A 144,179-nucleotide genomic window follows, 5' to 3' on the forward strand; every position below is an offset into this window, starting at 1 on the left:
AGCAAAATTGTAATTGACAAACATAGGGATCTTAGCTTGGGAAAGGAGTGCAACATTTCACTCACAGCAAATGTGGTGTTTCAGTTGCCATTGTTTGTTGGAGATACCTCTTCAGTCCTTACCCTTATTGTGTGTGTGTGTGTGTACACCAATGGACTTATTTGCATTGTGATCTATGACCGAAGGTTTTCAAGTGAGGGCTCTTCATCAGCTTGCTAGGTCTGAAAACAAACATGATTGATTTGGGGCAGGAAACTCCAGACCAAAGTGACAAGGAAAGCTTTTAAAGATTTGGGAATGCCTTTCGGCTTTCAAGAAGAGAGCGCCAGGGGCTTTGGAGCTTTCATCCCCATTGGCCTCCAAGGTGGGCAACCCAAGAGGGAAAGATACTTTCCCAGCCCTGCCCGGCGAAGCGTTTTGTAAGCATCAAAGGGAAGGTGAGCACTAATCCGAAAATGACCACTTTTTAAAAGCTCCTCAGATGGTTGCAAACTCACGGCAACAGCAGCAGAACCCAAGTCAGACTCCCCTTCTTTCTTTTCCTTTCCTTTCCCCCTTCACCACAACAAATTCCAGTTAATGTCATAATAACACTTGCGAAGCAAGGGCTCTCACACTGGTTTTTCTGCATTCTTGAGTCTAATTAACGAGGCAGAAAAGAGGGCAAGATGGTTTGGGTCAAAAAACGGTATCGGAGTCACCTTGTGTCAGGCTGTGGGGGCTATAATTACCAGATTAGAATCCTGAATCTGTAGCTTCCCCCTCCTTACCTTTTTTTGCCTTTCTTAGATTCCAAAGAAAGAAGCAACCCAGACTCCCACCCCCTGCAGAAGGCGAGACAATATAGGCTCCAGCTCTCCTTCAAACCCAGAATGCAGTGAAGGACACAATTGCCAGCAACTCAACTATGTTTGCTTCAGAAAGGAGGGCAAGGTGCAGATGACAGACAAGTGTGGAAGAAAGGCAGTGCCAAGCCCTTTAACGTGGAGTGGGGTAAATGGTACACCAGATACGCCAATAGCGTTGCCTTATAATCAGGGTTGTCAGCTTTTTACTGGTCCTGCACCTGTGGCTTCTTTCCTTACAATTTTTACCATGCCAGAAAAAAACAAAAACTAAGCCCACTTAACTTCTGGGTTTCATGCTTCCATTAAAGGCAGGGTCTGTTAAATAAATAAATAAATAAATAATCAATCAATCAATCAAAACAAAGGTAACAAGTCTACACCTTCCTTCACCCTCTACTTGGTATATAAAGGTAAAGGGACCCCTGACCATTAGGTCCAGTCGTGACCGACTCTGGGGTTGCGCGCTCATCTCGCATTATTGGCCGAGGGAGCCGGCGTATAGCTTCCAGGTCATGTGGCCAGCGAAGCATATTATACAACTTGCAATAACACTTTGTTGAAATCTCTTTCTGGATTCCTGTGAGTGCATTAATTTTATTATACACAGTCCTGTTTCAGGAAGCTTTTAATGTCTGGTGTATCATGTGTTCTTTATATACTGTTGGAAGCCACCCAGAGTGGCTGGGGCAACCCAGTTGGATGGGTGAGGGACAAGTTGTTGTTGTTGTTGTTGTTAAATCTGGCCTTCACCTGAAGGTCCCAGGGCTGAGAATACATAAATACTAAAACCAGAAGTTCACAATATGAAACTGAGCAGAATACATATACAGTACATTGCCAATTAAAAATGCAATAAAAATCACTGCAAAATCACAAGATCCAAAATCAAAGGGCCTCAGTTGCAAGGCAAAATCGTTATCCATCCTCATTGCATCTCCCCTTTTTGCAAAGACTTGGCATCTTCATTTGCTGATGAAATAAGAATAGTGTCTGGGCATGACACACCTCAGAGGGGAGATCATTCATAGGCTCAGAGTTTCTGAGGAGGCATTTCTATTCCAGTTTCCCATGTGACAGAAATGGGACCAGTATGGATGGCACTTGTCGGCTTGTTTCCCCTCCTTTGCTTTCCTGTATTGGTTACAGTGTGCATTTAGTTGATATGGCTGTCTTCTGTTTGGGATAAGCGAACAGAATGAGATTGGTTTCCAATGTCAGTGTGAAAATGCCTTCGGCACTTGGGGTCGTGACTTCAGATCCAAGCTTTGAGCATAAATCTGGGGCCATGTTTTTTGGCGTGTCTTTTGAAATATATGCATGCTGTCTCGGAATCTATATGATATTCAAACGATAAGAGAACTTTATTTTGAAGAGAAGGTGCATGACCTCTGCAGCAGCTTCTAAGGGATTGCCCTACCTGCAACTTTCCCCCATCTCCCTTTGAAGACAGAGATTTATTTTAAAAAGTCTAGCCTGCCTTCTCTCTCTCCCCCCCCCCCAGGGCACTGTGCGTTATAGCTATAAGACCCTCAACAAATACACCAGAGTCTTACAAAATTAACCCGAAAAAGAGCTTTGGGCAAATCCTTGGCTGTTCATCTCAGTTGCCTATCTATAAAATATGAATAATAAAAATATCAAGGCCCGCTAAGATAATTTTGCCACCCTGGGAAAGACAATAGACACTGATAGCTCTTTCTGTCCTGATCTCTACCTGCATCTCAAGAGGATTGCTAAGCTCTGCCACTGCCACTATCCCTTTGCAGTAAAAGGAAAGTGGGAGAAGAGATGTCCACAGAATTTTTATTTTTTATTTGGCTCAACAGTTGTAGCTTTTAGAGCTCAAGCAAACTTGCCACAAATAATTTGACTGGGGAATGGCAAGTATATGGTAGCCAACACAAGCACTCTCCGATGCTTTGTAGTCATGGTCAACATCTAGCTGTCTCCAACAGATGACCTAAAAAGTATTTAGTATGTATTTTTCTAATTTCATCCATTTGTTTAACCTGAAAGTGGGAAAATGGTGCCCTCCAAATGTTGCGGGACTACAACTCCCATCATCCCTAACCAGTGGCCACAATGCTGGCTGGAGTCCAACAGCATCGAAGAGCATCAAGTGTGAGTCCCTTCACTGAATCGATCTCAAAATGATCCTTTGAACAGATAACAAAACCCAAAGCTATTGTTCTTTACTGATTCCAAAAACCTGTATGTCAAATGCTGGGGTCAAATTCTGATGTAAAGAAATCTGAATTGCACACCTTAAAAACATTCATCCAATTTTGAACATTCATCATGTTTTGTTCGACCGCTTCAGTGACCACTCCAGCGTCATAGTCTTCTTTCTCAGTAGAAGTAGGAGAAAGCCCACTGGAATCATGCAGTTGGTCTCACTAGGGACACAAGCCCCAGAAACCACCCCCATTTTTCTGTGCTGTTGCAAACCCATGCTATTTAGGCACTTGAGATGATAAATGAAACAAGAGGCATAATTGACACAGTTGCACAATGTAACAAGACATTCAACTCCTATTTACAAAGTTCGTTGACACATTTTCGTTCATGGCTTCTTGCACTCTTTTGAAATGCTTTGGGAAATGATATCATCAGCACCCCCTATAGGCTGATTCCAACCCAAAAGAATTAAATGAAGTGACTTTTTCTTTTCTTTCCACAACACAATACGTCCACTGGTGCTGGCATTGCAATGTCTGAACATGCATTTGAAGGCAAAGGTAAATTCTCCTCAAAAAGGCTGCCTGAAATGCAGTTCCGGTTTCCGCCTGCAGGAATGGCGGACCTGTTTTCCATCCCTCTGACCTTCGTAAGGAATTTGGCGGTTGCTAGGGGAGTAAATGGCAACCCCCTACCCTCTCCGGGGGTTACGGAGAGGGGCCGCTGGCCCGCGATGCCCCCAGACCCACTCCGACTGTTTATGGAGTGGGGAGAGCTTGGGCTGAAGCACTTACGAGGGCCAGAACTCCCGGACGCTAATCTGCATGGCGGGGATTTCCATGATTAAAGAAGATAATTAGGCTCAAATCTATGGACATACTTCAGAAGGAGGGGCAGAAGCGCTGTTTACTGCCGAGAAATCTATGCTGCTGAGGGTGAGGAGTTAAAGGCTGTATTTCATCTGGAAGAAGGATTGATGGGGACGGAGCGATAAGGGAAGCGAGTCTTTTTTATTTTTTTTCATATGAGTTACTTCGTACCTTCCCAGACGTGATGTCCTGGCTTGTTTGGAGTGAAAGAGAAGCAAAAGACTGTGTGAGTTGAACTTTATAAACTGTTGTTATTGAGCATATTTTTTGAAGATGAGGAGTTGCTGACGAGAAAATCCCCCCTCTAGTTGGATGGGAGGAGTGCCTGGACGCGTTCGGAGGATTTATGAGTTGTGACGCACTTTGAATTGGAGCAGCGACCTGAAGCTAAGTTCAGCTATAGGGCAAGGAGATCCATTAATTTACCAAGAGTCTATGCATGGTGTGAGGTCTGGTTCTTCTGCCTGGAAAAGCTGTAAATTTTATAAAGATCGTTGATCTATGAGAGAAAACGAAAGTGATTTGAGTTTTTTTAAGATGGCGCTGCTTCGTGTTGAGAGTCGACGCAATAGGGACGCTCCAGACCAAGAAGATTTATGGGGAGGCTGGACTGATTAACTCACACAGGAGAAAGAACATTTGTGAAACTTTGTTTGACATTTATCTCAGCAGCTGGGAAATAATCGGTTGAAAGAGGAAAACATCTATGTGACTGTAAGGGAAAGATCTGGATTATTATGGACTCGGAGAGACGATTTGAACTTTAGAAAAAAGACGGCAGTGGACGGTTGCGAGGAATCCCCAATTTCTTGAAGCATGGGAACCCAAAAATTTTTTTTAGATGATTTGGCATAACATTCGGTTTGATTGATATATATGTGTATAATTTGAAATAATGAATGTGATATAATTGGTTTTAATTGGAAAAAAATAATAAAAATATATTTTTTTAAAAAATGAAATGCAGTTCTTTGTCACTTTGGTCATCTGTACATCTGACCAACATTTGACAGATCTGAAAGTGTCTTACTGTAAAATTCACTGCCTGTTATTGGATTATGGAAATGCTCTGCTCTCTCTGAGGGAACTGCATGATATCCTGGTCTTTGCATTGCTCCAGGTAAAGAATCTCAGGAGGAGTTCTTAGTCTGAGACTTTGGAGAGCTATTACCAATCAGATTAGACGGCTCTCCAGGCTAGGTGAACTGGTGATCTGACTCAAGAGAAAGCAGCTTCTGTGCCTTCCTGGGAAATGACTGAGGACAGGCTGTTGGCACTTCAAAGGACATAGGAGAAGACTGGAACTGAGTGACTGGCAGTGCAATCCTATGTATGCTAACTCAAAAGTATGACCCAGTGAATTCATTGGGACCAGTGATTATGTATGTAACCAACATAATCTCCTCCAAATGTTGTAGAAAACGACTCCCACCCAGGGGCGGAGGAAGGGGGTGCGGTGGGGGCAGACCGCCCGGGGGGTCACCACTGAGGGGGGTGACAAAATGCTGGGCAGCACTCACTGTGGGGCCTGCAGCACGCCCAAGCCAGACATATCTCCTGGGAGTGATATGGTGGCTTGGGCACCTGCAGGCTCTATGCTGCCCCAAACAGTCTTCCCGCGGCCTCCCCTTCAGCTGTAGGGCAGCTGAGTGGAAGAAGGCAGGCAGACTGCTCGGAGGCCCTGCGGAGCATCCTGTCCTGGCTTGCCCTGCCCTGCGGGTGGCTGGTGCTGCCCCTGGGCGCAGGGCACGCACGCCACCACAGGTGCCCTATCGGCTTGCTCCGCTGCTGCTCCCACTTTCCATAACATTTGGTCATGCTGGCCAGGAGGGTGTTAGGAGTCCCAACAACATCCAGCGTCCCAACAACCACATCTACTACCCCTGGTGTAAAGGGCTGTAGTCCTTGGGTTGTATCCAGCAAAGTCAACCCAAGTGCAGAATGACTTATGTGAGCACAATGAGAGTTCTCCTCCCTTTCCTCCCTGCATAACCCCACCCAAATCTGCTCTGCGTTCCCCACCACCATCTGGAACAGAATTGGTTGCAATGCAGCCAGGGTGTGAGAGGGAGAATTAGGGGAAGATCCATTTCACTTGCAAAAGATGTTCCCAACAAGTTGGTTGGATACAACCAGTTGGTGACATGCTTCTACAAAAAACAGAGACTTCAGAGGGATATGGAGTCCACCAATTGCTAACCAATTTTTCCCCCAGGTTGGTACACCAACATAAGAGGTCAAGTCAGGATCTAGTGAGTGAAAAGGCTTATAAAAATCCGAAGGTTTACCTATGGGTTCTAGAAATATTTATGTGCTAGACATGTAATGCAAAATAAAATTTAACAGGTTGGTTATGAGCAATAGCTTATTTTGACACAGTAGCAGCAATGATGTCCCCTTGGGCTGATCTTCAGCACAGAGGGCTCTTCTGTTATTATCCACCCCAACGGGATTTCGTGAGTAAAAATGCAATGCATAAATGTTAAAGGTCTAGTTTGGTAACATATTAGTCACTGGAGTGCTTCAGATTACTTAGTTACACTCAGTTTCCACCACTCACTACCATAAAGGGGTGTGTGTGTGATGAGGACCACACAGAAGAGTTGTCCAAAACACTCTGGATGAACTCCAGAAGTGAAAGATTCATTAGTATGCACTTCTGCCTTTGTAACTGTTCCTTCTTATCAGGAATCTTCCATAGGGCCAGTCAGAGAACAAAAAGGAGCAACCTACAATTATGAGGGAATGTGCCCTGGGCTGCTGCAAAAGCCCTCAAGCTAGTCCACTGGAGAGAGAGAGAGAGAGAGAGAGAGAGAGAGAGAGAGAGAGAGAGAGAGAGAGAGAGAGATCAGATGTAAAGACACACTTTCTACAGGCTCTTTGGGTGACACAGGAAAGGATCTGAACATCCCTTTCATGCCTTCTGAAACAGAACATTTGAATGCTTGCATATGGTGTTTGCAAAAAACAAAACTGGTGGTATGTGCAAGGCCATGGCTTTTCACTTACGGTAATCACCAAAATGAAGAAGTGCTGGAGAAGGACTGTGCATCACTTATCCTAAGAAGGTCTTAGGGTTAGTTGTGGCTCCAAGCCCTGAAATTAGATTTAGTTTGGCTGTGTATGTGTGTGTGCAACTTTTCCAAGTGCTGCATCCAGTGAAGTGCTACTCAGAACAGACCCATAGAAATTGATAGGTGCAAGTTACTTGTGTTTAGCGTTGGAAGATTCAGGACAGACGGAAGAAAGCGCTTCTCCACACGGCATGTAGCAAAATGGCAGCATTTGCTCCCACAAGCAGCAGTGGTGATGATGGCCACCAACTGGGATGGATCTGAAAGAGGATTAGACAAATCAGTGGAGGGTAAGACTATCAACAGTTACTATCCATGATGTTTATGTTTTGCCTCCACTGTCAGAAGCGGCATGACTCTGAGCAACAGTTTCTGTAAACAGAAAGAGAGCACTGCTTGCGGGCTGCCCAGAGGCATCTAGCTGGCCATTGTGAGAACAGGATGCTGGACTTATAGCTCAGTTGGCAGAGCATGAGACTCTTAATCTCAGGGGTGTGGGTTTGAGCCCCTCATTGGGCAATAGATTGATGCATTGCATGGGGTTGGACTAGATGACCCTCGTGGTCCTTTCCAACTCTACAATTCTATGATTCTGTGATTAGACCTAATCTTCCAGGGCTCTTATGTTCTTATTAATTTTAATGGGTCGATTATGAGCATGACTAATGTTGGATGCAAAGCTAAGAGATCTGCTTTCTAGATGGTTGCTCATAGGGGTCCCACAGAAAAATGGCTAGGCTTGTTTATATGACATTTACAGAGATGACTCAAGGCCAGTTATATTTATATAACATTTAGATCCCATCTTTCCTCCAAGTTGCTCAAGGTGGCAATCCCCTTCGTCATTTTATCCTCACAATGACCGTGCAAGTAGTGGTGGACTTTGGGCTTTTAAATTTCAGGGGCACCCTGTGTGATGCTAAAATTCGGCACCCCCCCTCTCACACTCTATTCCACACCGCTGTAGAACAGAGCCTAGTGCAGCCCCCTTGGTTGCAATACCCTAAAACTACTTCTGCTGTAAGGTAGGTTAGGCTGAGTGACCTTGAATGGTCCAAGGTCACCCAGGGAGCTTCATGGCCAAATGGGGATTTGAACCCTGGTGTCCTAAGTCCTAGTCGTGTGATGTCTCTCATCTTAACAGTGGGAGTATGAATGGCCTCCATTGTGTCTAAGGTGATATGGAAGTTCTAATAAAACTCAATGTAGGGTGCAATGCACTCAGTTAAAACCAATTACTTCAAAGCGGGGGCGGCGGCGGAGGTGGTCCAGCGGCAAATTTTACCCCTCGATAGAAAACCAGCAAAGCTGTCGATGAATTCTAATAGGTCTGTTGCTCCCACCCACAGCAGCCATTCGTGGCTTCTCCACAGGCGCCTGCTCTTCCAGCGATAAATGCTTCATAAATACAAACATAAATCAACACTCAGGCCACTCATGGAGAGAAGACCACCATCTTTTTTAGCTGCTCTTGATGTGACTCCTCCTGAATGTTTTTGGTCCTGTGGACACCTCTGTCTCTTGTCTCCATACTTCTGTGCCCACAATACGCCCCCTTCTCTCCCGAGAACGAAGGAAATTCCCTTCTCTCCTCATGTGGATATTTTAGATCGCATTTTGCCTTCGGCAGCAACCAAGCGACCACAGATGAAGTCCGTGGGGCTGTGTAGAAGTAATAGAAAGCTATGTTTAAATCGTCATTAAAAATGCCACCTCCAAGAGACTCTTCCCCTTCCCATGTTGTTGCAGGACCCCTCTCAGAATGAATAGCAGGAATGGGCAGAGCAGGTCCCTCGGTGAATATTGCATTCTGGGTAAGGCATGAGCATGAGGGCAATGCCAGGGCTGGCAACTGTTAACTTGTGGTTTAGCTATTTTAAAGGCTATAAAAACTGTTGTCCACCGCTACTATGAATAGGGAAGAGTGTTATTTTGCTCTTCTCTTTAAAATGGGGGATTAAGGACTGTACATAGAGGAAGACTGCTCGGGATATTCACTCGTGAGATAGTCTGTGTGGATAAGAGACAATGTGGATAGAGAATTAGGCCTGGACCCAGGTGGCGCTGTGGGCTAATCCACAGAGTCTAGGGCTTGCTGATCAGAAGGTCGGTGGTTCGAATCCCTGCAGCGGGGTGAGCTCCCGTTGCCCAGTCCCAGCTCCTGCCCACCTAGCAGTTCGAAAGCACATCAAAGTGCAAGTAGATAAATAGGGACCGCTCCGGCGGGAAGGTAAATGGCGTTTCCGTGTGCTGCTCTGGTTCGCCAGAAGCGGCTTTGTCATGCTGGCCACATGACCCGGAAGCTGTCTGCGGACAAACGTCGGCTCCCTCGGCCTATAGAGCGAGATGAGCATCGCAACCCCAGAGTCGGACACGACTGGACCTGATGGTCAGGGGCCCTTTACCTTTACCTTTATGGGTAGACACAGATTGACACAACCTACTTATATGCTGTGCTTTCTGTGGCTCCACTGGGTGTAGAACAAGCATGGAGTCTTCTATTGGGCACTGGGTTCAGCTTCCACAGAATCTCAGTTTCTGCCTCCCCCCCCCCAGGGGTTATTTCTAGTCTTTTATGAGTCACAAGGCTTATGACTGTGGAGAAAGGTCTGAAAAAGTGTGAATCTGTGAGAAACAACTGATGAAATATCAGAAATGAGATGTGGGTCTGATTAAGACTTCTGGCAGTTATGGGATAGAGCTTTAGCACTCTGACAAACTCCTTGCCCTTTCTAGTAATTAGAAGAAACAGTTATGCAATTGGGCTTAAACCGAATACATTATATAGGTTGCAGAGTCCAGCTGTCCTTTGCACGGCGTTTGGGTTATTTTGGTGCAGAAACTTGATCTACTCAACAGCTACCTACCCACCCACCCACAGAGCGAGAACGAGAGAGACTGAGAGTCAGAGACTGGGATAAACACAGTCCTTACTATACAGTCCTTTTTTCAGCAGGAACTCAGTTCTGGCACCTCTCAGGTGGTTGCCATTGCCATTCTAAGAGAACGAGGGAGGAGATCATGGTGAGTTTCATCACCTCTTTTTCTAGAAAAATAGCACTGTTCCTATACCATAAATACAAGCTGATTTGCCATATATAATTTAGCCTCCATCTTCTTTCTGTAAAAAGGAATGAACTCAATGATGCAAGTGATCAGGAAAACATGGGTATGGAGCAGGCATCCCCAAACTTCGGCCCTCCAGATGTTTTGGACTACAATTCCCATCTTCCCCGACCACTGGTCCTGTTAGCTAGGGATCATGAGAGTTGTAGGCCAAAGCATCTGGAGGGCCGCAGTTTGGGGATGCCTGGTATGGAGCACTGGAAAAATGTTTTGTCCCCATTCACCGACAGGCTTCAAGTACCAACTGGGACTCAACATGATGGGAATCGCAGCGAAATGTATAACTCAGTGATTTTGGGGCAGGGGCATTTCTTACATTTCCTGTAAACCTTGATGTCTTCATTTATTTATGCAATGCATTTCAGCCCCAGCTTTCAGGGCATATTACCATCACAAGGCAAATTACAGGTTTTTTTTTTAACGTATAAAACTCATAAATGTATATTGATGATGCTATCAATGTATGTATAGGAATGTGCCTCGTTCATTCATCACTGACGTTAGCCTGCTTCACAGGATTGTTGTGAGGCTTTTCCAATTAAAAAACCAGGTTGCAAAGTGCTTTGCTGTGAGAGAGATGGTAGCTGACCTGAAGGCACAGATATGGTTTCTGACAATATGGGACACGTGAGAGATATTTGGACATGTTCTTTGCTTTGTCCCTAGCTAGTAAGTTTACAGATCCAAGAATTTGGGGGAACTCAAATATGTCTTCTTCTTTTTTTGACAGACTGGTATGGTGCTTGGAGATAACCTAACATTGGCAGAGAGCTGTGCAATTGCAAACACAGTGCCTACAAAAACAACATGCAGTGATTGATCTGAGATTGCCAGCAATGCCACTGGAGGAGGCCATGGGAACAGGAAAAGGTTATTTTAATCCCACCTTCCTGCTTTTTCATCCCGTTCCCTCCTTCTCCAGTAACAAATCGAGGTGTCTGTTGAACTCATTTGTGCGCTTTGCATCCACTGTGCCTTTGTAATTTATCCCATATGCTTATTACGCTTTGTGTGAAGGAACAGCTCTGCCCACACGGCCGATTCGCCAAATATTTGGTGGCACTTCTCTTCCAGCCCCAAGTTTCAAATGAGTGTAAGCTGTATTGGATCCTGCTATAATCAAGGCTAGGAGCTGGCATGGGGGTTACCTGCAGCCTCTCATTCCTTTTTCAACAATATAGGGGTGGGTTGGTGGTGGGGTCAAGCACTTCCACATCTCATCAAGAGTTAAATTTGTGGCTAAATCTGTCTCAAAAGGATCAAATGGGATGTGAACACTTTATCGTGGATGCTAAATTGTGAATTCATCTGGTGAGTTTGGCCAGGCTTGTAGCCAAAATCAGGTCACTGAGAAAGAAGAAGGGGGTATCCAGAGGTTTTTGGGGTGCGACGGGATTTTGTCTCCCTCTCCTCTCCCTGTGACTCCTCCAAATCTGCTCTGGAGAGTTGGGGAAACCCCCAGAACACATTGGGGTATGTGGGGAGAAGAGAGGAAATCCTGTTGCACAGAAAGAAGTCTATTGTTGGATTGTTGTATTATTTATTACTCTCCCGTCACCACAAGGTCCCAGGGTGGCTCACAACAATGTAAAATACAACATTAAAAACAGTTTAAAACAAATTATAACCACATATTGCAATCACAAAATTAGTTGTGTTTTCAAGCGAAATAAATGGGTCAGGACTGATGGGTCCCATTGATTTCAATGGTCCTAAGTTTAACTAACTTAGTCTGGATCTTTTAGTATGTGCTGTCAGAATGATTAGATTTGTTTCATTCTGGTGGCAAAGAAAGGAGTTTTCTTTTTGAAAAATCTTTTGAACCAGCTAGTCAGAGCATCATCTAGTTTCACTATACACTGCAAGAAATTTGATAGTATGCCCCTGAAAAAGATATGGATAGGAGACAAGGTATTTGTGCGCGCACACACACACACACAGTTTCTTTTTTTAAAAAAAAGTGTAGTATCTCAAGTGTTCCTGTTTTCCATTGTAACAGGTACTGATTGCACCATGTTTGGTTAGGTAGTAAAAATAGTAATAATTCCACAACAGGATTAGATTTTGATGGCACAACACTTGAATCCTGAGGCAAATGATTTGTCCAAGCTTAATATGAAGTACTTAGGATATATTGTTTGATGTAAACACTCGTTCTAATAAAATGGTGCCTGAGGTACAGGTCTTCAGCTTGTAATATCCTATTTGTGTTGGCCTGTACATGTTGCGATTCAAAGCATTTCTTATGATAATAGAAGATATGTGATATTTCTTTTTTTGAAAATTAAAATGTAGTGCAAAGGTGATTCACAGGGTTACGAAAAGCATTATAGCACAAGGCTCTTGAAGCTTTAATAGTTGCATAGAAGAGGGACTCTGAGCAACTGCTTCTTTCTCAACCCCTCCAGAAACAAGACATGACCAAATTTCCTCTCCTGTGCAACTAAAAGTTGGCTTTTGCCAACGAGGTGGCTTCCAGATGTTCTGTACTACAACTCCCACCAGTCCTCGAGCGCCAGGGACCAGTTTGGCAAAGGTGGCGCCAGCGAGAGGGGCAAAAGGACAAAGCACCTCCCCTCACCAGTAGCTTGTGTGCCCCCCGCACTGCGGTCCCTTGTGGTCAGTTGAAGGAAAGGCACTTTCCACATACAAATGATCACTGAATCATAAACCGGACATTAAAGTCCTAAGGGTGTTCGCTTGAAAGTTTAACATCCATCAAAATAAATAACTTCACTTCAGAGAAAATAGGTTTTGAGATGGGAACGGCAGATGTAAAATATACTGTTGTGTTTCTTTCTGAAATCGAACATGTGGGCCAATGCTCAAATCCCCAGAACTGCCCTTTGCCTTTTCTGTGGTTTCTCCAAAATTTTTTGTCTGGCTCCACCCATGACAGGAGTACTAAATTCTTTTTGCAGCTGATCAGTTAAGGCTGCAAGGATCCAGTTTATAGAATAATCAGAAACAACTGGTAGAGCGCAAAGTGAATCTATCTCAGGGAAGTAAAGTGAAGGTGAGTAAACTCTGCACACTTTTTTTTTTTATAAAAAAAACAACCTGAACTTGCAGGGCTGTGGATTTCCCTAGTAATTTTTTTTAGAGAGATTCCCCCAATGTATGAGGGAGCATTCAAACATGCAACGCCTACCCCCTTCCACTCACAGCATAAAACGGAACATTCCAGGGAAATCATTATTAAAAATTACATTTACTGTATACCCCACCTTTCCTGTAAAGAGCTCAAAGTGACATACATGTTTCTTAGAATCATAGAAAGGTAGAGTTGGACGGTACCCAAAGGGTCATCTTGTTCAACCCCCTGCAATGCACGAATCAAAACTAAAGCATCCACAACAGATGGCCATCCAACCTCCGCTTAAAAACCTCCAAGGAAGGAGAGTCCATAACAACCTTCCAAGGGAGACCGTTCCACTGTCAAACAGCTCTTCACACATATACACACCTTATCCTCACAACCCTTTGAGGTAGGCTAGGATGAGACAGTGACAAGCCTAAGGTCACCCAGTGAGCTTCATGGTGGATTAGGGCTGGAACCCTGCTTTTTCAGGTCCGAGTCTGAAACTACACTACATCCATGAGCACAGCCAGGGGGGGCAGCTTCCCACCCTAAATCAAGTAAATAATAATTTTCAAAACCCTAACTAAAAGTAGAAATAATCCGAATATTTGAAATTGAAATGCTTGCTGACGTTGGGTGATGCGGCACATTCTAGCGACACAACTGGCATTCTAGCGACACAACTGGCAACCCTACTGAGCAATAGTCGTGGCTTCTACAAACTGAACAATCGTGTTGCAGGTAGCTCAGCTCTGGAACAGGACAAGTGGGTGTCCTGCCCCCCTCAACATAAATCTTGGGTACGGCAATGGTCGCACCGGCTACGATTGAGCTCATGGTAGCATCAAACCCTTGCACTGACCGGCCCAACAGTGAAATCCTGTCTACGTCTCCTCAGAAATAACTCCCACTGAGTTTCAAAGGGGCTTGCTCCCACGCAAGTGTACACAGGATTGCATCCTAACAGCGCTCGAGATTTGCTTCTGAGTAAACAGTCGTAGGATTGTGCTGTTAAGTTAACCATTAGATAATTAGCTGTTGTTGCCCTCGTTACCACCCCCTGGTTCAGCTGCACTAATGAGGGAACTATAAATAGTGTTGTGTGCACTTCAGGAACGTACATGATTAAGGCTGCTATGGATTCTTTCAAATGGTTAAGAAATTCATAATCTTGAGAAGGAAGGAAGGAAGGAAGGAAGGAAGGAAGGAAGGAAGGAAGGAAGGAAGGAAAGAAAGAAAGAAATCAGACCTATTTGGGCTGAGGATCTTCTTCCCCCATATCTGCTTCTAGTTTGAGCTGAAAATTCAAGCATCAGATAAAAATAACAAGGCGCTCGGTAGAGGACAGATCGCTGTGCTTCTCCTTTGCCGGAGGCTGCACATGCCCAGTGAGGGCTTCAGTGGTAAAGAAGAGCCACGCAGCATTCCCCAGCAGAAGGAGGCTGGAGTGAAGGAAGGCCTGTGTTTGATGTATGAGCTTTGGCTTGCCATTGTGAGTCACCCCAGCACTAGCTGCAGGCAAAACAAAAATCTTTTGTGATTAATTAGAAAAACTGGACAATTATGAATTGACTGCACACAACCAGTCTAGAGCAATATAAATAGTAATGAAGTTGGCTCCATGTCTGCGACGAACACATTGTGCGTTTATGAGAGATCACAAAAAAAGAGAGGAAGGGGGGGGGAGGAAGAAGGGAAGGGAATTATAAAAAGCGCTCCCATTTAGGCACTGTCAGTTTGAATAACATAATTTCAGCTCTCCGACTCTTTGTTTGTTTCATATTTTTTAAAGGGGGGGGGAAAGAAAAGAAATCCAGGATTAGATTTGAAATGATAAAACCGAGTTTTCGCTGTCTTTTCTCAAAGCCTGGTTGTTCTCTTGATGTCTGCCCTAACAATATGCTTCATTTCAGCGACCATCCAAAACGATTACAGCAGGAATGAATGAATGAGTCTAGTTGTGTGCTGCTTGTGGGATGCGCTTAAGTCTTGTTCCTTTGTGTTATGTCTGTGGCTTTTTGCAAGGCAGTCAGCGCCGGCATAAGGAGCAGACACAAGGAATCCTGCGGTGGGTTTGGAAGGAAGGAACGGAAGCAGCAATGTCGGAGGGCCAGGTGGTCCACAGTGGCCTGCATAGGGTGGAAAATGTGGGTTCAAATTTCAGTGCACCTGCAAATCCACAAGGCGGCCTTTTCACACAATTAGAAAAAGCAGAGTTGGTGAAGGCACTTGGGCAGCTGCTGTGGCCCTGCTCTTTTGGAGGCTGTTATGTACTGAGCTGAATCCTAGAACAATAGGATTCAGAATCAGCAGGAGCTACCCAATCCAACTCCAGGTGGAAGTGAATCCGCAACCTGATTGGCCTGCTGGAGCAGCCAATCAGGCGGCTGGCAGAAGTGAATCTGCTACCTGATTGGCCTGTAGGAGCAGCCAATCAGGCTGCAGGCAGAAGTCAATCCACAATATAATTGGCCCACAGGTGTAGCCCTGAAGTAGCCAATCACGCAAGGCCCATTGTGTAAATAATGTATATAAGCAGATGGTTTTGGGAAAAGAGCCATTCGTCTTCTCTTCTTCTCCTTGATGAATATGAGCTGAATAAAGAGCATGAAATTCACTCTCGACTCCGAGTATATTTCACTGGCGACGAAGGTGGGATCCTGCTGAGCTGACCGCCACCACGCACTGCACCGCAGCACCGCCACCTGCTGCACCGCTGCATCGCACCGTGCATCCAGGCTTCAGCTCCAGGACCCAAGGAACCCAGAATGGCAACCGACAGCAGCTTCTTGCCATTCAAACCAGCATCAGGAGACTGGGAAGGGTACGCCGCCCGTTTCAACTTCCTCCTGCAAGCGAAAGAAGTCACCAACGATGCCATGAAGAGGGCGACATTCTTCAGCGTCTGTGGAGAGGAGACGTTTGAAATCGCCCGGGCTCTCCTTGCACCTAGTGATGTCGCTACCGTCTCTTACAAAACAATAATGGAACGGCTGAAGGAGCACTTTTCACCACAGCCCTCGGTGGTAGCTTGCCGAAATGCCTTCTACGCAAAGCGGCAAGCCCCGGGGGAAACCATAACTGGGTTTGTGACCTCCCTCCGCCAAGCCGCCCGGTTATGCAACTTCTCAGAGTTGGAGAACATGCTTCGTGACCGCCTCGTCGGTGGCCTGAGGGACGAGATGTTGCAACGACGCCTCTACGCCAAAAAAGACCTCACGTTCCAGATTGCTCTGGAGGAAGCCCTGGCAACCGAAGCCGCCGAGAGGTCAACGCAAGAGGCACGACCGGCCCCGCCATCCCAACCGAGGGTCTACCACGAAGACCTCACTGACGAATCCGAATCTGACAGGGAGGAAGTACACCGAGTACAGCGGCGCACTCAAGCAGCACACACACCACAGCAGCCTCGACGAGAAGGAGGGAACTGTGCAAGCTGCGGGGAGAACCACGAGAGGAGGACCTGTCGTTTCCGCAACGCAGAGTGCAGGCAGTGCAGAAAATTGGGACACATCGCCCGGGTGTGTCGGGCTCGACTCACCCGTCGACAAGCATCAGATGACCGACCCAGGAGCCCCAGGTCACACGGCACCATGCACCAAGGCAACTCGACGGAGATCACGGACTACCAGGTATTCCAGTTGCCCCATCCCAGCACAGAGAAAATTTATATAGAGGTACAGATAGAGGGAGCCCCATGCCGCATGGAGCTGGACACGGGTTCAACTCTATCCATAATCTCGGCCCGAACATTAAGGGAACTGTGCCCTAATGGGGGTCCCAAACTAAGGCCGGCCCCATTCACCCTCCGGGACTTCCAGAAACGTAAGGTCCCTACAATGGGGGTGGGGACCTTCAGGGTGCAATATCGAGGGCGAAAGCAACAATTGGACTTGCTGGTAGTTAAGGGCCCCTACGTTAGCTTACTGGGACTGGCATGGTTTGGACCTCTGGGGCTAGCCGTTACCGGGGTGAACCGCACTAGCTTACAAGTGGACGTGGACGCCATATGCAAAGAGTTTCCAGGGGTTTTCGATGGGGCATTGGGACGATATACAGGACCCCCCATTGCCCTACAGCTAGACCCCGCTGTACGACCCATCAGGCACAAGGCTCGCCGGGTCCCGTTCGCCCTGAAACCCCGCATAGACGAGGAATTGGACCGGCTCGTGGAGCAAGGAGTGCTGGAGCCGGTGCCCAACGCCCCCTGGGAAACTCCAATTGTCACACCCGTCAAGCCTAACGGTTCGGTCCGCATCTGTGCAGACTACAAATGCACCATAAACAAGGCTCTCACGGCCCATGCATACCCAGTGCCAGTGGTCAGCCATGTCCTCGCCACCCTGGCTGGGTCAAAAATCTTTGGCAAACTGGACTTGGCCCAAGCGTATCAACAGTTGCCTGTGGACGAAGCCACAGCAGAGGCTCAGACGATTGTGACGCACAGAGGGGCATTCAGAGTAAAGCGGCTGCAATTTGGCGTTAGCGTGGCACCAGGCATATTCCAGAATCTAATGGACTCCCTCCTTAAAGGGATTCCTGGCGTCACCCCCTTCTTCGATGATGTACTGATCGCCGGGCCCACACCAGAGGAATTTGAGGACCGCCTCCGCTCCGTCCTGCACCGTTTCCAGACGGCGGGCCTCAAGGTGAAGCGGGAAAAGTGTTTACTGGGAGTGCCGCAGGTGGACTTTCTGGGATTTAAGGTGGACGCAGAAGGGGTCCATCCAACCGGTGACAAGGTACGGGCCATTTGTGAGGCCCCAGCGCCCAAGAGCAAGCCCGAACTTCAGTCATTCTTGGGACTATTGAACTTTTACCATGCCTTCCTTCCCCATAAGGCAGCGGTAGCGGAGCCCCTACACAGACTCCTAGATAAAAGGGCCCCTTGGGTGTGGGGCCAGCGACAAAGGGCCGCATTCCAGGCAGTCAAGGACTTGCTCGTCTCGAACTCGGTCTTGGCACACTTCGACGAGAGGCTGCCAGTGGTGCTGGCATGCGACGCCTCTCCCTATGGCATCGGCGCTGTCCTGGGACACCAACTCCCGGATGGAAGAGAGGTGCCGGTGGCATACTTCTCCCAGACGCTTGCTGCAGCCGAACGAAACTACTCACAGATTGACAAGGAGGGTCTGGCAATCGTGAAGGGCGTAAAAAAATTCCATGATTTCTTGTACGGGCGGCCCTTTACCATAGTGACTGACCACAAGCCGTTGCTTGGCCTGTTTGCCCCCGAGAAGCAGACCCCCCAAGTGTTGTCTCCACGTGTCCTCAGGTGGTCAATTTTCCTTGCCGGCTACCAGTATGCACTAATCCACCGCCCTGGGAAGGCGATGGGCCACGCAGACGCACTCAGCAGGCTACCACTACCAGAAACAGGCCCCGACCCAGCGCCTGCGCAAGAGGTTATGACCCTGGAGCTGCTTCCCGACCGACCCATTCAGGCACAAGAAGTTGCGCACCATTCCACAAAAGATAGGGTCATCTCCCGGGTCCTGGACTGGGTGTGGCGAGGATGGCCCAGCAGCAGCCCCGGGCCAGAATTCGCTGGCTACACAAACCGCAAACATGAACTGTCGGCCCACAAGGGGTGCCTGTTATGGGGAAGCAGGGTTGTTGTTCCCCAGCCCCTCCGCAAAAGGGTCCTCACAGCCCTACACGAGACACACCCAGGGGTAGTGAGGATGAAGGCCCTTGCCAGGAGTTATGTGTGGTGGCCGGGGATTGACAGAGAGATAGAGGCCTGGGTCCAACACTGCCAGACCTGCCAAGAATCCCGCCCGGATCCCCCAAGGGCCCCAGTCCAGCCCTGGGAGTCCGCCCGACATCCATGGTCACGCTTACACGTGGACTTCGCTGGCCCCTTCCAGGGAAAAACATTCTTCATAGTGGTGGATTCCTACACCAAATGGCTGGAGGTCGCACTGGTACCGTCCACTTCTACGGCGGCAGCCATCCGGGTACTACGTAAGCTGTTTGCAACCCACGGGCTCCCTGACACCCTCGTCTCGGACAATGGAACCGCATTCACGTCAGAGGAGTTCCAGACCTTCACAGCGCAGAACGCCATCCGCCACATCCGTTCAGCACCATTCCACCCTGCCACCAATGGCCAAGCGGAGCGCATGGTGCGGACCACCAAGGACAGCCTCCGCCGCATAACACAAGGGGACTGGGAATACCGCCTTGCCGCATTTCTTCTAGCACAGCACAGCACCCCAAGCACAACGACGGGCCGGAGCCCAGCTGAACTACTCATGGGCCGGCGCCTTGCAACTAGACTGGACCGACTTCACCCCGACAGAGCTCAGGATGAGGTAGTGGTGGGGAAAGGCAGGAACCCCCGGACATTTGTGGCCCAGGACCCAGTGTATGCAAAGAATTTTGGGGCAGGCCCAGCATGGGTACCCGCCACAGTCACCAAGGTGACCGGTCCCGTGTCGTACGAGGTACTAACGGAAGGGGGGCAATGTTGGCGCCGCCACTGCGACCAGCTACGGCGACGATTCCCAGGAGGAACCCGGGAGGAGAGCGGGACAGAGGGGTCCCAAGGGGACAGCAGGGCAGTGAGGCCTGTAGAGCGAGAGGGGTGGGCAGGGGAAGCAGAAGCAGTAGGCACAGAGGGGCGCCCCGAGGCTGGAAGGACACCGGAACCAGAGTCACAACCTAGTGGTTCAGTGGCGCCAGACCAGACAGCCCCGGCACAGCCAGCAGCCTCGGAACACGAGCCAGAACCAGAACCCCTGACCAAGGAACACCCCAGGCCACAACGCACACGGAGGCGGCCAGCAGACCTTGGGGACTACGAATGCAACTTCCTGGGCAGGACTGGAACTTAGAGGGGAGGGGTGTTATGTACTGAGCTGAATCCTAGAACAATAGGATTCAGAATCAGCAGGAGCTACCCAATCCAACTCCAGGTGGAAGTGAATCCGCAACCTGATTGGCCTGCTGGAGCAGCCAATCAGGCGGCTGGCAGAAGTGAATCTGCTACCTGATTGGCCTGTAGGAGCAGCCAATCAGGCTGCAGGCAGAAGTCAATCCACAATATAATTGGCCCACAGGTGTAGCCCTGAAGTAGCCAATCACGCAAGGCCCATTGTGTAAATAATGTATATAAGCAGATGGTTTTGGGAAAAGAGCCATTCGTCTTCTCTTCTTCTCCTTGATGAATATGAGCTGAATAAAGAGCATGAAATTCACTCTCGACTCCGAGTATATTTCAGAGGCAGTGAGAGATTTTACTTTCTTGGGCTCCTTGATCACTGCAGATGGTGACAGCAGTCACGAAATTAAAAGACGCCTGCTTCTTGGGAGAAAAGCAATGACAAACCTAGACAGCATCTTAAAAAGCAGAGACATCACCTTGCCGACAAAGGTCCGTATAGTTAAAGCTATGGTTTTCCCAGTAGTGATGCATGGAAGTGAGAGCTGGACCATAAAGAAGGCTGATCGCCGAAGAATTGATGCTTTTGAATTATGGTGCTGGAGGAGACTCTTGAGAGTCCCATGGACTGCAAGAAGATCAAACCTATCCATTCTTAAGAAAATCAGTCCTGAGTGCTCCCTGGAAGGACAGATCGTGAAGCTGAGGCTCCAATACTTTGGCCACCTCATGAGAAGAGAAGAATCCTTGGAAAAGACCCTGATGTTGGGAAAGATTGAGGGCACTAGGAGAAGGGGACGACAGAGGACAAGATGGTTGGACAGTGTTCTCGAAGCTACGAACATGAGTTTGACCAAACTGCGGGAGGCAGTGCAAGATAGGAGTGCCTGGCGTGCTATGGTCCATGGGGTCACAAAGAGTCGGAAACGACTAAACGACTAAACAACAACAACAACAACCAGAGATGCTTGCTTTTGACCCCCAAGGATCTGATGAGGGAGGAGACCCCACCTCCCAATGGCAGAAGGCACTATGCCTGAGACCTCCCACCCTACAAACCTGGAGACAAAGGACTTATCCACACTTACCTTTGCTCTGCTCTTTACACGCACAGCCTACAAACTGTGTCTGAGCACCCCTTTTTTTTTTTGCTCCAGAGCTTTCCCCAGGAAAACCCTCTCATTAGTGATGAATCATATCAAGCATCAATCCAAGGAAAGCCCAAATTGACATTTGCTCTGGTTGAGTGCTAAAGAGAGGGTGTTGTTGTTTTTTGCAAGGAAAGCTTGGGGGCGAAAAACAAAAATTCTCAGACAAGGAGCTTTTTAAAGCACGGATCTGTTTCTGGAAAGAGTGGGGCAAAAAGTAGGCATGGATAGGCCCAAAGAGGATTCCTTGTCCAATCCTCCTGCATGGCCCAGTCTAGCAATGATGACATGGTATTCAATCCACACATAATAAATGCAGGCGGAAACAGCTGTGCTGCTGTTTACCACCTGCCTTATCTGGAAATAGAACTGGTCCTCTCACTAGGTAAAATGAGGTGAAAACTTCAGGTAGCAGATTCGGGGGGGGGGGGGGAGGCAACAAGATTTTTGGATGGCAGGGCTGAATATGACCATTCACACCCTCCCATGAAACAAAACCAAGCTGACTTGGTAAGGGTGTTTAATTTTGGTAGACAGGTGAAAGTTTTATTCACAGTGAATCTTTTACATGGGGTGGGGATTAAAAACTGCAACCCCCAAAAATCCATGGGGGTGGTGTGGGGAGAAGATAATTGCTTGGAGAGTAATATTTTCCCCACCCCACTCTTTGCTGGGAGCTTTCCTACCACATCCTTCCCACACGTAAATCAAGAGAGATTCTTTTCTCCCAGGAGAGAAGGTTGCACTTCCAAAAATCCATGGGGCATGCTACACCCACCACAACCAGCCCTTGGAGTAAAGGGGTCTTTGCTGGGGAGGGGGCCTGACATTTCTCCCACACGAAGCTCTCCTGGACACTCATGCTCTTCCCCATTTCCCTCTCCAAATTGGTAACAATGAAAGTTATCATTATGCAGTTTGCAGGTTTTCTCCCTTTAAAAGAGGTTATAATGCCTCCCAAGTTCTGGTGACATTTTTTGTGCCTGAAACGAAAGGTCAGAAGGATTCCCTCTCCCTCCACCCCCCCCCACAAACACAACACCTGGGGCTTGTTTCCTAATGACACAAGAGACAGGTAAATGGTGACCCTTGCTGTGGTGTTTGGGTAAACACGTGGAGAGGGGTGTGCATGCAAGCAAGCCTGAGTGCAAGGGCTTCGCTTGTCACCTTGGTGTGTTGAGTTCAAAGGTCTGAATGGCGATTCTAACCATGTTCAGCTCAACCTACAAAGATCAGAAGTTGAGTGGCCTGCACAGGGACATTAGGGGAGCAGAGGCTGTCCCTACCCTATCACTGCAGCCAACTCCCCATTTATGCGCATTGAAGGCATGTGCAACTGCACACGTGTGCATCACCACAAACCCAGAAGTGGCACAAAAACAGAAAAAAATGGCACGAAAATAGCATCTAGCCCAGGCACCCCCTAACTGCGGCCCTCCAGATGTTTTGGCCTACAATTCCCACGATCCCTAGCTAACAAGACCAGTGGTCAGGGATGATGGGAATTGTAGTCCAAAACATCTGGAGGGCCAAAGTTTGGAGATGCCTGATCTAACCACTCCACAAGCCTTTGCAAGTGTAATCTCAGGAGCCTTTGCACCAACCTTTGAGACATGTGGAGCAAGGAAGTTTGGAGGCAGCGATTGTGATGGAGTTTGGTGGATTTTTGGTTTTTTAAAGGGTTTTGCAAGGGTTTCCAGAGGTTTAGAGGATGTTCGCAGGCTTCTTCAATGGTGTTCCCAATATATGCGATTTCACTTAAATGTGCAGTGCCTCGGAACATATCCCCAGTGTAAATGGGGAGTTGCCTGTGCTTTAAAATCCACATGTATCACAGAGCGGTCCTAGATTCACCTGCTCCAAACAAACAGTTCTTGCTGCTTCACAGTAAGGAGAGCTCTGACCCATGTTGTGGTTTGCAAATTTAAAAATAATACCTGAACTCCTGAGCGCATTCCTTACCTGGCCATAAACGAGTCATCAGATAGGGCTTTTGTGTGCAGCTAAATTGTCTCAACAACAAGCATGGTGGCGGTGTGACGAACAACAAAGGGAATCCAGACATAGAGCCACCTCTGAGGTGTCCTTCAGACACCACCAGCCTCCTTGTGATTAACTGTGCTTATCTTCTCTGTAGCCATGCTCCTTCTCTCTCTCTCTCTCTCTCTCTCTCTCTCTCTCTCTCTCTCTCTCTCTCTCTCTCTCTCTCTCTCTCTCTCTCTCTCTCTCTCTCTCTCTCTCTCTCTCTCTCTCTCTCTCTCTCTCTCTCTCTCTCTCTCTCTCTCTCTCTCTCTCTCTCTCTCTCTCTCTCTCTCTCTCTCTCTCCTGTGGTCACATTGTTTTCTATTATTATTCAAGCACAGCAGCTCCAGTGGTGAACCCCTTGACCATTCAGTCAGTGGAGTCGCTGCTGCTGCTGCTAATTAAAAGTTCCCAACCTCTCGCCCGAAGGCCAGGCCAGAGCCAGTCAGAGAGGAGCCAGGTCCAAGCTGTTCAGGGACCAATCGATCAGCTGATTAACCCTCATTACTGATTGGTCAGAGCTGATTGCATCTCAGTAAAGAAATCTTCTCTAGCCGCCAGGCATGGAGGGAAGCTATACATTCAGTATTAGGCAAAGGAGGCTGCCTCTGTTCTCAGTGTCTGCTGCATACAGAATCCACTGGAGGAGAGGTGTTTTGTTTTTTAAAAAAGCCAGTGGAAAGCTTTTCTCTCCCCCTCCTTTAGAGGTTTATTTTCACAAGCATGTCTTTCCGAAATGTCTTCACTCCCCACCTCCAACATCTGACTGTGGAAGGGAACCTTTATCAAGACTTTGAAAATGACTGGAGAAACACATTGGGGTATTTTTTTTTTTTGGATACTAAAATAACAAGAAGGGAGAAAGTGTCCAATATGGCTCTGCCTACCTATCATCCCCACATTTGTAGTTTGCAAATATTCAATGCTCTTTTTATGACAGGAGATGAGTTTCTTGTTCACTCGAACACTCCCACCCTTATTATGGAGGTGTTTTCTGTCACGATGGAGTCCTTTACTCTCTTTGTTTCCTCTCTCTGTCCTTCAGAGACAATTAGCATGCACTTTTATACCAGCCCTCCTTAAAGACTGAAGAAAGGCCATTTTGGATATATCTGATTCTAGCTTTAACTGAATGCAAGGCCAAAACAAGAGGACAACTTCTATATATTTTTCAAATGTACACCACCCTTGGAGAATTTGCAGTAGTTTCAGCCATGATTGTTTTGCCCTTCAATCAATTCATAATGTACTTGTGATTTCTCTGTGTAGTTAAAACATAGTCATTCATCACACATACATGCGTGTGCACCCACACCCACCCACACCACGGGTACCTAGTATGGTACTAGGAAAACAATATTTTTGAGGTGTGCATGTTGCAAACAACGTTTTAGAGTTTCACAATGTCCACTAGAAATAATGTGCATATTTGCCCTTAAATCCGAGTAGCTGAATAGTATGGCAAGACAAATAAGATCAAGAGTATTTTTGTTTCTATTTCCTCGTGTATTTTAAGGGAATAATATAAAAGATCAACAGCAAATTTGATATTTTCATGACTTTTGCCCTGAATATCCAAATCTTAATAGTGTCCAAACTGGGAGACACTGACATTATTTAAATATTTTAGTCCCTCTCCAAACCACCCTTCATCACCCAAGATCCCAGGGCGGTTTACAACAATTACAGTAAAACAGTGAAATATCCCATATCCCATATCCCATATCCCATATTAAATCTAATTTAAATCCCAAACAATAATAAATACAGTTGACAGATGACTCCTGGGTGCATTTTTAACTAGCACTGAAAACCAGAGAGCAATGGCACTGCACACACTTCCAAGGGGATTCCACAAATGTCATGATATAGCAGGCTACTCATATTGACAGAACAATGAGAAGGACCTCTCTGGCAGATCTCTGGCAGGCTGATTATATATTGGGACGCGGGTGGCACTGTGGGTTAAACCACTGAGCCTAGGGCTTGCTGATCAGAAGGTTGGCGGTTCGAATCCCTGCAACAAGGGGGAGCTCCCGTTGCTTGGTCCCAGCTCCTGTCAACCTAGCAGTTCAAAAGCACGTCAAAGTGCAAGTAGATAAATAGGTACCACTCCAGCGAGAAGCTAAACAGCATTTCCGTGTGCTGCTCTGGTTTGCCAGAAGCGGCTTTGTCATGCTGGCCACATGACCCGGAAGCTGTACACCGGCTCCCTCGTCCAATAACGCAAGATAAGCGCCGCAACCGCAGAGTCGGTCACGACTGGACCTAATGGTCAGGGGTCCATATATATGAATGAGGGGGGGGGGGGGGAAGAGAGAAAACTACGTTTCAATTCTATACCACTTTCCATTTTTAAGGAAAAAAGAAAACTCAGAGCAGTTTACAACACTCCCAACTTCTCTCACCACCAAGGAAATATAACAAATGAATAGTAAGAGAACCCACACAAGTGGCGCTAACACAAAACCCACAAAATTTAAAAAAATCCTTCAGTAGCACCTTAAATACCAACTTAGTTAATTTTTTAATTTTGTTTCGACTCAGACCAACACGGCTACCTACCTGTAAACAAAACCCACACATACACTAAATAGAAGAATAGAGCTCTTCCCCCTTCTTTTCTTCCTAACCTAACACTGTATACAATACTAATGTATCACAACAAATGAAACTGATCTGCAGAATGCACATTTAATGCAGCAAAGTTAACAAAAATTTTTATCTCAAGCTTTCCAAAAGGAAATATCGCTAAAGAAAGTGAGATATAAAACACACGTTTAAAACAGCATAGTTACCAACAGAATAAAAATATTATCATAAACATAGAACACTGCTGCTACTGTTGCTGCCAAGCCTGTCAATGGTGGTTCATGGTGGGCAGTGTGTGTTTGTGTATTCACATTTTTGCAAGCAAACTTGAGATTGCGGCATGGTCCCTTTCCATTCATTTCAGCTGTTTAAGCACATCTCACTACTTTCATAAAGGAACAAGCATCCTCATATTCCTTTCCCCCCCCTGTACATTATCTTGCAAAGCAATGTGGAGCGTGTTTTCCTTGGAATTTGCCGTTATGGCTCTTTAGTCATTTTCTTGGACTGCATATTGGACTTTGCATTCTCAGGACCTTTGTGGTTCATATTGCTTTGATTGCAGACATTCCTTATCCTTAAAGTACAATATGGTCCAGATTCTCACAATTAATTTGGTCTCAATGTGCAGAGGAAGCAAGGGTTGGATTTGATCATTTGCTTGTCACTGAAAGACAAGATGACTTGGTCCATCTTGGCAAACAGTGCATCAGGATGATGGTCGGATAATGGCCATATGTTGATTATTCTGCAAGCATCCAAAGGAATCACCCACACCCACCTCTCCACTCATCTGAATACAAAACACAGAATTGCCCTAGGAGATGTTCTGTGGAAGGCTAAATATATTTAAGTTTATGTTACCTCAAAATGTTCAAGGTCATAGTCCTTCAGTGCGGCACAACTGCTTTACAGTAAACCACAACATTTCATCACAATGCACTTTTTGAAATGGTATTTTTAAGTATTTCTACCCTTCCCGGTTGTTTTAGTAGCTTAACCTTTTGACTTCATGTCCTCTCAGGACTTTTAAGCTGAAACACAAAAACAGAAAGCACAAAGCAAAATAAAGCTGCACAAGGATAATAAAATAAAAGCTCGAATTACCATGTTTGGAAATGTTAAACCACAATTTAAAGAAAATTATGTCAACAGTGTAATCCTCTACATATTTACTCAGAGGTAACCCCCTCTTCAGTTAGTATGTACTGTATAGGATTGCAGCCTAAACTCTTTATTAAATTGTATAGAAATGCTAAGTTAATGTATATAATTTAATAGAGAGTCTAGGTGGGTCTTTCCCTGAGAAATGCTGGCATGCCACATTTATGGAGCTCTAAGCTCTTTGTGGAAAAAGCAGGATACAGGTATAAATAGGTAAGGTAAAGGTAAAGGACCCCTGGATGGTTAAGTCCAGTCAAAGGCAACTATGGGGTTGCGGCGCTCATCTTGCTTTCAGGCCGAGGGAGCTGGCATTTGTCCACAGACAGCTTTCCAGGTCATGTGGCCAGCATGACTAAACCGCTTCTGGTGCAACCGTGATGGAAACCAGAGCGCACGGAAATGCTCTTTACCTTACTGCCGGAGCGGTACCTATTTATCTACTTCCACTGGCATGCTTTTGAACTGCTAGGTTGGCAGGAGCTGGGACAGAGTAACGGGAGCTCATCCCATCGTGGGGATTCGAACTGCCGACCTTCTGATCAGCAAGCCCAAGAGGCTCAGTGGTTTAGACCATAGCACCACCCGGGTCCCTACAGGTATAAATAGTAACTGCATAACACCAGAATTTCCCTTACTAAATTCGACTTCTAGGACTCAGCTACATTTGTAAAGATAAAGCACTTTATATGTGCTATAACACTGTGACACTAGATAGCACTGTGGAGTTCCATGTTTCATCAACATGATTTTCCTTTATGAAACGCTTCATCGATGTGTGTATAGATGCAGTCCTAAACTGCCTAGAGAGCTTTTGGTATAGCAATATTGAAAGCAAAAGAAAATGTAATAAATAAAGACACTTAATATAAGAGATGCTGCATTGGGAAAGTGTAATTATATGGCTTGAACACTAGGTTGCTCAGCTTCCTAGCTGATTTACCCACAAAGCCTTCTCTGACACTATGTAATACCTGTTCATTTCACACACACACACACACACACACACACACACACAACTACTAAAAAAGGCACTGTAAATGGCTAGCACCTGCCCCATCCTTACCCTGTCCATCCTTCAGTCATGTGATGTGATGTCTTCTCCATATATGGTCTTTAACAATTGTACCACAAGGCAGAAGGCAGTCAGGTAACTCACTTCCTGTTGACCATCACTCTGTGCTGATGCAGTGGCTCAGAGGAGATCCAGTACAGACATACCTCAGTTTAAGTACGCCTCGGTTTGAGTATTTTCAGTTTAAGTACTCTGCGGACCCATCTGGAACGGATTAATCCACTTTCCATTACTTTCAATGGGAAAGTTCGCTTCAGGTTAAGTACGCTTCTGGTTAAGTACGGACTTCTGGAACCAATTACACTCATACTTCGGGTTAAGTACGCTTCAGGTTGAGTACTCCGTGGATCCGTCTGGAACAGATTAATCCACTTTCCATTACTTTCAATGGGAAAGTTCGCTTCAGGTTAAGTACGCTTCAGGTTAAGTACAGATTTCCGGAACCAGTTGTGTTTGTAAACCGAGGTACCACTGTACTGTAAACACACCCACCCACCCACCCACAGCCTAGTTGTTCAATAGTTTTGCTGGATAACTCTTCTGAACTGGCTTCCTGCTTTAAAAGGCAACACAGTAAGTATTACTTCTTCTGATGCATTCTTTTCCTGGAATATAACTCTGCAGACACTGGAAGATTATTTATCTTTAACTCCATAAGTTAGTTTGATAATAAAAGCAAAGTTCCCAAACCCTCCACTTTTGGCCTAAAAAAAATTGCACACTGGTGATCTTAATAAAAGATGGCTATGTAAAATTACAGCGGTGACAGAAGTTTTTGATGAATCTCCCCAATCTTAAATAATCTAAAAATATAGACGTCTTTTTGTTTTTGCATAACCAGGACTTGCCATGTTTTATCCCAACATGTGGATCTTGAGAGCATTGTTTAAAAAACAATGCACTTTCAGGTTGGGCCCACTACCTGTTAGCTAGTCAGGAAATACATGGTGAGCCTGCTGTGATTTACAATGTGTTAATACATTCCTGTTTGATGTGTTATGTAACTTCTTGCTTCTCTGCAGAAGTAAGCCACACACAAATTTAGTAAGCAACTAATAAGAAGGAACCTCTCCCTATTAATTTTTTTAAAATAAAAAATTATATCCTGTCTTCTAGCTGGAAACACGAACTCTCAAGGTAGGCTCAAGTAGGATTAAACTACATAATAAAATCAAGAATTAAAAAAAAACAGTTAAAACAAGACAATGGTCAGAGCCAATGGAATAAAATCACTTCCTGACAACAATAAACCCAACAAACATTTTATGCTGTAAGGGCATGTCTCAACAAAAAGGGTGTACGCTGCTTGGGGGGAATTGCAAAAAAGTTGGCTTAGCTAATATCCTTAGGCAGAGAAGCTTACCTTAAGGGACATATTTTGGGTGGAAAGCTTGGGATATGGCTTTTTGTTTTGTTTAGTTGATTAGTCGTGTCCAACTCTTCATGACCCCATGGTCCAGAGCACACCAGGCACTCCTGAGCAAACCAGTGATATTTTAGGGGTGTGTGTGTGTGTGTTTTATAAAAAAGTCTGGAATGGATTAATCCATTTTGCATTACTTTCTATGGGAAAGTGTGCCTTGGTTTTGGAACACTTTGGTTTTGAAACAGACTTCTGGAATGGATTCAGTTTGAGAACCAAGGTACCACTGTATATAGAAATGAGCAAACCAGTGATATTTTAGGGAGCAGGCTAGAAGGCGGTGTCCATTACTTACTCCATTACTTACATCATAGGAGCCAACACAACACAACACAACACAACACAACACAACACAAAACAAAACAAAACAAAACAAAACAAAACACTGTTGCTGTATGTAGGTTTTATTTTATTTGCTTTTTACCTTATATTTTGGAAATGTACAACCAGTTTTTTTTCTTTTAAATTTTTTTGGGGGTCCCCAGGAGAGTGGGGGCCTAAGCTATAGCTTGTTTAGCTTATACATAAATCTGGCTCTGCTCATGCGTCAGAATAAACTGTGGATGTTTAACTATAAAATACGGCTATGGATTTCAATGCAAGCTACATTTAACAACTGTATATTGATTCTTCTCCCTACCCCCCCCCCCGTAATTTCATTTCCATCAACATTTCTGGTGTCTTAATTAGCAACCTTTTTAAAGAGAGATTTAACATTCTCGCTATCAAAGGATTTAACTGGAGGACATAGCTAGGTGGAGAGACAGCAAGGGAGGAAAAAGACACTGGTACCCTTCCAAATTGTATTATGAGAGGACGCTATTCACACAGACTCAAAGTGTAGGTGCTAAACCCCTTCCCAGGAACTCTCAGTGTTGGAAAAATTTTGCCCAGTCAAGTTCTGGGCAAAATGATTGCAAAGGCGGTGACAGTTCAACTTTAGGCATGGTTGGTGGAAATGGGTTATAGAGACCCTTTTCAACCTGGATTTGGTATTGGGACTGCCTTGGTCACACTGACCTTTGTAGAAAAAGAGTCTGGGGAGTGCAGCCCTGTTGGTTCTCATTGACTTTTCAGCAGCTTTCCATACCATTGACCATGGTGTCCTCCTGAAAGGAGCTCTGTGGGTTGAGAGTTGCAAGCAATATGTTACCTCCTCGCCTAGACCTTTGGGATAGGAGCCGCACAGCTGAATATGAATTGCTTGCTTTGATTATTTAACGTTGACGAATGAACGTTGATTTTAAGAACCCTCTCCCAGTACGTCTCCCAGTACGTTTCCAGGAACAATTCCAAGTGTTGGTGCTGACCTTTAAAGCTCTAAACGGCCTCGGTCATGTATACCTGAAGGAAGGTCTCCACCCCCAACCTTCTGCCCGGACACTCAGGTCCAGCGCCGAGAGCCTTCTGGCGGTTCCCTCGTTGCGAGAAGCCAAGTTACAGGGAACCAGGCAGAGGGCCTTCTCGGTAGTGGCCTCCGCCCTGTGGAACGCCCTCCCATCAGATGTCAAAGAGAAAAACAACTACCAGACTTTTAGAAGACCTCCCAAGGCAGCCCTGTTTAGGGAAGCTTTTAATGTTTAATAGATTATTGTATTTTAATATTCTGTTGTAAGCCGCCCAGAGTGGCTGGGAAAACCCAGACAGATGGGCGGGATATAAATAAATAAATAAATAAATAAATAAATAAATAAATGCTACTTCTTGCCATCAAGTTTTAAGGATGCATGTAGTCCTGGAGGGCGGGTTAGCAGTACTGCGATTAAAATAAAATAAACTCTTCCCCTCAGGCAGCAAAACCTCTGGCCCTTGATGCCATCTAGCACCTGGGGGCAAAAGTATCTAAATCTCCTTACTTGCAGGAGCAAATGGAATGATAAATATGACAACTGACAATTTGACGGACGCAGATCTGGTATCTGAGGGGACTGCCACACACTGTCTTAAGCTAGAGCCAGCCTTTACAGGTGAGGCAGAATGATGCCCTCACAATTCAGCAGGTGACAGCACGCTGCAGAATTTCCAGTGGCCTTGTTGCCCTGTAACGGGAAGGACTGTTTACCCCTGTGTTCCTTATTAAGCCGAAGTATTTTATTTAATGAGCATGACTCATGCAAGGTGTTCCCATAAATCATCAGCTGGTTTACAAACTCAATAACTAGGCTTCCTGCTATAACTAGGCCGTGCACACCTTAAATTATTAACACGCCAGGGCCCTCAAGGCAGATCTTTGATGATGATGATATAAACACTGTTAAGGACAAGGTGCTCTCTCAGCAAAAGATTATTGACTCTAATTACCATTTACCATGGTGTTTGGGGGGGTGGGGGGAAGAGAGAGAAAGAGAGAGAGAGAAGCGAAAGACAATAAACCGAAGCAGAATGTCATTCTTGGATTTAATTTCACAATGGGTTTTTTTTAAAACACACACACACACACACACACACACACGAAACCATGCACCAAAACTTTTGTCAGTTTCCTTGTTTGTTTGTTTTGTTGCTGCTGTGGCTCTATGATAGACCGTAGCTGGCGACGCTTGAAAGGCAGACAGTTGTTAAGAAGAAAAAACAAACCCTGAAAGGAAAACCCCACGCAGCTTGAGAGAACGTTCTGTTGATGCTATATACATTCTTTGAAATGGATGGAAAAAGGCCAGAGGGAACAGAAAAGATGATAATATACTGGAAAGAATCCCAGCTTTAATTGTTTTCATGTATGTAATGTAATAAAAAAAAGGTTAGCGCACTAATGTGCTTGACTACAGTCAAACCTGAACTGCAGGTCGGCTTCTCTCTCCCCCCCCCCCCGAGGGCTCCTATTATAGTGGTACCTTGGGTTAGAGACGCTTCAGGTTACAGACTCCGCTAACCCAGAAATATTACCTCGGGTTAAGAACTTTGCTTCAGGATGAGAACAGCAGCAGTGGGAGGCCCCATTAGCAAAAGTGGTACCTCAGGTTAAGAACAGTTTCAGGTTAAGAACAGACCTCCAGAACGAATTAAGTTCTCATTTTTTATTTTTGGACTGCTCCCTCATTATTAGGATGCTGGAAGTAAGAGTGCAGAAGTTAAATTTCAATCAGAATTACACAGAAGCTTTGCTTTCCATTCTGTTCAGGTAAGAACAACCAAAGCAGGCCGCCTTAGCCATGCACGCTCCATATCCTTATGTTCCAGCTTCTGGCTTAGAGAAGAGGCATAGCAAATGAGGCAATTGAAAGAGTCAGTGCGCACAGCCATAAAACTGGAACCAGTCATTGATGAGTAGCCCTACAGAGTCCCAGGGGACTACTCATGAGTAGATAGCTTTATAGCTGAAGCCTCCTCCTGGATGAAAAGGAAAACCAACGCTCCTACTTTAAGAAGGCAGAAACCCTCTTCATGCCAGTGTCCGCCCATCGCTTGGTCTGCCTTTAAATTTTAAAGTGTGTTTGTGCATGTGTTCTGAGAGAACTAACAATATCTCATGTTAGTTCTTGAAAGACCTACATTGGCTCCCAGTACGTTTCCGAGCACAATTCAAAGTGTTGGTGCTGACCTTTAAAGCCCTAAAGAGCCTCGGTCCAGTATACCTGAAGGAGCGTCTCCTCCCCCATCGTTCTGCCCGGACACTGAGGTCCAGCGCCGAGGGCCTTCTGGCGGTTCCCTCACTGCGAGAAGCAAAGCTACAGGGAACCAGGCAGAGGGCCTTCTCGGTAGTGGCACCCACCCTGTGGAACGCCCTCCCATCAGAGGTCAGAGAGATAAACAACTACAGTGGTACCTCTTCTTACGAATAACTCTACTTACGAATGTTTCTACTTACAAATGGAGCTCCGTCCGCCATCTTGGATGCGGTTTAGATAGGATTTTTTCTACTTATGAATTTTTAGATAGGGTTGCTTCGACTTACGAATTTTTTATCCCAATGCATTCCTATGGGATTCGACTTACAATTTTTTTCGACTTACGAATGTGCGTTCGGAACGCATTTAATCCGTAAGTAGAGGTACCACTGTACCTGACATTTAGAAAATACCTAAAGGCAGCCTTGTTTAGGGAAGTTTTTAATCTGTGATATTTGATGTATTTTCATGTTTGTTGGAAGCCACCCAGAGTTGCAGGGGAGATGTAATGTGTGAGATGTAATGATTGCACAGGTTTATTTATGCAGCAGTTTAGGGGTAAGGACAGGCCAGCGTGCAGCATCTGGTCAATTCAAGAACCTTCCAAGACTAGAGATGTTTGTGCAGAGGATGAGCAGTTGTTGCTCCATTTCCAGAGAGGGATTTGGATGCTAGAGTGGCATTGTTTACCATCAATTCCTTTCAGATCATAAACAACATGTGAAACTAGGCCTGGTACCCTAACAAACCTACCACAGATACTTGCTTGTATCGTCCATAGACGGGTTTATTGAGCTCCCCATGCTGAAGCAGTGATAAGCTATGCTAAGAATGAAATGAGTTTTGTGGGATTGGATGCTGCTTTTTCATAGCCTTATAATGCTTGCACATATGTGTTCCATTTCAGCACCAGATGTTGGTCCATGCTGCCAGATATTATCCTGTCTGCTTTGGTGCAATGCAGGTATAAATGGATGGTCATTTGGTTTGGATTCATAATAATATTTATACAGCACTTCCTGAAGTGTTCATAGCACATCACATACATATATTCAGCAATGCTTACAAGAACCTATTTTTAGAAACAGGTAAAAATAGAAATGGCAGACCAATAGAGAAGACACTTTCCAGGCAGAATAAATGCTAGAGTGGTGTGTTGGCTGCTTCAAGGGTATTCTCGCTCTGAAACGAAGTGGATCTTGCCCAAAATGACCTGAAGTGGGCTGGTCCCAAAGCTTTAGACTCAGTTTGGAGCTTTGGAAGGTGGTTCCCTCATATTATACTCAACTGGATACATGTTGGACCCCACAAGCTCTCCATAAAAAAGAATCAGAGGAGTGTGTGCTGTTTTGTGACTGACAGCTCTAGCTTCCTATCAGGAATGATTTTACTAGGGATCTCCTGTTAAAGGAGGGACAATGTTGTCTCAACATTTTCATGGTTTTTTGTGACTGCAACGGCAGTACCAGCATTCACAGGAAGGGCCTCCATTTTGAAAAATACCCTGATATTAAATGCTCCCCTTGCACTATATTACGGGGTGTGCACAAGTGGTACGCAGGATGTGGGTGGCGCTGTGGTCCAATACACTGAGCTTCTTGGGCTTGCCGATCGGAAGGTCAACGGTTCGAATCCCCACGACGGAGTGAGCTCCCGTTGCTCTGTCCCAGCTCCTGCCAACCTAGCAGTTCGAAAGCTGGTGCTCTGGTTTCTGTCACGGTATTTCATTGCACCAGAAGCAGTTTAGTCATGCTGGCCACATGACCCGGAAAGCTGTCTGTGGACAAATGCCGGCTCCCTCGGCCTGAAAGTGAAATGAGCACCGCAACTCCATAGTCGCCTTTGACTGACTTAACTGTCCAGGGGTCCTTTAGCTTTTTATTTTTACAAGTGCTACAGTGTACACTTCCATATATTGGGTCATCTGCTTAATCAAGGATGAAGCACATTTATTTATTTAGATTTCTTACCTGCCCTTCACCAAAAGATTCAAGGGCTGGTTACAAGAATAAAATATACAATTATAAAACAGTCACGAGCCATAAAACAAGTGTGAGAACAATTAAAAACAATTCCATACCTAAAAACCATTCGAGAACCATTCCACATATAATAACAGTTAAAAATAGTTCCAATAGAGATGCAGACTAGGATTAAGGTCTCCATGGAAGAGGCTTGTTGGAAGAGGAAGGTCTTGATTAGGTGCTGAAAAGGCAGCAGAGACAAGACTAAAGGCCTGAATCTCCTCCTGATGAGATGAAAAGTGCAGGAGGTGCTCTCCAGTAGAACACGGGGATCAGTTGGGTATACAAGGGGGTGAGGTGATCCTTTTAGAACCAAGGGGTGGAATCTAAGGTAGTCAGTCCAGCAATGCAATCTCAATCCCGGTTCTGCCAGACATGATTCAGAAGGACACACAGCAGCTTTGGCAGCAATTGACTGGGAAAACAGCACGGAGAGAGGGAATTAAAGATCCCCTTCCCTGGTTCTACTGCTCTGGTCAAAATCGGAGAACCCTGAGCCTGCTTTGAAAAACGTTGGGGCAACCAGCCACAGCTCTTCTGCATCGTGTCTGCTTTGGACCACAAAACCAGAATGTCCAAGTGTCTCTATTTTCCAGGAGCAGTCCTGGATTCACAGAAGCTGCCCTGGTTTCTGATTTGATCCCGGAATGTCCTGCTTTTCCTTAAGACACCCCTATTTTCACTGGAGAAATGTTGGAGGGGACGTCCCTATTTTCACTGGAGAAATGTTGGAGGGTATGCAAAACGGAATGACAGAAGGGCATATCCCGCATCCTACTAGTGTCTTCCTTTTGAACGGATGCCATCTTTTTAAATGCAGCATGTGAATGTAGCTAGAGCTCCACTTGCTCCATGTGACAAAAGAGATAAGTGGGTGGATGCATGATACCAAGAAACAAGGCAGCTTTTAAGCCTGCGCGCCTGTCATTTGGATGTAAAAAAGGCTACTCGTACCTACGCAGAGAAAAATGAGTTTAATATAATGCTTCCATGCTCTGCAGGGCTTGTTGTCCAAACTGTACCTGGAAGATTTACATGAGTAACTCCTTTTGATATTATGGGAAATTATGAAACTGTATATGCCACACATCAAGGCATGGGGGGTGGGCGCATTCTGTTATATAGATGGAAAGTATGTGGCTGAGTGCACATGTGAGCACAAATGCACTTGGGCACAAAAACCAGAAGGCCCAATAATGCCAAACTGCACCCCCCCAACCAAAAAAAGCCCTTAACAACTCATATTAATGAAATGTTACAGTTAAGATTTTAATCACAGACAAGTCGGAAAATTCTGAGTTCCCATAGCAACCTTAATCCTGTTTCCTTTTGTCTCTGCATTACCATAGGATCATTTTGTTTCTGTGCACATGGGGGAAAACAAAGTACTTAACCAATTATAGACACCCAATCCTTATATCCTTAAAATATGAATATTGGGTTTATATGATGTTGCTATTTGTTACCAAATCCTAGCTCTGTTGGAGTGATTGGCAACACTCCAGTTGAATTCCTTAGTGCTGAGAGGTGACTCTGGTTTTCTTTTAAAAAATAAAATAAATAAAATAGGTAATGTTATTATTACCCAAATACACATATATTTATTTTTAACCTGCTATATCTTGAATAAATGCATTCCAAATGCCATTATACTTGTCCATGCAAAGTCTACGTCTATAAGCAACCTGTTCATAAATTGCAAGTGTAGTCATATCTTAAATCCATCGATTAAATGGAGCAATGCACTTATCTTTCCAGAGTATTAGTATCAGTCTTTCGGCTATAGTATGGGCACAAAGAAGATAATTGTTATCAGTAAATCAACTTGATATGCAGATTTTAAGAAATGATTGGAATAAGGAATTGGAGGCTCCTATCTTCTTAGACAATGGGAAAGTGTTTTAGCTTCTATAGCAAAGGTGTCAATGGACCTTAAATGGAAAATCTTATTGAGAATTTATTGGATTTCACTACAATTGTATAGAAAAGGACTGTCTAAGACAGCATTTTGTTGGAGAAGTAGTAAGGATTCTTTAAAACACTTTTTCTAAAAACAATGTCTTACACTTATTAGGTTTTAGGAGGAAGTAGTAGAGCCAGTGTGGTGTAGTGGTTAAGAGCGATAGACTCGTAATCTGGGGAACCAGGTTCGCGTCTCCACTCCTCCACATGCAGCTGCTGGGTGACCTTGGGCTAGTCACACTTCTCTGAAGTCTTTCAGCCCCACCCACCTCACAGGGTGTCTGTTGTGGGGGAGGAAGGGAAAGGAGATTGTTAGCCGCTTTGAGACTCCTTCGGGTAGTGATAAAGCGGGATATCAAATCCAAACTCTTCTTCTTCTTCTTATATAAACATGACTGTGCAGGGAAAAAAAATTCAGAAGAAAATATTACTTTGATTCACAACAAGACCACGTGAATAGATTCTTCAAAAGGTGACAAGAACCTAATGAGCACAGGGTAAGGTATTGGGGAGCGTCAGTGATATCTTAGTTACAGGTAGGTAGCCGTGTTGGTCTGGGTCGAAGTAAAATAAAAAAATTCCTTCAGTAGCACCTTAAAGACCAACTAAGTTTTTATTTTGGTATGAGCTTTCGTGTGCATGCACACTTCTTCAGATACAGTGAAATAGAAGTCCCCAGGCACTTATGTAGAGAAGGGGTGGGGAGGGGGTGGGGATGGGGAGGGGAGGAGGGATCACTCAGAAGGGTGGTGGAAGTGGGTGATTGACTGACTGATAGCTGTTGATGACCGAAAACGACTGCAAATGGTTTTGCATGAAAAAGCAAGGGTTGAGATGGCTGAAGATCGCTTATCCTATATAATAATGTCCAAGATGTCCCTGCGTCCAGTTGTCCCGTGTGTCCCTGAGGTACTGCGCATGTACCCCAGATACACAGGGATTGGACAGCAGAGACTGCCCGCGCGCACTCTCCCCCCCCCTCTGCCTCCTCCAACCGCCGCTCCCGCCGGACAACGCCTCACTGCAGGGCACGTCAGGGAAGCGAGGGTGGAGGCCGGCGAAGGCCTCCTCACAACCCTCCCTGGCCCGTGAGGAGCGGCGGTTGGAGGAGGCGGGGGGGGGAGAGTGCGCGCGTCCTTCCTGTCGGCGGCTGGGGGAGAGGAAGGAAGGAGAAAGCGCTCCTCCGTTCCTGTCCCCCTGCCGCCGACAGCAAGGACGGGTCCCAGGGTTCGGAGAAGCGCTGCGCACGTGCTTCTCCGAACCCTGGGAGGTCTCCTTGCTGTCGGCGGCTGCGGGAGAGGAACGGAGGAGGAGAAAGCAGTGCTTTCTCCTCCTCCGTTCCTGTCCCCTTGCCGCAGACAGCAATGACAGGTCCCAGGGTTCGGAGAAGCGCTGCGCAAGCGCTTCTCCGAACCCTGGGAGGAGGTCTTGCTGTCGGCGGCTGCGGGAGAGGAACGGAGGAGGAGAAAGCAGCGCTTTCTCCTCCTCCGTTCCTGTCCCCCTGCCGCCGACAGCAATGACAGGTCCCAGGGTTCGGAGAAGCGCTGCGCAAGCGCTTCTCCGAACCCTGGGAGGAGGTCTTGCTGTCGGCGGCTGCGGGAGAGGAACGGAGGAGGAGAAAGCAGCGCTTTCTCCTCCTCCGTTCCTGTCCCCCTGCCGCCGACAGCAATGACAGGTCCCAGGGTTCGGAGAAGCTCTGCGCAAGCGCCTCTCCGAACCCTGGGAGGTCTCCTTGCTGTCGGCGGCTGCGGGAGAGGAACGGAGGAGGAGAAAGCAGCGCTTTCTCCTCCTCTGTTCCTGTCCCCCTGCCACCGACAGCAAGGACAGGTCCCAGGGTTCGGAGAAGCGCTGCTCAAGCGCTTCTCCGAACCCCAGGATTCTAGCGCCCGTTATTAAACGGGCTGAAAACCACTAGTCATGTATAATGAGATAAGAATCCGATATCTCTGTTCAAACCAGGTCCCTCCATGGTTTTGAGCTTGGTGATAAGTTGTAATTCAGCAACTTCTCTTTCCAGTCTATTTCTGAAATTCTTTTGTAGTAAGACAGCTACTTTGAGATCTTGTATAGAATGTCCTGGGAGATTGATATGTGATATCTTACATTGCTAGAATAGGTTTAAGCACCTGTACTTAATGTTGGGCAACAGAACATTTGTGTCTTTCACTGCAGGTGCATGTAGGTGTAGACTGATGCGCTGTCAGTCTAGAGCAGGCATCTCCAAACTGCGGCCCTCCAGATGTTTTGGCCTACAACTCCTATGATCCTTAGCTAACAGGACCAGTGGTCGGGGAAGATGGGAATTGTAGTCCAAAACATCTGGAGGGCTGAAGTTTGGGGATGCCTGGTCTAGAGAATGACAGACATCTCAGAGAACATGAGAGGACCCACATTTGTTTGTACAGTGGTACCTCGGTTTATGAACACAATTGGTTCCGGAAGTCTGTTCATAAACTGAAGCATTCATAAACTGAAGCGAACTTTCCCATTGAAAGTAATGGAAAGTGAATTAATCCGTTCCAGATGGGTTCATAAACCGAGGTTCCACTCTACTCAGAAATCTTCGCCACACCAACTAGAGAGGAACGTGCAGTATAATCCAGTGCATGTCTGCTCAGAAGTAAGGGCCAATGAGCTCAATGGAACTGACTCCCAGGCAAGTGGCTATAGGACTGCAGCCTAAGAGCCAGCTTACAGAAAAACCAAAGAGCTCTTTCTCCCAACACATTTCTCTCCCCGCAACCCCACAATGCCCATGATGGCCATGTCTCGTACCAAATGTAACTGACTTGTGAACAGGATTCTATGAACTGAAAGCAGAGATGTTAAATGTTATCCATGAAAATCTTTCAATAAAGACTATTAAAAAAAGAAAGACCAAAGAGTGCTTCACATTTATTGATTATTTATATCCCACCTTCCACTCCCAAGCCATCAAAGCAGCTTACAAACAAGAAAACCAATTAACAATAAGAGCCAGTGTTTTTAAAAAATCAACATACAGTAACAGCTTGGAGTAAAATGACAACAAGGAGAAGCAGCAGCAACAACCTTTTCCGCATATGCATGGGAAAATGAAAACCATTTTTATCTGGCTCTTAAAATATACTACCATTGGTGCCAAACCATCATTTCTGTAAACAGGGTGCTACCACGAAGAGGCCCTTTCCCAAGGCAACCAACTGCCCATCTGCTGGAGCTTGGGACACCCAGCACAGAGCCTCAGAGTACCAGCTTAAGAAACAGTGAGGTTCACATGGGAGAAGGAGATTGTCAGGGGTGAGCATGATTTGGTGGTAGAGGACATGCTTTGGACTGGGTTGGAGAGCCTATGTCCCACTTGATGTTGTCAGGCTCCAGCTCCCATCAGCCCCAGGTAGCATGGTCAACAAAGAGGATTATGGGAGTTGAGGTCCAGCAGTATTTGGAAGGCCATGCGTTCCCCATCCCTGCTTTATAGGTAATCGGCGAAGTATCTAAATAATGAGGGAAAAGCTGGGAAAGTCCACTTCTTAAGCCAGGCATCCCCAAACTGCAGCCCTCCAGATGTCTTGGCCTACAACTCCCATGATCCCTAGCTAACAGGACCAGTGGTCTGGGAAGATGGGAATTGTAGTCTAAAACATCAGGAGGGCCGAAGTTTGGGGATGCCTGCCTTAAGCCATGGGCATTACTGGGGTTTTAAGTTCACTGCTGATGTATTTCAAAGTCACAGTCAGCTCTTGCAAGCAGCTGTAAGGATTTTGTTCAGTATCATTGAGCAGAAATCAGGACATGTGCTAAATTGGCTGTTGCATTTAAAAACTGGCCTACCTGTATTCATATCATTGTGCTTTCCCTTTGCCAAAGGGGCACCTACTTAGGATTCTCCTGTGTTTGGTTTATATTAAGCAGACTTTATTGCTCAGCTAAATTACAATGCAAGAACCCCTCTTCTTACTGACAAGCACAGTAGTGTAAATGATTTAATTTACTAGCTGAAGCATGAGTCTACATATTATTGTACTGATCAGTCATTGCATACTAAAATCACTCATCCTTAATGTAATGATTTTGTATCCCTACAGAGAATCTGAATCATCAGAAAGTCATTAGATACAGTAAAAATATGAAAATCACTATTGCACAGCAGTAAACACTATTAACTGTTAGTTAAAACAGCATTTAATTTAGTCATGCAACATTTTACACATTTCCTTACTCTACTTGGTGCACGAGCGATTGTGGTTAAGCTCAAGCTAATAATGTTCCAAAGAAACAATGAGAAAAGGGGGAAATTAACAAAAAGAAAAGAAAAGGGGGGAGAATGGGAAGACAAGTAATTCGGTTTTGGGTGCGAAGTGGAGCAATGTGACATGATCATATCACCTCATCAACTACCTTTTAAAGGATTTAGTACCAGGAAATAATATCTATCTATATACTGGATAGTGGCTTAGGATTCATTGATATAGTGATTGGGATTATCAGAAATACCAATGTGGATTTTTGTCACACTTTAAAGAGGAACAGATTTATTGTAGCATAAATGGGCTCAGCCCTGAAGGAGCGTCTCCACCCCCATCGTTCAGCCCAGATACTGAGGTCCAGCTCCAAGGGCATTCTGATGGTCCCCCTCACTGTGAGGTTACAGGGAACCAGGCAGAGGGCCTTCTCGGTACTGGCACCCACCTTGTGGAACACCCTCCCACCAGATGTCAAGGAAATAAACAACTATCTGACTTTTAGAAGACATCTGAAGGCAGCCCTGTTTAGGGACGTTTTTAATGTTTGATGTTTTATTGTGTTTTTAATATTCTGTTGGAAGCTGCCCAGAGTGGCTTGGGAGGCCTGGCCAGATGGGCGGGGTATAAGTAAATAACAACAACAACAAACAACAACAACTACTACTACTACCCACTGCTTCAAATCTATTAAGTATTATCAGTACTGTACATGCACACACAGAATATGTAAACATGCATAGAAAATGCAAATGGTGGCCCCAGTGGCCTGCAATGCAAGAGTCACGAGCCCCCTTCATGTGTTTCTGCCCCTCCCCAAGCCTCTCCCACCCCTGTAAAGGTAAAGGGACCCCTGACCATTAGGTCCAGTCGTGACCGACTCTGGGGTTGTGGCGCTCATCTCACATTATTGGCCGAGGGAGCCGGCGTATAGCTTCCGGGTCATGTGGCCAGCATGAGAAAGCCGCTTCTGGCGAACCAGAGCAGCACACGGAAACGCCGTTTACCTTCCCGCTGTAGCGGTACCTATTTATCTACTTGCACTTTGATGTGCTTTCGAACTGCTAGGTTGGCAGGAGCTGGGAACAAGCAACGGGAGCTCACCCTGTCACGGGGATTTGAACTGCTGACCATCTGATCAGCAAGCCCTAGGCTCAGCGCTTTAACCCACAGTGCCACCCGCATCCCAGGGCCCCCACCCCGTACCCACCTCCAAAGTCCATGCACTGAGCATAGTTGTCTATTTAGGGCAAGGCTGGTCCAAGACATTTTGCTTCCTAAGGCAAAGGACAAAATGACACGCACCCACACACCCATTCCACATACAGCAGTGAATCCTACTTCAGTACTAGCAACAAGGCACCATACTGACCCTGAAGGAGATGAGCAGGGCAGAGGGCAGGTCTTTTCTCCAACAGCCCTTTTCTACAAAAAAGAAGGTATGCTCAGCAGCTCAGCAAAAGGAGGCGTTCACCTTATGCAGTTGATTTTGTGTGCCATGGTGAGTTATGATTGCATGCTTGCTGTCAGGGAAGGAGAGAGGTGTTTATGGGATTGCCTGCCTCAGGTACTGTCCCCTGGGAAGCTTTGGGTACTATTCCTCATGGCTAATAGAGGGGCAGGGCACTTGTTGTTCCATCTCAGGAAGCAAAACGTCTTGAGCCAGCTCTGTGATAATAAACAAAAAGCGAGGGGAGGAATAGAAGAGGCAACAGGCAGCATGGGCTACTTGGTCAATCATTTATATGTTAAAAACAAAGATCCGCACAGAAAACCTTTAAGAAATCCGTTAAGCAAATACAAAATTTCAGCAGGGAGGATGAGAGGGTTTGCAAAGGATGATGGAGACCCTTGGTTGCCTGATGTCATGGTAGAGAGAGGCTGAGTACACTCCTTACGTACAACGGGCACTGCTTGCCCCAAAGTATCCTGGGAACAGCCCCGGTGCTTGCATTAAGGTGAACTAGGCCACAGCCTAGGGCGCCAAAATAGAAGGGGCGCTGACCAGGCTGCCCGCCGCCGCTGCCTCAGGGCGCTGCCACAGCTGAAAGGAAGGTGAGGCGGCCCCAGGCTCACGCTCCCGGCGAGAAGTTCTGGAGGTGTGCAGGGAGCGGCAGAGAAGCGGCAGCGGCAGAAGGGCGAGCGGGGCCCACCAGCCAGCATGATCAGCAGGGTCTTGCAGGCTGCAGCGGAGCAGAGAGCGGGAGGAGGCAGCCCCGCCCCCAGGCTCACGCTCCCAGCAATCCCCGCGCACCTCCAGAGCTTCGCGCAGGGAGCGGCAGCCTGGGGCCACCTCAACTGAACAGCTGAGAGGCGCGGCGAGGCGGCCCCAAGCTCACGCTCTGGGCGTGAAGCTCCGGAGGCGCACAGGGGGAGCGTGAGCCTGGGGCCACCTCGCTGCACCTCTCAGCTGTTCAGTTGAGGCAGCCTCAGCCTCCCACTCCCCACGCAAAGCTCCACAGGCGTGCTGGGGCGTGCGTGCGTCATGACGCATGTGTCATGACGCATGTGCCTGGGGTGCGCCAGAAAGTGTTTTGCTTAGGGTGCAAAAAACCCTAGCACCGCGCCTGCCTGGGAATTGTAGTTTACCCCTCATGGGGCTACAACTCCCAGCACCCATAACAAACTACAGTTCCCAGGAGTCTATCTGCAGGGAGGAGGGATGTCCTTTAAATGTATGGTGTGTAAGCAGCCTGGGGCACCAAAGAACATTCTTGTGGAACCAAAATGGCTGCTGGTTTCATAAACACACCCACCAGCCTCACCTAAAAAAGAGAATGGGAGCATAAAAAAAGAGAGCATTAATAAAGAAGAGTGTAATTCCCCCCAAGAACTGTTTAAGCCTCAGCCTTCCCCCCCCCCCATTTTGTATTGCATCTCTATAGGAACTCAGTCTATAAGAGCAGTGTAAACACTTGCAATCCTGCACTTCCTAGGATGCATGTGCTATCAAAGAGGGAGGTGTTAATTGCTGTACTAATTACAACATGATTGCTTTGCACTTGTTTTGCACTTGCAGGTGATTAAATTTTTAACGAAGCATATTACTTGGCACGGTTAGCACAGCTAACACATTTCCCTCCCTCTTTCTCTTATGCTTTGGGAGAAGTCCTGCACTGCGGCCCCTTAGCTGGCTACAATGTGGTGTTGTGCTTGGAACAAGCCTCTGTTTAGTCTGTCGGCAGCGATGCCACAGCCTTTCCCGCCTGCTCGGGAAAGAGCAGCAGCCTATTAGAATCACACTCAGCATGACGGCGCTGTCCAGATGTGAACACAGAACCCACGGAGGTATTAGCTAAAAATTAGGCAGGGCTGTTGGTGCCACTTGCCCAGATTTTCATTTAAAAACCATGCCAGCTCAAGCCAGTCAAGGCAGCCGTCATCAGAGGGTTTTGCGGGAAGGTAGAGAAATGACAGCAACTTCCATGTGATTTATTTCTGCCGCACAGCCTGCGCTCCCAGCGGAACCGGAGCGCAGGAAATGTGCATCTGTTCCATCGGCAGACTTGTAGAATTCTGATCGGCGGCCGCAGCAGCTCTGCACTAATGGCACAGGCTCTGGCTGAGCATATGAAAGCCAAAGAGCAGACCATGGGTAAAATGCCCTGCCCTGTGAAGTGTACTTAAAGTCCCACCCCAACTGCTGCCGCTCTGTTGATCTTTCATGCTGCACTTTTGCCTTATGGCTCTTAGCTGTGCTGTGTCACTGCTTTTCCCACACCATGCCTGGTGAATTGGGTCAGAAAGAGAGACTTGACCAAGGCCACGCAGCAGTGGTGTAGCGTGGGATGCTGGTGCCCGGGGCCATGCAGAGGGGATGAGCAGGTGGGTGAGGGGGAAACGGAAGGAGTACATATACACATTCAACTGCTGAACAGCATTAGCATCACCTAGGAGATCGCAGTTGCAGAGACAGAGTTATTCAGTTGTCTAGAGAGGTCACTTCCTGGTTCTCATGGAGAAGCTGTTTTCAACGGAGCCCAGCGACAGAAGTGTCACTTTTTTTGTGCCTCTAACAATTTTGCGCCCAGGGAAACTGTCCTTGTGGCTCCCCTACGCTATGCCACTGCCATGCAGTGAGCCTGTGGCAGAGGGGTGAAAGTCTTGAACCCAAGCCCCCCACATCCAACCGCAATCACAGGAGGCGAAGAATGTTGTTGTGCTTGTATCCTGCTTACTGTTTTCCCATGGGCATCTGTTTGGCCCCTGCGAGAACAGCGTGCTGGACTAGATGGGCCATTGGCCTGATCCAGCAGGCTATTATGCTCCTAAGTACACCTCACTACCCACTGAATAACTTGTTTCAATGGAATTGGAAGACACATCTCTACCTCTACTGGCACAGAAGCAATGATGTTGGTAAACAATGACAAAATAGCTACTTGCACACATGTGCGGCTTCCTTTGCACTGGATCTGGATGCTGCAGTTAGTGAGACCCTGTCAGCACCTCTGCTCAGAGACCTGCACAGGCTTCTGATTTGCTACTGGGCCAACTTCATTCATTCATTCATTCATTCATTCATTCATTCATTTTATTTGTGTTCTGATTTTCTACATGCACACATGAAAACCATGCTCAAAGCAGCTTGCAACAAGCAAACACTGCAAAAAAAATATCATAGCAAAATAACATAGTAACAGCAAAGTAATAGCTTAGTAGCAATTTCACAACATAGCAAAACAATAGCAGATATAGTAACATGTAAAAAGCCACACTTCAGTGCTACAAATAGATCAAGATCGCTTAAACAACATACAGCACCCAATAGCAAAAATAACAAGGGAGCTTCACCATTTCACCTTAGTCCTAGAAACACCCCTTCAGCTTCTTTTAAGTTCAGAGTGAAACTATTAGTATCTAAGCCCCCTAACAGCTTGGGACCATTTTACTAGCTGGGTCATTTTACCCTATAAATCCCAACTCAACTGCTTCAATCTGTGGAACTGGCACTCCTGCATTTGTAAGACATTGATCTTTTAGTGTGGGAGCACCCAAGGGAGAGCGGAGGAGGGGCAGTTGCCCCCCAATCCTCAAAAAGTTTTAAAAAGCATTAAAAATACTCAATTAACTGAGGTTCTGCCCACCCTCGCAGCAGAAACCTCCCCCCCAATGTCCTCTTTTGGGGGGGATTTTTTTACCTGTGATCTCCCCAAAAAAGCTCAAGCCTACTCAGACAATGTTGACACATGCTTTTAATTGGGTTTTTAGTTTATTGTCAATTATTTTATTTTATTTTATTGGAATGTTTTAAATAGGTGTTTATTCTTTTCTGTAAACTGCTTTGTGTTCTTTCTTTTACAATCAAGGGATATAGAAATCTTGTGAAACAGAAATAAATAGATGCGGTAAATAAAAATAGTAGGGCACACCATACGGGAAGTTTATCACGTGCTTTCCCCTTTGTCGAAAGCTGGGGGAGATTACCATATATACAATCCTATCGCCCTTGCTGCTCAGTCTTGGTATTGGACATTAGTAGCATCTCATTCTCCCATACCCCTTTTGGAGAATTGCTATGGTACCTATGGTATAAAATGGGGACTGTGGTTGAGGTGGTTGCAAGGCCAGCCAGTGAGGACTTATCTGAGCTAAGGGCAGAAACAGGCTCGTAGCCCAGCACCTCTACATGCCACTCACTCTACAGTATGAGACAGAATGAGACTTCCATTGGCAGAGACCTGTGGATAGTTTTTCTCCCGCCTCCAGCATGAGAGCATTCAGCTGCAGTAGAAGCTTTGCACATTGTTATGCTGTAGTAGCGTTGCCATCCTCTGACTTGCCAGTTCCCATCTCTAAATACTTGCAGACGTGGGCCTCCTAAATGCTGAAGAGAAGGGTGATGCATATTAATTTGTCCAATGGCGATTGCAGAGTTCAAAATTGAGTACTTAAAAGCAAAACACCCCTGTCACACACACACACACACACACACACACACACACACACACACACCTCCAAACAACAAAATTGCACTTCTTTAGTGCTGCCTAATAATTGTTCACATATGGCTGTTCACATAATCAGAGGGTGAACAGGTCTGTGGAGAATAGAAATGACAACCGGAATATGTTTTGTGCAAAGCTGGAAATTTGGCATTAACCTTTCAGGACACTGACAAGTTGGTCTTTAATGTTTCCTGAATCCTCTGGCCCTTGGACAGTAGCACTCTGGCTCACTTCTGCCCATAAGACTCTATGGGATGGAGCAGGGAAACATTTGGATCAACGACTTAAAGAGCTATTAAAGAATTCCAGCCACTTAATTTTTAACCCCCCCATTTTTCAAGATTTTTTGTCATAAAACGGCAAAAGGAAACATTTGTTGGCACCTGTCTGTTTACAAATTGAGAGCCTCATCATCTCACACACCTCTATTTATCATCCCAATTGGTGTGTGCACGCTAACCAGAATTAAGTTCTCACTCAACTGGGTGGGTCAGGTTGCTAGAGCTGTTCCCTTTTCCTAGTTTATCTTGCAGTATTTCATTTACAGCTCACTTTTCCTCCAAGGAGCACATGGTTCCCCCCTCCCCATTTAAACATTGCCACAACCCAGTGTGGCTGAGAGACAATGACTCACGGAGCTTTGTGGCTGGGGGGGGGATTTGAGCCCTCCTCTCCCAGGTTCTAATCCAGCACTTTAACCACTATAGCCAAATTTTCATGCTTCTATGAAGGGATGGGTTGAAAATGCATCAACAAGCAAGGATCTCTCCTGTAGCTTTATTGCTGATGTTATTGTGATTGACAAGTACATGCACCTGCTCCACATGGGGATCAAACCTGCAACCTTCGGAATTATCAGCACCCTGCTCTAACCAACTGAGCTATCCATGGGTGAGTTTCTGCTTTTCTCCCTGCCTCCTGAGATTTTGAGGCCTTAGGTATTTAGTCTGCCCATTAGTAAATATAGTCTTGGTCCTCAGTGTCAAAGCTATCTGTCTGTCTGTCTGTCTGTCTGTCTGTCTGTCTCTCTCTCTCTGTGTGTGTGTGTGTGCATAGACGAGCTTTTTTGGGAGATTGCCCTAAAAGCTGTTGAGCTTTTTTGGGAGATCACAGGTAAAAATCCTCCCCCCATAAGAGGACATTATGGGGGGCAGGCTTTTGTTAGGGGGGCAGGATTCTGCTGGGAGGGGAGAACCTCAGTCAATTGAGTATTTTTAATGCTTTTAAATAATTTTCTTAGGATTTAGGAGGGGCGACTGCCCTCATGCCTCCCTTGGCTACGTGTGTGTGTGTGTATGTATGTATGTATGTATGTATGTATGTATGTATGTGAATATCTATCTATCTATCTATCTATCTATCTATCTATCTATCTATCTATCTATCTATCATCTATCTCTATTTGTATGTATGTATGGAGAAAGAGACAGATATATATGTGTGGTTGGTTTCCAAAGGCATATAGCTACCGGTATTGGTTTGCTTACTATACAGGAAATGATTGCCAGTTTTGACTGGCAGGTTTCATTATCTCTAATTTCATTAAGAGCAATATCTGCTAAAAGGGCCACTGATTGGTTTAATCCCCCCCCCTTCTTTTTGCCTAATGGATTAAATTATTCCTGCTGCAAAAAGCATGGCATCTTTCAGATGAAAACTTCATATTCCAGGCCATTAGTCACTGTCGGGCATTGGCCCCCTTTGTGCTTTTCACTGCAGATGTCATAACAGAGTGGAGATGAACCGGCAGCTCTCGTGCTTCCCAATAAATTAATGTGCGGCAGCGTAATCCATATCCCAAGTGATAAAGTTAACAACAGTTTGTAAGCCTGTCACATAAGCTAAACAATTCAGATGAATATTCTGTCCCTGGCAACCTCCTATTGCGTGGGAGGGTAAAAACTCTTCCTAGGCTGAACAGTTATTAATGCATTTTAAAAGATACAGCAAAATGTCACAGGGAAGGCTCAAGTAATTCATTCTCTCCTTTCAATTCAGTGGCTTGGCTTCTTCATTTTTCCTCTTTTTTTTGTGGGAGAAAGGAACCTGCTCTCTCTCCTCTGCGCAGGCCATGCGCCGGTTCTCTCAGTTCATACATCATTTCCTCGGCCATTTTGCTACACACTTCCTCCCTGGTGTTCCAGCTGGGTCGAAGCTCTGCTCAGCTGTCAGCCGTTCAAGGAGGCTCTTCCGCTGCCGATTCCGGGGTCATCCACCTGCGAGTCTCCCACACTCCACAGCATGTGGCTGTTGCTGCAACAAGGCAGCCAGGACTTGGCAAAGGCTGATCCAAATTGGCTTGGCTGGGTTGCAAAATCCCAGGCCTTCCACGGATGAGATAGCCACTCGTTTCTTAAAGAGGCAAAGGCATTTAGGAGAACAACAGCAGCAACGTATCACCCATGTGAGCGGATGCTGTGTAGTAGCGGGAAACAGAGGGAAATGTTCTGGGATGGAGGAGGATGAAGTTGCTGGGGTCGTATTAGCTATATTTATATTGTTCACGAGGTTTGAGAGGGGAATACTCCAGACAGCGGTGTGGTGCAAGAGGGCAGAGAATAATCTGGTGCCTGAAGGTTCATAGTGATGCTCTGCTGAAATCAATGCTGCAGTGCCAATTTACACCTCATGTTCCTTTCACAAGGCAGTTCCTGTTGAATGATGGAACTGTGGCTTTTCGACCATTGAATTTCATTTAAACCAGTGCTCTGCCACCCTTTCAATGCATGCTTGCTTCCGTTCCCCCAAGAAAACACAGCAGGATAGAACTGCATGCCAGGATGATGCCTGTAACTTCATCCCTTCCCTCCTGCAATTTTTCAGGTTAAGGGATCTGCCAATGGATCCCACCCCCTGAAACTGAATAACATGGAGATGAGGACTAAACTTGCACTATATTGCATAGGTTTCTGGAAATGGCTTTTACATCATGTTGAAAATCCCCCCCCCCCTCCATACCTGTGTTTTATTGTTGTACTTTTACATCTATTTTTATTCACCACATCCATCATTTTTACTGTATTCTGTATGTGTTTATGCCAATAAACTTTTAATTTTTAAAAAAATCAAATATAATGCGTTAAATTAGCAGTTAGGGAAATGTTGGGGAAATGGAATGAACTGCTGTGTGAATGCCAACTCCTAGGGGCTGAGGCAGTTTTGGTCCCCCATTTTTTTTGAGGGTTTCAATATTCAGAGGATGTTGTGTGCACAATGTCAGGATGTCACACAATGTCGTGTTGCCCCCCCCCCAATCCTCTGGAGAAGCTGGCGCCTCTGCCAATGACTGTCAGAGTGAAGTGTGGAATTGTAAGCATGCAGTTCTATATCTGTGTGGGGCCAAGCTGGATTTCCCTTGCAAGTGTTCTTAGTCGGATAGAACTTAGTTCAGGCCCAAACCTGAGGCTGCCTTCTTAGGCAGCAGGTTTTGGGTGTCACCATGAGAAGGGCAGCAAGTTGTTAATTACCAAATGTTTTATTGATGTATTTTTACTACTAGAGAGAGAGGGAAGAGATGCTTGTGGGATTTTCTGCCTCAGATGACAAAACAACTTGGCTGGCCTTGGGTGCTAGGTCGTATCCTGACCATGTGATGCTCTGCCGCAGGCAGCAAAATGTCTTGGGCTGTCCCTGAGCCTGGTGGCCTTCATGGAATTTTACAGCTGTAAATACAGTAGGGTTATTACCTTCTAGGATTTTAATTATCCTCTTGCACCAGTGCAAAATCCATCAAATAACATGGAAGAACATATTCGACATCAACAGCCCTGCAGATTACATCCTTTAAAAACCCGAGTCAGGAGATTACATCCGTAGCCTTACACATACACAACTTGGAAGGAAGTCCATTTGATTTGGCTTGCCTGGGAGCTACATCTATGTAGGTATGAAGCTACAGAATCTTGACCCTTGATAAAAAAAAGACTTTCTTTGATCCCACTTTAGATAGGGTAAATCAGAAATAATTTCTAATCAAATCAGTTTGGCTTACCAGGTAAATATGATTGGGACTGGGCTCTAAGAATGGAATCCTTCAAAGGGTAATCCTTTAGATTTCAATGGGAATTAAACAGTCGGCATGTGAAATTAAAACCAGTCTCCTTAGATTTCTTTTTCGAAGTATTGTTGTCTTTTTTAACCCCCCTCTAATAAGATCATTAGCTATTTAAAAACTGAAGCAAATGGAGCCCTCTCACTTGCCTGTATACTGCACAGCCTCCATCTTTCCGAAGCAGCCCACCCCTTGTTTACACATGATTTGTCCTGATAATGTAACTCCATATACAAAGCCTTGATAGAATACGCCACTCTTCACAGTCTAGCAGTTCTCCCTCTTTAAATAATGGCAACGTAGACTCCTGGGTTTAAATTTTAATGTTTAAAACACACTCCCCCCCCACCGAACACACACGGCTTGCATACTGTGCAGCGACTTGTCAAATGCGAACGCCGACCAAAACCATGGTTACCAAGCATAGAACTATCTTATTTTTACTTACACAACCAGTAAAACAGCTGGAGGCCGAAAGTCATGAGCAGGCATTAAATGTATTACTACATCTTAACCAAGCGGTGTGTGTGTGTGTGTGTGCGCGCACACACACACATACACACACACTTTGCTTTCGGAGCTAGGCAAGAGGGAAAGTGCCAGGGGTCGGAAGCAATAACAGGCTGTTTGGGCCAGGCCTGAAGGACTTGCAACTCTACAGATGTTGTGCTTCAGAGCCCACCTATCTCAGCCAGCACAGGCAATGGTCAGGGGTGATTATACACAGCTGTAGTGCTTCAACATATGCAGGGGGTGGGCAGTCCTGGCTTAGGCTAATGTAATGCCCACCAAAAGCTTTCGCTTAGAATAAGGGAGGGCCTTCTCAGAAGTGGCGCCCTCCCTGTGGAATGCCCTCCCATCAGATGTTAAGGAAAGGAACAACACCCTGACCTTTAGAAAACATCTGAAGGCAGAGCTGTATCGGAAGGTTTTTAATGTTTGAGGTTATACTGGGTTTTTATATGTAATGTAAGAAGCTCACAGACTGGTGGGGTATAAATAAAATAAAATAAAACAAGGCAGCATTCTGTCTCCCTGAAAAGTGAATGCTACACAAGAAGCTCAAGAGCAAAGGAGAGGACTTAGCATCATAGCGGAAATCCATGGGGCAGATTCCCTCCCATATGCATGCTATTTTTCAACCTGAGGCAGATACCATAATCCCATAAGACCCTTTCCACCCCCAGGAAGTAAAAAATACAACACACAAATTTAATAATTAACAATTGTCTGCCTTTTCATGACACCAAAATTCTGCTCACTCACTCTGTTTAGTGGTAGGGCTGGCCTAATAGTTTGCCCCCCCCCATCTTTTGTTCTGCTCTATCCCTGCCACTTTCCCAAGCTTCTTCCTTTAGAATCGTTTCAGAGGGATGAAGGCGGGAATCTTTTCTGCTCGTGTTCTGTGATATTCTGGGCTAAATGACAAATCAGCATAGCCCAAATGGGATGCCTATTTCCCCCCAACCCACTTCATTTTCTCAGTGCTGGTGGTGGTGCTGGGTGGAAGTGCAGACTTTTGTCTCCTAGAGAAAAACTCGCACTTGTTGCTATGCACCAGCATAGTGGCTTCGGGATGACCCTTGCCACGAGCAGTGCAGTTGTTCAGGTGAGTTTGGACCCTGCACAAAGATGTTTAGAGTGAATAAGACAAAAAAAACAAAAAAAACCCTGAAATTCCAGCTGAGGAATGTACAAAGCTCAGTTGTCACTTTTGTATCAAGTCCTCTTTTAGCTGCTGCTAGTAGGCAATGCCTTTTGGAAAGCGGAGGGTGCAGAGAAAAATGTAACAGCTAATCAGAATGACTCTGGATTGTTCCCGAAACCTCAAGATAACTGACAAACAGAAGCATTCACTCTGCACCTGATCAATATGACTCCAATATCCGGTCAGGTGCCGCAGGTGTAGAGTGAAAGCCGTCAGCACATTTCGAATCGGGCAGAAGAAGTTGTATTTCCTTCTCACATGGTGTATCATCTATACATACCTGTGTGCTTCCTTTATGTCAACGAGGGGCTTGTACGCAGGCATAGCTAAGCGATACGATTCTTTGAATCAAGAGCCTAAAGAATGCAGCTATTATATATGGGGCATCTTTTCTTTATCTCCCATTATTCCCTCCACAACATAAAGAAGAATGCTGGGCTCTTATGGGACATACCTCAAAGTTAAAATACTGAACTCTGGCTCTAGGGATCTTAATGGGAAGCCAGTTTGTTAGTCCACCAGCTGTTTATGATGGTCCAGCAATGTGTTTTTCCTGGCTGTTAATGAATACCTTCTCCCTCTCTTCTCTGTTTCCTACCCTGTATCTGCCAGTTTCTCCTGATCTAACTTCTATTCAGGAGCTGCCCTTTTCTGTCTGTGGCAAGACTAGTACAGAATGTCCCAAAGCTATATTTGCAGATATATTCTTGAGGTGTGGTATCTAACATGTATATCCAGGTTGGTGACCTTCAAACATATAATCATGGCATAACCATGACATTAACTGATACCAATATGCCCTAGGTGTATTCCTCATAGTAATTTTTCTCGTCAAAGGCCATTGACTGGGACCAAGGACTTGACCATACTTGGGTTTGTATGTTTTGTGAGATTCTTCTGAGAAGCCATGTGTTGCCCTCACCTTTAACCAGACACTGGACTTTTTCAGAAGTGGTGCCCACCCTGTTGAATTCCCTCCCACCAAATGTCAAAGAGATGAGTAACTATATAACTTTAGTCGACATTTGAAGGCAGCCTTGTATAGGGAAGCTTTTGAATGTTTAACATTTTATTATGTTTTTATAGATGTTGGAAGCCACCCAGAGTGGCTGGGGCAACCCAGTCAGATGGGTGGGCTTTACTACTACAGTACTACTAATAAAAGAAAGGGTGAGTTCAAGCTGAAGCTTTGCTGTTCCATGAGCCTCTGAAGGTTCCAATGTTACAGAAAAATTGGTCTTTAGGCTCAGCTCAAGGTGGACCTAAAAATTAATTCCTACAGACCACCTCAAGCTGTAGTACAGGGGTCAGCAAAAATTTTCAGCAGGGGGCCGGTCCACTGTCCCTCAGACCTTGTGGGGGGCAGGACTATATTTTGAAAAAAAATAATGAACGAATTCCTGTGCCCCACAAATAACCCAGAGATGCAGTTTAAATAAAAGGACACATTCTACTCATGTAAAAACATGCTGATTCCTGGACTGTCCATGGGCCGGATTTAGAAGGCGATTGGGCCACATCCGGCCCCCAGGCCTTAGTTTGGGGACCCTGCTGTAGTAGTTTCTGTTTCTATTACAGTTGTTCAGCATAATCTAGTATCAAGAATCCAGGTGATCCTGTACAAAACATCTACATGACACAGCCTCTGACTGGACAGGTTACCATTTATATTACATGCACAAGAGGTGGTTGGGATAGAGAGGAGGACCAGGAGTTCCCATGTCCTTTGAGAACTTCATGTCATGCTGCTGACATTCATGCCACTTCTGGGACGGCTGAATCTGACCTTGCCACTTCTAAAGTAAATGGGTTAAGATCACATGCTGCTAAAGTAGTAGCAGATCTTGCGGAAGGGCACTTGGCATGATCATAACAAGTGATGCTAAGATGACAGTTAGGGCACAGGGCTCTGTCCATCTTCCAGTTTTTCACTTGCCACATTGCACCTCAGGCTGATCACAGTGAAAGCAGTCCATAATGCCTGCATGTGTACAGAACAGGAAGAGAGGCTCGTTATAATTAAGTGACAAATGTAACATTCAAGTCTTTATAATTATGGTAAATGATTAAGGTAAAGTTTGTGTTTGCATAACACCTGTATTCCTAGCCACACTAGGGATTTGAACAGGAGAGTTGCCTAATTCAAGACAAACAAGCTTTACAGCTTGAATAAACCAGAGTTTGTGGTAGGTCTTTTAAGGGACTTATATATCACTTCTTGATCTGGCATATCCCACCTCTTCCATTTCTGCAGAAGTTGATTAATACAACCTTCCCCTCCCCCCCTCAGTCTCTCTGTTCTTTGCTATAACAACATACTGTTTATTAGAGGAAATGTTTTCATAGGGAAGATAACATCTGGAAGATAAATGTCCACTTGCAGTGGAGGGTAATTGTAAGCTTTGGAAAAACTAGTTTTCTGCTTTAAAAGGCAGTGTCACATCATCTAAATGGCTGAAGCAAATGCAGTATGTCTGTCTTATGTTCTATATCCGCCCCCCACCACAATATGGGTACCTTTTTCAAACGTTTATCATCCTCTGACTGATTTAGTTCCTGTGTTTTTCTAAAGGTTTACAGAAAAACAAGAGCAAGCCAGAACCTGCACCTGTGTTCAAGGAATAATACCCCAAGCCCAAGACATCTCTCATTTTAGATATTGCATAGGGAAAGGGAAAGCTGTGAGTATAATCACAGCAGGAGATAATGGATCAGGGGATGCCCTTTGCTGTTCTGAGATTTGATCCAACTTGGGCTGCATCATGTGCAGCCCTTGGACTTCAGTTCCCAATACTTCAGTTCCCAACAACTAGCCTTTAAAAAATGGGTAAAGCCCCTAAATTCTAGCACAGAAATAACCCGAGTTTATTTGATTACCTGGCTGAACAATGTCTGCACACCTTGAAATAATTCTGTAGCTCCAGGCTCTCATAATTTCTGGACTGGAATCATACTAATCACATTATGCCTCATATTATCACATTATGTTCTAGTACCAGAAGTGCTTTATTGCACTCATTTTATATTTATTTATTGTGTCCAGAGATCTCCCCCCAGGTGCTTAGAAGAAGTTCAATGGGCCCAAGCACCAGAATAATTCTAGCTAATTCCAGTTTTGGGCAGCTTTCCAAGTCCTTTCCCTTTGCAGGATTGGAAGAACTCCCTATCTTTTATTTCCTATTCATGGGAACAATGGGGGTGGAGATGCTCCTTCAGATATACCGTGGTCCCAAACACTAGTCCCAGTTAGAATCCCAGCTTTTGTATCCTGTGCTTATTAAGGATTGTGGGACATCTTCAAGCTCAGCTCCACTTATAATGCATTGCAGTAGTCTAACCAGGACATACCTTGTCTAAATAATTGACTCCATTTCCATTAATTTTAATAGCTTTTTTGGATACCATTTACTATACACCCACCCACCCACCCATTCAAGTTTACACTGTTTTATTAAATACAAATAATAACTAGCCTGGGGAGATGGACGTTTGTTCACTGCAGCAGACCTTTGAAAGCTGTTTGACAACCTGCCAGCTGAAGAATCTCCTCTAGCTTGTCTTAAGAGCCTTCTAAATCTCTTCCTCAATGGCCTGCAGACATACTGTAGTGAAAGTATGCCTGCAAAACAAGAAAGAGTCCTTTCCCCACTTGGTTTCTCTGCTGCTGCATTTGTCGTTCATTTGGGCATCACTCCTTTTGATTTGCATAGAAGAATGGCTGCTCACTGCTTTCCCGGGGTGGCGGTGTGGGGGAATGGTTGAGCCCCCTTGTTCCCCACCTCCATCCCTGAGAGGTCTTGTGTTGGTGGAAGTCCCCTTCCAGAAGCCTAGCCTGGAGCAGATAGGCCTTGGGCTTCCAGCAGCAGCCTTGAGAAGTACAACAGATCCTTGAAAATGAGAGACAATTGTCCCTCAGTAAGGTAAAAGGACCCCTGGATGGTTAAGTCCAATCAAAGGTGACCATGAGGTGTGGCGCTCACCTCGCTTTGCAGGCCGAGGGAGCCGGCATTTGTCCACAGACAGCTTTCCGGGTCATGTGGCTAGCATGACTAAGCCGCTTCTGGTGCAACAGGACACCGTGATGACTGCCAGAGTGTACCTTTTACATTCCCTTCCACAGCAGTACCTATTTATCTACTTGCACTGGTGTGCTTTCAAACTGCTAGGTTGGCAGAAGCTGGGACAGAGCGACGGGAGCGGATTCGAACCGCCAACCTTCCGATCAGCAAGCCCAAGAGGCTCAGTGGTTTAGACCACAATGCCACCTGTGCCCCCTCAGTAGAGCCTGCTAACTGTTCTTTGCAACCAGAAAAGGCTCCCACTTAGGCACTTGCGTAGATTCATCACCATGACAGAATTGTTTGGTTACACTTCCTTGTCAAAACTGAACACACATTTTTAAAGGCACCCATTTGTTTGATGGTTGATACTCCCCCCCCCCCACCAGGGGTGGAGAGAGACCTATCATGCAAACAACTTAACCTAATGTCAATGAAGGAAGGAAAAAATCCTAGAAAAATAATGCAATCTGTTTGGGGCTATGAAAGTTCACAATGCAGGAGTAGGTTTTGCTACTGAAACTGAATAACACTCCTGTTTGTTGTCTATTGAGCATTACTCAGGCCAAACGAGAATCAACATTCAAATCCAGGATCAAAAGCCTTCTACGCACCAGTGGTTCAATTGTGAGTTCTGCCAATAATATCATAGGCCAATTCACTATCATATTTTGATAAAGTGTGAGGTAAAGGAACAGTGAATGAATGGAGAAACATATTCAGCTGATGAGGAGGTAGGAAAAATAAGTCCTGTGTCTTCCTTGGACATGTGAAAACTGTTTATGAACAGCTGCAATATAACCACACCAGAACAAGGCTACAGAAAGCCACAGAAATCATATTAAGTTTAAGGAACAGAGTAAAATGTGGCCTAGTGCAGTTAGTTAGATGGCACAGGGTGGGGGGGGGAGATTAATTCCTCAACTATTTTATAAAATATGTATATGAACATAGTTACATAGAAGATAACTGATGTACGTGGTACATTATCAGCATAAAGCAAAAACAAAACCCCAAGGATTGCCGTCAACTAGCATTTACAGTACTTAGAGCAGATCCATTAATTAGGTCCATGAATCTCAATGCATCTACTTAGAGTTATTTGCATACAACCTAAGGTCCTTACCCCCAAAGAGCAAATGCAGTTGCGCACACTTAGATGCCATTGCAGTCGAGGACGAAGTTTTAATGAACTTAAATGAATTGTCATAGCAGCCAGTTTCCTTGTGTGCTTGGAAGAAATTTGATTTGTTTGCTGAAAGGCACCCTTGTGGAAATGTGCATGTGTTGTACGAGTGACTTAGGGGTGGCAGTTGTAAGCTACATTGCAGCAGGAACGTAGCTAGCTCCATCGAAGGAAGTATACAACAGCCTACAAATGTAGCTCATTCAATACTAATAAAATCTCTCCCGCCACCTTTGTGTTGTATGGCAGAGATGATATTGATCCTGAGACTCAATGATGCAAAAATATGAAGGATTTCACTTTTATTTCACAGGTTTCTGTTAGAACCCAGTCATTCAATCTTCACAGAACACAGGCCTATTAGAGAACATTGTGCAATTTAAAAACTTGGCTGCTTTCTACAGAAAAGAGGGCAAGATACTAGTCCACTTTTCTTTCTGTTCCTTTGACATTGACCAAAAGCTGTAGGATAGAAGCTTTCTATAAACAAAGAATGAAATTTACATTGCAAATCCTGGATCTAGGAACTCAGCTGGCTTTGCCCTCTCAAACTGGCCCTGCCCTGTTTACCAGATTGTTTTTTCTGTCTTGCTTCCCACAATAATAGTGCTGGAAACAGCATTAATATGACTGCTTATTTATCTTTGATCTTGCTAACCCAAGCACTCCTATTGAGCTATTGTAGTCCCCCCCCCCTACATGCCTTTGGGTTAGCAGTGGGGAGAGCCAGCTTCAAATCCCCACTCAGTTGTGAAACACATTAGGTGATTTAGGCCAGTCAGTCACCAACTCTCAACCTGATCTACCTTCCAGGGTTGTTGTGAGGATAAAATGAGGAGAGAGGGGAACTATGCATGCCACTGTGAGCTGCTGCAAGGAATGGCAGTGTAGAAATCTAATTTATAAGAAAGGCATTCATACATACATACGTTATCATTGCCCAACGGCATGGAAGCTTCCTTCCAAATAAGCTTTTCCCAAGTTATTTTCTCTCATTGTCAAATCTACCATACCTTCTTCCAAGTATCCCTCCCTCCCTCCCTCCCTCCCTCCCTCCCTCCTTCCTTCCTTCCTTCCTTCCTTCCTTCCTTCCTTCCTTCCTTCCTTCCTTCCTTCCTTCCTTCCTTCCTTCCTTCCTTTTAAACAGGTCTAAAGGCTCATCCACACTTACCTTTTGCCCCACACTTTCTAGGGGCAGGTCTGCACTTTAAAGCTCTATGTCTGAGTGCTCCCCCACCTGCTTTCCCAGGAAAACCCGCTTGTTGAATTGGAACAAATGGCAGTTCTGGTTTTCCAAGGTTTGCCATTTGCCCCAATCCAGCAGCAAAGAATGGGTTTTCACAAGGAAAGTGCTGAAGCATAAAATAAATTGTTGATCAGTGCCTAGAAATGTCACACAAAATGAAGTCTGGGTGAGCCCCAATAAGTACAGTTTGTTTCATCAATAGAAAACCCATCCACCCGTATCTCAGGTTTATACGATTTCACCAGGCATTTCCAATACACTTTCTAGACAAATATGGGCAGCATCAGGGACTAGAAACTTCTATCATTTTTCTCAAAGAAGTTGAGATTTTCAGGTGCTGAAGCTTGTGCTCAGTGCTGTGTTTTTCTTCTTATTTGCTAATACAGAATTGAAGAATATACACAGTCCCGAGTTTAATTACACTCTTCCACAGTCTTTTCAGTGACAATTCAGATGATGAAACTTTCCAGGAAGACCCTTTCCAGTGCCATTTGTGCACAGAAAAAGTTCTTTATTACAAATGAGGGTTTTAATTGTAAGCTTGGCTAGATAGGATGTAATTTAAAGCCATTTAGAATGGCTCAGCCTTCAAAGCAAGCACAAGATTATTTAATTAGTCATGCAAGCCACTGAATGTTACACATAAGACAAAACAACTAAAGTATTTATTACTTTTAGAGCTACGTTAAACCCCGCTTGAGCTAAATTTTCAATAAAGTGCATTGAGTGTTTAAGCACATTTTCTTTTTTAATGTGCAAATGCTCGGTAAATTTTATTTGGAAGCCCTGAGATTTCAAAATAAGGAGTCTTGCCTGACAGGCAACAAGGTCCAAAATTCATCAGCTCTCTAGCTATGGGGCAGGCTGCACTAGTATTCTGCCTTCTAAATAAAAGGGTTACTTGGCATAGTTTCAACATCCTTCACAAGAGGATGTGACCCCCACCGGATGCTGTTCTTTGATGTTGGTATTGTATTCAATCCCATTCTGCTCTGAGTTATGTTTCCCATCTTGCTAGTTTTAAAGTATACAGTCAGCTAACTGTACTTACTTCAAGTTGCAAGTGGCTAGTTGACCTGTGGGACTGGCAGGGCAGAAGGCAAGGAGGCCAACAGTAGGCTGACCCGAGAGACATTGCCCGGCAGAGCCACCTAAATCTGGCTTTGTCTCCACCCTCTTCCCTGATGAGTTCTACAGGGACAACGCTGAGACTAAAGAGGAGGAATCTGGCGGACAGTGCCATCCCCTTGACTGGAAGTAAATAAACAGGTGGGAGAGAGGCTGAGGGCAGAGTTGGTGGGCCAGACAGCAGAGGCTTTTACTTGAGAGTAAGAGAAGGGACGTAGTTAAAGCAGCTGACAATGCGGGTGTAAAAAGGTAAAGGTAAAGGGTGTAGCAGTGGGCAAAAGCTAACTCAATCCCAGAGCTCCTACAAACAGGATGGAGGAGTCAAAGTCCGAGATCAGGCCACAAAGTACATACCGGTGCCATACAACAGCAGCGAAGTTGTCCTAACAAGTTCTCACACCCACCCGGCAAACTTTATAGGCAAGAGGAACACCCATTTTCCTTGTGACAATTAGCCTCAGAAGAATATATAGTCTGTAGGTGCCCTATCCATTGGGGTGAGTGCATCTGTACCCACCAGCAGAGTTAGTGCCTGGCTTTGGAAGGTAACACCAGATCTACCGCCTCCTCTGAATCCTGTTCAGCCACCAGGCTCTGAGCATTCCCCAGCCTCGGACAGTGCTCCTTCCCTCACAGGAGTTTGACTTGTGCTTCAATACTGTATCTGTGATTTCCTGAACCAGACCTGATTATATAGGGTGATATTCAGCTAAGTTTCCTCAGAGTAGACCTGAGTTGACTAGCATGCCCAAGGTCCATCCGCTTCTCACCTCTCACTCTCATTAGATACTCAAGCTCTGCTCTGAAGTCTGCAGCCCCGCACCCACTTACCTGGGAGCAAGCGCCAACAAACTCAGTGGGACTTCCTTTTGTATGGTTTGGTGGAAAAAAATCATTCTGAATAGAGGACAAAAGGCATATAACACAGCTATTGTATTCGTTTGGCACAGTGCTGTGCCATCTGTCTATTGTTAAGGTTGCCAACAGAAAGGGAGCTATAAAACCTACTTTTTATGCCTCATATATAACCTGCCCATAATTTATCCATTGTTTAAAAGTCATACAGTTTTAAATTTGCCTCGTTGGCTACTTTTATATTACCTGGGATTTCCCCTTGATGCTTTCTGCTTTTCATTCATGTATTGCCTCCTCCTCCTCCTCCCACACACACAAAGGTATTTCCCAAGCAGGTTTTTTTTTAAAATTAAACAATGTGAGACATTTTCATTAGCCTCCTTTTATGAACAAAATGCTCGATGGGCATTAAATTGGATTCTTTGTGAAACTGTGTGAAGATGGTACCAGTTTCTTAGATGCTTTGAAGCAACAGGGGGGTTGGTGGCTTTCTTTTTATTCTGCAAAAAGGCAAAGGAACTTATACAACAGTAGCCAGTCTGCAGTGCAAAATAATAATAGTAATAAATGTATTACCACAAAAAGAGGAGATCAATTTGCACACAATTTATATGCATACAATTTGTATGCAAATTCAGAACAAAATGCTATAATTTAAATAGAAATACGTCTGGTTGTAGTGGGGAAGACATTAGGTGACCTGTGTTCGGCCTGCTGACCAGGTGCTGCTAACTATTGATGAGGAACTTCCAGACTCCTCATGCTCTTTCTTTTTATGGACCCAGGTGGCGCTGTGGGTTAAACCACAGAGTCTAGGGCTTGCTGATCAGAAGGTCGGCGGTTCAAATCCCTGCAACGGGGTGAGCTCCCGTTGCTCGGTCCCAGCTCCTGCCCACCTAGCAGTTCGAAAGCACATCAAAGTGCAAGTAGATAAATAGGGACTGCTCCGGCGAGAAGGTAAACGGCGTTTCCGTGCACTGCTCTGGTTCGCCAGAAGCAGCTTTGTCATGCTGGCCACATGACCCGGAAGCTGTCTGCGGACAAACGCCAGCTCCCTCGGCCTATAGAGTGAGATGAGCGCCGCAACCCCAGAGTCGGACACAACTGGACCTGATGGTCAGGGGCCCCTTTACCTTTACCTTTATCTTTAAACTAGACTTCTACTGTACAGCCCTCAAAGAAACACCTTTGAACAGAGGTCTGTCCTCTCACAGGCCTTCAAAATAGATTTTTTGATTGACTTGCCTAAGATCCAAGCAAAGTACTGCTTTTTGGACCCCCACCCCGGACGTCGATTCCGCCTTTGAAATCCTGGTAAAGTGTGGGGAAATCCGGACAAATGACAGCCCTAAAATAGAGGGCTGTCTTCTGTAAAGTAGGAAACACAGCCTATTTTACAGAAGTTTGTTTTGAGCATTTCAAATGTATACATGCAAAAATACTCTGAGAAACTGGGGAGATAATTTGGAATCAGATGCTGTAGACTTAACTATTGTGTAATAGCTGGAGAATTGCTAGACCAGCAAAATGTGAAAATCTAAAGAAGAATATTAGTCACATCAGGGTTTGTAAATGTGAAAATCACTGGATATCCCCTACAGGCATCATAGCTGCCAAGTTTCCCCTTTTCTCGCGAGGAAGCCTATTCAGCATAATGGAAAATCCCTGAAAAAAAGGGATAACTTGGCAGCTATGACAGGCATACAGGGAAGAGTGGGTGGCGCTCTTAAACCACTGAGCCTAGGGCTTGCCGATCAGAAGGTCGGCAGTTCGAATCCCTGTGATGGGGTGAGCTCCCGTTGCTCGGTCCCACCTCTTGCCAAGCTAGCAGTTCAAAAGCACGTCAAAGTGCAAGTAGATAAATAGGTACCGCTACAGCAGGAAGGTAAACGGCATTTCCGTGTGCTGCTCTGGTTTGCCAGAAGCGGCTTTGTCATGCTAGCCACATGACCTGGAAGCTGTATGCCGGCTCCCTTGGCCAATAACGCGAGATGAGCGCCGCAGCCACAGAGTCGGTCACGACTGGACCTAATGGTCAGGGGTCCCTTTACCTTTTACAGACATACTTGCTTACTAGGGCTGTTTGATGAACATGCCACTTGTATTTGTTATTGTGGGATATATTCAGCCTCTTATAACCAAAATGCCATCTTTGTGTTTCTATAGAATTTTTCTTTAGAAACGTTTACCATTTTGGGGACCTAAGTTATACTGCTTGTCTTTTCTTGCTGCTTTATGGAAGAGCACACAAATCTGACCTTTGAAGAGTTTTGTAAGTAAACCATTTTTAACTTACCAAATGTGTGGTCTCTTTCTAAGCTGAGAGAAGTGGGAAACTTGGAAGTGATTTAGAAGGGGAGATTTAAAAGCCTATACTGTATTTCCATGCTTTACTTCGCTGCATGCTTTGTGAGCTCTGCTGGGGTTCTCTTACCAAAAATTCTTGCCCCAAACCTGGATCTAGGCATCCGGAAAATTCTCCTTTTATTCTACCATATCTAGTATTTTTTTATTTTTTACCGAATTACAAAAACCAACTGTTATGGTATTTAAATAATGACTGATTTTGAGGGGATTGACATTAAGGGAAGGGGAAAAAAAGCTTTCTCTGTAGTTATCCTATGCCAAGGAGATTTGCCTGACCTATTTTATTTCCTTTCAGAAGCTTGAGAAGACATGCAGCACAATCCTATCATATTCATTCAGAATTAAGTCCCACGATGTTCAATGGGACTTGCTCCCTAGTAAGTCTTCAAAGGATTGTAGGCTGAACTCATTTTCACTGTTTTTTCTAGTTACTGATATTGGTTTCGCAGCTCTGAATTCTGCTGCTGTTTCTGGTTCACCCCAAACATGCTTCCTTTTTAAAAAGCATATTCAAAACTAATTCAGAGGTTGCATATCATCCAAAAGTTAATATTGTAGAATTCCACCATTCAATAAAATTGTTTGAGGATGTCCTCCTTTTTATCTATTGTAACATCAGCTCAGTTACTAAGGTGATTGTCTAAATATGATGATATTGCCAAATCAGTCAATGGTGCAAGAAGAGATGTTTTAAAAGTACTGTGGCAACAATACTGGTTCTAGCTGCTGTAAAAAAACAACAAGCAAGCAATTAATTCAATAACTTTAGCAAAGACAAAAGTTTTCAGGTATGAAAGAGGTCCTCTTTTCAGTTAAAAAAGCAGGGTGTAGTTTTTTATATTTTCAGTCTTGTTTTCCTGGATGTTGGCTATTGTTGGACATGAGCAGATAGGAAGGCCAATCACAATATGCTTTTTAAAAATTAATATCAGTGTTATTAAGGCATGAATAAAAATGCCTTTCTTCAGCAACATGAGATCGGCCCTCCCTTTTTTAGTCTTTTCAGCTGGGTGCTTCTCATTTCTGGTTTGTGTGCCATGTGAAATGACTAGTATATATTTAGCAAATCCACAGGTTTTTAGATAGTTGAGAAGAGGTTGTACGGATGGATTTCATCCTGTTTCAGTGTCTTTATCAGAAATTTATGCATCAATAGTTTGAGTTTATCTTTGAAAAAAGCTATTTGACTCTTTGTGTGTGTAAAATACAGAGAGAGCCTGGACCCTCAAGAACGACAGTTGAGGTTGCCCAACTGTTAGGCTGCAACAGAACTTCACCTTGTGGCTGTTTGGTGTAGGAAATGCTTTGTGCCATGAACAGGGAGTTCAGATAAAGAAGAGCATGTGCTAGCAGCTTAGAACAGTCCAAGGTGGCGGCAAAATGTTTCTTGAATAGAGCGAAACAAATCTGAGGATCGATTTTTTTGGCAGTACCAAGAGATATAAACACGAGATAAACTGTGTTATGGCTTTGTATGCACCTTCGGCATTTTGAGGGTCGGCTACCGTCCAGAGGAATAATCTATGGGATACAGTATTGGAATCATTGCATGCGGTTCTGGCAGATCAAATGACAAAGTCTAACAGTGTGAGCGCCTTCTCACTCTGTACATGAAGGCAATGCAACAGAACTTCAAACTACACCACAAGCTCCTCTGGAAAAGAGACTACCATTCATCGCAGGGCTCATCCACACTTAACCTTTGCTCCTAGGCACAGGTCTGGGCTTCCCAGGTCTGCATCTGAGTGCCTTCCCTCTGCCCCTAATGCTTTTTTTTGCCCAAGGGGTATGCACTTTACCACTGAATTGGAGCAAACAGCAAGCCATGGAAAACCCAAATTTTACTGGGGAAAGTGGTCCCGCCCCCACCAAAGGACTGATACATGGACTGTGAAAAGTAAGTGTGTGAGAGCCCAAAGCCTGAGAAACACATTGAACATGCAGAACTTCATGTATGGTTCTTTGGATCTTTGCCATGGTATGTATTTCTATTTATCATAAAGGCTCGCTTTATGTCTCCGTCTCTTAAAAACCTTTCCATTCCCCTCTGATCAAAATATATGATGAAAACGAACACTTTCTAAGTTGTACGTCTGCCATCCCCATATAGACCAGCTCTGTTAAGGAGATCTATACTGATGGATGGTTTCTGTGCCCACATTCACCACCAAAGCCTATCAAAACTTGCTTTCAAAATGAGATGTTGAAAATACCTATGTTTGTTTGGATTTATACAGCAGAACCCAGTAGCCTACAATATGTCCTTTGTGCCGTATCACCCATAGATGCACGATTTCTAGGTTTTAGCACCAAGAGCCGTTTGAGGAGGAAACGAAGGCATCCCATAAGAGGCAGGGGGGCTGTTGTTGTTGTTTTTAAATTATTTTAAAATAATTTCTTTGGTATGCTGGGCTCAGGCCATAACAAAATTTTTACACACAGTATCTGACTGTGAGTTCACCTGTCCCAATAATGCATGAATGAACATTAGGGAATTTACTTACCAATATTGATGTGTATGTTTAGTTTATATAATCAGTTCATCCATGTAGCCCATAGTCACAGGTACGCACCTGAGATCTACAGATACAGTATGTGTTGCTTGTGTGGAGAATTCTACAGTGGTGCCTCGCTAGATGAATGCCCTGTAAGACGAATTTTTCGCTTAAGAGATTTTTCGAGCGGAGGTTGCCTCGCTAGACGAATTCGTTTTGTGAAAAATTCGCCTAGAGAATTGCGGTTTCCCATAGGAATGCATTGAAATTCAATTAATGCGTTCCTATGGGCAAAATAAAAATAAAAATCCAATGCATTCCTATGGGATTTGCAAGACAAATTTTTCGCAAAACGAATTGACTCACAGAATGAATTAAATTTGTCTCGCGAGGCACCACTGTGCATTATTTGGTGACTGGTAAGACAGTTTGCTATGCCAGAGTTATAGAGTGGAGTCCTTCTAGCCCTTACCTTTCAGTGCTGGGAGGTGATAGAGGAAGTGTGGGATGTTGCTGGCAGCACCATGCAAACATATGGAGGGTGTGTGTGTGTGTGTGTGTGTGTGTGTCTGAAAATTATTTCCATATTTGGGCAGCCTCACCTGGAAGACGGCAGTCTTTTTGCAGAGATGAGACCTACAGAGGGGGCAGTGGCTTTGCTTTGAGATGTTCCCGGGTTCATTTTCAGGCATATCCCATCAAAATACCAGGTTAGCAAGTGTTGGGGAAGACCCTGCAAAATAGAAATGAAACTAAGTGAAGATCCTCTGCCTGAGACTCTGGAGAGTTGTTGTCAATCAGAGCCGACAATACTGCATTAGAGGCACAGCTAGTCTAATCCGGGTGACAGTAAACTTCCTATGCTGGACAGGCCAGGATCTGAGACAGTTACTCTTATGTATGCAGCAATGTGTGGATATTGTTCAGCACCATCAGTTACCCTTATCTATTGCATTGTAGCAATCTTTTCTTTTCTTTTTTTAAGTTCATGTTTAGTTATAGAGCAGGGGTGGGGAACTTTTTGACCCTCCAGATGTTTTTGGACTACAGCACCTATCATCTCTGATCGTGGAACACACTGGCTGGAGCTGATGGGAGGTTAAGTCTAACAACATCTGGAGAGCCACATGTTATAGGCTCACTCCTCAATATGAAGTTTTTTCATCCCTTTCATCCTTTAATGAAGAGGTTTCCTTTTAAAAATATATATTATTGGGGCCTATAGCTGGCACAGAAAGCAAATAAAACCCTAGTGACTCTACAAAGCATGCCTGAGCCTTTATTATTATTATTATTATTATTATTATTATTATTATTATTATTATTATGGAGCCCTCCCTTTGCATTAAAATACTTCTGTTCTGACAAGGACCACAGTGTAATGGTGGTTGCAGTCATTCTATTTCAGTGGAAAAGCTTACCTGTCATTTGGCTTCACGGGAGAACTTGAAACCTGTTATTTATGTCATGGTAAAACATGAATAATATATAGGTGTCAACACGTAGTTCTTTTGGATAAGGGGAGCTATATATATATATTCAAATAAAGAATGCCTTTTAAGCATTCAAAAGAGACACTGTCTTTAAAGGAAGCACGCACATGTGCTAAGTTCTGAATACCTTTAAAATGTATCTAATTGAATGGAGAAAGCATGTGCCCAGCTTTTTATAGAAACTGGAATTGGAAAAAGGCCTCCCTTGCCTCTGTTTTTGCATTCTCTAGACTCACTTTAAATTATAAATAGCACAGTACCCCCTCAAAGAACCTCCGGAAAACAGTAGAAAACAAACCATTAAAGGGTATCCAGAGGGGGCTTGTACCAATCAATGTGATTTAAGGGAAGTTTAGAATAAAGTAAATGCTCTCATATATCCCGGTGATCAAGAAATAATACACAGCCCTCAGAACTAATAGGAGGCAGTAATTCAATCAAAATGCTTGTGTTCACTTCATAAACCCTCTCAAAACATGGTGCAAGCAGATTAGGAATGGCATCGAGGCTTTAGCAGTATTATTATCAATATAAAATTATTTGTTTCCCAAGGCAGTGAATGCACTTGTTGTATTATGCCAGTACCAAGTGTGACAAAATCTGGTCTCTTGCCCTCCCCATCATGCTTAGGTAATAAGGCACATCTTTTCTAATACCCAAGAGTACTTGATTAAGTCCTGCCTGACAGGAAGATATTAAGTCCAGTCTAGTAGGAAGGCAAATAAATCCTAGTGATGTTTCTTACCGTATGTAGAGCCACTTCCCAGATCCTAAAAAAATGACAGGCATTCCTCCCCACACCACAGTTCCCCTAAAAGTATTAACAGACTGCTGACAACTGCTACGCCGCAAGGGTGGGTAGGAAATCCTTTAAAAATGGGCTGTAGTCACGCTGTTCTTTGTCCCGTACTAACCATTAGAAAACCTGCAATTTCTGCTGCTTTACTCATGGGGAGACCAGAAGCTTGTTTGTAAATAGCAAGAGAGACTTGAGCTAAAGAGCTCCTTTTCGTTTCAATATTCTGCTTTGTCCATTTCTCTTCTTCCTTTCCTTTTAAAAAAGACCTAATAAATGTTAATGTATTTTGTCATTAACAGTAACTTGTAATTTGACAGTTGGTTCTTGTGTGCATTGTTTCCAGCTCACAGAGTTGGTGTCAAAACCTGCATGAGCCTGTGCTACAGAGATATAAGAAGGGACTTGACAAAAAAATAGCAAGGTTCTCTGATCTCTGGGAGAAACAGCATGATGGGTGCTGGCTCTTCTCCCCTTGCAAGCTGAATGGGAGCTTCATACTTGAGAATAACTGCGAAGTGATCACAGCTAGAGGTGTTAGGAAGAAGAAAGTAAGTTTTCGGAGGGAAACATTAGTGAAGGGCATCTCTCTAGTTCAACATAAAATGGCATTTCATGTTTCTCCTGCATCTCCTCACAAAGACCCACAGATGAAAATTGTAAACAAATGCAAATAGCAACTGCCCAGAAATAAAAGGAACTGCTTATCCCTAAAAGAGAATACAAAATAAACATGGGATACTTTGTCAGATTGTCTCAACCTCAGCTTGGGATTTGGCTGGTTATTTCATCGATGTAAAATGATGGCTGAACCTAATTTAAAGCATGGTTCTGGAGAAAAACACAATGCTTTATTGAAAAATTATGCATCACATGAGTCATTGTTAAGAGTCAAGAGGAGGCTCCAAATCACCTCCTCCATAGCCAGGCTTTCCTCTCCTCAGGAATTTATGGTCAAACTCTTAAGACTCAACCAGTGACCATACTGCCAGTTGCTTGATTTGGAGAAACAAGAGCTGCATACATAGCTCTCTGAGGTAAACTCTCTTTCCCTCAGGGATACCAGCTTGACAGCCAACTCCACAGAATGACAAGCAGTGTATTAAAAAACAAACTTTTCCACTAGGAAGGCCCTGCTTGCACATCTCCTATCTGAGGCGTTAATCTTTTGGAGGGTAGCTAATATATTGTACAGCAAGGATGGGGAGCCTGAGGTCCTTCAGATGTTGTTGGACTCCATAAGAATTCAAGAACGGTTTGCTGGATTTGGCCAACGGCCCATTTAGTCCAGCATCCTGTTCTCACAGTGGCCAACCAGATGCTTGTGGGAAGCAGGACTTCTCCCCTCCTATGGTTTCTAGAAACTGGTATTCAGAAGCTCTGCCATATGGTGGCACAAAAAGTCACCTCCTGGTGAAAAAGCTGTGTTTGTGAGCCCATTATTATTATTATTATTATTATTATTATTATTATTATTATTATTATTATTTAGTTGCTTGCTACCTGAAGTTCTCTAAGCGACTTACAACACATTTAAAGAAAATTAATATAAATACTACATTATACCATATAAGGGACGCAGGTGGCGCTGTGGTCTAAAACTATAAAGCCTAGGACTTGCCGATCGGAAGCTCAGCAGTTCGAATCCCCGTGACAGGGTGAGCTCCTGTTGTTCAGTCCCAGCTCCTGCCCACCTAGCAGTTTGAAAGCACGTCAAGTGCAAGTAGATAAATAGGTACCGCTCTGGTGGGAAGGTAAAAGGTGTTTCCGTGCGCTGCTCTGCTTCACCAGAAGTGGCTTAGTCATGCTGCCCACATGATCCAGAAGCTGTCTGTGGACAAACGCGAGCTCCCTCAGCCTTTAGAGCGAGATGAGCACGCAACCCCAGAGTCCTCCGTGACTGGACCTAACGGTCAGGGGTACCTTTACCTTTACATTATACCATAAAAACAATCAATCCCCATAATAATCACAGGAAACTTTGGCAGCATACCAGTGGCGAAAGAATATAATATCAGCATGTCAAAGGGCCTAGAGGAAAAGTTAAGGGCACCAAAAATATTTCAGTGAAGGTTCCAGAGCTAACTGGGGAGAGCATTCCTCACACGCGAAGCCACAACTGAAAAGGCCCTCTCCTTCTCACCACTCTCAGGCTTCTTCAAAGGGGGTCCTGGAAAAGGGTTTGCAAAATAAGATCTACAGGGTCAGGCAGATTTGTATTGGGAAAGGCATTTCAGAAGTTATTGGGGTCCTGGGTTTCTTTTTTCCCAAGTACAAATTGCTGGAGAATTAGCAAAGTTTTGACAAATACAGAAGCTTGAATAGATCTAGATGAGAAAGCATGTAAATGTCACAGCCCCTCCCCCAGTCAATATCAGGTCAAAGTAGACACCCACATTTCCAAAGCAATAAAACAAAACAAAAAATGTGGCCAGCATTTCAACCCACAGGATGACTGGTGACAATGGATCATTTTATCGTCAAGAGATGGGCTAATTGAGAAATACATTTAATTGCTGGAAATAAGATCGTTATAGAGAACGTCATCTTGCGCATGATATTTTGGAAGAAGTCAGAAAATAAAAGTGCAGTTGAAAGCACAATGTATGGTGGGCTGCACACATGCATTTGTCCTTGTGCACATTCAGAAACAATTATGTGTTTTGCATGATAGTCTCATCTTATGTATATTTTGTTACCTTCTAGAAACTAAATATATTTTCTAGCTCCAGATGTGACGCTTCAGGCATTTCAGGGAACAACCCCTGAATGTTTTGAAAAGAATAGCATTTGTGCTGAATTCTGTATATTCAATTTCCCAAACACTTCCTTACACTGATAGGCAACCTAAATAGTGTGCATTTAAAGTTGTAACTGTTTATTATCCATTACAGAAACGTTGTCATCTGAACACACGCATACACACACCTCTCCAAAGAAGCAAAATTCTAAGTAGGGGATGACTGCGAAGACATCAGCAGTGTGTTTACCCACATGTTCCCCCTCTAATACAGAATTCAGTCACAAAGAAGGCATAAACCATCAATAGGTAAAGGTAAAGGGACCCCTGACCATTAGGTCCAGTCATGACCGACTCTGGGGTTGCGCGCTCATCTCGCATTATTGGCCGAGGGAGCCGGCGTATAGCTTCCAGGTCATGTGGCCAGCATGACAAAGCCGCTTCTGGCAAACCAGAGCAGCACATGGAAACGCTGTTTACCTTCCCGCTGTAGCGGTTCCTATTTATCTACTTGCACTTTGACGTGCTTTCGAACTGCTAGGTTGGAAGGAGCTGGGACCAAGCAACGGGAGCTCACCCCGTTGCAGGGATTCGAACCGCCGACCTTCTGATCGGCAAGCCCTAGACTCTGTGGTTTAACCACAGCGCCACCTGGTTCCCCATCAATAACTCCATCAATAACTCCATCCATATCTAAGATTATCAGGGAGAGAATGAAAAACAGGCATTTTAACTCTGTTGTTACCCCTTGAGTGCAATGTACAAAACTGAAGAGCTTTGAATTCCCAAAGCTCATGTAAATTTCCCTGGGATCTCTAGGTGAGGCTGGGAATATCTTCTGTCTGAAATTTGGAGAGCTTCTGGCAGTAATTGAAGATAGGGCTAAGCTAGGTGGACCAATGGTCTGACTCAGGATGAGGAAGTGTCTTACATTCCTAATGACATGTTTAACAGTGTAGCCCCATGCACAGAAATAAGCCCCATGTGAAATGCAGTGCTCCCTAAATCTTTCCTTTAAAATCCATGCCGGGGTCCTTAACTTTGGCTGGGCTGTGTCAAATAACACCCCCCCCCCAATACCTAGATTACTGATCCAAGAGAAAGCAATTCAGTTCATCATCTGAAACATAAATGCAAAACTTGAAAGCCGTAAACATTAAGTGCTCTTCTAATACATGCTATCCTTGGACTATGGTTTGATGTCCTACTCGAGAGTCTCTATAGATCAATTCCTTCAGCACTTGAAAACACAGTCAGTTGCTTTGCCTCCGCCCGCCCCCCCTAACAATCTCTCTGGGTGATAGTGTTGGATATTCTCCTCCAAGGAGCCTTTATTTCATGGTTCGTTTGACTTGGCTTTCCCTGATTTTCTGCTAATGACTTTAAATATTGTGCACAGTCCTCTGGGCCTTCATTTTACTAAACTTCACAAAACTTTCATGCTGAACTCCCGAGGATCCTTTCAATACACACTATGGATGGTGACTTTCGTCTTCAAACTTTTCTCTTCAGTCAGCTTTGAGGCATATTGGAAAAATTCTTCTGTGAACTCACTGATTATGATTAGCCATTTTCTCATGTTTGGAGATCACTTAGGATTATTTCGTTTTTTTATTCTTTTGCAACTTCTACAAACCCATCATTATTAATCTTCTGCTAACCCAGAAGCTCACCCCATATTCAAGAAAAGAAAACATATTCAATCCAAAGCTCAGTGGGAGAGAATCTGCTTTGCATGCAAAAGATTCTACCTTCAACCCGTTTTATTGGGAATCTTTAATAAAAGGACGGGAAAATATCTGGGCCTGAGACCTTGAAGAGTCACTGGTACTACTTAGTACACAGAACTCAGTTACATTGATCACTGGCCAGAGGTGGGAAAACCACATTACGTTTGTGTTTCACAAGAATCTCATACCCTCCAATATTTCTCCGATGAAAATAGGGCCATCCTAAAGAAAAGCAGGAGATTACAGGATCAAATCAGAAAGTGGGGCAGCTTCTGTAAATCCAGGATGTCCATGGAAAATAGGGATACTTGGAGGGTCTGTAATCTAAGCTTTGCTTATCTAAATTTATGTATGATTCCCTCTCCTTTCCTGTTTTGCCTTCTGCCTCTTCCACATTTGCGAAAGGAAAGGGAGAGACATAAAATGTAGAGCACATTCTAATAAGACAAAGAGCTCACTCTCTTACCCACAGATAACAAACTGACCCAGTCCCAGGGCTCTGGACATTTTATTGTTACCAAAGCCAAATCACACACACACAAGCAGATTCTCAATATAGACACAGTTGTGAAGCTAGCAGGCCATTAACTTTTGCTCAAGAAGGATGACGTTCCACCAGTGAGCAGCTTGAGCTGTGATGGAAACAGAGGTTTCCCCCCCAGAAAGTTGAGCTAAGAGCTGATATTCCTTGCCATTTTGGGGAGGCAGACAGGTTTGGGCATGCGTTGGAGCTGGCTGCTACTGCTTTATGAACAGAACAGCTTGCCATGAAAAACTGTCATTTTTTCTCAGGGTGTGTAGAACCAGTTAAACTAGTGCATCATACCATAGAACCAGTATCTATCGCAGAAGCAGCTGTGATGTACTGGCACTTAAAGACCTTTGATTTCAGCCTAAGGGAGTGGTGAAGGACTTAAGAGTTGTGTGGATGTAAAAACAAAACAAAAACAAAACAAAAACCTAGATCTAATATATATATTTATATAAGTTTCGGCAATTTGTAGTTATAAGTGGAGACCCACATAAAATGCTGTTGATTGTGTGTTTCTGTGTATAACTTCTGTGTAAACTCCCCTTTTTACTTTTAAGGATGCACACTCACAAGCAATACTCATATGAACATGCTTCTCAGACTCACATGCCAGCATCATAAACACACATTTCCACACATGCTTGACCAACACTGCCTGCTCCTTTGTCTTTTGGTGACCTGCTTTGAGGGGTGTTTTTCTTATTTTTACGATCAAGCGGTGTATAAATTTTATGATTTTTTTTTAAATAAAAAAAGACACAAGGGCTGAAAATTGTACGGAAGCCTTATTCTCCGCACATGAATAGCTTAAGCACTTCTGTAAGAGGGCTGGTTGTGGCCACACCTTTCTATAAATCAGGTCCTCCCTAACAGAGGGCACATGTTGCGGTGCAACCTAGCAACCAGACCCTGTGTTGTGGGTGGGCACGTTTGGACATTTGGGCACGTTTGGTCCCTCGATCCTGGGTGCAATGGGGCCAGAGGGATGCCAGTCAAAGCGATCGAGGGACCTCTATTTAAGCCCATGCACATGTCCCTGAGCTTCCTCTTTTGGGCTCAGTGCATCAGAACACCACCCACCTCTCCCTATATTTAGGGCTTGTGCTTGACCTTGCTATGCTGTCGTGTGTCGCCTGTCGTTGGGACAGGGGCACAGCAGACATTTTTCCCATTTGGCTGATTGGCTGGTGCCACTTGGGTTTCACCTGCCACATAGCAAATCGTCACAACTTGTAAGGTTCAGGTGATAGGGGTGGCAGAAGGGTCTGGCCATCCCTATGCAAAGGGTATTCCGTTAAAGGAATCCAGGGACTCTATGGTTTGTCAACCCTGAGAGGGGTTGTGCCTGTGCTTGAGTCCAGGGAGACATCTGGCTGGTGGACTGGTTGGATACCGCCTTCCACTTTGCCGGGTGTTCACCCAAGGCTGACCTACGGTGTGCCCAGGGTCAGCGCTGCCTGCAAGGGTGCAGGGAGCTAGTTGAACCAGTGCCTATGCAACCACTCACTTGATTGATATCAAAAAAGTTGTGGCCTAAATTCTGCAAAACACCAAACCTAAAATTTGAGTCTTGTCTGAACTTATTTCGGGGGGTGGTTAAAAGGTCTCCACATGCAAACATCAAAATGCCTATTTTGAGGTTATGCCTCACCACAGAAAACATGTTCTGAGGCAGAGACGCCAGCTCGGGCCCAAGCTTGGGGGGGACAGGGGACGGACAGCATTGTGTCACTCGCACGACGTCATGTGCGCATCTGTGATGTCAAATGAGCAATGCGCATGCTTCGCCAGGAGGAGGCGGAACGCCTCGCCCAGTACCATGTAGCATCAATGGCTGTGGATCCTCCTCTCTCGTGCTCAGGAGGAGCCTGCCACTGATGGTGCACCATGTTTGACTCGGCCTCCTCAGCCCCCCTCAAAATGGTGGGGCTGCTAAACAATATGGAGGGGGCTGAAGACACCTCAGCCCTAAGGAGTTGGCACCTATGTTCTGAGGCCCCACTGAGGTAAATTACGGTTAAGTGGAAAACCTGAATGAGGGATTCTAAAATAGCCACATTCACATGTGAAAGGAAAGGACTATGAATGCAAATTGTCTCCCTATGGTACAGAACGTGGATGGGGCCCTCCAGAAGTTGTTGGATTCCAATTCCCATTATCCCCCAGAGCCAGCATACTCAATAATCAGAGATGAAGGGAGCTATAGACTGGCAACATTTGGAAGACCATAAGTTCCTCACCCTTGCTTTAGAAGCGTGTCAGGGTGTCTCAGTCTAAACTACCTCACAGATTTGATGTGACCATGGAGAGGCGTGGCCATGTATCCCGATTTGAACTCCTTGGAGGGAAGGGAGGATGTCACTGTGATAATAAAATAAAATAAATACTCGGGCCCTTTTTCATTTAATAAGAAAATGTCTTCACACTTGAAGAAAAGGAAAGGAAAGAAAGCTGAAGAAGTATTAGACTGCTGACCTATGAGATGTTTTAATACCCATTAATATTTCATCATTGTTATGCTGAAGAAATACTGAGGGAAAAGATTTTTTTTTTAATAATAAAAAAGCTCACCATATTCTTATCATTCTGCCTGTGGGCATAATGCTCTAGCAAAAATCTTTCATGGGAGAGATAATTACAAGACAACGGTAGAGAAATTTGTGTTATAGCGTACATGAATGCTCTGGTGTGTTGGCCTGTCTGCTCTTGGCAGCACTGGGGTTGACTTGGTTTTCACAATTACATTTCCTTCTGGGGAACTGGAAGAGGAGGTGGTGTTCTGTTAAAGTTGCTCATATTTTACACCCCTGAACAAGGGGAATTGAGAATGCTTGAGAAGCTTTCAAACTCAGATGCTCCCCCACCTCTCTCTATTCACACAAATATTATACACACATAGCTGAGTGTGTGGTTCAAAGTACTTTAGATACTTTCACAATAGACAGAAAATTGAAATTTGGTACACGTGCAATTCTGCTGCAAATTCCACCGCGTAAATATTGTCCAGCTAAGCTGGACATGTAACAGGAGACGGAGGCGCTGGATTGTGCCCTGCACACATTTTAACAATATTAAGACTGGAGGAGGACAAGAATGTTTTCTGTTCCAGCAAAGATAATTGATTTATTGGTAAATTTTCTATTCAAAGCATGCACAGTGCATACAAAAAAATGAACCATCAACAAGTTAGATATAATTACCTGTCCATGTCATTAAGCAAGTGTCTATACCTGCAAAATTCCTCAGCGGTGCATATTTCCCTCTGACTTCTCAATGAAAACCCCGCTTCTTGCTTGTTCATCTCCCCCACCTTAACTATCACATTCTTCTCCTCTCTATTGTCATTGTAGCCATTGGCCAGTATATATTTATTTTAGGAAATCAGGGATGGAAAACCTTTGGTCCTCCAGGTTTGACTGTTTGCAGTGGCGGAACTTCATGCTCCGGCACCGGGGGTGGAGAGCAGGCAGGGGCGGGTCTGGCAGGCATTCTGGGGGCATGGCACGCCGCCCGTAGGGGCGTGGCATGCGCTCTGGGGGAGGGGACCTCTGCCTGTGGGGACGGGGTGCCCAGCATAGGTGGGGGGGCAGCCGCGATGGCGCCCTCGGGATTGTGCTGCCCGGGGCGGAGCGCGCTCATCACCCCTCCCTTCCTATGCCCCTGACTGTTTGGTGGGGTTATTGTTTTTGTTTGTTACTATGGCATTCATTTCTGTGCTTTTTATACAGTGGTACCTCGGTTTATGAACACAATTGGTTCCGGAAGTCTGTTCATAAACTGAAGCGTTCATAAACTGAAGCGAACTTTCCCATTGAAAGTAATGGAAAGTGGATTAATCCGTTCCAGACGGGTCCGCGGTGTACTTAAACTGTACTTAAACTGAAGCGTTCATAAACTGAAGCATGGGTGTAATTGGTTCCGGAAGTCTGTTCATAAACTGAAGCGTTCATAAACTGAAGCGAACTTTCCCATAAACCGAGGTGTTCATAAACCGAGGTTCCACTGTATTGTAAACCGCACTGTGATCCTCAGAAATTTAATAAAAGCTTGCATGCGATTTCACGATGTTTTGGTTGAGGAAAAGAAAGGCATTGCCTTAGCATGGATTTTTGAAGTCCAAATTATTCTCTCCATTTTCAGGGGCTCACAACTCCTGAGAACTTACCCTGATTTGTGTTGCACCACAAATGTGCACGGTGCATTATAGGTTCCAGCTGCATGAGATGCAGGGAATGCTGCAGGATGATAGTGCTCCTGAGTGAGAAGCGCTTTCACTCTCTTCCCCACCCTGGCTCAGTTTTGCGGTGCTGCCAAGTTGCCTGCCTTGCGCAGGATTGCGAAAGTGGACCGGGCCCTATTGCTCCCAGGTTTTCCCAGCGATGCCCAATGTCCATGAAAATGTCAGAACTATCTCTCAATAACTGCACTCTAGTTTACTGTACACTCAACAAACATTGAGCGCTTAGCATGGCACCCCCTTCAGGTTGGCACACAGGGTGGGGGTTTGGTTTATCCATCCTTAAGGTTTATCCATCCTTAATCTCCTCTGTGGAGGAGATTTAGAAGGCTTCTGAAATCAGACTCCCATTTTAAAATTAGTTATTTCATTGCAGGGACTGTTTTGCTTCACCTTGTTGCTGAGATCTTCCTTAAGGTGTGGAGTGGGAAGGATGGCAATGGAGAGGAAGAAGAGCAAGCAGGAGACAAGATTTCAAGTGTCTTGTTGATCGGAGTGGAAAGGAGGGCATGGACGTCAGGGTTCCTGCAGCTGAATTACTGGTGGGGAATCTACCAATAGGAGTAAGGGAAAGGAATGGAGTTTGTGCATGTGTGTGAGTAGCACTACAGCTAATTTTAACATCAAACAAAACGTTGAGTCCAGGGCCATCTTAAACGCCCCTGCCGCTGTGGTGCGCCGGATCTCTCCGGCACCCTCCCGCCCCGTTCCCCAGCGCGGTGGGTGGGTGGGCGCTGCGCGCAGCGCGGCTCCCACAGGCGCAGCTGCGCGGCGGACCGGCGGACCGGCCGGCCAGCGGGCGGGCGCAGCTCGCGGCGCCTTCCTGGCGGGCCGGCGCCATGGTGCCCTGCGCCACCGGGGGTCTACCTAGAGCCGGGCCTGGTTGAGTCAAATGGTTTGGGCTATTGTTCAGTGTTGTTTCTTGCTTGGGAAATGCCTAAGCTCATAGCAGGAATTTATTTTAGATCTGTTGATTAATCCAGAAAATCTGGTGTTATGTACTGAGCTGAGTCATAGAACAATAGGATCCAGAATCGGCAGTCTGATTGGTCCGCAGGAGCCACCCAATCCAACTCCAGGTGGAAGTGAATCCGCAACCCGATTGGCCTGCAGGAGCAGCCAATCAGGCTGCTGGCAGAAGTCAATCCACAAACTGATTGCCCCACAGGTGTAGCCCTGAAGTAGCCAATCACGCAAAGCCCATTGTGTAAGTAATTTATATAAGCAGATGGTTTTGGGGAAAGAGCCATTCTTCTTCTCTCCTTCTCCTTGATGACTACGAGCTGAATAAAGAGCATGAAATTCACTCTCGACTCTGAGTATATTTCATCTGGAAAACACAGATGTTTTATATGTGGAGAGTATGTCTCTGTGTAGTAGATGACTTCTCACCATCACCACCATTAAGAAAAAGAAAAAAAAAGCCCCCACCCTTTCATTCTATTCAAAAGGCAGGCCTGTAAGGACTAGAAAAAAAGAGGATACTGTCTCTTTATGAATACTAATAAGGAAATCAAGGGGGGGGGGACGAATGGCACTTCAAGTTTCATCTTTCCATTTCCTAGAGGCGCAGACTCTGTGAGTTGTCACCTTGGTGTATTCAGTGCCTCTTGAAGCACTAGACTCCTCCAGAGAGAATGTCAGCCCCAGCCCAGGGCAGTTTTGACAAACAGAGTATATATTGATACATGATAAAGTATGCTAGAAATCACCCCAGCGCTAAAGGCTACTATAGTTTTAATATCATCATTTGAATTAACAAGCATTCTGTGGAGAAATAATGAGCTTTCATTATTCAGAACATCATCCTTACCGGGGGAACTCAGAAACCATTAGCTCTTGAGAACTTAATGAAAAGATGATAAAGAATGTTTTTTAGATAAAAGTTTGAACGGGCGCACTTGGTAACTGAAGTAAAATATTAATGTTTCTTTGGATGATGAATTGGCGTTGCGGAGCTCCGGTGTTTCCGAGGGAAAGGTGGTGCACGCAGGTGTTTTTCGACTGTCTCGCACCTGCATGGGAACCCCAGCAGAAGCGGCTGAAGGCTTGTCAGTAACTTGTCAGTGAAAGCTGCATGCGAAGCTTAGAAATCTCCAGGACAGATGCCCTGGAAAGACATGTTGCATATTCAGTAATGCATCTAATTATTCATACTAGTAGCAGTTCTAGGGGTGGGGTGGGGAATGGCGATAGCGGGCCTTCAGGGTGTGGAAAATTACACAAGCCACATCCAGAACAAACAGTTTACCTCAGTTTAACATTATTTTATACCTGTATTGGTCTGTACCCACTACAAAAGCTCAGTTCATAATAGTGCGGCCCTCCAAGCAACAATTCCTTGGTTCCCCTCTCCATATCACCTCAGTCCCTCACGAATCGCATTGTTCTAATGACTGAATTGACAGGGAGAGAAAGGACACAAGCACTGGCATAAAAATAATTGATATAATCACAAATTCAAGGGGACCCATAGGGGCCTAACCTATAGAGGGGAGGTTGTTGTTGTTGTTTTAAAAGCATATACCACTGTATAGCCCCAGCAATGTATACATTAGGTCTGGGAGAGGAGTTAAATCAAATAACAGGGTGGCAACTTCTGCATTGCCAAAAAGAGAGAGGGCAAAAGTGGACACAGATCAGTGCAATTCTAGAAATAATTTATTTAATTTAAATTGAAACACAACACATCGCTCCACAGTAGGGTGAGACTGTGTGGAAGGACTCAGCGTCAGGGGTGGAGGAAGCCGCTGCAGCACCCGGGGGTGTGCACCTGGGCAGCATGCATGTGTGATGTCACCACGCATGCATGCGAGCACAGGACCTTGGCTCCATCCCCGCATGGCGCTGGAGTGGCTCCATCCCCACATGGCGCTCCCCCCCTCGGCAGATATGCTGAAGCTTCCTGCTGGGCAGAGCCAGGGTGGAGCGCTGTGTGCGCATGCGGGAGCTGGCCGCGAGTTGCTGGAGGGCCCCAAAGTGTTCCATAGTGAGGATGGGCACTGCATCGTTAAGCAACGGACGCAGCACCCAGGGCTGTCTCAAGCATGTTGGGTGCCCTGGCGCTGTGGTGCGGAGATCGCTCCGGGGCCCCCGCCCTGCTCCGTTTCTTGCCGTGGCTGGTGGGTGGGTGCCACACACCGCACGGCGCCCCCTACCGGGCCAGCGGCCTGGCGCCCCGCGCCACCCAGACTACCTCTAGAGCCGGCCCTGGCAGCACCTATCCTCGCTCCGGAATGCTTTCCGCCCCTGTAGCAACTCACGGCCGGCTCCTGCATGCGCACAAGGCGCTCCCCCCCCAGCTTGGCAGATACACCAAAGCTTCCTGCTGGGTGGAGCCGCGGAGGCCCTGGCCCGCCCCTCACCTCTGCCCAAGCAGGAAGAAGCAAAGCTCGCGCTGGCTGAGCAAGTGAGTGAGCAGCCAGCCGCCGAGCGAGGCGTTTTACTGGGTGGCGGCTGGCTGCTTGCTTGCGGGGGGGGTGCCGAGTGTCACCCTCCCCAGAGTGGAACCCGGGGCGCCCCACTTCCATCGCCCCCCTTGCAACCCCCCTGCTCAGCGTAGCACCAAGCAGATCACTCTGTCAGTGCAAACATTTCTGCTTGCATGATGGAACAATCTGCCCTTTCCCCCCAAGTGCTGTTCTGGGAGTTCTCCTGACCGCCATCCTCCATGTCAGTTTGGGGGGCAAGGGGGAAGAAAGGGAGGGGAATCCCTGTTGCACTAACAAAAGCCCTTCCATTGCTTTCCACTGGTGGAGCTTGGTAGTTGAATCTCCTTGTGGCTTGTGTGCCTGCTTAGTCCGCTCTCCAATTGATAAATGTTGGTGGGCATCATCAAGACCCCCGCTTCTCCTTCTTAAGAGTCTTCCTCTTAAAATTGAACAGACTGAGTAGCCCTTTGAACAGAGGATTGTCCTTTGTTAAGGAGCTCACCTGGCCATCATATGGGCAATGATGAAAAGCAGAAACTAGTTCGAGAAACTAGTGAACTGGAGATAATAATGACAGGCCTGCAGAATTGGCACAGTATTTTGGAGTTGTTTTTTTGCAAAGTGCGTCACATTCTGAGCTTTAGAACACTGGCCTTTAACTGGGGGACCGGGACCCACTTAGTGGGACATGGCCTGATCCAAGGTGGGTCTCAACAGGAGCATTACCACCATGCATATATATGGTAAAAGATTAAGAAAGGGGTTCCCAAATGCACTTTTGGGTTAAAAGTGGGTCCTGGGTCTCTAAAGGCTGAAGACACCCGATTTAGCATATATTGAAAATTGCAACAAAACATGGAGAGCACTGCAAATTCCTAAAGAAGAGCATCTCTGCGCCCTGTTTGTTGGTCCAAATAGATGTACAATTTTTGCTGTTCTTTTCCCAGCATGGCTCTGTCTGTCACAGAGACAACGGCTGCTTGCACTTTAGGAAGCGGAGCCCAGAAAAAAAACCCTTTGAGATCACCCCTTACATTTTCACATAGCACAATCTTCCTCCTTGAGGAAAAAAACACTCTCCCGCATAGCCCATAATATAGGGCTGTCATATGTTTGTGTGGAACCCGCTGAAATGTCTGGGAAAATCCAGATGTATGGCAGACAATGTTGGCTGTGTAGATTTGGGCAAATTTCATTAAAAATAGCTCAAAAACTTTGGCCGAAAAGAAGAAGAAAGAAAGCTCCACAACTTTTGTGTCGGGGCAAATGGAGCTTTTTAAAAGACATCTGAAGGCAGCCCTGTTTAAGGAAGTTTTTTAATATTTAATGCTGTATTGTTTTTAACACTCAATTGGGAGCCACCCAGAGTGGCTGGAGAAACTCAGCCAGATGGGCAGGTTATAAATAAATCATCATCATCACCGTCCTTATTATTGTTGTTGTTGTTATTTTGCAAACTAGCAGCAAAATGTTCTCTCTGTAATGACCACAATCCAATACAGAGTTAATAGATTTGCCTTTAAATGTGAATTGAATCAAATTCCACCCCCCCACCTACAGTCAATAATAAAGGTAAGATCCATGTTGCTATGCAAACGAAATAAAAATGCCATTCAAAAATGACTGATCCTGAAGTTTCACTCAGAAAGCATTGAAATATTTTTTGGCTTGGTTGGTGTACTTTTGGAAATTCTCTATGGGTGGCTAGCAACGTTTCTGCAATAAAAAAACACACACCCCTAAAACGTCATGCAATAAAGGTAAGAAATATATATATAAAAGTCTGAATGTTATTGGGTGTGAAGCTCTTAAAGGACTACTGTTCGCGAGGGGTATAAAAGATCACTGGATTTGAATGTATGCACCCCACTAAGGTGTGTTAGTCTTGCTTCCTTTAACCATTACAATTTGCTTTTTTCAGTTGTTTAATTCCTGATACTTACAAGCACAGAGGGATTGCAATCCATTTCCACCTGTGGACAATTGGAGCAGGCAGTTTGTCCCAGGGAGAGAACCCAGAGGGGTTGCATGAACCCCCCCTTCCCGCCTGACGCTTTCCACTTTGCCGTGGAAGATTTATTACATTTATTTTCAGTGGCAAACTTGAAAGTGGGCAGGTGAAAGGCGGGGGGGGGGGGGAGGGGAGAGAAGGAGGAATAAACTACCACAATAAACAGTCTAAAGACAACAGTGTTTGCATATAGCAGATGCATTTAGGTAAATGCGGTTACCTCGAGAGGTGTTATCTTCTGGGGAGCCTTATCATAATTTTGTTTTAAACTCAAACAGCTGTTGTTTAACTACCACAGACCACAATTTATCTACAGCTTGAGGCCATAAAGGTAGCTTTATTACACACATTGCTTTCCCCTCCTCCTCCAATTTGGTTTAATTTCAGTATGTCAGACATCAAAATGCTATATACAATTTGCATATTACAGAGATGTCGTGCCTCAGATTCCCATACCCAGCTAAATGGGAGAGTTGATTCACAACAGGCCTGCTCTCTCGTTTGATGAATATGGAAGCTCTTCTGCCAACTGCACTGTATGCTCAATGTATTCGGTATGGCGCTACCATTGGGGCTTGTCTGGTGGCTGCAGCTGGTGCAGAATCCAGTGGCCAAGTTGCTTGATAGGTGTCAGAGACTGGGCAAAGGATGAATGGTGGAGACCACCTCCCCATCCTGACCCTTCCAGGGAGGAGGAAGAGGAAGACAGTATAGATTAACAACAAGGGTTTGAGGGAGGTAGCAACTCAGAGGCAGATGAGGAGAAAAGCTGCAAAATCATGGGAGAGGCAGAACAACACCCAGATGACACATTGTCATTAGAAAGCCTTCCAGACCCTCCATCTCCCAGAACTTGGCGAGCCTTAAAAGTAGGAGAGCAAAGAGCTCAAAGACAGAGGGCATGTAGCAGCGCCCATAGAGGAAACGATGAGAATGACGAATGAGGAAGTGGGAGAAATGGGGGGTGGGGTGAAAATTCACTCAGGACAAAACCATTATTCAAGAGGCTGGGTTCTATAGCCTCTCTCTGTAAATATTAAAATAAAAAGGACGGTAAGAAACTTTCCCTTGTCATTATACTTTCCTGGGCAACCAGCTGGGAGCCACTGACAGCATCCTGACAATAGGGGCAAACCACCACCAGCATAGAACACCTTGCTTACAGGATTTTTACGGGCTGCCAATCTGCTACTGGGCCAAGTTCAAGACGTTGGCACAAACAGCCCCATACAGCTCAGCACCAGGTTACCCGAGAGACCACCTTAGCCCTTGCATACCCTGTCGACTGCTGTGGTCTGCTTGAGAGTGTCTCTTGCAAGTTTCAAAGACTCCAGAAGCTCGGAGAAGGGCTTTTGGTGTGGCTGCCCTGGTTCTGTGGAATAGCGCTCCTGTGGAGATATGACAAGTGCCCCCTATCTGCACTTTCTGGAAACAATTGATGTCATCTTTGTTCCAACAGGCTTTCACAGCTGGATAAACGGGTCTTTGCCACGAGTGTCTATTTTGTATGGTTTTAGTTTAGTTTTAAATAAATATGCTCTTTTTCTCTTGTACATTGCCTTGAGATGATTGTATAGAAGGTGATTAATAAATTATTATTTATTAATATAACTTCAGTTCTTCGGAGAACAAGAAGTGTTGGTTTTTCCTAGAGATATACAGATGAATCAGAGCTCCTGCAGCCAGTTCTTTGGAACAGATCCCTGGAGCATATATATATATATATATATATATATATATATATATATATATATATATATGGGGTGGGAACTGGATACACCCCCACCCACTCCACGCAGAATAGCATCAGAGATACTATATAAGTGGTCCTTAGTTTCACTGGAATAAGTGGGCATAACAGGATGAAGGATTTCAGTTTAAAAAGAAATTGATGTGCATCCCCCCCTCCAAAAAGTGAGAGAAAAGAATGGCACTGATTCTTAATGTGGAACTATTTGTTTAAGGTATAACTCATCACATTTGCTCACCTGCTTCATTCAGCTTGAAGTGGGAATTGTAAGACTGTTTATATTTCGGTGTCGCAGGAACAAGACCCCTTTGTTGCACTGTTATCTTAAGGGTGGACTACATGAACCTGTTGGCACTAATCAAAAGGAATCATACCATAACTCAATTACTAATTGACCTTTCCAACTCCAACATCCATCACGTAACACGAGACAGCCGACATGAGCTGCTCTGCGAGAGCATGTAACAAACTGCCCAGCGAGAGGAAACTCACTTTAAAAAGAAGAAAATAATGAAACACACCCATCTCCCCAACGTGGCTTGCTCAGAGCCATCAGCCTAATTTCATCTCTCTGACACTTAGCACTTATAGAAAGGCAGGTGTGGCCAGACAAGACAGGAGGAAATTAGTGCAAGGTTTTCTTTACATGAACAGGCTAGCCCCGCGGTGACGACTTTCCAACTTGCCTGTTTGAATATGGTACCTGCCCTACGGCTGGTTAATTCGAGCACAAAGGACTACATCGAATATGGTCCCTGCTGTCCTCTCTTAACTGGCCCTTTGGACTCTGCCCAGGCCATAAAGCCACCCTAGACCACATTTCTCACTGACCCTGCTCCACTCTCTTGACTGGTTGGATACAGAGGAATGATGGGAGGAACCATCTGGGGGAACCAGCAAGGGAAGAAGGCTCAGTGCCTGGAGAGTGGTGATGGGACAATAATGAGTCAGAGGGAGAAGAGGAAGAAGACTGGGAGGAGGTGGTGTTGGAAGCTGAAGAGAGCTTAGTGAGCTGGGAGAATTTGTGGCAGAGAGATGTTTAGAATCGGAGGTAGAAGCTGAAGCAGGGAAGGAGGGATGCCAAGAGGCAGAGAGAAGTCCAGCTGGTGAAGAGGCATGGGTGTCTCCCCCTCCTCCTGTGACACACTCCCGTCCCTCAGTCTCCCAGAACCAGAAGGGGGCTGAAACAGGCAGAGCAGTGGCAAGCTTCATGCAGGCACAATCTCTGATTGCTTGGAAAAAGCCCTGTAAGTAAACTTGACAAATGAAAGTGGATTGACTAACCACTTACCCCTCAGGCTCAGTGTTACACTTCTGTAAAACAGGAATATTAATCAGTTGCCTTTGAACTAGTCTTTCTGCATCTCTTTTGGATGATTTTGGAGTTTTGTGTTATGTAGGAACTGAGATGCAGATTTGGACTTTTATATACAATCTGTTCCAGGCTGATGGGGTGCAGGACTTAAATTGGTTCCCACCCAAGCCACCATCTGGCTCCTCCCCTACTGGTGGAGCTCAGAGTGAAAACAAAGTAGATCCCATAAGCCTGAAGTCAGAGGCCCAAGGCTGGGTCTTTTTCAAGGGCATTTGCAGGCTGGGCTGTGGAGTTGGTTTGGCTCAGGAAGGCTGGAGTTTATTGAGCTATTCCGAGCTGCTGTATCTGGAATGTTGGTGGTGATGGAGAGAAATCATTAGTATTTTACCTTATTTAATATGGAAATCATGTCAAAGGTAAATGTCAGGAGGCTACAAAATTACCCTCCTTATCTCCCATACATTTATCAGTTGATAAATGGAAAGACAGTGCTGCCAAAATAACTGTGAATGAATAATTTATAAAATGACTGATGCTTCGTGTATATTGTTTCAGGCAGGAAACAGTAGGACATCAATAATCAAAAGGAGCCGGATTAATTTAGCAGAATTCTGCAGCTAATATTTTTATCTAAATGCTACAGTCGTGGACCTCCGCCGTCAGGAAATCCCTCCCTTGGCCAATTGCTGCCGGATTCAAAGCCCACACAAGTCAATGGGAGGCTTTGCATTTGCTACAGTTGGTTTTATTACAGACCCTTCAACAAGGCTGGAGTTTTTCTTTGTGCATTTCTGATGTCCATATCTGTACCACACTGAGTACAGGTAGGTGTAGTGGTGCCAGGGGCAAGCCTGTTCCTTAACCTCGCGTTATCCTTTACACTGGCTTCAGTGTGTTCCCACCACTGGATTTTGAAATCACACACACACACACACACAAAATGTTAGCCACAATCCAAAAGTGAAATACTACAGTTTGATGCATCCCCCGCAAGTCAGCTTCAGTCTGACTTGAGAACTGTAGCCGTGTTCAATTCATAGCAAAGCTCAACTGTGTGCATTTGAAGGCTGATCTTTCTTCCTGGCGTGATGGTGATCCTACAAGTCTGATGACAGTGTGCAGAAGAAGCCCCTTACTACTACCTGTCAGAAAAAAATGTTTGCCTCTTAAAATAAAATGGGGGTGGGGTGGGGGGCTCCAGGACAGAATTCAGGACACATTATGCTTTTAAAAAGGCACAGTGAGGGAAAGCAGTGTGTGTCTCTGCATGCATGAGAGAGACAGACCAATGACAAGATCAGGGAGATAAATGGAGGTTAACAGGTGCAGTTTACATCTGCCTGGACTGAGGTCTTGGGGGAAGGAAAGTTAATTTCATTTGACTGTCAAAGGAGGGGTTAAAATGCTAAGAAGGAATTTTAAACTATAGTACTTCAACTCTGTGATGTGCTCACTCAGGCCACATCAGGTCCTGTGGACCAATTTTAAATAGCCATGGTTCCTCACCCCCCCCCCCCGATTCCTGGGAAATGTAGTTTACCCTTCACAGAGCTACAATTCCCAGCACCCTTAACAAACCACCCTTCCCACAATTCCTTGTGTGTGCACTTTAATTGTATGGGATATGTGCAGCTCTCATCATCCCTTATCTTTGGCCATTGCTCTCCTAACCTATGACAGCAAAAGAAAAGAGTTCAGTGAGTTGATGCTCTAAAATCTTCCCAAGATTCTGAAATGGGAAATAAATAACAGGAACAGCTGAGCATTATCTAATACCACCTCTCTTTCTTTCGGTTTAAATAACTCCCCTTCTTCCTCTTCCAGGATACATCCCAGGTTCAGAGTGACGCCTCTGGCCAAATCTTCCTTTCCCCCCTCCAGTCTTCCACATGCACTCTTTTTGCTTATGACCCATCACCATGCCTGCTTTTCTTTTCCGGAGACGTGAATTCATAAGTAGAGCACACAATGGATTTACTGATGAGTTCCACTGTTCTTTGTTGCTGAACTAAGCATTTCCAGATTAACACTCCAAAATCCTAGTTACAGAACACCATCCCTCTTTCTTTCAAGAATCTACATTTAGGAATATATACAGTGGTACCTCAGGTTAAGAACTTAATTCGTTCTGGAGGTCCGTTCTTAACCTGAAACTGTTCTTAACCTAAGGTACCGCTTTAGCTAATGGGGCCTCCCGTTGCCGCCGCACCGCCGGAGCACAATTTCTGTTCTCATCCTGAAGCAAAGTTCTTAACCCGAAGTACTATTTCTGGGTTAGTGGAGTCTGTAACCTGAAGTGTCTGTAACCCAAGCTACCACTGTACTGTATATATACATTTAGGGAATGGGGAAATTAAAAAAAAATCTTATGAGGAATATTCACACTTCTTTGGTGCCAATGAGTCAGTCTTTATTTATTTAGTTTTTAAAAATCCTCTTCAAAATCTTGTAGTCAAATAATTTAGACATTCCTTACATTGACTTCCATTGTCTAAAAACAAAAACAAAAAGGAAATCAAGAGAGAGCTCTGTAAATACATTTATCTGCTAAGCAGCTCAAAATTTAGTACTGGGAGAATAAAGTAGGGAGACTCTTGTTCTTCAGATAAAATGCTAAACAGGACAGACAGTCCCCCTCGGTTTTCTTCTCACATCTTTCTCTGGTGGTTCTCCCCCCCCCCGTTCCCCCCCCCCAATTGATATTGCTGTGCCTTTTGATCTCTGCAGTTTCTTTGTTTTGGCTTCCCAGGTACCAAGGGAGAATGGCTAGCAGTGAGTTCTCTTTCAGCTTTTCCTGCTCCGAAAGCCCCTCTGGCTTAGCCAGCTGGATCGCACTGAATTAGTCAAGTACTTCATTATCTCCCTTCTCTGCACATTTTGCTCCAGGTAACAAAATGCCCAAACAAGAGAGCCAGTGCCTTCTGCCACACTGTCTGCGAAGTTACATTGTTGCGGCCAATTCTGCATCATCAGCCTCGTGCTCTGGGAGGGCATCACTTTCCATCCCTCGCCTGCAGTCCTCCCGGATATCCATTTAGTAACAGCAGTTAGCTAACCATGTAGCTGTTGATAACATAACATAGCACGGGGTGCTGGCATATCCAGACACACACACCGCCCTGCTCTCCAAGCCCTTAGGATGTCTGGGATTTCTCTTTGCAGAGAAGGGCCTACAGCAGGAACAGGGACTAGCTGGGAGAGCCAGACCAATTACATTGTTGGGATAGATGCGGCTGCGATGTGAAAAATGCTCTTGTTAGCAGGCCAGCAGGATGGAAGTTTTGCAGCAGGGCTTTGTGCTTTTTGCTGCAGTGAAGCACCACTAAGCAGTTAACTAGGTCAGGTACAGAGGGCCGCTGCTTGAAATCGCCTTCCTGACTAATAAAGCCTTTGTCCAGCTGGTATTTTTAATTTCTGTTTAACAAAATTTCCCCTCCTCTGGCTGCACGAATGCCATCATGTTGAGCTTCTCTCCTTCATTTACATTCTTCAAGACTGCAGTTTTTCAGTGGCCACTGCTGCCTCTTGTATTTTTCGAACCACATGTTCCCCTTTGCTCCTTCTTCACTCTGCTGAATGCCTTTCTTACAGTGACCTTTTAAGTTACGCTACAAACCACCTTCAGGCATTTCTCTCCTGTGATGGGTAAGGTGGATGGCACTGAAATCCCATGGAAGAGGAGAACAGAACAGATCTACTTCTGTTGAGTTCTTTGGTTATCTGGGCTGTGGGGGAAAGAGGCTATTGGTCACACATCATTATAGACTAAAAATATGTGTGAACTGCAATATATTAAAGAAGGAGACACCTAGCAAGAGGGGTCAGAGCTCAGAAGTAGACAGCATGCTCTGCATGCAGAACAGCCAGGTTCCGTTTCTGTAGATTGCCCACTTAGCACATTGCCAAAAGCAGAGGACAGAGAGATTTGCATAAAATCTGCATAAGCTGATTTATATGGATAGATTCAGAATTAGATTGCTATAATTTAAATAGGAATACAATCTATCTCCTCCATACTGGGGAGGACTGTGACAAAGTGACCTGTACTAGGTCTCCCTCCATGTGCTAATGGGCTAATGTGTGGATGGCCATCTGCCGTGGATGCTTTAACTGAGATTCCTGCATCGCAGGAGGTTGGACTTGATGACCCTTGGGGTGCCTTCCAACTCTACAATTCTATCATTCTAACTGACCATGGATGGGCAAATCCAAGACCCCTGTTCTTTCTTCTTACCATTCTTTATCTATAAATCATACTTTGAACGGGATTGCCTTTTGTAAAGTAGCACCCTCCCTCCCCAAAAACCCAAATCCTAGCATCTCCTGTTCAATTGATCAACAGCAGATGATGTGGAAGACCTCAATTGAGATCCAGGAGATCCATTGCCAGTCAGAGTATTGAGCTAGATGGACACAGATTTTGATATAGTAGCTCCCTGTGCTCTTAGAATCATAGAATCATAGAGTTGGAAGAGACCACAAGGGCCATCCAGTCCAACCCCCTGCCAAGCAGGAAACACCATCAAAGCATTCCTGACATATGCCTGTCAAGCCTCTGCTTAAAGACCTCCAAAGAAGGAGACTCTACCACACTCCTTGGCAGCAAATTCCACTGCCGAACAGCTCTTACTGTCAGGAAGTTCTTCCTAATGTTTAGGTGGAATCTTCTTTCTTGTAGTTTGAATCCATTGCTCCGTGTCCGCTTCTCTGGAGCAGCAGAAAACAATCTTTCTCCCTCCTCTATATGACATCCTTTTATATATTTGAACATGGCTATCATATCACCCCTTAACCTTCTCTTATCCAGGCTAAACATATCCAGCTCCCTAAGCCGTTCCTCATAAGGCATCATTTCCAGGCCTTTGACCATTTTGATTCCCCTCCTCTGGACACGTTCCAGCTTGTCAGTATCCTTTCTTGAACTGGACACAGTACTCCAGGTGAGGTCTGACCAGAGCAGAACAGTGATACTATTACTTCCCTTGATCTAGATGCTATACTCCTATTGATGCAGCCCAGAATTGCATTGGCTTTTTTAGCTGCTGCATCACACTCTTATGGGGGTGGAGGAAAAAGTATTTGCATGTTGGGAGTGAAGGGAGCTAAATTATTTCCTGCCAATGTGCTGGAACCTGAAGCCATTCAATGCAATGCAACGCAGAAAGAAACAATGACTTAGACATTGTATATTTTTGGGATCCATTTTAATTGATTTTAGCTACTGTTTGTTTTTGGAACACTTTCTTAGGAATCCCTGTGATTAAGTGGTATATAAATAGCTCAAATCATTATCAAATAATAACATAATAAGTTTATGGAATTCATGGCCTGGATGTCCACTTATATAGCTGGTATCAAATGCACCTTAGCTATGTGGGGTAGGTCTACCATGATAATTAGAAATGCAGCCTCCGTGATACAGTGGATTGGAACCACAGTGGTGGAAGGAACCTCAAAGGTCATTTAGTCCAGCCCGCTGCAGGAAACCTACTATGACAGCATTTCAGATAGGTTACCATCCAGCCTCTGCTTAAAAATACATTTTCAAGAGGATAGTTTTGTTGTCTGCAGTGACGGATCACAAGGATAGTAGGACCCATCTGTTAGGGCCAAATGAGATGTGACATTTAGTGCATCTCTGCATGTAACATGCAGGTTTTAAAATATGCAAATGGAATCATCTGGAAGAGTAGTATTTTGATAATTAGCAAGACTACAGCAGGCAATCTAGTTTTGTTTGGCCCTTGGTGATGATGGGAAGGTATGAAGCAGGGATTTTCTGGTTCACATTTCAGTCTCTAAACTTCTACGTAACATTAACTCTCTCACTTTAAATTAAGGGTTGTCTCCAAGGGTTGTTAACACTTTCACTTGCCCTGTGCCTAAAAAGCATAGGCCTGAGAGGTTTTCTATTGGTCCCGCAAGTGCCAGAGTTATGTATAGGCTAAGCAGGCTGAAGCCCAGAGCCTCTAAATCTAGGGGGCCTTGCCAGCATGCCATCTCCCCAGCAGGCAACCTCCCCTCTCCCAAAATTGCAAACCCAAGACTTCATGTGAGGGCAGGGCAACTCAGGCCCAGCAACTACTGTATGAGACTCAGGGCTAGCCAGTGGGGCCCAATTTGAAGAAGTGGGGCCCAAACTTAGTGGTGTTTTTTTTGTACGGCCGTTAGGAGCCCCGTTAGGAGTGGCACGCGGGGCTCAATTTGGCCAAATTGTTCCAATTGCCTTAAGGTCAGCCTTGATGAGACTATGCAGGGGTTGGACTGGCAAGCCCTGCACCTTCTAGGTCCATGGTGTCACTATTCAGAGTACAGACTCTAGGACTTGTTATGGAAATAAACGGGGGGGGGGGGGCGGCACTTATGGGAAATCAGTTTTGTCACCTCTCTGCCCCCCAAACCCCGGGATGACGAGCCCAGCCACCTTTTATTCACAGTCACATAACACTACACTACAACATGGCCATAAACCTGTACGTTCCACCGCTGAAATACACACCCAATATGTAGCAATGGAGATTTATGTTACTGCTTTATGAATGAACACTGTGTTTTATTAATGGACCCTGTATTTTTGGAATCACCCAAGAGCCACCAATAGGGAGCTCTAGAATCTGATAGCAACCCAATTGGGTACAACCAAACAGCGACCCCTATTGCTGAAAGCAGGTAACCAGCAGGAAACGCTTCAGCTCAGCCTTTGCCCTGTTGACTGAACACCCCCTGCTGTGCAGATAATGGAGAAAGCTTGTAAATTGTATCCCTTCTCGTGTAAACCATGGTGCAGAATAGCAGCAAATAAAATCCACTCATACATCAGCGACTGATAAGACTTGTCAACCAGTTCTTCCAAATTCTCCCTAAATTATAAAGCTCCAAAATACAGGCCAAAAGAGAGCAGATCTGGGGAGAGGGTCAGATGCCTTGTCAATCCCAGCAGGAAGAGCCGGCCTGCCCAGCTTTCTCAATTTCTCTCTGAATTCATTTACCACAGCCACAAAATTCAAAAGTTATTTCTGGAACTTGCTTGAACTTTACCTATACTGCCTGAAAGAAATTTGGGGAAGATAATAAAAATTAACATATGCAAGAAGGAAATGGTTTTTAAAAAAGGGAAACAGAATGGAACTGTGAATGGTTTTTTTTTCTTGCGCAAATGTGATCTACACTAACTTTATGGTGGCATTAAACAAACCTGTTGTGGGCAGCTGGTTAAAGAGGGAGTTCGTTAATTTCACATAACCTACTTGTTAATTGCTTTCATCCCTGGTCAGTTGATTCCTGCACTCTGAACCCTAAAGATAGCTCTGAATCGATGTGTTTGAGGAGTGAGAGGTAATTAATGCAAGCAGGCAGCCATGGCTGCAAGACAGAGGTTAAGGAGGAGAGAAAGGCCTGTGCTGTGCAGGCCCTCCCTAGAACTGTGCGGGCGATCTCCCTGTCTTCCTCTCTTTGTGCCCTTCTGCCATAACTTTGCAGGCTTCAGGGAAAGCCAAATCAGGGCTGTTCCACCAGCCCTCTGGCACACAATGTTGATCAGCAGATAAAATTTCCTAGGCAGCCATTGAGGAGCAGAAGCAGCAGCAAAAACAAGTGAGCTTCCCACACAAAGCCCAACAGCTACACTGAGTTAGCAAAATGCCTCCTTGCCTGCCACCACCTCATCTAGTTCACTGAAGGATCTTGTTGTTGCTTGTGATTATGGTGGCTGCCTTTCCCATGGCCTTTTTTTCCTCCATTCGTTTTTTTTAAACTGAGCTTCTTCCAAAAGATTTCCTCCGTTATCACCTTAAAGGCAGACAGTGATATGTTCCCAACACACACACACACACACACACACACACACACACACACACACACACACACACACAAATATAGTGGGGAATCCAGCCTCTGACCACCTCCAGGATGAATGGCACCAGGGGGCAGGGAGAATGGGAAGCTACTCGTTCATTTTACAAGCTGCCGTGTTTTGATTTACTCCAGACCCAAAACAGAATAAAGCCAAACAGCTGACCTGCAAGTTATTTAAAACTGTGAGCCTAACACTGAAGCAAGGGGAGCATGAGACAACATGTGGAAATGTTGTCTGAAAATTGGCAATGCTTTGAAGTCTTTTAGACAACTCTCTCTGTTTATTATTTTGAAATGGCCCACACCATTTCCATCGTCTGCTCCCTATGCCCTTGAGAAGCTGGAACTGAGGTCCCTCTCTTCATCTCTACTTTCATAAGAATGCAGATGCTGGTGGAAGAAGAGATCTGTTGTGCAGGATGAGATTTCAGCCCCTGTTTAGTTTCCTCATAGCAAGGGTGGCTAACCCGTGGCACTCTAGATGCTGTTGGACTCTAACTCCCATCAGCCCTACTAGGGTTGCCATATTTCAAATCCGGACAGAAAAGTTGTTGAGCTTTTTTTTCCCAATGGGAAATCGGCAAAAACAACACTGCCAACATGGGCAGTGAATCACCCTGGGGTCTTTGAATGAAGGGCAGTATACAAATTTTAATAATAATAATAAACTGGAAGGCCACAAGTTTGCCCCCTATGCCTTGTAGAAATCATAGCTGCCAAGTTTTCCCTTTTCTCGCGAGGAAGCCTATTCAGCATAAGGGAAAAATCCCTTAAAAAAGGGATAACTTGGCAGCTATGGTAGAAATGCTAGAGGGAAGCTTGATGCTATACTGGCACTTTTATTTGTTTCATGTATACGGCTCGAAATGTCTGAATGGTGGTGGAAACTAGAAGCCTTTCCTCCTTCTGTAGCCTCCCATCCTAGTCATGTAGCCTTGGGTTGCATAGCAAGCATTAAAGCACTTAATATGCTGGCAGTGAATATCCTTTTGTGGACAAGGTTAAGGTTACCAGATTTTTTTCAATGAATCCGGGGACACTTTTCAACTTCAGTTGAAGAGGATGGATTTTGTCAGGGGACTGATTTGTAAATCCGGGGACTGCCCCGGGAAACGGGGATATCTGGTAAGCTCAGACTAGGCTCACAAGGTTCTGGAGCTTTCCTGGTGAGCCCTGTTCACAGGTCCGTGGTGGGTGGGGTGGAGTACCAGAGGTGCATTTTTAGATTGGCAGAATTAGAGTGGATGAGTTAAAGGAATAAATTAATCAAGGCAAATAAGAAGTGCGTATTTGGATTTCTCTTCTTCAGAGGATGCTAGCAGCCCTGAGAACGAACAACCCTGAAACCAGGCATGCTTTATTCTTTGCCATGCAAGGGTGCTTCTTTTTTCATCAGCTTTTGGCCTGATGAAATTGAGTTTGAGTTTTGTTGGGGAGCAACAGATAGACGTGGGACTTAACGAAAACAATTGGAGAAAGCTTCAGGAAAGCTAGGAAGTGGAAGTAAGGTTGACAGCACCTGATATCCGGGATCAAATAGCCCCTGAATATCTGGTGAAAGATCTCTCGAGCATTTAGCACGTGCTCAGCTCTGCTGGAGCTTAAAACTTGCAAGCTATAAGGAAAGGGCAGCGGGGGAGGGGGAGACTTTGTGCAGCTATCACTTACCAAAACAGCCTTTTTGTCTTAGCTAATCATTGACCACTAACTGTGTGCTGCTGGGTTTTCTTCCCAATCACACCTATAGATGTACTCTCTCTTTTAATTACTGCATTAAAATATACAGCCACTTGGATTAGATAAGGGTTTGTTCTTTTTTAATGCCGCAGGCCGGGTCTTCCTGTTATATACATGCTGGGATTGACAAGGCATCTGACCCTCACCTGAATCTCATAGCTCTCCTGACAGGTGATTTGGTCTGCAGCCACAGAAGGCAAAACATGAGATAGGATCACCTGCAGTTCTTTCCCCTCCAGAGGTTTACAAAAGGGGTGGGGAAGCTGTGGTCCTAAAGATACTCTTGGACTCCAACTCCCATCAGTCTCAGTCAGCATGGCCAATGATCTGGGATGATGGGAGTTGTAGTAGTATGGCACCATCCTGGAGGGCCACAGGGAACCTCACTCCTGTTTCAAAGACTGCTTTCCTAAGCACACATGGAAAGCAAATCTCATAGGTGACAGCGGGACTTACTTCTGAGTAAACAGCCAAACAATTTCCCTGCACACATTTTAATAGTGTTTTTATAACAATATGGAAATTATAATTAAGCATACACACATTCAAAAGCCAAATTTAAATATATTAAACTTGTCACAACTTGATACTTCCAGTTATACATATGGGAACCACGCAATGAAGTATTACATTATTTGTGAAGGCTGATGAAATGCATTCTGGATGAGCTGGCAATGGTAAGATTCTCCTTAGGTGCAAGTCAGCATTGGCTCACTTCTGAAAAAGAGCTGCATTTATCCATGCCAGTAGTAGTAGAAGAAAAAAACAACACACACATTCAAATACCCAGTCCCATAATTCTTGTGCTCCAAATGTCAATTATGAAATTAATCTGGCTGGTGTTCACAAAAGCAGTACTACTAATTGCGGGCTCTGCAGGCAGCAGAAATCTCATAGCCTCAACCATAATGTATTACATAACATTTGCTTACTTGGAATATAATCACCCTATCAATTTCCCTGGAAATTTGTTCTGTGTCATTTCCCCCCACTCGTGTCATCAATACAGACTTGACAGTGCAGCTGTAAACAAAACAACAATATTAATACATATCCATAACTAAATAGGAAGAAAGCAACAGTGTGGGGTCTTTTCAGGGCGATTCTGCATGCATCTTCTCAGAAGTAAGCCCTACTGAGTTCAATGGGACTTACTCCCAGGCAAGTGGTGTATCGGAGTGCAACCTTAATGAGCTGCATTTTGAGATTTCAAAGCAGGTTCTTCCCTTAAGGAGAGCATGGGTTGCGGAAGGGTTAACAAGACATTCCCTGGTTTGTTGGGCGGGTCAGTTTGGATGGCCACTGAGGGTATTGTTGCTGGGGAGAATGTTATGTTGCAATTGTTTGATTGACAGCCACAGCCTATATGTACTGGGAAAGCAGCTTGCGGTTTCACTTTTGGTGCTTGCAACGGATCTTCCGCCCTCCCTCCCTATATTTAGGGGTTTTGTTTGCGCATGACGTTGCTGTGCCTGTCATGGGGTCGTCCGTATTGATGCGGGGGCCTAGAAGGAATTTTGCCACTTGGCTGATTGGTTGGTGCCTTGTGGTTTTTGCCTACTACATAGGAAAATGTCACAACTTGTAAGGTTGGCGGCTAGGCATAGGTTCACATTGGATGGTGAAGGGGTACGGATTTGACTGGGCCTGCCCCTCAAAATTGCTGCTTCCTTTAGGGGTATTCCGTTAAAGGAATCCTGGGGCTCCACATGTTTGTCCGTACCCCCGGTAGGGGCTAGGACCGCGCATGAGCCTCGGGGAGCATCTGGGGGAGGAGTCAAGGGCTTGATGGCCCTGCCCCGGCCTCTCTCAGAGGGTGCTTACCCATCCTGGCTCCCCCAGTACTCTAGGGGAGTCAGATCTGTCCCAGGCAGGGGACAGATGGCATGGGAACCAATGCCTAAGCAACCACTCACATCAGTTGTATTTAAATAAAGCTGTGGCCAAAATTAATGCCAAAAACCTTAAACTTAAATTCTGTGTGAAGTGTGAGTTATTGGTGGGAAGTCTTGGTACCTCGACACGGAAATACCATGCAGCTTTCAAACCATCACTTTGTCACTTTTGAGTGCTGTTCCAGCCATACTTACCCACCCAGAAACAGAGTCCACGAGAGCTATTCCTCCATCTAGCTCAGTCTGTGCCAGCCTTTTCCAGCCAGGTGCTTTGCAGACAAATGTGGTGCTATGAAACTCCCTGACAACTACTGTGAAAGTTGCTGTGAAGTACATCAGCATTATATTTGAGAGGCCTTGGCTTGGCTCCATGCATAGTTAACGTCTTTCCTGTTAGACACAGAAGAACAGAAGGAAAAGAAACACAGAACGCATTGTCTGTCTTATTATCATTACAAGGAAAACACCCGGCAAGGCAGAGCGACTATGTGTGTGCAGGTGTGTGAGGAAGGGGCATGTGTGCTGACACATTGCACCCTCCATGTGGCCTACCGGTTGATGAAGTGGTAGAGCAGCACCTTCACATGCTAAATTGAAGGTCACAGGTTCAGTTCCTAGCACCTCCGGGTTGGGCTGGGAATATACCTTGTCTGAAATTCTGAGGAGCCGCTGCCAGAATGGTAGAGGACAATACTGAGCTTGCTGGACCAATGGTCTGACTCGATATAAATCAGCTTCCTGTTATCATGTGTAGTGAGCAGGGCTCCACAACATCGCCTACCGCAGTTGTGATCCCAAGTTGCTTCATTTTTTCTTGTAGAGCTGAAAGGACAGGCATTCACAAATATGGGATTACATAAAGCGGTCAATGAAGTGGGAGTGGAGGCTAAGCCTGAGCCCAGCAGCAGTTTAGGAATTCCTGCATTTACAATATCACTATCGGCTGGTGGATGCTAAGCTTAGAACTTATGCACCTACAACCTTTCCCCTTTGTTGAACGTGCACCAGAGTCTCTGCTGCCCCTCATTCCAATGAAACGGAACCATGGGACCCCTGGAATTTCGCACAGCTCGGAGATTGGGGGTACAGTTCAACAGTGCACTGGAGCTCTTTGGGTGGGAGTCACTTGCTTCACTCCAGTTCTAGAAAGGCCTGGTTCTCTCTACTTCTAGGAGGGCTTTTGACCCAGCATAAGTCTCAACTAATGAAAGTGAGACGCAGGTGGCGCTGTGGGTTAAACCACTGAGCCTAGGGCTTGCTGATCAGAAGGTCGGCGGTTCGAATCCCTCCCGTTGCTCGGTCCCAGCTCCTGCCAACCTAGCAGTTCGAAAGCATGCCAAAGTGCAAGTAGATAAATAGCAGGAAGGTAAACGGCATTTCCGTGTGCTGCTCTGGTTCGCCAGAAGTGGCTTTGTCATGGTGGCCACATGACCTGGAAGCTGTACGCTGGCTCCCTTGGCCAACAATGCGAGATGAGCGTCGCAACCCCAGAGTCAGTCACAACTGGTCAGGGGTCCCTTTACCTTTAATGAAAGAAAAAGGCACACCTCCCCCCCCAATTTCCCTTTCCTCCTACAGCCCCACCCATGCCACCTTCCACCCTGCCTGGCCGGCCGGCCAATTCTCTACCACCAATATTTGGGGGGAGGTTCTGGGTCCTGCAGGGGGAACCTGCTGCTAGTGGAGGCACCTGCTGCTTCAAAATCCTTTTCCTGAGTGCAAAGGCACCAACTGGATTTCATCCCAAGTATACAAAAAACTATTTGGAGAGGGAGGAATTGCAGAGCACTTTCAATATATAATAATGGGTCACTTTGTGTGTTTGGTGAAATCCCTTTTTATGTCCTGTTCCCTCTACACCACAGTTGCTCATGATGCGAGGAGCCAGCTTTTCCCTCCAGCTTTTCCTATTCATATCCCTCCCCCCCCCAATTTGGCTTCCAAAACCCATTGTACCCCTTAGAAAAAAGAACTAAAGCATACACACATGCCAAATAGTCTCTTTTGGCAGATGAGAGAGGTTGGGGGCTTTTTGTGGAATCCTCTTTACTTCTTCCAGAATAATTTTCTTCTGCAGAATTTTTTTGTGTGCCTTTGTGCTTAAAAGAAAAGGGAAAAAAGCCGTTGTGTGTTTAGACTGAATGGCATCCTTGTTGTACCCCCAGCAATGAAGACGTTGGCTCACCTTCATGTAATTTATTCCCTTAGATTTCCCGAAGAGAGTTCATTAAATTGGTGTGTTTCTTAAATTTTTATTTTAAGAATACGCTCAGGTCAGACTTCGCCGTATGTCAAGGCTTTGCTTATTTTTATGCATATAAAAAGAGGCTTCTGAAATCCCATCGCTTCAATGAAATGTATTGCTAAATAGAGGGATCCAGTGCTGTATTAAAAAACAGGAAAAGAATCCTGAACATTTCCTGCTCCTTAATTTGAGACACTCAGAAGGTCGTGAACAGGAAACACAAAAGAAAATATAAAGTTTATACTCACAAGGAAAAGCAAACCCTTTTGATTTCCTTTGGGAGAAGTGTGTGGATATGCAGAAGTCAACCGAAGTCTTGCCATTCATGTAGGCTCCGTGTCCCCATGGTGGCTTTGGGGTGAGCAACTGTCTGGCCCCCCAATTTTGAGGCCCCCTTCAAATCCTGCCTGCCTCCTTTAGAGTCAGTTGGTCTCAGTCTGCCTTGTCTTTAACTCAGCAGAATTATAGGAAAGCATGGTCTCCCCCACCTACAAAAACACAGGCAGAGAGACTTTCGTTCCTTAAGTCAAGCCCACCCACATTGGTAGTACATTAGTTCCTTGGTTGGGAGCTGTGCTTATGCCTTTCCCCTTGCATATGACATGCCCAGTTCAATCAGGACATTGGGCGACATTTTGTTTTAGTAAGAAGGGGAAGAATAGATCCACAATTTCGTGGGTATCGTTTAACAATGAAATCTCAGCAGAGTGAACAAGATAGGTTCCTTTAACCCAGGGTCAAAACTAGGCTTTCTTCCACCCAGGTCAAAGACCCAGTTTGGCACCCACCCAGGAAATTTTTACACACACACACACACACACACACAGAGAGAGAGAGAGAGAGAGAGAGCGACCCCCTCTGGTGGCTTCAACTGGGGCAAGAAACCCAGCTAGCCCCCCCCCCCCATAGCTATGGCCTGCTTTAACCTTCTCTACTGCTTCAACAAGTGAATAAACAGGGAGAAGTAGTAAGATGGGCGGGGTATTATTATTATTATTATTATTATTAGTAGTAGTATATTCCCTATTTTCATTGGAGAAATGTTGGAGGGTATGCCATCTGGACCCATCTCAGGCAAAAGTGTTTTTTGTTCATACTGGCCTCATAAGCTTACTAGCTGTGGCTAGAATAAACACCCCCCCCCCCAAAAAAAAACCCCAGAATGTATGCGACAAGAAAAGTGATGGAAAACTACAGTGGAAAGTGAAGGGTAATGACCGCTTGACACTGACATCGTATAAGGTCTGTGCAAATTTTGGAAGAACAAATCAGGGTGATTTCTCAATGTACACTTCATCTGGAAGAGATTATGACTGACATGCCACTCAGTTTTGCTCTAGAATATTTGCAGACAAATGGGATAATGCACTTATTTTCATACTACATTATAATTTATGAGCCAGTCTGTTTCCTCAATTTTTTCCCCTGTGAGAGCAGCTTTCTCTAGGATAAACAGGCTCTTGTTTGCTAACAGCCCAGGACTTTAAAACATAATCCTCTATTTGTTATGGTGCTATATTTAAATGAGGGAATATTACAATGCCACACACGGAGGATTACAGCTATGAAGCAGCTGCCCTATTTTTTTTTTTATACTGTTCCATGCAACTCTTTTTAAAAACTCATTTTTCAAAAAAAACACAATTAAACTAATTTCGAAACCAATCAGTTAGGTTTGATAATACATCTAGCCCTATTTCCTCCAGTACCCTTTGGGTTGGACCTTACATTTGGGACATAACAAGCTGCCTTCGATGGACCTTTGGTGTGACCCAATATATCTCAGTGTTGCCTACAGAGCTGACAGCAGGAAAGGAGCACCTGTCAATTTATGTTTCTCTCAGTTCCTCATTTTTCTGACCTGAAGCTCAGTTCTCTACATTTCCACATCATTTTGCAATCCTTTCCTAAAGTCCTTGTGAAAATCCAGCAGCATTTTACTGCACATTTCTCCCAACATTTACAGATTTCTATATAATTTTGCTGCTCCGCACCCTCCTCAGGTGCTTCTCTGTGTTCTTGAATCCCGGCCTGAAGCCAAACTGAAATGTCATCCTGAGCCATGGCAGGCAGATACACTTCTGGGAGCTGCGGTGGACTCTTACACAATGTAGCATCCCTCTTGGGTATTGCGGGAATGCCAGAATGGCGGCTTCCTAACTTTGTGGCTTTGCCATTTGGTAAATTCAGACCAAGTAAAGCAGGTGGACAGGAGGTTCCTTCTTAACCACCAGCCTCTCCTGCGACGCCGGACCCACCGAAAGCTGGCCATGGAATCCGGGCGCTGCCTCTAGCCTTGTCAAGAGTTGATTTATTTTCAAACCTTTTTTCCTTCAGTCCTCTGAAAACGACGACTTTTGAGGTCACTGAGTGGCTTCAAGTTGTTCATCTTGTTGTTGAAAGAAATGGAAAAATTGTGGAGCGCTTCCTCCATTGAGTAATGTTGCTTAGTTGATGGGTGGGTAAGAGGAAAGACTATAAGGGGACTCCCCTGTTAATGTGAACTCTTGCCGTTTTATGGTGGTTGCACCCTGTATAGTTAAGGCTGAAGCAGCTGTACCCATTACATGCTCCTATTTCAGGGGTTTATGACTCAGCTGTAAAAATCTGCTCCAGGCTAAAAGGTAACTGACAGGGTGTTACCCTTGGTGTAGTTAAATCAGCAACAAGAACCAAAATGGCAAAAAGAAGACCTCCTGATCATTTCCGAAAGCTCCCACAGACAATTTAAACCAACCTCATGTTCCATTAGATAGCTGATTACATCTCCTATCTGTATCCTGACCTGACCGAGAAGAAGTGATAAATCGTGTATTTCAGAACAGGTTATAGGAAAAGAGTGGGTTTTTTTTTTTAGCACATAACAGTCATTTTGGTTTTACAGACATGCAAGAACACTGAATGTACATTTTACAAGTATCCATTGAAATAACTTGAGTTGGCATATGCTCCTTGTCTCCGATTTGCAATACACATAGCCCTCCATACATATTATTGTTCCTTAGGCTTGCATTGCTTACTTGCCATATAAATTCACAAGCCCCCTTGGCACAGAATTGTGCGTGCAAGGATGATTGCTACTATTCCTAAAACCTTGTTGTATGCCAAATAATGTGCTGCTTGTTGCATAAAGCCACAACTTTGAGAGTGGATTTTTAGGTGTGGATTTGTTCAGGCAGACCAGCTTTCCCCCAACCTAGTGGCCTCCCTCCAGTTATTGTTGATGTACAACTCCCATTGTCCCTGACCATTAGCAGCGCTAGAGCTACACATTTTGCTATATCGGGTCCTCCCTAACAAGAGGGCATGTGTTGCAGTGGGACCTGGCAACCAGACCCTGTGTTGTGGGTGGGAACATTGGAGCGGCCACAACACCCTATTGGTGGTCCCTTGATCTTGGGAGCAATTGGGCTTGAAGGATGCCAGTCAAAGCGACCGAGGGACCACTATTTAACCACTACATGTGTCCCTGAGCTTCCTCTTTCAGGCTCAGTGCATCGGAACACACGCCCACCTCTCCCTATATTTAGGGCTTGTGCTTGACCTTGCTATGTCACCTGTTGTTGGGACAGGGGCACGGCAGGAATTTTCCTCATTTGGCTGATTGGCTGGTGCCACTTGGGTTTTGTCTGCTGCATAGCAAATCGTCACAACTTGTAAGGTTGCGGATAGGCTCTGGTTCAGGTGGATAGGGGTGGCAGGATGCCCAGCCATCCCTTAGCATTGGATATTCCTTTAAGAAGGAATCCACAGACTCATGGTTGGCCTTCCCCATGCGGGGTTGTGCCCTGAGCCTGAGTTCAGGGCTCGTCTGGGTGGAGGCCTAGCAGACCCCCCTGCTTGCCACTGTCCCAGGTGTTCACCCAAGGCTGACCTATGGTTGGTGCCCAGAGTCAGCGCTGCCTGCAGGGCTGCAGGTAGCTAGTTGAAACAGAGCCTATGCAACCACTCACTTGATTGTAATCAATAAAGTTGTGGCCTAAATTCTGCCAAAAACCAAACAAAAAATTTGAGTCTTGTCTGAATTTATTTCTGGGGGTGGTTAAAAGGTCTCCACATGCAAAAGGGGCAAATGCCTGCACTGTTGCTGCCCTCTCCCTGATTTATTTGTGTGTGTGTGTGTGTGTGTGTGTACATGCACACACACACACACAAAATGTTGCCAAAAATATTTTTCTTGATTTGCATAATTGATTCACGTACCTAAAGGATAACATTCTTCATTAAGTATTTTCCACAAGTATACAGGTTTTGTGTTACTGAGGCCACAGTCCTATACTTGCTTCCCTTTTGTAAGTACAATTGAACTTCCTGGGTTTACTTCTAAGTAGACATGGACAGGACTCTACTGCACATAAAAGAGAGGGAGGGAAAGATGATATGGGGAAAGGTCAAAATACTCTTGACTTTCTGTCTCTTATTATAGGTTCCCTTACTCAACACATGGAAATTTTTGGAGAATGGAAGGCAGAAGCAGAAGGTGAAAAAAACTAAAATTGCAATTAAAGCTCAAGTCTGGAAATAAATGACAAGCGTTGCAGTGCCACAGAAGATTATTCAGGTTCTCAAGCATTTGGGACTGGGGAGGGAGGCAACAGAAACAGGTTTAAAACAACCACCAACACCAAGGACAAAAGAGCAAACTTGCTGATAAGATCTAAAGAGCAAGGGGTGGGTGATAAAAATAGATGCAGAAAAACCTGTGCGTTTAAGTGTTTTGAATAATGCAAGATCTCAGAAAGAAATCCCAGCAGAAGTGATCCGTTCAGCCAGGCTGTTTCACTAAAGTGAGAGCAGCGAAGGAAGGGGAATGAGCTGCTGCAAACTGTGATTTTCTAGGCCCTGATACCCTCATGAAGTGCCCTGCCTGGTGGAGATGGGGCAGGGCTGGAAGCTCAACCCCTTCCTCAGCCTCACAGCTGGCAGGCGACCTCATTGGCCAATCCCTGTTGCCACCTGTTGCTCTTGCGTTGCCCACTGCAACTTTGACCCAATGCAAACCCCTCTTTGAATCAGCATTTCGCACCCTCTCTAAACATGACCGTTTCAATGTGGAGTTGGAGGCTGGACAGGACGCTTCACGTGGTCATGTGGATTCCCCCCACAACTGCCCTCTCTACTTCCATCACCCGCCATGTAACCCCAATGACTTGAGTTGCTGCTACAGCCACCGCTGCCTTCCCATCCCCACTGAGCTCGCCAAGATCCCACCACCTGCAGACTTGGCACCAAGTGGCTGAGCCAAGAACAGCTGACAAGTGGTAGGAGCGGGCCTTGCTCAAGTCGTTGGATGGAACCACTTCTCCCTCCTCGCACACTTGTGGCAGAAGCAGTGGTGACGGAGGAAGAGAAATAATGATCCCTCCCTCTGCTGCCACTGCTGCCGAGGTAAGTGACAGAGGAAAGTCTCTGTTTCAAAATGTCACTTAGCCAGCAGCAGCAGCAGAGTGGAGGGCAAAGGGTAGATTACGTGCAGCCCCTCTTTTGAAGCTCTGCTGGATTTTCAAGTCTCCCCATGCCTTGCAAAGCCCACCCCATGGTGATCCTTCCAACCTGCAAACCAGAGACTGAAAGGATCAGCGCCAGGCGGCATTGGTTGCTCTTCCTCTCTTGCAAGTGCTCTTCAAGCGGTGACCTAGAAGGATTCGCCACTCAGCTGGCCCTGCTGCAGCTGGTATTGCTGCTCAGTCTCCCCTCTCTTCCTCCTGGGTAGGATGCTGTTTGCTCTTGCCTTTCCCTCAGTCCAGGCCTGACCATTAGGTCTGCTTACTGGGGCTGATGCAGATTGCAGGTTGTAACATCTGGATACTACATGCTGAAGAAATCCGATTGACACCACCCATAGCAAAATATAGTAGTTGGATGGATTCAGAGAGTCCACCTATTATGCACATAGCTTTCTTTGTCTGCAAAGCCATTTCAGCATAAAATTATGTGGGATGGGTCAAGTACAACATTTCCTGTTTGCCCAGAGTGGACACACAGGGCGATGTCACTCCAGCCAGGAGGATGTCCTGTCACACCTGTCTGGAGCACCCTCCCCCTGCATGTTACCAGGGCCATGCCCATCTACCTGCGTGTTACTAGGTAGATGGGCATGACCCTGGGAGACCCCATAAAAGGGCTGGTCATGCAGCCATCTTTCTCTTGAGAGAAAGAGAGCCAGTGTGGTGTAGTGGTTAAGAGCGGTGGACTCGTAATCTGGGGAACCGGGTTTGATTCTCTGCTCCTCCACATGCAGCTGCTGGGTGACCTTGGGCTACTTGCACTTCTCTGAAGTCTCGCAGCCTCATTCACCTCACAGAGTGTTTGTTGTGGGGGAGGAAGGGAAAGGAGAATGTTAACCGCTTTGAGACTCCTTAGGGATATCAAATCCAAACTCTTCTTCTTGATGCTCTTGATGCCCTTCTCTCTCTTGACTCTTTCTGATGCATCTTTTGCTGTCTGCTGGCTTTCAGCCAGCAGCACATGGGCTCATTCCCCCACATGGGATGAACCCACACTCTCTTCTGCAACTATAAGTTAAAGCCTGCCTTCAGGATCATACTGTGAACTGAATGTAAGTAAACTTTGTATTACTTTTAAGTTGTTCCTTTATTCTTTTTAAGAGGGAATTAAAGGGAAATTTACCCAGAACAAGCCAACCTGGACAAGCCAGACTGGATTGTTTAACTCAAGAGATTCTAACGAATCTACCAACTAGCTTCCTGCGATAAACAGGGAATGAGCTCTGCTACCAGCTCACTAGCGTGAGTGAGGAAGGATAATATTTTATCAATATATCCTCTCCTACTATCCACAACATTCCCACAATTCACATGTAAATGAAAACATGTCTCACTTTATGAAAGCAAAGACAACGCAAGGGAGTAGATTGATCGTTTGAAAGGTTGTGGTAAGTCCATTCCATTGTTTCATGTACCTGACCAACACATTGCATACGGATTATATTTGTAGAACCCCTGTTCATTTCAACAGTGAGCAGTTTTTTAAATTGCCAAGTTCAATTTGAAGAGGAGCAGTTTAAATTGTTCCCGAAAGCTTCTGATACAAGGTTATAGAATAAATCTTTATTGTCATTGTCCCCTTGCGGGAACAACGAAATTCGGACCATAGGATTGGTCTGTTCACTCAGTTCTGTTCAGTCATGGCTAAATTTTTGTTGTATTTTGTCCTTTGTCCAAAATCATCAAGGGAAGAAATTTGAGCACGGTCTCCTCATGTTATTGTGCATATATTAGGCAACATGAAAGCCCATTGGGATTTATGAGACCGGGAAGTAGGTTGCTATCATAATTTTTAAGAACTGTTGAATGCAGATTCTTAGAAGTCATTATGATGATAGCAGGTTTAGATTACATGTAAACCACAACTCTTGCCAAGCCATTGCTTAAATCATAAGAGCTGGCCATATTATGCTCCCAGCAATTTTAGCAAATACAAAAATGTTGAGATCAAGATTACATTTTCAAATTGTTGTCAATTTAACGAATGTGGGTATAATAAATCAGATTGAAAATAGCCAACTTTTTTTTGCTACTGAACCCAGAGGATGAATCTAATGAAGCAAACAATTGGCTACGTGTTGTGACTGGGGAAAGATTACACAGCAAATGGATATTCCCTATAAGAACAAAATATTATTATAATGTACACATTAAACAGATATGTAATATCCATTGTGTCTGCTTTCTGAAAATCAAATTCCTTGCAGGACCCTGAAACTCATATAGATAAAATATACTGGTTTGAACTTAAATGCAATATTTCGTGATTAGATTATCATTTTTACAGCTCAGGTAGGATGATGTAGGAGTGAACTCAACCCAGTTAATGACCATAAATAATGACAGCATTATTCCTTTGTCTTGTCCTTTGCACACACTAATGTGCTCTGACAGCTAGCTTTGCTCTTTTATTAACTCTCTGTCAGCTGTAATCAGTTACGGTGAAGTAAGGCAGCAAAATTTACATGTGCCAAGTCTCACCATTTCTTTCAGAAATATTCCAGACTTCATCCTACACTTTGTTGGGAAGGAGATTGTGGGTGGAGGGTGGGAGGAGGGAAGAGATGGGCTGATATTGGATGAATGGAATGCTTAGTCGCTTGCAAAAGCTGGCTTGTTGCATACTGAATTTCAGAAAGAAAATACATGTAATAGAAATCTAATTAATATATTTGTCTTAGAGAAGAATGTATATGCAGCTGTGCTCACCTACATCTATGGCAGTGGTTTTCAACCAGGGTGCCTTGAATGATGGTCAGGGGTGCCGCGGGCAACACTGGCCTCTGTCCCTCTGTCCTTTCCTCACTTCCTTTGATGCCCTCTTGCATCACTGCCTCCCAAAGGCTTGCATAGCTGTTTGTTGCAGCAGCTCTGGCTACAAGCTCCCCAGGCGAATGGTGCCTCTGGGGCTGGCCAGGGAGTGCTTCCCAGTCTGAGGAGGCACCTCTCTTTGGGGCTGGGGGGGGGTCGGCAGCTCAGAGACTGGGGCAGCAGCTGCTGCTGCCCAGAGGACTCCCAAGTAGAGGGTTCCTGAGCCCCACAGGGGTGCCGCAGAAAGAATGGGTCAAGGGAGCCGTGGACCAAAAAGGATGAAAACCTCTGATCTATGGAAATCTCTCCTTCCTCCTTGGAGTACTGTTTTCTTGTAGGATTTTTGTTTTCAAAAAGTACGTTGTTCAACACAGCTAGGTCCAATGAGATATAATGCCCCGTGATTGGCGCTCCTGATATTTTGTTGCTGTCTTCCAAAAAGCAGCTGTGTGGTGTGTTTGTGTGAGAATAATGACTTGAACTGAGGACATGCATGTGAGTCAGAACATTCTGCAGAGGCCTTGGTGTGCTGATATTCTGTGATGCTATGCAACTTCTGCAAAAATAAACACAGTAACCGCCCAATGTGAAGCTCTACTATTAAAAGTCTGCAGATTAGTACTTGTAATGAAGAACCACCCCCCAGAGAAGAGACATCAGTGCTAATTAATGAATTATGAACCTCGCAGTTTTAAAGCTAATTTTTGTGACACCTATTTCTGCTGGTAAGAAGAACATTTCCATCAACAGATCCTGTCAGGAAGCACTAATTAAAGCTGCTCCTTCTCTTAACTGTGTTTTAAGACAACAGCTCTTTTAAAAAATGGTTGTAACAGCCAGGATTTTATTTAGATTCTCAGCGCAGTCCAATTTGCATAAATTCTAATAAAGCATTATTAAAATCTATTAACACTTGTCTATGGCAATTAATTTTAGGTTTCCTAGTTTGACTGACTGTGTTTCATGGCAGCCAAGATAAAGACGCATTGAAGACTAGCTCAGAATGCAGCATAATTTCAGGAAGAGGAAGAATTCAGACCCAGAGCATTTTAAGAAGGTCTTAAACTGTATAAAGGAAGAATAAATGCAGCCTGAGCATCTAGTAGAAAATTCTTGACTCTTTATGGAGGGGAGATTCAATCCAGGCTCCCGTCAGATGTTTATTTTACAATGTATATATGATATATAAACCTAGTGAACATTATGATATTTCATTACCAAAACCCCAGCACAGTATCCCCTGGAGAAAATAGCATTTTTAAACTAATATTGATTATTTAGTACAAACTGCAAAGATCATAACTTATAATGGAGGAAAAAAACCACCAGGGAAAGATTTAAAATTTTATTTTTATTTATAGGTTCTGGCAGGTTTCTTGGGAGTTGGTCAGTATTCCAGTAAAAATTAATTCACGAAAGTCTGTTTATTTACTACAGGGTAGCCAAGCTTTCTTTATTTATACAAATTACTGCAGAGGAAAAAAAAACCAAGGAGAGAAAGTTATACTGCCCTTCTGACTTTGATCATCTTTTATCCCTTTCCTCGCTGTGGTTCAAATAGCACGCTCAGCAGAGCAGGCAAAGCTTGAAGGCACAAGACCAGGGTCCCACTCAGTGGAAGGAACAGGACCCCCATCAAATGCAGCAGGACTAGGTTGCCACATTTTGAACTTAGAGAAGTAGGACAATTGCCATGCAAAGGCTGGCGTGTGAGAGTTATGGGGAGACCAACCATTACGTCCAGAATCTAAAATTACTCAGCTGGGCAGAGCCATAGCCCAACATTTAATAGCCCAAAGTACTTGATGGACTATGCAGAAATGGTGAAACTGACTGCTAAAATAGGAGGACAAAATGATGACTCTTTTCATAGAAGAATGGAGGCCGCTGGTAGACTATCTGTCAAATTATCGTTCTTGTAAGAAATCACATGCAGGATTTGAGATATGGCCAATGGAAGAATGTAGACAATGGGTGGGTGGGTGGGCTTAAAAAATAAACGTAGATGTATTTTAATGCAGCTATTAAGGGAGAATAAAAAAAATTAGGGCAGGAGGGATGGGAAGTCAAGAAGAAAATGTGTAATGAAAACAACAACAATGAATATTATTGGAGTTACCTAATAATTTGGAAGATTTAATAAAAATCATTACAGGAAAAAATACTAATAGCCTAAAGTGTCCACCCAGCTGAACTGGATGTTGCCAGTTGGGTGATGTGAGGAGAAGGTGTCTCAGTCATGATGTGCAGAGCACTTGCCTACTGGGCTCTCCATGAACACTGTCAGCACCTGACCTTCAGAAATAAAATGGAAGTGAGCAGCGAGTTGTGGAACCAAGGGCCAATGGGACCACGTGGCCTGCTCATTCATAGGGTCTGGCGATGGCTCAGGGCGCCTACTAATATGATTGTCTCTAGGCCATTTTGCATATGTCTAGCCTAAGCCCACATTAGGGTCACCACATGCAAAGGAGAGGGCTCCAAGACCTTCATTATGTAAATGTGTGGAAATGGGAATTTTAGGCAGTGCAGTTTCTGTACTCACCCTGTGTAACAAGCCACATTTGTGAACATTCCCTTTCCTACACAAAGCTTAAAGAGTCCGTTGACTTCTGATTATCATAATGCAGGACATTGTCTATTGAGCAGCCAACTACTATTCTACCTGCAGTTGTTGGGTCCAAATCCTGAGAGAGCTCATACCACTTTGCAGTCATTTTGCTAGTCTTGGAAAGGCTTCATGATGAGAGGAACCCTGCCTTAGAGAGCTTGCCTGCCTGTTCTGCTTGACAACCAGTATCAGCCTCTGAAAATGCCAGTAAACGCCCGAGGCAGCCTCACACACAGGAGATTTCCCCATTGCTTAACACCCAACCTGGAAATGCTTCACCTTCTAACTTTCCGCTAGTTTTTGTTTCAGCAAGCTTTCCCAGCTGGCTATGACTCTGGTGTTCATCTGCATTGTTTTAAAACTGACTTTATGTTGCTTTTATTGTGTGGTTGTAAATTGTCTTGGAATTTGCATGCAAGGCAATTCATAAATCAATAAAACAAACAAATAATATAGTGAGCCTGAATGAGGGCCAAATCACATTTGCTGTGCTACTTCCCATTCTAAAGTTCCCATTAAAATTTTCCGTCTTAGGCTAAAATCCCATGCAGGTAAGAACTTTGGGGTAAGGCCTGTTGAAATTCTTAGGAATTGCTTTCAAGTAAACATGAGTGTGACTGGATTTCAAGACTAAAAGACTTTACAACCCTCATATGGTGAGGAGCGCAACAAAGCCTCTCACTTAGGCTGTCCAAATCTCACAAAGGAAAGTTTCCATGGTCTTTTATTCCACTCAGATGATGCTTGTTGTAGCGCAAGAAGCTGAAATCCCCTTTATGGCACACCTCTGAAACTAGGTACAAGAGCTTAGCTGTCCCATGCAATTGGTCGCTCCATTCTTGCTAAGATACCATCTAAACTTAGCAAGTATTACCCCAGCCCTGCAAAGACCCATCCTTCTACCCCGTTCTATTCATTTGACAAAGTCAGTTTTATGAGTAGGCTGAGCTTGTAAATGCAATTTAAAAATGCATGGAATGTTCCCCTTGTTCTTACTTGCCTGGCGTTGTTACAAGAAACAGATGGAATAGCAATAGGCCACCTTTTGCCACTTCCCAAATGAAGCCAGAGTGCAGCAGCAAAAGGTGGTTTTAAACCAGCGGTTCCGTGTGACACAGCCAGGAAAAGATGTGGCGTGTGTGTATGTGTAAACATAAAAGGGTAAAATGGCAGCCCCGTTGATGGGTTGTTAAGGGGACACTTTGCCTCCCAATGTGCCCTCTACCAGGGAGATCTCTCGTTAAATGGTAATAGAGTTAAATGGAGCAGCATTAGGAGCTGGTCCTGAAACAGATACCGAGAGCCTCCAGGGAGAGGTTGAGAATACACTGTTAAGCTATTTGCTGCTGAAGAGCATTTTGGAGCACTGGAAATTGTCCCTGTAGACAATGTGCGAAGCTACACATGTGGTGTAGTTATCCAAGTGATAAATTGCATTTATCATGTACTTTTGATCGACTCACCTGCATCTTGCCCATTAATCTATATGCGACGGGAGTATTTTTTTAATGCAGCCTCAGAGGGATTGTGGTTTCAGATAAACATGAAAATGCCTCCGAGATGTCAAATTCTTTTCTTGTGTTGTGGATTATATATATATATTCATTTATCCACATTAATGCAGGTCAGAGGTTTGTTAGGAAAATGTGAAGCATAAGAGGAAGAAATGGATGCACTCTGCATTCTTCATTCATTTTTCTAGGAAGTTGGAAATAAAGGCTGGGATTCAGACTCCTTTTACTGTTCAAAGGGCAGTCAAATCTTGCTCCTGGCTTTGCCACCCCCCCCCCCCCGCATGAAAAGGAAGTGTAGAATGGAATTCTGCAATAGGACTGGGGGAGTTTTCCATGTGAATTTTTAAAAAATTTTTGCCCCTCTTCCCTACCCCCCCACCCCCAGCTCAAGGTGGCCTACATGATCTCCTCCCCTATTCCATTTTATCCCCAAAATAACTCTGTGAGGTGAGTTAGGCTGCAAGTCAAAGAGCTTCATGGGTAAGTGGGGATGTGAACCCAGGTCTCCCTAGTCCTTGTTTGACTACACGCTCTTGGTTAAATTGGGGAAATCCATTTCATTTCATTGACGGAAAAGGCATAGACTAAACCTGAGCAAAGTGAATGAGGGCTGCATGGGTGCTCTGACTGGCAGTGGCTCTCCTGGGTTTCAGGCACGAGTCCCTGCCAGCTCTACCCAGATGCCCTGGGGATTGAACCTGGAACATTCTGCACGTGAAGGATAAGCTCTACCATCAAGCTACAGCCACTTCTCATTAGGGAGGGTGGGAGGCAGCTGTCCCCATCACCCCCTTGGTTCAGATCATAACTGTTATTATTATTATTAAAATTATTTGTATACCACTACCTGTACATCTCAGGGCAGTTCACAACATAAAAATACAACAGAATAAACACAAAACACATAATAAAAATAAGAGCAAAATCAAACGAATAATCCCCTCCCTCCCACAACATGTTTAAAAAAGATACTGGATTTTAATCAGCCAAAGGCCAAAGGCTTGAAGAGGAACGTTTTCACCTGCTGCTGAAAGGTGTATAATGAAGGTGCCGGCATGTTGAATAAGCATGTCTATGGGACCCAGGTGGCACTGTGGGTTAAACCACAGAGTCCAGGGCTTGCTGATCAGAAGGTCGGTGGTTCAAATCCCTGCAACGGGATGAGCATAGCTGCCAAGTTCTCCCTTTTTAAAGGGAAATTCCCTTATGCTGAATAGGCTTCCTCGCGAGAAAAGGGAAAACTTGGCAGCTATGGGGATGAGCTCCCATTGCTCGGTCCCTGCTCCTGCCCACCTAGCAGTTCGAAAGCACATCAAAGTGCAAGTAGATAAATGGGGATCGCTCCGGTGGGAAGGTAAACAGCGTTTCCGTGCGTTGCTCTGGTTCGCCAGAAGCAGCTTTGTCATGCTAGCCACATGACCTGGAAGCTGTCTGCGGACAAACGCCGGCTCCCTCAGCCTATAGAGCGAGATGAGTGCCGCAACTCCAGAGTCGGACACGACTGGACCTGATGGTCAGGGGCAACTTTACCTTTTACCTATATAGCCTTTTAGTTCTCTCTGGTTATTATTTCCCTCCCACATCAACTCTTCCCTCATGCAGATTTTTGGCCCTCTTTTAGCCCTATTCCAATAGGCACTACAGTACATGAGTTTATTATTATTTATTTTAGGCATGGGAGAGAAAGAGATCTCAGAATGCATTTTCTATACGTAAGGACTAGCACCTTGCCGTTCTGATGCAAGGCAGCTAATGGAAGCGTTGCAAAAAGCAGCCAGGAAAGCACAACACATGAAAGCAATCGATTAAAATACCCCAGCAGTACGAAAAGGCAAAGTTCTGACCTTGCATGGCCTTGCCTTTCCCGCAGATCAACAGGGACATCTCATGGGTTTCTCCCTTTCCTCTTCCTTTCGCACGGTTCACAACAGTCAATAGAGACGTGCGCAACAGCGTCTGGGCCATTTTAACACACGGCTGGCTAACCTGGAGCCTGTATCCAACACCCCAACATTTGTGTATGTGTGCCTCCAAGACACCCTAACTCCAATTCCCTCCCACCCCTTTTAAAGGAGTAATTATTTTCTGTTTGCTTGTCTACCAGACACACTTTGGGATATTTTTTGGGGCTGTGTGTGTGTCTAAAACAGTTCCAGTTCCCATATCAGGCACTTCTTCTTACCTTTTAAGACCATGACAAGAAGATCTTAGAGCTCAGGAAGTGATGTGGAACTCCCCTTCCTGTTTCCCCAATACCTCCTGGCAATGGCAGTGCCACAGAGGGGGGGAAACATCCCTTTCAAAGTTAGAAGGCAGCTTCCTTCCCACTTCTCCACTTTGTTTCAGCACTGGTGTAGGAGGAAAGCTTCCTACTCTACTGTTGCCGGTTGGCCGGAGGGGCTTCTCTCTGAATGTGAGTGTACGGCTCGCTCCCTAACAGTGGCATGCAGTGAAATTTTCCATAAGGGAACATTTAGGGCCGGAGGGTGATGGGCAGGGGGCGGCGTTGTGATGTCCTGACACCGCCCACGTGAGCCTTGTGCCTCCCGCCCTAAGCTGGGCAGAAGCTTCCTGGGCTTTGGGAAGGAGGTGCTAGACTTTTATACTTTAATTCTGTACTCTAATTTGTCGGGAACATTTGGGGCACTAGCCTAGTCCCCTTAGTCCACTGACCACAGACCACTGCTGCCTAAATATGCGTGCCCTGTCCATGTGCCTGTGTGCCTGAATGTGTATATTTGTGGTTAATGTGTGTTGTGTATATGGGTTATGTGTAGAGCTGTATGTGCCCACTAAATGTGCTGGGGGGGGCAGGTGGTGGTGGAATAATAATAATAATAATAATAATAATAATAATAATAATAATTGGCCTTCTCGGTAGTGGCACCCACCCTGTGGAATGCCCTCCCACTAGAGGTCAAAGAGAACAACAATTACCAGACCTTTAGAAGGCATCTCAAGGCAGCCCTGTTTAGGGAAGCTTTTAATGTTTGATGGATTTCTGTATTTTAGTGTTTTGTTGGAAGCCGCCCAGAGTGGCTGGGGGAACCCGGCCAGATGGGCGGGGTATAAATAATAATAATAATAATAATAATAATAATAATAATAATTTATTTATACCCCACCCATCTGGCTGGGCTTCCCCTGCCACTCTGGGCGGCTTCCAACATACATTAAAATACATCAAATATCACAGATTAAAAACTTCCCTAAACAGGGCTGCCTTTAGGTATTTTCGAAATGTCAGGTAGTTGTTTATCTCTCTGACCTCTGATGGGAGGGTGTTCCACAGGGCGGGTGCCACTACCGAGAAGACCCTCTGTCTGGTCCCCTGTAGCTTTGCTTCTCGCAGTGAGGGAACCGCCAGAAGGCCCTCGGCGCTGGACCTCAGTGTACGGGCAGAACGATGGGGGTGGAGACGCTCCTTCAGGTATACTGGACCGAGGCCGTTTAGGGCTTTAAAGGTCAGCACCAACACTTTGAACTGTGCTCGGAAACGTACTGGGAGCCAATGTAGGTCTTTCAAGACCGGTGTTATGTGGTCTCGGTGGCCGCTCCCAGTCACCAGTCTAGCTGCCGCATTCTGGATTAGTTGTAGTTTCCGGGTCACCTTCAAAGGTAGCCCCACATAGAGTGCATTACAGTAATCCAAGCGGGAGATAACCAGAGCATGCACCACTCTGGCGAGGCAGTCCACAGGCAGGTGGGGTCTCAGCCTGCGTACCAGAGGTACCTAAGAGGTAGAGCACCAGTCTCAATCCTAGGTAGAGCCCTGCCTGAAACTTTGGAGAGGTACTTGCCAACCATTGTAGACAATATTGAGCCAGGTGGTCTGACTTGGGGCAGCTTCTTAAGTGTGTGGCACTGCAAACTCCCAATAAACAGCAAAGCAGCAAATGCTAGAGACAGACTATAGTTTTAAGGACAGTGGAAGGTGCTATGATCAACCTGCCACTGACCCTAATATCACCCGTCTTGCTTTCTTCCCTAACAGATTTTTAAAGCACTGAAAAAGCTTGTGAAAATAGATGATGGCGGCATGATGAATGCATGTACCACGTCTCTATATCTTCAGCATGTTGGGAGGAGAGAACTCCCTCCAGCCAAGAAAGAAAGAAAGAAAGAAAGAAAGAAAGAAAGAAAGAAAGAAAGAAAGAAAGAAAGAAAGAACAGAAACTGCAGCAGAGGAGCTGTTGTTTGGACGTACCATTCTGGAAGCTGCTAAACTTTACAGATTTGACTGTGGAGTCTTAGCTGCCTTGCACTTGGTGGGATGAAGACAGCTCAGGGGAGAAAAGCAAAAACAATGTTACTGAGCAGTCCAACAAAATCATGTAGTGAATATTCCTGCCAGGCATCTTTATTTACACTTGTCGTTTCAATCTATAATTTTTTTTTTAAGTTTTCTTCCCTTTTGGCTCCAGTTACTTATCACCTTGTTCTATATTTTGCAGCTGTCAAGTTTGTTAAGCTGGCTGCTGAGGCAACTGCACCTTAAGAAAGTGCTGAGGTAAGCTTTTCTCTTTCTTTCTCTCTTTTGTAGTTTAAAAGTTTATTTTAAAAAAACCATGCATTTTCCTATTGAAATTTGCCTTGTGCTTTGATAAAACTGAAGACGTGCATATTATAGGTGACCCCCCCCCCTTTTGGTGCACCTACCAAAAGCCCATCAGCTCAACTTCAGTTTAAATAAATAAATAGCAGCAATAATATTGGGTTGTATCCAAGTAAATTCCAGCTCAGAATAGACCCACTGAAATATATTTATTTATTTATTCATCTCACAAGACCTATATACCACCTGATTGTAATAAAAAGTATAAAACAGTAAGATTATCGATATATAAAACCCCCGTTTAAGAATAATTTTTTAAAAACACAAATAAGATAAAAACCAGATTAAAATATGTGACAGCATTCTAAATGTCTGGACAGATTTGCCTAAACAAAAATGTTTTTTTTAGCAGGTGCTGGAAAAAGTACAGTGAAGGTGCCTGCCTGACGTTAGTAGAGAAGGAATCCCAACTTGTGGATTTCTTACAAATGTGGAACAAGTATTGTATGACACCTGTAAAATTGCCAGTTTTGTAGATGGGAGCAGTAGAAAGTGGGCATATGTGGGGTAACACAATGTCACAAGTAAATGGAACTGTTAGTTATGCCCCTTAATTTTAGTGGGTCTTCTCTGAGTAGGCCTAACATTCAGTAGTAGTCGGTGGGCTGGCTGAGCTCACCTGACCTCATATTGGCATATTGCTGCTGCTTCCTGGGAAGTGGAAGGAAGAGGTTGGTATGATGCAAGTGTATCCATGGGAGCACTGGATTGGATCCGCCAGGGCGATGAAAGGTCAGGTGAGTCCTGCTGATTGCTACCATTGGATACAACCCACTGTCTTTAGAACCATCACAATGCAAGAAGGGAACTAGGATCGATACATTGCAACGCAGTACATTTCAAAACAAGCAATATTAAAAAGCGGTAAACAAAAAATAAAATCTGTCAGAATAATAATTTCAAAATCAGAGATTTTGAAAATCAGAGAGGGATGTGTGACGTTCTTGAAGTAGGTCGTTCCAAATATGTGTGTGTGTGTGTGTGATGTGTGTGTGTGTGGAAATGTACATTCCAGTTTTGGACTTTAAATAGTCATTGGAAACTGCCCTGGAGTAAATGTTCATGAAGGGTGGTTTAGAAATGCCTTAAGTAAAACCAATTAAAACCTTTCCAGCTGAACCTGGGGAGAAGGTGCAGGTCAAAAACAAATTTGCGAAACACCCTTATTGCGCTCAGATAAGGTTCCACTCAACATGTGTTTTCAGGAAAGTAAACCAGCAATGAATGATGACAAAGCAACAGAACTGAGCTCCCCCGCTGATGAGTATTGACAGTAGCTGCTGCTGACAGCTTTTGGCTGTTTCCAACCAACATGTTTCATTCCCTCAACCTCCATTGTCATGGGGAGTAGGGCTATGCCAAACTGTTCGGCAGAGACAAGTGTAATGGCAAGTATTTGTTGTCTCGGTCTCTCTTGATTTGAAAAGGTTTTGACTGAAAGCATGCCTGGAGACTTAAGGCCAAGATTCCTCCCTGTGTTGCAGGCCCTTTAAAGGAAGAATTTATATATTTACAAGCTTCTTTGCTCAAGGTAAAAAAAAAATCACAGCATTTTTTTGGAGGAACATTCATTCTGAATATGATTTTAGTTACATTATTTAACCAACTTTGCAGGGCTGTCCCTACCATTAGGTAGAGCGAGGCAACTACCCCAGGCAGCAAATCTGGGAATAGCAGCAGGGCAACCTCCCAGCTGTTCTTCCTGAGCCTCCTGGCTGTGTTGTTATGTGTGTCCCTCAGAACTAACCTACTGCCCTCTGGTGTGGTGGAGGACTCTTTTCTACTGCTAATGTTAGATGAGATTCAGCAGTCAGTCCATTCAGCTTCTGCATGTGGAATGGAGAGGGGAGCCATATTGTCTGTTGCCTCAGGCAACAAAATATCTTAGGCTGGATGTGCTACCTTGGCCATGTTCAAATGGCATCTGCATGCACTCACAGCTGAGCACTGTTGTTTTCCAAACTTGGAGAGCAGGAACACCCAAGAAAATGAACAGGCACTTCTTCTCTACCCTAGTAGGGTGTGGCCAAACATGCAATTTGCCCAGCCTATGCTAATCCCAGTTGTTCACACTAACCATATGGAGCATCAGAACAGTAGGAAGCACTCTCCTTTTATGTGGCCTCTAATCATATGTAATAAGCCACCAAAGTCCACATTGGTCTCAATGAGTCTGTACTAGCCTCATTGAGATGGGTGATGCTGTTCCAGGGTCAACTGCTGCATGATCCAGTTGATATAGTAATTCCTGTGTTGGACAAGGCCTAGCACCTAACTAGTTCAGCAAGTTGTGAATTAGATGCCTTTTTAATGCTCATAAGAAGACCATTCTTGAAGCAGTCATCTCCTCTTCTTGTCTCCATCACCTTCTACCCAACATGGAGATTATATTATTAAAAAGGCCCATAAAATGGAGAGACTCTCTGTAGCATTGCATAGAGACACTGCAGTAAAGTTAGTTCCTACTTATGAGGAATGTGGAATCTGCCTCATATTGTGTCACACCTTTGGTCCAGATAGCTCAGATTAATTGTCTACATTGACTGGGAGCAGCTCTTCAGAGTTTTAAGCATCTTTCCTAGCGCTACCTTGGGATTGAAACTGGGACCTTCTGTGTGCAAAGCAGGTGCTCTGCTGTGGATCTGCCACCCTTCCCTCATACAGCCAGGACTAGCTCCAGTGCTTAAAAGCCAGAAGTGGAGAACAAAACTCAACAGAACAAAGAGCTAGGTACAGAATGCACACACTGCTTGCCTTATTTGCTAGTACAAATCCCATGAAAATATTTCAGACTCGACATGCCCTAAAAATGCTAACAAAGCCCCATGAATGGAACACTGAAATTTCATGTTCACACATTGGTAATGTGACTTTCCTCTGGGATTTGCGATTGAACTGCCAGGCAACACTTTCAAAACCTATTACGTGGTAATGGCAAAACTGCTTGATATCTCCAAAAGCTAGTCAGATTTGTCATGTTTACATTGCACTTGAATAATAGTTAGTGTGTAATTTTTGTTTAATTTTCTAGAGATTGTGGCGGCTTCTTCTTGTTTCGTTTCCCCCCGTGTAGCTGGCATTGCTGCATTTCCTGCATTTCACCACTTACCTTATTAATAGCTTTCTTTGTGTACAGATTCTGATTACAGAGTCTACTTTAAAAGTCCACATTAAAAAGCACAGCCAATTTAAATGGAAAACAAGAAATGAGCTGTCGTCACTTTCTTCCGCTAATAGGGTCAGCTGTGGTGGGTGGAATTTACATATCACTGCTGTGACTAACACAGATCCTGGCATGGGAGAGTGACAGTTTGGTTGGGGAAGGGAGGCTGAGCTAGAGGGCAAGGATATATAGGCCTTCCTGAAACATCAGGTTCCCTCATTGCGAGAAGTGAGGTTACAGGGAATCAGGCAGAGGGCCTTATTGATGGTGGTGCCTGCCCTGTGGAACGCCCTCCCATCAGATGTCAAAGAGAAAACCAGTTATACAACCTTCTGTAGACACCTGAACGCAGCCCTGTATCAAGAACCTTTTAATCTTTGAGGCATCGTGTGTTCTTTTATACTCTGTTGGAAGCCACCTAGAGTGACTGGGGCAACCCAGTCGGACAGGCAGGGCATGGGTATGCTGCATTTTGGACCAATTGGAATTTCTGTCAAGGGCAGCCCCACATAGAGCACATTGCAGTAATCCAGCCTGGAAGTTACTAGAGCATGGAGTTCAGTTGCCAGGTCATTTCTGTCCAAAAGGAGCCACAATTGGTGAACCAGTTGCAGCTGGAAAAAGGCAATTCTTAGCCTCAGATGCCACCTGAGCCTCCAATGACAGTGTTGAATCCAGGAGCAGCCGTGGATTTGCTACTTCTAAGGGACTGCAGCCCCATCCAAAACAGGCTGCCTCCCCACTTCCCAGAGGTGACAATTCAGGACACTTAACACACCTGCGTTTTCAGAGTTCAGCTTCAGTTTATTGGCCAACGTCCAGCCCATCACTACCTCCACACCAGTCAACACCTCTCTGGAGAGAGAGCTATCCCTCTCACATTGCCTCCTTCTGCAACTGCCATGGGCCTAAGATGATGGGCACAAGCTCTGGGTAGGCTCATGTGCAGAGAGGCAGTCCCTAAGATATTGGAGCATGGGAGCACAAAAACCTTTCTAAATCATGACAGCAAAAAACGCAGGCACTGTTTGTCATGAACTGGCAGGACAGCAGGGACGAGGATCCCAGTGAGGGGCGTAGCCAAGACTGCGAGACACCAGGGCAAGCTGGGGGTGGGGATGGAGAGGTTGGTGTAAGAAGCACTTATGGGGTGAGTGGATGGGGGTCAGTGCACAGGAACCAGAGCAGCAGGACCCATCTCCAGGTCCAGAGGGGCCTCTATCTCTCCAAACACGGTGGAGGGAGCAGCAGGAGAGGCGCTAGGAGGCTGAGGCAAGCAAGGGCCCACAGCCCAGCTCCCTAGCTGGCCAGGTGGGGCTTGCTAGCTCTGGGAGGAGGTGTGTGATTTCTCAGCTGGAGCAGGGGAGGGTCACATGCCCAGATGCTGCAATCAGCGCACAAAGTACAAAAGGGAAGCAGAGCTGAGGTGCTGTGTCTGCTCAGCTGCTCGAGCTTAGATACTCCAGGACCTCAACAAGACTTTGGACTTGTGGATTGACCCTAGACTGTGTTTCTTGATTGTCCATCTTTTGGACTCGACATACTGACTTGCTACCAGGTAGGCCAGGGGTTCAGGACACTATTCTGTAAACTAATAATGAGGTCCCATAAGTCTCATGTGTTTGGTTCTGTTTTGCCCATGGAAGAGGGCTTTTGCATTTCAATGGCTTCATATTGTTTGCATTGGCTGGCAGTGTCCAGGATTTCAAGTAGGGAGTATCTCCCAGCCCTATCTGGGGATGCTGGGGATTGAAGCTAGAACCTTCTGGATGCAAAGCAGATGTTCTACCACTGAGCCAAGACCCTTTCCTGGTTAGTGGCTGAACATATGCTCTGCATGCAGAAGGTCCCAGGTTCCACCCCTGGCTTCTTGACTAAAGCTGGAAAAAAGGATTCCTGTCTGAAACCCTGGGGGGAGCCACTGCCTGTTGGTGTGTAAGCAAGACGGACCAATGGTCTGCCTTTTTATAAGGCAGCATTTGGTGTTCCCATGTCAGTAGCCCTCCAAAAGTAAACATTACACTCATACACTCTTCCAATTGTAGAATTGGAAGAGACCCCGAGGATTGTCTAGTACACCCCCCCCCCCGGCAAGGCAGGAATCTTCTGCCCAATATGGGGCTTGGCCCTGAGGTTAAGAGCTTCATGCTCTGACTGAGCCATCCCAGCAAAAGCTACTGGCAGGAATGGAAGGCTAGATCTTCTGCTGAGAAGACAGCTAATAAAAACCATAGCCTCATTTGGGCATAGGCTATTTGTTGTTGTTTTTTGCTAAGATTCTCAAGACAGTTGTTTGTGACAGGGTGTGCAAACAATTCCCAGTGACTATTTATAATAAGATGTTCATTGACTGATGTCCCTAAACCACAAACTTTTCCAAGAAGGGGGGGGGGGAGGAACTATTCTTATCTTAATGCAAATCTTTATCACATCATGCACTTTGCTGCTTTTATCGTACTGTTATCCTACTACTGTATAAACATCAGCTTTCATACTGCATTTGCCAGACCATGTATCAAAACGTTTGCTTATCTATCATAGATAGATTAAACTTGAATGTATCAACAGCTCAGTTTTGAGGCTCGCTAAACTCAGGCGTTGCAGCAAGCAATTCCCACACTTCTTTGTTTGTGAGTGTATCATTGAGGTGGAAAAACACATGGTTTCTCCCTATATTTTTGAGATTGTATGCAATTTAGTGGGATGCTTAAAGAACATTTGATGGAGCAAGTAATAAATTCTTCTTCCCTATGTCACTGTTGTGGTGCAGGCAAATACAGCAGATCTGTACATGCTTCCTTGGAAATGCTTCCCCGTTGAGGCTTATTCCCAAGTTAGGTCCCATCTGCACTATATATTTGAAGCAGTATTACCCCACTATAAGCAGCCATGTATTCCCCCAAAGAATACTGGGAACTGTAGTTCGCTAATGGTGCTGAGAGTTATTAGAAATCCTCTAGTCTTCTCACAGAGCTACAATTTCCAGAGTTCCCTGGGAAGAGGGACTGATTGCTAAACTATTTTTGGGATTGTAGCTCAATGGGTCTACTCTGAGTAAAACTCAGTTGAATAGGTAAAGGTAAAGGACCCCTGGACAGTTAAGTTCAATCAAAGACGACCATGGGATGCGGCTCTCATCTCACTTTTCAGGCCAGGGAGCCAGCATTTGTCCACAAACAGCTTTCCAGGTCATGTGGCCAGCATGGCTAAACTGCTACTGGCACACAGAGGACTGTGACGAGTGCCAGAGTGCATTGAATCACCGTTTACCTTCCTGCTGCAGTGTTACCTATTTATCTACTTGCACGGGCATGCTTTCGAACTGCTAGGTTGGCAGGAGCTGGGACGGAGCAACCCTGTTGTGCGGATCTGAACCACCAACCTTCTGATCAGCAGGTCCAAGAGACTCAGTGGTTTAGACCACAGCGCCACCAGCGTTCTCAGTTCAATGCTACCTATTGAACCTTAGCATGTGATATATAATACCACTGCATGTGGTATTATGTTATTGAATTGAAGGATCACCCTATGGATTTGAAGAGATCCAGCATTTAGCCGATACTCATGATGCACAGAGTTTCTTTAAAGCCACAAAGACCATCTATTGGCCAATAAATCATGGCATATGCCCCCTACGCTCAGCAGACGGTAACACACTTCTAAAAGATAAAGAGGCTATTGCACTGCGCTAGAAAGAACATTTCCAACATCTCCTTAACCGCAGCTCCCCTGTAGCTGATGAGGTCCTCTTACAAATTCCGCAAAAACAAGTTAGAGATGGGCTTGCAGTATCTCCAAATCTGGGAGAGTTGTGTACAGCTATTAACCAAATGAAAAACAACATAGCCAGTGGACCTGATGGGAAACCTGCTGAAATCTTCAAAGTGAGCGGAATTGAACTTACACAACAACTTCACAAGCTCATCGAAAAAATCTGGGAAGGAGAAGAAATCCCAGCAGACTTTAGGGATTTGTGCAAATCTATACCGTGATTAACTCCCGCTTGGAAACCAATGTCCCCACTGTGGAAGGACGTGTGGATCCAGAATTGGCCTCCACAGTCACTTACGGACCCATTGTTAAAACCGTGTTCATGGAAGGCAATCTTACTCGGCTACGAGTGATCGCCAAAGAAGAATATAATACCACTGCATGCGGTATTATGTTATTGAATTGAAGGATCACCCTATCGATTTGAACCTGCACATCCTCCAAGTGTCCCTATTTTTCAGGGACAGTCCCAGATTTACAGAAGTCATCCCAGTTTCTGATATGATCTTGGAATGTCCCACTTTTCCTTACTTAGGACACCCTCATTTTCATTGGAGAAATGTTGGAGGGTATGGTAGGATGTTCCTGTTTTCGTTGGAGAAATGTTGGAGGGTATGGAGTTATGCAGCCTCCAAACCAAGGCGACAAGTAACCATGCAACCTTTAGAAGACATCTGAAGGCAGCCATATATAGGGAAAACTAATAAAACATATGTTTTATTATGTTTTTATATATGTTGGAAGGCCCCCAGAGTAAGCTGGAGCAACCCAGTCAGATGGGTGGGGTATAAATAATATTATTATTATTATTATTATTATTATTATTATTATTATTATTATGGAATAGGATGTCTGTTTTTTCCTTGGAGAAATTTTGGAGGTTATGAAGCTGGTACCCTTCTGCATGCAGACCTGAGCTACAGTCTTCTGACTGGAATAGATCCCAACGTTACCGCCAAATGTTTGATTGCTTATCAAAGCTTCATTAGTATCACTGCATTTTTGTGCAACAGCCCAATGGAAAGGGCTCTGACAGCCCTACCTGAAACTTTAATCAAATGCTGCTTTTTATTTGATATTATTGTCATTCTGGCATTTGCTGCACTCTGAGCAGCAGTGAGCTGAGAGGCTACAGAACAGTAGTCAGAATTTCAGATACGGTCAAAGTAATACTAATGGCTGTAGCAGATTTCCTCAGCTCGAGCTAAGAAGGGATGACTGCTCGAAGCCAGATTTTTGAAAGCCCATCTCAGCTGCATGAGATGGAAAAGCAGCCTCTGTGACACATTGATAGCTCTGGATGACAGACGTGATATTTATTGCCAAGGACAGCAAAATTTATATATGTATTAAAACAAATGCAGACACTGGAGAACGATTGAAAGCCGTGACAGGAAGTGCCAGAGAACAAATTTCTGCATGGAAAGGTTGCCCCAGGAAGTGACTTCAGTGAAATCCTGTTTTATCTGTTTTGATCTGAGGGCGATCTATGAGGACACTGGAGGAATTAATTTTGGAAGTGTCATTCCTTTGCTTCCTGGCCAAGGTTTCCAAAACTTTTAAAGGCAATGTCAAAATGACCTGATTGGAATGTGCATAGCTATTCAGGCACTGTAAGGTGCCTTTAGCCCAAATAGTGAAAAGAATATGGATCCCCCCATTTGTACTAATTTTCACCAAGAAGTAAAAATTGGAGATGTTTAGTCTCAGAAAAAAATGTGAATCAGTATATTTGCAGCATTATAAATGGGTAGCTGTATTTATGCCTATCTCCTAAGATTTCCTTTAGCAAACAGCTGTAAAAAATTTATTTCGTTTTCCAGCCTAAACATTGCAGAACAGCCAAAAACAAATGAAAATGAAAGCAAATGGATGCGATCTTTAAATTTAAATGCTTTCAGAGGATCATTAATAAATACGCCACACATGGAAGGCAAGGAACAAACGTTTCAATAAGAGGAAAGAGGTGTTGATTGAAATGTGGAGCCACGCTCCTGTATTTGTTTCTCCAAGACAGTAATCTTAGCCCAGTGGTTTTCCACTGGCTTTCTGGAGAAGTTTGGGTTTCCTGGGATGCTTGGACATCTTTTCCCCATCACCTAGACTCTCCTGCAATACATGTTCTAGGGCAGTAATCTTCAACCTTTTCAGATCCTGGACCCACTTTTAACTCTTATCATGCATTGGGGGACCCATTTTTTAAACCTTTTTACCACATATTTGCATGGTGGTAGTGCTCCTGTTGTGACTTGCTAGCAGGCCTCGACCCATCCATCAGTTGAAGACCAGTGTTCTAGGGCAGGCATCCCCTAACTGTGGCCCTCCAGATGTTTTGGCCTACAACTCCCATGATCCCTTGCTAACAGGACCAGTGGTCGGGGAAGTTGGGAATTGTAGTCCAAAAATCTGGAGGGCCGAAGTTTGGCGGTGCCTGTTCTAGGGCATTCTCTTGCTTCACAAAGTGCAGTGCTGAGACCCAGGACCAGAGCTACCATTAGGTAGAGTAGTGTGGCTTAGGGTAGAGTAGATGCTGGTAGACCTGGGAGTGGTGAATGAGGAATTTGTGGGCCCCATGGCCTGTAGCTGTGCCTCCTAAAGTAGCCTGATGTCCTTAGATGTGGAGGAAGACTGGGTCAACGTCATCATGTCGATGTAATATTCAACTGCCAGCTCAGTTAGCTTCTGCAAATGATCCTAGTATTGTAGAGTTGGAAGGGACTCTGAAGTTCATCTATTCCAACCCCCTGTAATTAAGGAATCTCAGCCAAAGCACCCATGGCATATGAAGTGTGCTGCCCTCCAATGGAGTGTGTGGCCTACAAGGCTACCCAGAATCCTCTACAACACACATGGCTCCCTTGACAAGACGGGACAATGTGGAATGGGTTTCTTGGAGCTAGAAAGCAGCTTAGGTATTACACACCTCTTCTATGGCTTACTGCAGGAATCCCCAAACTGCGGCCCTCCAGATGTTTTGGCCTACAACTCCCATGATCCCTAGCTAACAGGACCAGTGGTTAGGGATGATGGGAAATTGTAGGCCAAAACATCTGGAGGGCCGAAGTTTGGGGATGCCTGGCTTACTGCATAGCTACTCTTTGTCAGCAGGGCTATTTTGCTGTTTCCCCTTGTTTTCCTTTTCTAAAATGAACTCCCATTTGACTTGCAATATACATAATTATTTGTTGCAGCCATTAAAGTGTATGCTCAAACGTGTTAAGAGGTTCAAAGTGCTGTGGTTCTTTTTTATGTGTGGCATACAGTACTTTGTTAACAATCCCATGAGAAAGTTTTAAAATAACTACACACACACACACACACACACACACACACACACACACACACAGCTTTTATTCAAATTTTGGCATGTACTGGTACTCAAAAGGCAGATATCAAAAGGTGCTCTATACAACCAAGTGATTATATCTACATCCATTGTTTGAATTATCAGCAATAGCGAGTGGTAATATTTCTGTTTTATTATACAGTTATAGCACAACTATTGGTACCCATGATATTCCAGACTCAGGATATCCACAACATTTGGATGTGTATGCCAGCTGGCATTGAACCCTTCATCATTAGTAAATGAGCCTCATCCAAAGCACATGTTTAGTTTCATAATGTCAGTGCACAGATGATGATGATGATGCATGGGTGACCAGGAATGGCAACGTACAACAGACTTACTGAGTCAGGGAAATGAGATGTCATCACATCCGTAGGAGTTTTGAAGGAATGCAGTATCATGTATGTCAAGTAATTGAAACTGGAGTTTAGAGCAGAGGATTTTATACAGAGGCAATACATACAGTTTAATTACAAATGTTGCAGTGAAATCCAGGTTGATCCTGTTTCTCCCAAATGAGTTGACCACAATTTTCAGCTTGGCGTGGCCTGAAAGCTTGAGGAATGTATTTCCAGTAATTGCCAAGCCACTCCATTGTTCCTGTGTATGCATAAACACCAGGCTGTGATCATAGTGGTCATGCTTGAGTTGCCATCTGATATTCACTTCTGCTATAAGAATTGACTAATCTGGTTCATGGTGACGGAAAATTACCATTTATTCTGTTAGCCTTTTGTTGACTCCAGTGCCCTCATGCAGCTCCAGCTAGAATGTGAAAACAAAATCAACCTGTTAAGAGCTCTGGACACACAAATCACCACGCCTCTCCTTACACAGCAAGGATATCTTGTTGCTCCCTCCCGTAAATTCAGACAAGACTCAAATTTTGTTTGGTTTTTGGCATAATTTAGGCCACAACTTTATTGATTACATCAGGTGAGTGGTTGCATAGGCTAGCTCCCTGCACCGTTGCAGGTAGCGCTGACCCAGGGCTCTACCATAGGTCAGCCTAGGGTGATCACCTGGAATGGCGGAAAGCCGGGGACATGCTGTGTCCACCACCCAGATGTGCCCCTGGACTCGGGCACAACCCCTCTCAGGGTTGACCAAACCATTGAGTCCCTGGATTCCTTTAATGGAATACCCTTCACATAGGGATGGCGAGAGCGTTCCCACATCCCTATCACCTGAACCAGAGCCTATCTGCCATGAGAACACCCGTTATCTCTTACAACCACCCACACCTGTAACCAATCCCTTAACCCCGCTGACACGGAGGTCAGCCACAAATCATTCCCAATCACAGAAAGATGAATCCCATCAAGCCTGTAAAGGGATGCATCATGGAAGGTAATGCCTGAGTGACGGATCACCGTCCCGCCCAAGGCCAGAACCTTCTTGGCCACTGTGCTGTGGACATGCCTCCTGGCCCTCTTGGTGGCAGCTGGGCAGCAACTTCTTCTCCCTTCGCGTTGTGACAGAAGTTGTGACCAGAATATTTTGAGTCCAGGAACAGCTGCTTTCAACTCCTCCAGTCCTCCTGCATGCAGGTCCACAGGCTTAAGCTGGGAGCTTCCGGCAGGTTGTTCTCACCCAGCTGTACCACCATCGCCGCAGGTGTGGCTTCCGCAGACACCTTCCCTACACCATTGGAAGAAGCTCCTCCCAACGCATTCCTCGTCTGGATATCCAGCACAGTCTGACATGGTCAGGGAGCCTGAGCTTACATCCAAATCCAGAATCCGTCGCCCTCTTGCTGGCCCAGTGGACAATGCTGTGCCCAACTATCCAAATGTGCAAGGAAGGCGGACCTAGGAATGAACAAAATAAAGGTAGCAACTGCACCTCAATGCCGTTTCCAAACATAAACCTTGTATACTCCGGATTCCCAATGGCCCATATCCATGATCCTGTCTACGGACAGGCCCCAATGCACAGCAGTGGTAGCTGCCCCAGTACGGAAGGAATGAGGTGCAAACTCGCTGGCCGACAGGCCGCATGCTGCGATTGCTTTACGCATTACTGCAGCAAATTGATGCCTCTTTAAGAAGGACTCATCCTCGTGAACTAGGAAGGGACCATCTCCAGGCAGGCAAAGCAACAGATATCTCTTGGCATCCTTCACTGGACAAGGGCCAAGCTTACCAGTGGCAGGCAACCTCATCAAGGCACCTCTGCCCAACTGGTCAGTTTTTGAATTGCAAATAGTGAGCACAAGCTCATCATCAGTCAATTGAACGCCCTGCAAAAGTAAGCCCCTGGAAACCTTGTCCTGTGCTGACTCCAGCACCACTTCACCCACACGCAATGCACCAAAGAAAGCAATTGAGAATGCTGCTGAACAGAGTCTCGCCTCAAAAGTAGACCAGCAAATTAGCCTCAGCTTGCTGCGCATAGCGCATAACATGTCAAATGTGACTGGCCTCCTACCTGGCGCCCTGGATGGCTGCAATCTGGCCCAACCCTCAAGGGTCGTACGCACTAGATGACTTTAGGCCCCAATGCTGCATCTAATCTGATTTCCTCCCTGTAGTTTTGTTAAGGTTGCTGGCTCTGTGAGGGGTAAACTACAGTTCCCAGGATTCTTTGGGGGAAGTTGTTTGCTTTAAGTGGCGGAGATGACCTGAAAGCTTCCTTGGACCCCTCATTATCTGGGGATATACACAGGCAGTACAACCCAGGACACCCCAGTGGCTTTTCTTTTGATACTGTACTTTCAAACTATCCATCTGGCTGATGAGAATCGGGGATGCTGTTTAGAACAATGTTTCCTATTTACAGTGTGTATATTATCAAAGAGATCCTTGAAAGCATGCCCCATTATTCCATGCTAGTCTCCATTTTCTGTTTTGTGAAAAATTTCTTCATTTTTTTTAACCTAGTGTACTGATAGTAATTTAATGTGTCTGAGCTGTGGAAAGCTGTTACGACAGTTTCACAGGCTATTGCATATTTTTTCCTTCCCCATTTACAGACAAAAATAGAACAAAAATTGTTGATTGTAAGTGCAATGCATTATTCCGCTATCACATCCCCGATATACGGATCCTGTATAATTCTCATTGTCTAAATCATTATCCCTTTTAGATCTGCAATTGGACTGGTCTTCATTACTTTCCTTTCCTCTCCCTTGGAATCATGAATTAAATTGGATAATATTTCAAGTAGTTGAAGCATATGGTAGCAACGCTTGAGGTTTTAGATTTCAGTTATGTCAACTATGGTATAGTGAAAGAGGTTTCTCTAAGCTATTATTTAGAAAACATTTCAAACATTTGCTTACATATTAACCATCTAAGGATCTCCTAATCAGCACAGCTATTGATCCGTAATACTTACAGAGCACGCATAGATTGACATGCCTAGAAAATATCTGCATGATTATCAGTGAGGAAAATTAGATGCCTATGAATGTGTCATTGGGTCAGAGTTACTCAATATACCTATGGATGTGCCATTCATCTAGAGATATTTAAGGGGCAGTCTTAGCTCTCAGAAGGAGAGAAGCACTAAGAGAAGAGGAAGAGCAGCTCTTGCTTCTGTTAACACTCGTAGCCCAAAATATTTTGTTGTTTGAGGTAAAGGACAAGATGGCACCCTCCCCAATTCAATATACAGAAATGATCAACAAAAGAGGTTTAAAGACTGTCTCAAGGAAAATCTTTAAAAATGTAGTATAAACACTGACAACTGGGAAACACTGGCCTGTGAGCGCTCCAGTTGGAGAACAGCCTTTACCAAAGGTGTCATGGGCTTTGAAGAAACTCAATCTCAGGACGCAAGGGAGAAACGTGCTAAGAGGAAGGAACGCTTGGCAAATCCACACCGTGATCAACTCCCGCCTGGAAACCAATGTCCCCACTGTCAAGGGCGTACCCACCATGCGGCAAGTTAGGGCAGCTGCCCTACTCTAGAAGCAGGGCTGGTGGGCAGAGGCGGAGCACAGCCCGGCGGAGCGCGAGTTCGCCATTCCTGCCGCACCGCGCCGCACCCTCCCTCCAGCTCCCCGGCGCGCCCTCAGGCAAGGCCAAGCGCGGCGGGGAACCAGGGAGCGCGGCGCGGTGGGCGGGAACGCCGAACTCGCGCTCCGCTGGGCTGGGCTCCGCCTCCGCCCACCAGCCCTGCTGCTAGGAAGGGGCACATCCCGGCGGAGCGCGAGTTCGCTGTTCCCGCCCGCCGCGCTGCGCCCTCCCTCCAGCTCCCTGTCGCGCCCTCTGGCAAGGCCAAGCGCGGCGGGGAACCAGAGAGCGCGGCGCGGCGGGCGGGAACGCTGAACTCGCGCTCCGCTGGGCTGGGCTCCGCCTCCGCCCACCAGCCCTGCTTCTAGGGAGGGGCACAGCCCGGCGGAGCGCGAGTTCGCTGTTCCCGCCCACTTTGTGGCCCCTCCCCTTCCATGCCTTGGCCCCTCCCCTTGCCCCCCCTAGTTTTGATCCTGGGTACGCCCATGCCCACTGTGGAAGGACGTGTGGATCCAAAATTGGCCTCCACAGTCACTTACGGATCCTTTGTTAAAATCATGTTTATGGAAGACAATCTTACTCGGCTACGAGTGACATAGCTGCCAAGTTTTCCCTTTTCTCGCGAGGAAGGCTATTCAGCATAAGGGAAAATCCCTTAAAAAAAGGAATAACTTGGCAGCTATGACGAGTGATCGCCAAAGAAAGATGAAGATACAGAAGTGAATTGGACTGGCAGTTTAAACGCTGGTGATGGGATGTTGGCCTCCACTTTACCTGAGAAGAGCAAGCTAGCCACTGCTTCCTGGCCTCCAGCATCTGCCACCTGAGGCAGCTGTCTCAGTCTGCCTAATGGCAGGGCTGGACCTAGGAAGAATAATTGTTTAACCACGCTGGGAATTGTAGCTCTGTGAGGGGAATAGGGGTCTCATAATAACTCCTAGCTCCCATAACGAGCTACAGTTCCCCAAATTCTTTGCGGGAAGCCATAACTGTTAAAATGGTATCATACTGCTTTAAATGTGTGGTATGAATGTGGTCTTAGCTCAGGCATCCCCAAACTGCGGCCCTCCAGATGTTTTGGCCTACAACTCCCATGATCCCTAGGTAACAGGACCAGTGGCCGGGGAAGATGGGAATTGTTAAAATTGCAGAAAATAATAGTATGCAACTATTATTGCTCTACATAAAACCTAAAAATTATGTTTATTAGTTCACAATTTAGCATACTGAGAATAAATGAGTCAAATTCCTATGTTTTCATCACTCGTAGTGAGGCAAAATTTCAATCTGTAGGAGCAGGGTCTAAATATTAACCGATTTGTCCCAAATTTGAAATTTGACTATGTTTATACCATACGCCTGATATAAGATCAAGGGAGGAAACATTTTCCAAAAAAAGTTTTTTATGACCCACCCTACCCTATACGCCAGGCACCCCCAAACTGCGGCCCTCCGGATGTTTTGGCCTACAACTCCCATGATCCCTAGCTAACAGGACCAGTGGTCGGGGAAGATGGGAATTGTAGTCCAAAACATCTGGAGGGCTGAAGTTTGGGGGTGCCTGCTATACGCTCTTACTCTGGAGCAGAGTCCATGGGAATCAGTGGGACTTACTTCTGAGTAGGCATGTACTGGATTGTTTTGTCGGGGTATTTTTTAAAACTGAACCCATATGAATATTGCCTCAGTTTGAAATGCAACAAATAATATGAAATGGGGTAAGAGTTGGGAGTCCATACTGTTTTGTATTTTAAATAGAATTGAGAAAGGCTATCGTTAAAGAAGTGGGGGCTCACACAGATTGAATCTTATACCCCTAGAAAATAATCAAAATGGCTGATTTGTCCTACTGCCTAAGATTATATAGTGGTAAATGCATTACTTTATTACTTCAAATAGAAAGGGGCTTAATGTCGTCTTGCTGAACTGCTGGCTCAAAGCAAATATAACACAAAAGTAGAGATTAGATTGCGGCACCCAGAACAAAGTTTATTTTTCTCCTCATTAGTAAGATTCCTGTGAATTTTCACTGAAAAATCAGACAGTTTTAGTTAAGCCGTATTAAACATAACAGAGAAAAATAGGGAAATGGTGAGATCAGAATCCTGCCCATTTCCTTTTTTCCTTCCCCCTTTCTCCGTGTGTGCATGTCTGTTTTCAAATCTAGATATGTTTTACGCAAGCAAGCTCAACCAATGAAAAAGTCTTCCCAGAGTCAAGCTCACATTCCAAATGCAGAGAAAGCAATTTCCATGCATGTTATCAAAAATGTGTTAAATGAACTAATATTGATATAACTTAAAGCAATTAGGAGCATGCTAATAACAATAAGGAAGCTTCAGCTGTAAATAATTACACTTGCCTCAAGGCTATTCTTTAATTCTTGGGTTGCTGAATCTATAAGCAATAATCAAACTGCAAAGCCAGTTGCATCGCTGATTTTGGGACAAGAGAGGGAGCAGGGAGGTTTGCTCATAATTTTATGAAATTTATAAATACATGTTTCCACCCTGTGCTGACACTGATGGTAATTTTGACCTTCAGGAGCGTTGGCCTGGGAGGCTAACAGCTAGCGTGTACTTCCATCGATCTGGCTTAGAGGCACCCAGCAGTTACAGAGATGTGTTTTTTTCATAAGCACAAAAGCTGCTCTCATCAGTGTGTGTGTGTATGAGAGAGAGAGGGAGAGGGAATGTGATGTAATATAAGAAGGGGGTTGCTGCTGTGACTCAATAAACAGGGACATTAAGAGGAAATGCTATAATTGCTGCTACCCACAATCTTGTTAATGAGTAATGTACAGTTCGGCCCCCATGCAATTGTGGCTAAATTGTTTGTACAATTTATTCAAGATGTCACAACTAACATTGAACAAAATGAAGTATTGTAATTGCAGCTATTACAGCCAGGATTAAGATTTCTTTAATTAGAATTAAGAAAATGGAGATAAGGGCCTTGGGATTGTTGGGTTGACAGCGTTAGTGCGGACGAAGCTGGTGGGTGGGAATGAAAGCAGCTTGATTTTGTAAAAGGAAGGAGTCTTGTTCTTCCCTTTGATGCTTTAGGGCAGTGGTTCCCAACAGGTGGTCCGCGGACCCCCAGGGGTCCATGAGCTATGCCAGAGGGGTCCGCAAGATGCTATTAGAATAAAAAATATATTAAATATATTTCGTATGATAACAGATTTTTTGTTTTGGCCGCTTCCTGCATGAGCAGAGTCTAGCGCAAAACAAGAATTAGATAGAGGCAGTAGTTCTGCTGTATGCCGTTAGGTGGCACTTTACAAACACTACTGTTTTGCAAAGAGGCAGTGCGCGCATTCTACTAATGCTCACCTCCCCAAGATGCTTTGCATGCGTCGGCTTCATTTGTGCGCTACTGCGCAGGTACCCTGTCTTCTCCATTCCCCTCCCTCCTCCCTGGCGCGCGCTGCCTCTTTGCAAAACAGTAGTGTTTGTAAACAAAGCGTTGTTTTTTGTGGAAGCTACAGTTCGCGTAGTTAAAAATGGTAAGGTAAAGGGACCCCTGACCATTAGGTCCAGTCGTGACCGACTCTGGGGTTGCGCGCTCATCTCGCATTATTGGCCGAGGGAGCCGGCATATAGCTTCCAGGTCATGTGGCCAGCATGACAAAGTCGCTTCTGGCGAACCAGAGCAGCACATGGAAATGCCGTTTACCTTCCCGCTGTAGCGGTTCCTATTTATCTACTTGCATTTTGACGTGCTTTCGAACTGCTAGGTTGGCAGGAGCTGGGACCAAGCATCGGGAGCTCACCCCGTCACAGGGATTCGTCACAGGGGTTAAAAATGGACTGTTGGTTAAAAAATGGTTCATCTCATTAAGAACTTCAAATTAAAACTAACTGTATACTGATGGAGTACTCTGTTGTAACTGTAAAAAACGTATAAATATAAAATATAAAAAGACTCTTAATTTGGCTCTCACTTTTTAATTTTAGGATTAGGAATTAATGGGGGTCCTTGTCACAATAGCGGCTCGATGAGGGGTCCTCGAGAAAATTTTGTTGGGAACCCCTGCTTTAGGGCAAAACCACACACCTTGTGGAAAACAGGGTTCAAGTCCATACTCGGCTATGAAGCTCACTTGGGCTAACCTTGGGCCAGTTATTGCCTCTCAGTTTAATTTATCTCACAGGGTGATTGTGAGGATTAAACGAGGAGGCAGAGAACCAGGAGTTCCTTGGACGAAAAAGTGGGATACAAATGCAACGAACGAACAAATAAAACCTCCACAGTTTTTCTTATTTTCTTTTAAATAAGAAAACAGGGTTTCCCCCACCCCTGCATTTGGTCTCAATGGTGGTGCTGGAGTAGGAATTCTTTAGCCTTTTCCTCTGTGCCGTCTCCCTGATCTAAATGACCCCTGAAGCTTTTATACTGGCTGACTCACCCCACCCCACCCTGCAGGTATTTGGTCAACATTGGGGAAACTATAGTTTAGATCACAGCTTCCACCATCCCTAACCAGCAGGGCCAGTGGTCATGGACGATGGGAATTGTAGTCCAAAAACAGCTGGAGACTTAAATTTAGGAACCCCTGGCTTAGATGAAGAAGACAGTATACAGTGGTACCTTGGGTTACAAACGCTTCGGGTTACAAACGCTTCGGGTTATTAACTCTGCTAACCCAGGAGTAGTACCTCGGGTTAAGAACTTTACCTCAGGATGAGAACAGAAATCGCATGGCGGCTGCATGGCGGCAGCAGGAGGCCCCATTAGCTAAAGTGGTACCTCAGGTTAAGAACGGTTTCAGGTTAAGAACGGACCTCCGGAACGAATTAAGTTCGTAACCAGAGGTACCACTGTAGTTGGGAAATACTGTAGTTAAACATAATTCTGGGCATGGGTGCCAACTCCCTGGTGCCCTGGTTGCCTGAGCACCCACAAAATTCCCCATGAAGGGGCCGGGTACCCACAAATTTCAGTGCCAGAGCCATGCACGCTGCATGGCACCCCCAGCCACGGGGCCAAGCTGGCACTCCTGATTCTGGACCGTCTATGACTGTTGTTATGGTATATTTACATGCAAAAGCCAGGGAGATCTAATCATCCATGCCGGCAATTTTTAGGAAAATCCACGGGTTAGGTAAAATTGTGCATAAAAATGAGAGTAACATATGAAAATGCCCTGGGAGTCAGGAGGTGATGCTTTTAAAAAGAAAGAAAAAAGGTGGCTATCACACTGCCCTCTGCTTGCCTTGTTTTTCATTTGTGTTTACATGACTGGCCTGAAAAATCTATTGCCTCTCTTCTGCTATCAGGCACATGTTATTGGAAAAGATATTGTTTTGCTGCTGTTAAGCAATTAATTTTGAAACTGAATGAAAATTAGAAAGTCAGAGGCACGGAAATTAACCCTCCTGAACTTTTTAAGCCCAAAGTTCGAAAGGAGGAGTAGGGAACCTATAGTCTTGCATCTTTTGTTGGACTCCAACTCCCATCAGCCCCACCCTGCTTGGCTGATTAGGGACAATGGGAATTGTAATCCAGCCACATCTTGAGGGTCACAGGTTCCAGACCCCTAACCATGCCTGCCTAATACATTCAAAATTTCTGAGCGCAGGTAGAAATAGGGTAATGCTCAATACGAGCGGAGAAATATTTTAAACTGTGCTTCTCAGACAAGACTCACTTGCTAATCTAATTTGGAGCAGTTTCCTGCCAAATCAATATGTGCCTTCTGACAAATATTATTAAATATCTGTTTGATATACCTATTTACAACTAGGGATAATAATTTCACTGCTGCGAGATTGTAAATGCACAAACCAAACAACACGGGGGTTGGGGTTGGGGGCGGGGGAGCTTGTACTGATGGGTTCCTTCACTCCCGGCGTCTGTGTGCCAAAGTTGGAAGACTAAGATGAAGAACATAATTAAGGAAACATATGAAGGCTAGCACGGGGTTTGAGATTAATTAGCTGTGCGTCAATAATCTCATCAATATCCGATTAACAAATGACACATTGCCCAATGAAACATATTGATTCATTCACACTCCACACTGTTAATAAATTGAAGCTGCTTTGCTAAATGAGAGAGCTGACAAAATAATAACTTCCTAAAACTTTCCCTGTTATTTGTACTTAAAAATATAAAGTTAGCCCGAAGTAAACAGAATTTAGCAGCCCTGTCAATTAGTCTTTACAACTCCTTAATGGAAAGGAAGATATTTTATCTCTTGGGCTAATATTAGCATCACAAATGTAACGAGTGGAAATGTCAAAATTATAATGTGGGTATTCCTGGATTTCTGATCCTAGGTTATATATTCTTTATGAGTGGATTAAACTTAGAAGAATGCAAGGCTATTTTTATTTAAATTGATGCAATACACTTGTAAGGCAGACAGAGGCTTTTTAATGCAATCCACATAGTATAGGATAGAAGGAACCATTCCTTTAAAACAGGCATCCCCAAACTTCGGCCCTCCAGATGTTTTGGACTACAATTCCCATCTTCCCTGACCACTGGTCCTGTTAGCTAGGGATCATGGGAGTTGTAGGCCAAAACATCTGGAGGGCCGCAGTTTGGGGATGCCTGCTTTAAAAAGTCAAGCCCTCTTAGTTAGGAATGGGAAGCTTCCAGCCCTAATTAGAACCATCAGGCCATTTTGGCCAAGCCATGCCCACCTGCCATTTGCCCAATGAGGGTAAGAGCTGTTTGACAGCAGAACGGTCTCCCTCAGGAGGTTGTGGACTTTCCTTCCTTGGAGGTTTTTAAGCAGAGGTTGAGGGGCCAGCTGTCATGGATACTTTAGCTGAAATTCCTGAATTGCAGGGGGTTGGACTAGATGACCCTTGGAGTCCCACCCAACTCTACAATTCTAGGATTCTAAGTTTCTCAGCAGTTGGTAACCAGCCCCGAGAGACAATTGTTCACACTGTCCTGCTGATGGTGGCCTGCTCCCCTTTGGCAGACTGCTTTCTCCAGTGCTATTTGAAATGGAAGACTCAGCAGTTTGGTCCATCTGCATTTTGCATTTAACTAACTCTCATTAGCTTTTTAGGGTCCTGTGATATGCTGAATAACTGGGAACACCTAATGATTTTATTACCCGTCTTAATATTTAGAGTTCCCAGTAGAGTCATGTAGGGTTCTTAATGGAACCATTATTTACGGGATTAAAATCTCCTGGCAAATTCCTTTCCTTCCACCTCTGAACTCCAATTAGTACACATTCAAAACCCTCGCTTGGAAGAAAAAGAGCTTTATATACTGTTCAACATTTATTGATGCTTTATGTAACGTGGCTTTAAAAAGTGTGCAATAAAATAAAAATAACACCGTTTAGCACTTTCTACCCTGGCTGATTTTGCAAAAGCTCCACTCTTTCATCCAAAGCAGCCTTCCATAGGATTAATGCTTTCTAATAATTATGTCAGGGACCAAAATAAGGGTAGGTACTGTCTCAACATTTGCTACTAATAAACTTCTGGCTGGTACTACTTGATCCTGGACAGCTGCACTGACGAAGCCTCGGCTTTTTCTTTTTCACATTTTTGGCTTAGCAAAAGCATTTCTCAGCCAGAAGCCTTGGGAACCAGATAGTTGCATTCAGGTGCAACATTAAACCATGGTTTAACATTGTAGGAATATGCCTAAGCCATGTCATCGACCCGACACGCCTCCCTCCCATCTGTAATGGCCATGAGGAGATTGGAAGATTTCACTTCCATTTAAGATCAACAACAGTTTAGCGTGTCATCTGAACACTAAACTGTGTTTAATCTTAACTATGATTAGTGAAAGCTGGTAGTGGATGTTGTGGAGGTGCTTATTAGGAGGGAAGAGGCGGTGGGAAAGGTGGCATGGTGAAAACGCAAAGGCAATGGATTGGTGCCAGTGGTGCATTTTCAATGTGCTCACCTTACTGCAGGCTTCCTCAACCTCGGCCCTCCAGATGTTTTGAGACTACAATTCCCATCATCCCTGACCACTGGTCCTGCTAGCTAGGGATCATGGGAGTTGTAGGCCAAAAACATCAGGAGGGCCAAGGTTGAGGAAGCCTGCCTTACCACCAGCACTACCATTTTTAGTTTTCCTCCTAGCTACATACCCACCGCCCACATTTGTCCCTGTAAAATGGGAACACTTGAAGGGTAGGCAAATTGTAGAAAAGCAATGCTTCAGCAGCACTAAAGAGACCAACTGAGGGATGCAACCGAATTTTCAGTCATTTGTTCTGGTTTGATAATGTCTGGTTCTATCAACCCACAGTGCAAATCTCATCAAAAACACCCTTGTGATGACTTTACTGTAATGTGAGAATTGACATTTCCCTTTGTGTATGGTTTTCACTTTTATTTTTATGTATTTATTTTGTTCATTTTGAGACTTTATTTGCTCTTGTTTTGAAGCATCGATGGCTAAACTTTCACACTCTCTATCCCACACGCTGGGTGTTATTTGCACCCCACAGCCTTTTGAGTGCTGTTAACTCATTCTCAGCCAAGATGGCTGACTTTGTGGGTGAGTGCTTGTCACAGTTCACCTAGGCGCAAATCCTTGGAGATCCCAAGTGCTAAATGCTGAATTGAAGTCATTAGGCACTTTGGGTGTTTCTCACCTGTAAGGTTTTGGCTTTTCACAACCTTTTGGCCAATTGCTGTTTAATCAGACCGGGAGACCTCAGAGGTTTTTTGCTAGAGAGAACATATAACTGAAGTATACACTTCTGCAGGAACAGCTCAGTCAACAGCACAGTTACTGACATGAGTCGCAATATTTTGAAAGCAGTTAACAAGGGCAAGGACACACATTTGCCTTTAGGGAATTGTCCTCAGAAAACCAGCAGCAAGAAAACCTAATTAGAAATGTTGTGGGGCGGGGGAAGAGAGAAAATACTGCTGTTATTAAAACTCCACACAGCAATTCCTGGAGAAAGAGAGAACTTTGTGAGCTTCAGCTGGTGAGTTGCTTTTCCTATCAGTTACCCAATAAGATTCCCACAAATAACACCAGGGTAAGTATGGAGGCTTACAGATAATTCACTCCATGAATTGGGGTTTGGGCTGGATGTTCAAGCTGCGAATCACAACTCAGAGGCCCAAATCCTGAAATGCTCTGTGATTGGGCATCCTGTATCGAATCAGAACACAGGAGCTCAGAATCCTTAGTCCAGACTCAAGCTCAAGCAAACACAGATCACTCAATAAATAACAACACCCATCTCCTTTGAATGAGTGAAGGTGGTGAAGGTCCTGTGTGAGTGCCTAGAGGCAGTTGGAGGATGTATGGCGGCTAACAGATTGAGGTTGGATCCTGAGAAGACAGAAGTACTGTTTTGGGGGGACAGAAGGTGGTGGGTGTGGAGGTCTCCCTGGTCCTGAATGGGGTAACTGTGCCCCTGAAGGACCAGGTGCGCAGCCTGGGAGTCATTTTCGACTCACCGTTGTCCATGGAGGCGCAGGTCAATTCTGTGTCCAGGGCAGCTGTCTACCAGCTCCATCTGGTACGCAGATCCATTGCCGCATACCCAGTTTTCTTTTTTCATTTATTTTTGACCCATGTTTATTATGCCCCCACTTGGTTCATATGCAACAGTAATGAGGGGCCAGTTCAGACAACCCCTGTGCTCATGGCCAACTGCCCAGATTACCCTACAGTTGCGGAGCACAGGTCCTCCGAATTCATTGCAATGTCAACCGTTGGTCAATTCACACTGGACAGAACTGTGGTAGCATGATCTATTTTGCCCCACATACGGTGCAGTGTGGACTAGAAACACCTCACCACAGCAACGCAATTGTCATGTGAATTCCTCCTAGCCATACTCAGTTTAAATGGACTGATATGGCACAGAGGTGACCTTCAGGTTCTGCTTTCAGGTTTTCCATAGCTATTTGATTGGCCAATGTGAGAACAGGTGGGTGGATGAGATGGGCCAATGGCTGAACCCAGCAGGCTCTTCCAATGCCCTTGGAGGGAGAAGCTTAATATGGGAAGCCTTCCTAATTAGGGCATAAGAATTGCCTTGCTAGGCCAGATCAGTCGAATACAGCAAATGATATCTCTGGAAACCTGCATACAGGTATACTGCCTGTATTCATGTGCATTCAGTTGAACTAGTATACTGCCTGTATACTAATATTGTTTTCAGGTCTTCGAGTGTTCCCCAAAGTGCACCAACCCCACACAAGAAGCAGGTTTCAGCAGAACCAAGGTACTTCTGATGTTTGCAGAAGTACAATTTTTTTGGGGTGTGGTGCTGGTTTGGAAACTCGGCAGGAAATCCTCACAAATAGTTCAATGAGGACTGAGCATGCTAAATGGATCCAGAATGCTGACTGATTCTGGAACATAGGAGCCAACCCTTCGCCGCCCCCAATAAAATATTTGTGGGTAACCCCCCCAACGTTGATGGGCATTGCCATTTAAATGGTGTGTGCGCGCTGCATCATATGATTGATGGTGCAGGATGGGGCTTACCTAGCTCCCCCAATATTATATTCAATTTAGCACCCCTGTTCTGGAAGAGGGTGGCAGAGATGGAAGGCCAGTAGGGAATGGAAATGCAATAGAGTATCATCAGTGGGAGAGCTCCACACAATCCGGGTTCCACTTGTCAAGGCAAACGTCCATAGACTGACCCAACTTGAATTACTCTAATTTTTTTTATATAGATCATGTAGTCTAAAAGTGGCTCCCCCTTCCCCCATTTAGGTTTATTCCATGCATATCATTGCAGTTGCTTCCCCCACCCCTTTGTTGAGCACACGCAAAGGGAGAGCAAACATTTTGTTGTGGTTGTTGTCAGAACGCTTTCCAGCACCTGTCACTGTTGTTCCTGGGTTTGTAACTGATGTGCCTCCCCCTAATCCCTTTTTCGAGTACAGTATGTTCTGTGTTATAAAAACTCCAGTAAATAATTCATGTAAAAAAAAAAACCTCTGTAAATATTGTCAAACTGCAGAATAAATGATTTACTAAAAGGTCTCTTGGCTGAGCACAACAGCTTTATTATTATTACTTGTTCTGCAAAGCAATCCCTATCTCCCCCCCTCCACCCTTCTCCCCCCCCCCCCACAAAATGTCTCTGTTGGGTAAACGCAATTGTTAAAAACCACTTAGGTATATTTGAATCGACATAAATAATGAAAGGATCCTTTACAATATTACTAAGCCACCTGGATGCTAGATTAAGAGTTGAGCCAAAGGTGCAATCGTTCTCCTCCCTTGAACTGAAAGGCCAGATCCTCTTGGGATGTAAAATAGCCATGCTTTGATGTTTTCAGTGGGGTTTTACAGAGGTTTGAGGACTAGGGCCTTTGCTTAGAGTAAAAAGCACAATTAAAGCTAAATATAAGACTAAGAGAGGCACAATCCTACATCCAGATCAGGTTGATTGGAGTGCTGTAGGATTTGATGTAACCCACCTGGATGATGCCACCAGGTTGCAATGAATTGTGGGCCCATCCAAACTTGCATGCTCTGGGGCTGCAGTCAGGGTCTGCAACAGGCCTTTGGGGCCAGCACTCTTCTTCACAGTCACAGGTTCCCATGCAACCCCCCTCCCATCCTGGTGTACATGTGTGTCCCTAGGGGATGAAATAAAGGTCCAATGCTGTCTCTACAATTCCTATGGGTTTGCCACCCTTACCGGCAGGCCATAAAGGTAAAGGGACCCCTGACCATTAGGTCCAGTCGTGACCGACTCTGGGGTTGCGCGCTCATCTCGCTTTATTGGCCGAGGGAGCTGGTGTACAGCTTCCGGGTCATGTGGCCAGCATGACAAAGCCACTTCTGGCAAACCAGAGCAGCACATGGAAACGCCGTTTACCTTCCCGCTGTAGCGGTTCCTATTTATCTACTTGCATTTTGACGTGCTTTCGAACTGCTAGGTTGGCAGGAGCTGGGACCAAGCAACGGGAGCTCACCCCGTCACAGGGATTCGAACCGCCGACCTTCTGATCAGCAAGCCCTAGGCTCAGTGGTTTAACCCACAGCGCCACCTGGGTCCCACCGGCAGGCCATATAGATATATTATTGTTTGTATTTCAACCTAGCCTTTCTCCCTTCCTCTAAAATTCCACGCGGTTGCTTTTTCCAGGCTGTGACTGTTAGTGCATGCTGCCTTTTCCTTCTCTAGCATAGAAAAGGAACGAAAGACTGGCTTTTCTACTCTCTGTCTTGTGTGGTGACACTTGGAATGTTCTTAGACTGAACTATGCTGATTGAGGGGGTTGGGATTCAGTGGGTGATGCCATCCGCTGGTTTTCACCAGCCTTTGCTGCTATCACAGAAAATGCTCTACGTTAGTGGCCATGGGAGACAAATCTTAGGGGCCGTCGGGGCTTTGGCCCCCACAATAAAATATTTGAGGGGGCTGGGTCCCCACAAAGTTGATGGGCATTGCCATTCAAATGGTGTGTGTGCATTGTGTCATGTGATCAATTATGTGGGGTGGGGCTTACCTGGGTCCCCACAATATTTTATTCAAGTTGGAACCCTGTTAGTGGCAGTGTTCTCACCACCAACAACCAGAGCAGAGCCTCGAAAAAGGGTGTTACCTAAGATGGAGCAGGGATAGCCATGAATCCATTGCACCCTGAGCCAGCTGAGTCCCTAATCTGGAGCTGATGTAGAAAAATGTGGGTGGGTGGAGGGACCTATTCCCTTTCTACCTTGGTTGGCATGAGATGGCAGGGCTTCCGACGCTGCAGTTGCTTTGCCACTCACCACCTTCCCAGCTCCTGGTAGGACTGTTCTGCCCTTTTCTGACGCAGGAAAATGTTAAGTAGGTGGAT

General features: G+C 45.1%; 1 protein-coding gene across 1 annotated transcript; it reads left to right on the forward strand.

Annotated features, from left to right (window-relative positions):
* The first annotated feature begins 15,488 nt into the window (after positions 1-15,488).
* LOC132592594 (uncharacterized protein K02A2.6-like) lies at positions 15,489-88,225 on the forward strand. Its single transcript, XM_060278236.1, has 2 exons — positions 15,489-19,354; positions 88,203-88,225. Exons 1-2 carry the CDS (start codon positions 15,946-15,948, stop codon positions 88,223-88,225), a joined length of 3,432 nt encoding a protein of 1,143 aa, XP_060134219.1. The 5' UTR covers positions 15,489-15,945.
* The last annotated feature ends 55,954 nt before the right edge of the window (positions 88,226-144,179 follow it).

The sequence above is a fragment of the Zootoca vivipara genome, chromosome 8, assembly GCF_963506605.1.
Source record: "Zootoca vivipara chromosome 8, rZooViv1.1, whole genome shotgun sequence".
Classification (NCBI taxonomy): domain Eukaryota; kingdom Metazoa; phylum Chordata; class Lepidosauria; order Squamata; family Lacertidae; genus Zootoca; species Zootoca vivipara.

Excerpts from the sequence above, each read along its gene's own strand:
- LOC132592594 (XM_060278236.1), top strand. The coding sequence starts at position 15,946 with ATGGCAACCGACAGCAGCTTCTTGCCATTCAAACCAGCATCAGGAGAC. Across the intron at positions 19,355-88,202 it reads CATAACACAAGGGGACTGGG|GATACATCCCAGGTTCAGAG; the intron begins AATACCGCCTTG and ends TTCCTCTTCCAG.